The following is a 122,090-nucleotide window of genomic DNA, read 5'->3' as shown; positions in this document are numbered from 1 at the left end:
CCCACCTTGTCTCAGTCAAATCCCTCGGACTCAGCACCGCCTTCCTCACCTGCAATCTTCTTCCTGACCTCTCCGCCCCATCCCACTCCAGCCTATCACCCTCACCTTGACCTCCTTCCACCTATTGCATTTCCAATGCCCCTCCCCCAAGTCCCTCCTCCCTATCTTTTATCTTAGCCTGCTGGACACACTTTCCTCATTCCTGAAGAAGGGCTTATGCCCGAAACGTCGATTCTCCTGTTCCTTGGATGCTGCCTGACCTGCTGCACTTTTCCAGCAACACATTTTCAGATCCTACCAGCTGCGACCATAATCTCAGTCCAGCTGGCACCCTAATGTGGCACCATCCCACCTGACACCCTATAACCTCTTCCCATCTGGCACCCAACAATCCTAGTGTTTAGATTAGTGTGGTGCTGGAAAAGCACAGCAGTTCAGGCAGCATCCGAGGAGCAGTAAAATAGACGTTTCGGGCAAAAGTCCTTCATCAGAATGTTTTTACCCTACAATCCTAGCACCCTGACTTCACACTTACATTTGACAACAACTATCAGGATCTTTAATTTTCAAAACAGGGTAGCTGATTGCTGTGAAAGTGGACCACTATGAGAGAACTGTCAAAATGGAAGTATGGCTCCACATTTCTGAGAGGCCCTGAGTGGAATCTCTTTCTCCCATAACAGAAGGGCCAAGCTCCTCGGAAAACCAGGCACTCATAAAGTGGGGCTTGTCTCTTTCAAATTTCTTCGTGATTTGTCGCTTACTATTAATGCATAACATCATCTGAATGTACTCATACTGTAGAACTACATTCCATCTTACAATTCAACACAAGGTGATCACGTCTTCCTTACTTCCCTGGTACACTGGGACGTTATTGTACGCAGTCAGCAAACATACTAACAACCAGAAAATATATATCTCCTTATGGTGCCATTATATACAAGATATGATGTAGGTTGTGATGATAAATGACATCGTATTTACGTTACAACCTGCCGTCTCCTGCTTTCAAATTGAGGATACAACAGCTTCACTCTGCCATCCTCTGCCCAATCACTCATTCGCTTTCATCTCCTGCGCATGCGCTCGCAGCCTCCGGAAAGTACCGAAGGCGACGAACACCCTTTTCCGGAAATTACCGATTACATTTTCCCGGCGGATCAGGGAGTCACGGTTACCATAGAAACCTGGACCTATATTGTTATTCCCCATCTTCGTCCTCCCTATTTTATTCACGGTCTGATGCGTCTTTTTTAAATCTTTTCATCTTTTACATTCTTGACCCCGTAAGCAGGCGGACACTGATCGGAACGTGTGATCCATAGCCGGGGACGGGACGTGGCGTGGCGCTGGTGTTTTTCTTTCACACTGTCTGTTCTCTCCGGAAGTATCGGTCAGCGTGTTCTGGAGACGGCGTGCGCGGCCACGAGCTCCAGAGGAAGCTTGAGACCCGAGCCTTTTCCCCCGGAAGTGGTGGCGCAGGGGCCGGTGGGAGGCCCCGCTGTAGCCGCGCGGTGACTGTGGTGGATAATGGCGGAGGCAGCGGCATCCATGGGGACGGCGGCAGCAGCAGTAACAGTAACTCTTGCTGGAGGAGGCGGCGGAGGCGGAAGCGGCGGAGTTGGCTGGACTAAGCAGGTCACTTGCAGGTAAACGAAAAACGACGGTTAGTTTTTATGCCACCACCTAGCTTTTGTAGAGCCGAATGTAATCAGCCACAGAACGATAAAAGGCCTTTCGCAGGTGAAGTGTTTTAACATCAATTGACACTGCGCGTCGCAACAATAACAGAAAACGATTGGCACTGTTCCCAGTTCGACTCGTCCCCGAGATGAGGCTTTTAGGTATGTTTTACATCAAGGTTTTCTTGGAGTAAAAGAAATGTGTTTTGTGAAACTGCCTCTTGATTTCGGAATTCTAAAGTGTTCTGAATCTTTACAGGTTTCTTTTAATGTAATTTTTAGAAGGAATGTATTTATTGATTGCGAAGTGCCTTGCAAACTTGTTAAGAAACTTTGTGGTCATGTTGTCGACTAAAAACTGCAGTGAATTCGTTTTCTCGATTTTCGTCAGAGCTTAAAATGTATTGCACATTTACGTTTTAAATTGTAAATTATTGTGAGCGTCTTGTATAACTTTTAGGAAAAAATTGATTAAAATCTTCATCGTTTCTATTTTACTGCAGATTCGAGAGCGCATATGGGTTTATCGTTGAACTTTTTTTTGCATCTCCACTCAAATTGCGAATTTGTATAATTTTGTATGGTCTTCTGGGTTGATCAGTCAGATGCTTTAACTTTGGATACCTGAAACAAGAGTGTAGTATAATGCACAAATATCTTGGAGATGGTGTTTGAACATATTCGGTAAAATCGCAAAAGGATGTTAGTTAGAGTGGGCAAAATGGCAGAAATGAGAGGAGATCCACCCAATTTGGATCTAAGGATGTAATTACAGTATATAAATGTAAATAAATGGAAAACTGAGTGCAGAGATTTGTGGGTCCAACATAGTGAGTTGGTACAAATGTAATACTTCTGTCATTTGTCTCAGGTGGCTGGAATGTAAAAGGGTGGAAGTTGTATTTTCACTGTATAGGACTCTGGTTTAGACACCAGCTGTGTTGCTACGTTCTGTCCTGAGGACTGCATCTCAGAAGGCTATATTGATTTGAAGATGATGAAGTACAGATTAGAGACTTTTGCAGTGCTAAAAGAGTTGAATTGTAAAATACAGTGGGGTAGGGTGTATCCCATTAAATATAGAAGGTTGAGCACTTCTGTTGAGGCATTTTAACATAACCATAGAAGTTAGTGATTCCTATCCTTTCCTAGCCTATTTCTTCAGGAGGGTGACTCCAGAACAACATAAACTTTGAGTTCATATTTTCTCGGTGATGTCAGAAGACACTTTTTCAAATAAAATACAACAGAAATCTTGAAAAAAGCTGTTGAGGTATGCTCAATTGAATATGTAAAAGCTGAACTTGTTATATTTTTGTAATACGAAGAAATGTGGATGTTAGATTTTTGTACAGCACTTGCTTAAAAAAATGGTCTTTGTTCATAATAAGTGTACATCACTGGCATGGCCAGCATTATTACCTATTTCTTGAAGTGTCTTTTTGAGTGGCTGGAGTCCTTGTGCTGCAATGTTCCCATGTGTTATGAGACAGGATGCTCCAGGAATTTGACCTAAAGATAATGAAGGATACTTCTAAGTCAGGATCATGTGTGACTTGTTAGAGAACTTGCAGGTGGTGGTGTTCCATACATCTACTGTTTTTGTTTTTCTAGGTTGTAGAGGTCACAGGTTTGGAAGGTGTTGTTGAAGAAACTTTGGCAAATTGCAGTCAAACTTGTAGATGGTACGTATTGCAACTGTAGTGTCCTCCTGTTACAGGGAGTAAACGTTTCATGGGGTGGCTCGTGTTGATTAAGAGGTTGCTTTGTCCTTGATGGTGAGCAGCTTCTTGAATGGTCTGAAAGCAGAAAGTATCCCATCTCACTCAAGACTTGTACTTTCTAGATGGTAGGGAACATTTTAAAAAAAAGTATAAGAAACACTGCCAATGTCCTGCAAACCAGAAACTAAACAGGATCAGCTATATTTATGGCAATAGAAGCAGGTCAGAAGCAGAGCAGCAAGTAAAACTTATCTCCTGACTCCAGAAAGTGTGTCTACCATCTACAAGACATTACTCAGGCCTATGAAGGAATACAGTGGAAACTCGATTATCCAAACATGATGGGTGGGCGCTATTTCATTTGGAAAATCGATTATTCGGAAAATCGATTTAAATGCCTTTCCTCTGGGGCTCGGAGTTTTAAAGTCTGCTCCCTATTCAGGAGACTGCAGCAGTGGACTGTACACCAACAACAAGACTACTGCTGCTGTCTTTGTGCACTAAGTCTCCAAATAGCACACAGGTACGTACACACCCACGACCCCCACTCACAACCTTTTACTACAAATTTTTGACAGGTTCCATGTTTGCCCTGTACAGGACAATGTCGGAGAGATTATTCCTGGGAAGGTGGGTGGGTGTGTGTGTGTGTGTGTGTGTGTCAGGGTACACCCCTCTGTAGATCTCCAGGGAAAGTGTGGGGAGACAGACAGGACGGGAGGTCAGCCATTTGGAGACGGTGCCTGTTTAATCACTGTAAACAAAAGATGTGATCACACATCTTTGAAATGTTTCTATCAGGACCTCAATCTCCTTTGGATAATCTGATTTTCGGATAATTGGTATTCGGATAATCGAGGTTCCGCTGTATTCCGCAATTGGCAGGATCGGTGCAGCTCCCAATTACATTTAATAAACTGCACACAATTTGGAACACCACAACTCGCTTGATTGGTACCACCAGTGCACAATAGCAGTCGTGTGTACTATATGCAATTACATATATGTACTGCAGCAACTTAGCAAGACTTGTGCAATAGCATCTTTCAAACTTATGACTTCAATCATCAAAAAATACAAGGGCAGCAGATGTATGGCAATGTTGCCAATTTTAAGTTCCCCTTCAAGGTGCACACAATACTGACTTGGAACCATTTTGTCTTTCTTTCACAGTTTTTCAGTCATAATCCTGGAACTCCCTTCCTAAGAGCACTGTAGGTGTACCTCATGGTCAAAAAAGTGGCTCACCACTACTTGGCAAGGAAAATTAGGACCGGCTAACAAATGCTGGCATAGCCAGTGATGCCCAAGTATTGTAAAATGTTAAGTAAATTAGGGGCGAAAGTAGACCATGAGACCCATTGATTCTGCTCTACCTTCAGTGTGATCAAGATTGATATTTGGCCTTGACTCTATTTTGCTGTTTACTTGCACATCCCTTGAATCCTTGAGAGATCAAGGTTGGGACATAACTCATGTGCCATAGGTCGCTGAGTCTCTGACTTGCTCTTATCACTACAGTATTTCAGCAGCTTGTCTTCTTGAGTTTCTTATCAATAGTGACTCTACCTGAATGTTGGTGTTGGGAGATTCAGCATGATCAGCTTGTTGAATGTTATAGATAAGCTATCTTTTACTGAAATAGCTATTGACTGGCACCAGTGGTTCTTGCCACTTAGCAGCCCAAACTTGAATGTTGATTGGGTTTCGCTGCTTGTGATCTTGGACTGTCTCATAATGAGTTTAGAATGAAGCACATGTCAACAGTCAAATCATATCCCTACTGCTGACCCTATAATGGAGTGAAGGTCATTAAAGAAACAGTAGAAAATTTTGGGCCTATAACAGTGAGCTCAGTAAATCCCTGCAGCAATGGCCAATCACATCAGCCGCAGGACTCTAACTACTACCATCATCTTGCTTTATAGATATTGCTCAACCCGTGGAGAGTTTGACATCAGTTTTACTATGGCTCCTTGAAGGCACACTACTTCAAGTGCTGATTAATTTTCATGTCAGTCACTCTCTTTTGACTCCTGGAATTGGATTCTTTTATGCATGTTTGGATCAAGTTTGTAATGAGCTTTTGAGCTGCGTGGCACTGGCAAAACCCAGCTGAGCAGGTTAATGCTACATGTGTGCCATTATTGTTGACAGATGGGCCAGTAATTGGCTGGATTGAAATTGTCCTTTTTTGAGGAGAGGGCATTTTCTTTTAACATTGCCAGGTAGATGCCGGTGTTGAACCTTTATCAGGGAGATGGCTAGTTCCTACACTTCTATTGTGGACTGTGGAATCAAGATGGGTAGATGGAGTTTAGATACAATAATTGATTGAATGATGTAAACGGTGCAGCAATTTTTGGCTTAATAGTCTACTCCTGTGACTATATTCATAGCCAAAGAAATTGTAGTATCAAAGTTTACAACATTGCAAGTGATTTTGTATTTATTGAAGTTGCTTTGCAATGTAATATATGTATATTCACAGAAAAATTGGAAATGTAAAGATGGATTTCTCCCCAGAACTTTGTGATGCCTTATCGCTTTGTTTTCAACTCTGGCCAGAAATCGACTGTCACAGCAAAAATAAATCTCAATTTAAAGCTTGGAAATATATTGTTCGAGTTAAGTAGATACTTGAAAATTTAATTTAAATTTAATATTGTCCCTGCAATTTTTTTTAAGGGTGAATTTTTTATTTAAAAAGTTGGTCTGTAGGGTATTAATTAGACCTGTCCAAAACCAAGTTAACATTATTTGTACTTAAACTTAATATTCACAGTAATATTCAATATTCCTAAGAGCTGTGAAATGCAGTTCCTACAGGTTGTTCCTGATTGCATACTTGCCACTCACTCATACCTTTTATCATTTGAGAGTTACTAGGTCAGCTTTATATGGTTGTGTGAATTTTGTCATCCTGTTGACTTGACATGTTTTTGCAAACGCAGATTGAATGAAGATTGATCTTAAATACAGTCTTCACATCTGACTTGGAACTTGAAACTAACAAGCAATATCCCAATTCAAATTTGATCATGGAATGAAGTAATGTGGACCAGTGTTTACTCCACTTTGTTGCTTTAAGAGTCATTTGCTAGCACAAAATTTAAAATCACACAAGACCAGGTTATAGTCTCAACAGGCTTATTTGGAAGCACTAGCTTTTGGAGCATCGCTCCTTCAGGTGGTTTTGGAGGTTCAGATCATACTCACAGAATTTATAGCCAAAGGAGTCTAGTGTCATGGATATGTCATACAGTAAACAATCTTAGATTAAAACTTTCATCTTTCATAATGGGATATGCTGGTTTGTATCACATTATAAAAGATGAATGTTTCAATCTAAGATTGTTTACTGTATCACATTTTCATGACACTAGACTCCTTTGACTATAAATTCTGTGAGCGTGATCTGAACCTCCAAAACCACCTGATGGAGTAGTGCTTCCAAATAAACCTGTTAGATTATAAACTGATGTTGTGTGATTTTTAACTTTGTCCACCCCAGCCCAACACCGACACCCCCAAGTCACTAGCACAGTAATTCTTTGTTACATTCTATATCTTTGGAATATTGAATTATACATGGATAAAAATCATTCAAAGTCATTCTTGCAGGAAGACTCGAATCCTCGCATCACAGCATATGGTTGCTAAATAATGTCAGAGTTTTCAGTCCTGTGTCCTGTCTGAAAGTTCTTTGTGTGCTTATCTTTCCAAGTGTATAGAAAGACTTGCTAAAATCAGTCCTAATTTTGTCTCTTATTAACTAATAAGTTACCTTGCCATTGTCACAGGTTAGTTGGAAGAAATGTACTTCTGTAAGGTAAACTTTTCGGTTGTTCCCTTTCTGTTCTGAAGTTGAAAAGCCAGTTTCCGTAGTTATTCAATTTAGTTCTGCAACTCTTGGCTGAAACTGCTTTGAAGGCCTCAACATCTGTCTTGTGTGTCAATAACTAGAACTATGCACGTTGTTTAACAAAATCACTAATCTGTTGGTTATATGTTCACTGTAGTTGAATTGTGACTGATAATGTTCAGGAGAATTTACCAAAGCAGTATGCACCTAGTCCGAAAAGGGGAAGCTTTGTTAGATCTAGTTCTTGGAGATAAGGTAGGCAAATTACATCAAATGTTATTTGGTGAATATTTAGGCGGACAATGATCATTATATCATAAGGTTTAGGATGATGGTGAAAACGAAACAATGAACAGTCCAGAATAAGAGTGGTTAACTGGGCAAGATTTTCATGGGCCACATAGGCATACCAAAAGTTGGTGAGAAAAATTGTTCCTGAAAATAAATGACTTGCAAAAAAATCCAAAGATCCTATGATGTAATAGTAGATACAATTTTTCTTCATCTTAATTTGTTTACAGCAGATGTCAGGGAGAAAAAAAAATGAAAACCTAGTCGAATGCAAAGTATTCAGAGAGGAGGCACAATAAAATAAGATAAGCATAGAAGAGGGGTTATGAATAAAAACAGGCAGTTAATATAAACGGGAATATCAAAGTCTTCTCCGTGTGCATAAATAGTAAACCAGTGGTAAAAGGAGGAGTATAAGGTAAGTTTGTTCTCTGGGACAATGGCATTGGGCTGCTCTCATTTGAGAGAGGCAGCTGGTGGTGGTTCAACCAAAGAGTTGAGAAGATGGGATCTCAGCTGGTGCAGGAATTGTACTGGTGTTGTTGGTCTCATTCTTCATTGCAAACCAACTTTCCAGCCAACTGAACTACTGACCCCATGCAATGTGAGGAAAAGCTTTTTTGCACAGAACATGGTAGTGTGTTGGAAACAGGTTCAACTGAGGCATTCCAAAGGGTGTTAGATGATTTAAATAGAAGTAATATGCTGTGTTACAGAGAAAGAACAGGAGAACCACACTGAGTCGTAAGAGCTGGTGTAGACACGATGGACTGAATGACATCATCTGCATTGTAACAATTCTGTGAAATCTGGGATCAAATCTGTTAAAACCATTTGAGCTTATTGTAACCCTTGTAAGTTTTCTTCCATTTAGGAAGTACTTTGTCATCATGCATTGTCGTTTTTCCTACAAGCAAAATTTGTATCATTAAAGTGTTTTCTTTATTGAACTTCCCAAACATTACTATGCTACCAAACACTTTAGACATCACACACTGAAGATAACACCAAACCACCGAATCAGAGTCATACAGCAAGGAAACAGACCCTTCAGTTCAATTAATCCATGCCAACCACGTTCCTAAACTAAACTAGTCCCATTTGGCTGCATTTGACCCATATCCTTACAAACCTTTCCTATTCATGTACTTATCCAGATGTACCTGCATCCTCCACTTCCTCTGGCAGTTCATTCCACACACTAACCACATTGTGTAATACTAAAATGTTGTCTGTCATGATCTTTTAAAAATGTTCTCCTCTCACTTTTAAAATATGCCCCCTAGCTTTGAACTCCCCCACCTTAGGGAAGCGGTCTTTGCTATTCATCTTATCTCTGCCCAGTTTCCAATCTACAACGTTTCTTAAACAATGAAAAGTGGGAGCAGAGGTAGGCCATTCAGCCCATTAAATCTGCTTCATCATTTAGTTGTAAAGTGGAGTAGTGGATTATCAGATCGATCAGATAATCCACTACTCCACTTTACAACTTTACCCCACAACTATTGATTCTTCTACTGATTTAAAATTTATCACAGTCTTGAATATACTTTATGACAACTTCCACAGATTCATAATCCTCTGAGTACAAATTCCTCCTCATCTTTATCTTAAATGTGTGATCCCTTATTAAGATTATGCCCTCTGGTCTGAAACTCTTCCAAAGGTGAAGCAGCCTTTCCGCATCTACCCTGTCAAGTCCTGTAAGAATCTTGTATGTTTCAATAAATTTGCCTCTCATTCTTCTATATTTCAACAAGTACAGGTCCAGTCTATTCAACTGTTCCTCATTAGACAGTCCATCCATATCTTGAAACAGCTTAGTGAACCTTCCATGGACTGTCTCTAATGTCACTGTATCTTTCCTTAGATAAGGAAGCCAAAACTGTTCATAGTATTCCAGCTGTGGTCTGATTAGTGGCTTGTTTAGTTTTAGCAAAACCTGTCCACTTTTATTCTCCATTCCCTTTGAAATAATATAACTTAAGTTGTACTTAGTTTGAGTTCCATTATAGATGAGCAATACCATGCGATGCATTTTATACTAATTAATAACGTTCCTACTTGACAGCATGATTTTGATTTAGTGAGAGCTGATCTTTCAATGCCCCTTTAGTCCTGTTGTTCAAAATATTGATGCCGGATGACAGGGTATCGATTTAAGCCCTACTTATGAATTACATATATAAATGGGCTAACTTTTTCAATGGAGTAACTAATGTGGTCATATTGCATTGACACATGAAACTGAAGGAGTTCTCTGCCTGTTTTGCTAATAAAGATTCCGTTGCACTATCTAGATTAATTGGTCATATGTTTGCTCTGACGCTTTCTGCAAAATAGCATCAAAATACCCACAAATCATTGCACATATCATTCACTCTGGTTGAACTGCTTCTCGACCTTTGAGAGATGAAATGTGATGTGCATTTTTTTTCCTTGTGTTTGGTGGATTTGTCGCATTCTAAATGTTACACCAATGCAAAACCATTTTTTGACCTGGAAACTTGCTGATCTGTAATTAACCTAAAAAATTTACTTTGCGTGCAGCTGTTATCTGGACTCCCACAGGGTGTGGTTGAACAGTGAAGCATCAGCTGGGTTAACTGCTAATCATAGTAGTTGTTCTCCAGAAGTTCGCATGACCTGAGAATAACACTACAGCTGATTTACTGTATATTATAAACGTAGAAAACGCTTTTTTCATGGTAATTAAGTTAGTCTTTTCGAGCTTGAGCATTTCTACTTATAGCTACTGTCTGTTTCTTACCTTCAATTATGCACAGTTACTAAGAGACGAATTTATTTTTATTAAACTATTTTGCAATCATGGCGTTACACATGCTAAGTGAAACTACTATTTTAAAAGATCAGGTATGTATTATTCTCCACGATGGAGTTCTCCAATTTCAAATAACCTCTCTTCCTTTCCCCTTTTTCCCCTTCCCAGTCCCTCCCCTTCCACTCCTCCCAGCCACCTATCGGATTCATTCCTCCCATTGACCAGCCAGGTTGTACCCTCTGCCTGTCTTCATCTACCTCCCCTTCACCAAAGTGCCCCCGCCGCCCCCTTTGTCTGCAGTTCTCCTTAAACCCACCCTCAGTTCTGAAGAAGGGTTACACCCGAAGCTTCGACTTCTCCACTTCCTGATGCTGCCTGGCTTGCTGTGTTCTTCCAGCCTACTGCCTGTCCACGTTTCCTCTGGCAGTTCATATATGCATTACCACTGAAAAAGTTGCCATTAGGTCCCTTTTTAAAATCTTTTCTCTCTCACTTTAAACCTATGCTGTCTAGTTTTGGACTCTTCGAGGAGAAAGTGAGGTCTGCAGATGCTGGAGATCAAAGTTGAAACTTTATTGCTGGAACAGCACAGCAGGTCAGGCAGCATCCAGGGAACAGGAGACTCGACGTTTCGGGCACAGGCCCTTCTTCAGGAATGAAGAATGAAGGGCACAGGCCCTTCCTGAAGAAGGGCCTGTGCCCGAAACGTCGAGTCTCCTGTTCCCTGGATGCTGCCTGACCTGCTGTGCTGTTCCAGCAATAAATTTTCAACTAGTTTTGGACTCCCCTACCCTAGGGAAAAGACCTTGGCTAATCACCCTATCCATGCCCATCGTGGTTTTATGAACCTCTGTAAGGTCACTGCTCAGTATCTGATGGTCCAGGGAGTATAGCCCTAACCTATTCAGCCTCTCCCCTATAGCTCAAAATCTCCAACCCTGGCAACATCCTTGTAAATATTTTCTGGATCCTTTCAAATTTCACAACATCATCTTTCCAACAGCAGGAAGGCCAAAATTGCATGCAGCATTCCAAAGGTGGCCTAACCAATGTAAGTACTTTGGTTTTGCAAGATATCTCCTCTGAATCCTTCCATATTCACCAGCTGTCAGTATAGTATTTGATTGTATTTTTAGATTATAAATTTCCATATTATATGTTTGAATAATTCATACTTGAAATTTTAGGAAACATCCAAACTTAGAACAAATTCAATTCTGTTCATGGTGCTGAAATCTTGTTTGTGCTTTTTTAGTGCTTTGCCTTTTAAGCAAGTTTGGTCAGATTGTAAATCACCAAAAATAAAGGTGAACTGTTTCTGATGTAAATAAGTTCATTTTAGAAGTTCTGCCCGGCTGGTTTGCATTTCTTCAGCTAATATTAATTTGACCTATTTGTAGTGCAGTGCAGGCTGAGCCTTCAAATAATTTACTTTTAATTGTGTTATAATTTACAATGTTTTAAAACCCTATTTGTTTTGCAGCAGCATCCTAAAGGAAAAGTAAAGAGTCTTGGTTTTATAGTTGTAATGATGTGGTTGGTTTTTGCTTGTTGATGTGTAGTACAGAGTTACCATTACTTTGTGCTGTAAAACGTCCCTTATAACTTCTCGTCGTCAGCATATTGCTGTAGTTTGCAAGAAGAGTTGAGCTATTTGAAACCTGGTTTGGTGTTTTAGATATTATTAGGAACGTTGAAGGTTCTATCTTAGCTCCTGTCATAAGGTAAAAACAGGAAATTGATAGCCCTTTTAGGGAAAAACAAATTGTCTTATTTCTGGGTTTTTAATTATGCTACATTGGAAATATTTTGTTCCAGGAGTGTGCCATTACATCTCTGAAGAGGTTGATTAAAAATATATGAAAATGCTACTTTTAAATTGTGTATAAATCTGAATGGGTCAAATTCATTGAATTGGGAAAAGCAGGTTATGACACACATTAGGTCTTTGAACCTTCTGGTGCTGTGGGATGTTTCTGTTTATGTGAGCGAGCCTTGCTGACCATAAATGCTTAAAATAAGTGTGAACCAGTTTGACTATCAGGCAGAATTTGAGTGGGAGAGTGGGTAGCATCTTTGGTTGCAATCTTGCTTACACAAAGGAAGATAGTTGTTGGAGGTCAATCCCCTCATCCCAGGACAATGCTGCAGGATTTCCTCAGACTGGTTTTCTAGTCTTAACATCTTCAGCTGCTTCATAAATGACTTTCCCTTCAGCATTACATCAAAATTGGATATTTTTGATGATTGTACTGTGTTCAGTACAATTTGCAGTTAGATTCTGAAGCAAGCTCTGTCCAACAAATCCTGGACGATATTGAAGTTTGAGCAGATAAATGGCAACTAACATATGTGCCACAGAATTACCAGGCAAAGGCCACCTCTTATTGCATTCAAAGCATTGCCATATACCAAATTCCCAACCTTCAGGATCATGGGGTCCCAGTGACCAGAAAATGAAATGGACAAGCTAGATGAATACTAGGTCTACAGAAACTGGGAGTTGTGTTGCAAATAACTCACCACCTGATTGCTTGAAGCTTGTTCTTTCTCTACAAGTCAAAATGTGAATCCAACAGAATATTCTCTAAATGCTTATGAACCTTGAGAACAACCAGGATAAAACAGTTGATTAGCATCCCATCCAATACTTTGACTCCCTCCACCATCATTGAACCCTGTGCCACCTATAAGCTGCCATGAATCCTTTGACAACACCTTCCAAATTGATTATTTTTACCACATAGAAGTGCATGGACATACTGCCACTTACAATTATTCTTAGTATTCCTTCATTCTAACTTGGAGCGATATTGCCACTCCTTCACTAGCTGTGTCAATATTCTGGAATTTTAAATATATAGGTTTGAAGATTGTTGCATGTGATTGGATTAAGTGAATACAGGAAAGTATGGAATGAGAAAATCAATTCCAGATTACTTTTCAGATAAAATAGTCTTGAATGCGTCTCTCTCTCTCTCTTTTACTGGACCCATGTTTGCATTTGTATTCCCTTGATTTTACCCCAGATGAAATGCAAAAAAAAAAATCCATAAATGACATTCAATCCTGGTAATTGTCCACTGAATGTAGACATAGCTGGCATCTTTCTCCCAGCTTTGGGAGCCATGGTAGGATGACTTATAACACTTTACAATATAATTTTATTGTAAAAATACATATGACAATAAATTCTAATTATCTGGGGCAACACAGACCTTTGTAAATACTTTATTGTTTGGAAACTGATGTGGTATATTTCCCACAGTGACTGAACGGCCTAGCAGGAAGACCCAACCTAGCTTGTCTATCTCATAAAATGCGTTCATAAATGAGGTGCCATAATGTCCAATATGTTTTAATAGAAAGCAGAAGGTTCCTTTTGCATAAAAACAATTTCACTAAAGTCGCTGTCTTCAGTCCAGTTGCTTTTAATGTTTTCCAGTTCTTCAACACTTGAAATTTCTCCTGCCATGATTGCTATTGATAAACGTATAATTAATCATGCGTAACCCTACTGTGATATAACAGAAAATAGAAGTCATATCTGGAAAGACAACATTTATAATTGGATATTTTCAGTGTTCAAGTGAGACAATTTGAAAGCTTCATGCATCCTATTGTGTATGGCTAAAAGCAGTGAGTTGCTTAAAAGCCTTATTTCTGCCTCAATATATTATTCCATTGAAACTAGTTTAAGACTAGAATTGGTTACAATTCATGAAACCATCCTCGTTTACTGTATTCTGAAATGCTAACCATGCTGCAGATTTTGGGTTTCTCCCAGTGCCCTTTCCAGTCTAATAGCTCTGATGTACATAGCTGCACTCTTTCAGACTTCTGCTTCAAAAATATTCAGTGATACTTTGTTCAGTGTTGGCAAATAGTAGACCTGCTTATTATCTCTGTTTTCGTTATGTAATAATGTCAATTCAGCAGGTAATTTAATATCCATGATGGATGTTCATCTTCTAGACAAATGGATCTTAGCCACACAAATCAACAGTAACAATCAGTTTGAGTAATACAACACTTTGAGCCAGTTCATCAAGTGGCTGAACATAGAAACCAGTAAGTTGAGTATTTTTGAAAACATGTCTTTTGCAGGATCTACAAGCCATGTGCAGTAACGCCACATTAAATGGGTCCACTGCTTAAATAATAAGCAGTCATTCTCATATTGCATGTACAAAGACACAATGACCAACTGATGCCTTTTTCTGGAACTGTACTAATAATACTAGCTGTTTGCTGCATTTTAATTCCAGAAATGTGGGTTGTTAATATCAGCATTATTATTTTGGCACTCCTTTTGTTTTTTGACACATTTTGAAGGATGATTAAGAGTGGCAATTTAAAGATCTGTTTCTTTCTTAAAAGTGCTTGTAATATGGCAAGCTCACTAACTACAGATAAAACACACGGATAAAAAGTCAAAGATCCCACATCTATAATTGTGAAGTCTTCATATGGATTGAGCAGTGGTGACTGTAAAGTTAAATAAATTAATATGATTTGATTGCCCAGTGCACTAGTATTTGACCACAGTCGATTTTGAACATAGGTGATGCTGAGGAGTTACAGAACCTAATCAGGGAGGATTGGAACAAATATTTGAAGGCTTATGGAGAAGAACCATAGTTTTCTGTCTGTAACTAATCATTTATATGCTTGTTCTGTTTTTGTGAATATTTATTATATGTCTGCTCTGAAACTATACAATGTTAAATTCAGATCTTTCATAACATAAGAGGAAGTACAACACAGTAATGTAATCTGCCCAATCTCTCTGTTCAACATTGACTCTAATTCTATTTCCCAATCCCATCCCAGGATGCTTTTTTATACTTCAGTCAAATATTTATCGAACTTACTTTTACATTTTTTCTGTGATGCCCTTTTTAAATTCATTTTAACTTTAATTAGAAAGATAAATTATTCTAACTTTTCCCAGTGTTAATTATCTATTTGCAGTTTGTTAATGAATCAGTGAAGATCATGTTTCACTTTTGTCCACTTGAAATTATTTTTCTTTACAATCTTTCAAAAGAAAGCTGGATTTATATTTGAAAGTGATGAATTTAGAAGGCTGTGGTGATACAACTGGAGAATGGGACTAGCTGGCTAGCTCTTTCATACTGTAAAATTCTGACTTTGATTTTTAATTTCCTGTTTTAGTAAAGCATCCCAATTCTTTGAGCTTTTAGTAATGATTATAATGTTACTTTATAGAATAATTGTAATGAATATTTGCATGTATTCACAATTGTAATGATAGAAGCAAACAATGTGGCGTAATTGTGGCATGAACAATGCATAATATAAACCAGCATTACCTTAGAGGTGGTAAATATAAAAGCACTATCTGTAAAAACAGATTTGTATTTTCTTCCTTGAACTACTTGTACCTGGTCTTTAAAGACCTATGCGTTTGCAATTCTAAATCTTGTTCCTCGACTTGATTAGAAAACTTCCTTTCAGTACACTGATTTATTCTTGGAGCCCTTCTTGGTAATTTAATATCTCTGGTTTAAGTTGGCATTTAATGTTTACAAAGTTTGATGTTAAACATAGTTTAAAACATCATGCCTATTTTATCAATTAAAGAATAATAAATGATTAGTTTGTTTCAGGCTTTAGTATTGTTACATTTTGTAGCTTTACTTAGTGGTGTAGAGGGACTTCATTAATCACTTCAATAGATATATCTGCATCACCATATTCTATAATACTGTATTGAAAACTGAAGAATGATTCTTTGACTATAAGCATACCATTGTAACAATGACTAGTGAGGAGATAAAAATTACGGGGAATTAGAAAGTGCAATTGATTTTACTGAAATAAATGAGAACTTTTGATAAATACAAAAAATTCCAAAGATGTTTAACTGGTTTTGCTGCACCTGTGGAGGAACAGAATTAATTTTTCAGGTCGAGGTCTTGCATCAGATTCATAGACTAATAATAGCTCTAAAACTCTACTTGTAGGTACTTCATGCATGGTGTTTGCAAAGAAGGAAACAACTGCCGCTATTCCCATGACCTTACAACCAGCAAGCCTTCACTGATTTGCAAATACTTCCAGAAAGGATGCTGTACCTATGGAGATCGCTGCCGGTAAGGGCCACCTTGTCTTGGGAATGTAACCCCTTTTAATCTTGAATGGTTTAAACTCTCAAACTTTCAGAAGTGAAAGTGTTTCTGTTATTCAGTAATGAATTGTAATGGTGCTTTAGCAAATTATAAAATGGTACAATATTACACACGTTTGTTCTCATTTAAAAAGCAATATATTTTTAGCATTTACTTAGATATTTCTGTAGTGCCAAAATCTCCATAAGTTCCATTCACTCCAAGTTGTACAAATAAATATGTGCTGTTGGGCAATTGATATTGCTTATTATCAAAAAGGCCCCTTTCTTATTAATTTAACACATTTTTCCAAGAACCCTCTGTCTCCTTGTCCTCTGCTAATAAGCACTAAATGGAACTATAGATTATAAGCACAAACTATAAATACAATTTAATAGCAATAATAATTGCAGAGGAAAATCAATTCAGATTTCACTTGATTGCAAAACATTCAACTTGTAATTTGGCTGCATGAAAAAATACATAATTTCTAACATTGAGTAATGCCAAACCTTGTATAACATTTCACCATAACAGCAATGAGGTCTTTATCTGTGTGTGTCTAGGGAACTGTCAAGTTAGAAATGCACAATGCCAAATATAATTCTCAGTTAAAATTAAAATTCAAGGTAGTGATAAAATAAAAAAATTCTTAATGTAAGATGACTGTTTTAAGTTATATCTTAAGTTCTCAATTTGAAGATGAAGAACACAGCCTGTACTTGTGTGATTATTTTTGTTTTGCTGTAAAACTGTGCTTGCATTGAAAATTGAAGCTTTGTGAAGTGATGCATTGCGTTCTGTGGAATAATGCATATTCTATCCAGGTGTAAAAAAGAGAATGTAGTATAGTTTTGTCCAAATTTCTGTTTTTCATTCATGAATTGTGGACATTGTAGGTGAGGCCAATATTTATTGCTCGTCTCTAATTGCCTTTGAACTGGGTGGTTAGCTGCACCATTTCTGATGGCAGTTAGGAGGTTGGTTAGCTCATTTGGCTGGATGACTGGTTTGTGATGTGGAATGATGCTTGGGTTCAATTCCTGTACCCTATGAGGTTCCACAAAGGTCCTGTCTTAACCTCCCCCTCCACTGAGGTGTTGTGACCCTCAGGTTAAACTCTTGACCAGTTGTGCCTCTAATGAGAGAGAAACTCTGTGGTTCTCTGACACTGTAGCAACCTTTCCTTTACCTTTAAGAGTCAACCACATTGCTGTGTGTCTGGAGTCCCATGTAGTTCAGACCAGGTAAGGATGTTAGGTTCCCTTCTCTAAAGTATATTATTAGATAACCATATGGCATTTAGGCTATTCACAGTTAGATCAGTGTTTAACTTCAGACTTGTATTGAATTCAAATTTCACTATCCGTCATGGTGGGATTCCAACCTACATCCCTAGAATATTAGTTTGAAATTTTAGATTATTAATCCTGTGACATTACCATGACATCGCCCATCGACTGAGACTGCCAGATTTTGGATTACGTGCTCGGTCAAATGAGAGCAGATGATAAAAATATTTAAAGTGATTAAATACATTTGCTAAATAGTTTAACAACTATTTATGGAATATATGCAGACTTAGAATTGAAATTTGACAACCGTTTTTGATGCAATGTGTTGTCACTAAAGCATGTTTTAGAATATTTGAAATTATCTGTTAAGTTTAATAGTAGACTCTTAATATTTTAGTTACTCAGTATAAAATTAGAAGCCATTTTTGCAGAATAGTGAAGAAGAAGCTATTATTAGCCAAGAGTTAATGGCATTTTCTTATCCGAGTTCTTTTTGAATGTTGTTTCTTTCAATACTTCAGGCAATTTGTGAATCTGGAACCATGGGTCATTTTCTTTCAATTTCTAATACTGATTTATGGCAGAACTTGAAACACCTGATTCATTTCAGGGAACTTGAATAGGCCTACAGTCCGTGGCTTGCCCATTTGAACTGTTCATTGCCTGTGATGCATGTATTCTGCATGTCCTTGAGTATAAATATTGAATTTCGACAAGGTAGACTTTTCAAGGATGAAAATTGTGTACAATTTTCTATCATGACACAAAGGAATTAATAACTAACATCTCATAATTGCCTACATGCACCGAGCATGTTGTATTATTCAATGTATAAAATAAAAGATGGTTGTTTGAAAAGGAACTTGCCGGCTTTTTCTCTCGAATTAAATAATAGCTTAGATGCTTTATTATATTTGTGTGTTGAATATGTGAATAACAGAATACTGGACTGTAGCATTTTCAAATTATGAGCAATAGCAATTCTATTCAGTTTCACCTAGTTATTAAAGTATTTTATGCTTTTCCATTGAGCTTGTCATCAATGGGCATGAGAGGCATAAAGTTCAAGCTTTATTTTCAGTGAAGAGTAAGCAATCAAAATAAAATTCTCGAACATGCACAGTACACTTCAGCTCTTGAATAACCATTTCCAAAAAAAAACCCTTTAAAAAAGATGTTGAGAAAGCCATCAAGTGCCAGTGTAGTTTTCCATTTTCCTTCTTTTAGCAGCTTAACCTTTACGTTTTGTTTCCCATCCCACAATTGACAACTAATGGGATGGGAAACAAAATATAAAGCTTAAGTTGCTGTTATCATATGTTATTTCATAATGCTTTGAAGGCATGCGACATGAATGTTCTTTGAATAATTAGATTTATTATGGATTAGCAAAAGTTTGTAGATTTTACATTTTGCTTTTTGGTGATAGTTTGTCACTTTCACTGATAAACTAAGATGGATAAAGTGATAAAATAATAGAACAAATAGCAGAAAGGTAATAGAAAGCACAAATGAAAACAGTCAAATGAGGAACCCAGTGACTAGGAGTTGTAGTAAATTGAGAATGAAGAAGGAATGATGGAAACAATAAGATGATTTAAACAGTCATAAATCAGCAAAGAAACAATAGCAGCCAAGGGCAAGAATTGAGGAAAGTGGTGAAGCAAAATATAAAGCTGTGTGAAATAGGTTTGTCTAATGCCTTTCTTTCACAATAAAAATAGGAACTGGGAATCAGCAATCAGTCTGACATTGGCAGAGACAGAACTAAATCTTTGATAGCACTTAGGCACAAAAGTCAGTGGCTGTGTTCTAAGGTCTGCACTTTTTGGTCTATAGTGTGTATTTTTCATCTTGCACAGATAAAGACATCACTTAGAATACAATCTGTTTCAGTAAACTGGAATGCACTGGTAAAGACCACTGGTTAATCCATACTTAATTATTAGGCAGATAATTGTCCGATTCATATGCACTGTGAAATTCACTTACAGGAATGCTGAACCCACGTGTAACTGTTCCAGCATAAAAATCTGACACCAAAGCTCTTATTATTACACACCTTGGATCCAATCCCAATGAATTCAAAAATAACTATTGAACCAAAGTACACATTTGATACGGATTATGCTTTGCAGAATACCTAAGTTCCAGGGCCAACTGCAGCTCCTTTGCCTGACATGATATTAGTAATGCCTGGACTGCCCCGGTACAAAATCCCAGCACTTTAAAATGCAGCTCTGGCTGACCATAAGTCATTGACATAAGCTTGTTCAGATTCCAAAAATACTGCCATACTCTTCAATAATAAACTGTTGCTGTCTTCCCCAAGGCCTCTGCTTGAATGCTGAGATTCTACCTCCAATTAATTTTATCTTGTCTAACATCTTTTTGTATGCTGAGATATAAATTCATACCTTGGATAAGGTGACAGCATTTCACTCCTTTTACAGTTGATCCATTCTGTAATTAGTGTTTAACTATAGGCTCAATCTGTTTTATAGGAGACATGTTCTATCAATGTGCAGTATTCTTCTTGTAATATTGAGCAGATGGAACACCATGTTATTCTTAACTACACCCTCTAGTGAAAGTTGAGCTGTTAAGTCAGGAAACTTTGCAAATTGCCAAGTCATTGTCATGTTGCTGTTAGTGCAACTTGTTGCATGTGAATTGGCTTTGAAAATTTTCAAAAGTGCGTTGTTGGGAACTTTAAGAAGTCTTGAACTTTGAAGGATGCTATATAATACTAGTTTTTCCTTTGATTTTCAGTGCTTGGCTAGTTGTTCAGATAGTACTGTCGAAAGGACTTCCAACTGTTTGAAATTGTCTATTTGGTAGTCTAAAGGACTTTGCTTTGGTTTTCTGTTGCAAGACTGTCTAAATGAATTGGTTCTCATTTTCACAATACACATTCGCAATATTTGAACTTACTACTTCTATCTGTATTCTGCAATCACTACACCACACCTGAATATTCTTCTGTTTTTATTTGTAATATCATGCAAGTCTGGTGTTCTAAAAAGGCAAGAGAATGTAATTGAAGCAAATTTTTAAAAAACATAGTAAACCAGGCAAATAATTTACAGTTTACTCAAATGTACAGTCACAACATTTAATCTCATTTCATATAATTTTTTCCCAGTTACAGTAGGTCACTTGTATCAGTGTAATTTAATTCACCACGTGTCACAATGTCAGAAATCATTGTACTATCTGATTCACCATAAGCACCCCATTTTCAGTTTGAGTATGTTTCTTTTACATGCAGTAGTTGGATTCAGGAGAAATTGAAAGCTTTAACTATTGTAGTAAGCATTACTCTTGCAGTTGGTGCTTTGATAGGTATCTGTAAAATTCATGTATCATATTGACGTGCAACTCCTGTGCTGTTTTAACTGAAGATATGTGCCCAAATTATATAATTTAGCACTGCCTTCCCAAAAAAACTCAACAATTTCTGCAATTTTCTTTCAGTTTTCCTTGTGTAACTGAAAGGTTTTGCAGTGTTATCCAATTAAGGGTTTAAACCGATCTTAAAAAAATGATTTGCAATAACAGGATTATATTTATTCATCTAACATCAGTCTTATCATGTTGTTAAATTCTTTCATTAAAGGTAAGTTTGATCCCTAACTAACAGTCAGTTTAACGGGAAAGTAAATTAAAAACCTGCAATCTTTTAATTTACTTGAAAAGTAATTGAGAGTTTGAAGTTCAGCTGCCTCATGAAGCAAATGTAAAGTGACAAATTGAAGAGCAAATAATTGAAATTCACAAGTCAGTGTTTTGCTTCCCAGACTGCTGGCTATTTTCACATTTAATGATAGTGTATTCAGTTAATCTGGCTGTTTTGTTCTGACTCATGTATTTTTGCCTGCAGCTATTCTAGGACACCTTGTCATGCATTTACTCTATCCCTTCTGATCTGTGGCCCCTGCCATGGGAACTGTTCTCATTAACTCTGCTCATGCATTCTTATCAAGTCTGTCTGGTTCTGAGATGCCAATCCTTTCTGTAGCAGTGAAATATGAATGAAGATGAGTAAAATGCAAATTCGGCAAAAAAAGACTGTGTGTTAAGAAAACAGGTGAACTTGAACTCCAGAATCCAATTTTGCATGCATTTTGGGCTTGGCTCTTTTACTAACCAGGAAGTGATTCATATTTACTCAGTTTTATTAAAGTGTAAATCTTATTTTGAAAACACATTTTGGAGCCATACTGTAGGGAATCTAATCTAATTTAATCATATCAATGTTCCTAAAGATCCTGCCTTTAACTGTGTGTTCTTGTCTTGTATTTGACCTCCCAACATGCATCATCCTACACTTGTCTGGATTAAACTTCATCTGCCATCTGTCTGCCCAACTTTCTTACTGATCTATATCCTGCTGTGTTGTTTGATAAACTTTGTCACTGTCTACAATTCCACCAATTTCATGTTATCTGAAAACTTCCTAATCGGATCACCTAGAATTTTATTCAAATCACTTCTATATACTACATCCAACAGAGGTCACAATACTGATCCTTGTGAATCATTACCAACCTCTACTCTGAAAAACATTCCTCCACAACTGCCTTCTGTCTTCTATGGCCAAGGTGATTCCTTAAATTTATTTTCTAGTCCAGTCATTCATCCTTTTAGTCTCCAAGATTAAAGCTGTACAATTACGAGGTATCATTGGAAAATACTGATTTAAGACTTTGAGTGATAATAGGTGGATTTTTGTCTGAGGCAAATTGACTATGAATGATTTGGTTGGGATATGGATTCCACTCATTGTCCTAAATCAACTGTGGTCCCAAGTATTGATTAGCATTAGAACTCATTGGAAATGCTGAGTGAATCCCAGGTGGAAATTCTGCCCCACACACACCAAATTAAACAAGCAAACTTGTCGGAAAGGAGGATCAGTTCAAGGGAGTAGAAGTGCTTTAGAAATACTTTCGACGTGAAACTTGCCTCATTCAGAGGCTTTCTAGTAATGATACCTCCAATAATATCATCAGGGAACATTAGACCATAAGACACAGGAATGGAAGTAAGGTCATTTGGCCGATCAAGTCCACTCCGCCATTCAATCACGGCTGATGGGCGTTTCAACACCACTTACCTACACTCTTCCCGTAGCCCTTAATTCCTTGCGAGATCAAGAATTTATCAATATCTGCCTTGAAGACACTTAATGTCTCAGCCTCCACTGCACTTCGTGGCAATGGGTTCCACAGGCCCACAACTCTCTGGCTGAAGAAATGTGTCCTCATTTCCATTCTAAATTGACCCCATCTAATTCGAAGGTTGTGCCCATGGGTCCTAGTATCCCCGCCTATTTCATCAGCATTTTTAACTATAACAAAAGATTGCTTGCAACATAGTGAAGGAAAATCCAGGCCAAAATGCAAACTTGAATTTAGTTGCTTGCCAATATATTGTTTGCCATAGGAATATCTTGGGAACGAATGGTCCATACAGAGTACTTATTACTGATTACTTAACCATTTCTAAATGTTATCCAAAAAAAAAGTATTGTTTGATATCTTTTGCTAATACAGAGGGCAGATAGCTGACATCCACTCTTCCTTGACTTAAATTGTTTTTCTCAGTCAAACAACATGAATCATTGAATCTATTTGGAATGTCATGCTGCAAAATGCTTGGTGACCAAGTTTTCTGCCTCCATTTAAAAAGTTCTCCTTGATCTGCTTCATCCTATGAAATTGCTCTGCAATGTAAAAGTAAAGTTGAAGTGATCTAGTAGTATAAAGTGATCTGCTATGAAACTTTCCTGGAGTTACAAAATGTTAGTTGCATTTGTTCATGGATCTGCCATTTTTAACTTTGCATTTCAGTTTTGTTGGTAGTTAAGTCAGGTCAGATCACATTTGCAAACATTGTACAGATTCCCAATGACACCTTCTTTTATGATTCAGAAACAAATTTGCGACACTATATGCACTTGATTCCAAGTCATTTCAGTGGCTTCAAACTACAAAGTTTGTGTTTGCATTATTTCTCCTGTTGTCAAGCTCGGCCCACAATTAAATGAAGAGTTTCAATATCAGTGAGAACTGACACTGTTACATAAAGCAGTTCAGTTCTTGGGGCATTGGGAAATTATTTGATTGAGCAATTTAGCTTCTATAAATCCTTCAGGCTAATATTCATACACCAATTTACTTGGGTATTTTTACATCGATCGTGGATCATCGTCAAGACATATTCAGCACCTTTTTTTCCCAGCACGACAACATATCACAGAAGAAATTTTGTACTTGATAGAACGCAGGGCCTAATTTTTGAGGATTGAAAAGGCATAGTTGTAGGTGTTGAGAGGACAAGTTTCCTATTGGCGCTCTTATCAAGAGTCTGGTACTGAGCTGTTGAAAGGCAAAGAGTAGAATGGTATTTCAAAGTAATTGGCCCTTTGGGCACTCCCTAGAGCTCTGGAACAAATAATAAAAGTTTCTGTTTGGCCTTACTGTACCATTGTTTGCCAAATATATTATGCACAGTAGTAGAACTAAATAAATAGTCTGTGCAAGCAAATTTCCTTGTGATCATAACGTCATGCTTCAAGTTTGATTTGTTCTTTTGTTGAGAGCAGGAATTTTGATACAGATTTGGATATATCAAATTTCTCCCTCCATGCAGTTCTTCTGCAAATCATTATACTTAATATATAGAGCTGATTCCACTGGAATTAGTTTTGTAAGGTAGCTGAATAATGCTTGATGGCAGGTTTGCTGTGTTTACTTTGTAGGGTCAATTTGGCAAAATTAAATCATGCACAAACTATGTGCTTATTAATGGCTCTTGTGTCACTGTGTAGTATCTCTACCTCTGAGCCTGAAGACCCATGTTCAATTCCCACCTGTTTCAGAGCTGTTTAATAATATCTCTGTACAGGTTGATTGAAAAAATAGGTTCAAGAAAAATTATAATGCAGCTGATTACAAACTAACAATATATTTTCCTACAAAATTATGTTCATGACTTTATTATTCTGAATGTTCGCCTTTTCTACAGAGGAAACCGTATAGGAATTCGTAGAGCCAAAACTGCGGCCAACTATCTTTAGCTAAAGCATAGCAATGTATTTGATCTCATTAGCTGCTGGTGACTGTCCTTTACTTTTTACAGTGACTAAAAATGCTTGAGTGGTATGGTCTGCCTTGATATTTAAAAATATTATATGTCAGCACTGCCTCCTTCGAGAGTACTTTGTTACCTTTTGAGCAAAAATATAGGTAAACGCAGGAGACAAACCTTGATTTACACTGAAAAGTCATCAGAAAGATTTTAGTGTTTGTTTGTGTTGGACTGTTACTTGGACTTAATACTGCCGATAGTGAATTACTTCAGTTTTTGAATTTAAAGCATCCACTGGGCAATTACTTATAGTTTTTGCAGTTATTGATGATTTGCAGATTTGACACACAAGTATGGGTGAAATTAATACGTTGTACAATGCAGACTTGTTTTGTTTTCCCAACATTGTGCACATTAAGTTATTCATGGTGAAGATTTGAATAATCAGGTAACTGCAGTTTTTTTTGGATTTTTTTTCTATATTCAGCTGTCAGTGTTTTGTAATGATCTAGATAAAGGAAATGCAGAAACAGATTTCAAGCAGAACATGCAGGGGATAGCAAAACAATCAGCTAATTGTTTTGCCAATACGTTGAGAGAGAGAGTTTGGCGAAACAAAATGGAACTCTTTAAAGAACTGAATGGATACTGAAGAAAAATCAGAAATTAAAGCAGAAAATGCTACAATCATTAGATCTGGCAGCATCTGTGGAGAAAGAAAATACTTGTTTTATTTCAAACTGGAGTATGTAAACTAGTTAAATTAGTAAATTATATCCATGGAGCAAGATCCAAAATAATTGTCGAAAGGGAATCTAAAAATCAGTCAAGGAAAGGATGGTAGGAAGTACAGTGTAAAAGAAGGTTATGTATCAGATAATTGGGAATGGTTTCCAGAGGGTTCCCATTCTAATAGAAACTGAGCAGAGGAATTTTCCAAAGTTCTCTTCATTTGGAGTTCTTTGAGTGGGGTAGGGTTATAAAATTGGAAGTGCAACTTCATCCTTTAAGGAGGGAAGGAGAAACTAAGATAATAGCAGATCTGCTAGTTTAACGTCAGCTGTGATGATACTGCAGTTTTCAGAGAGAGTTGTCTAAGTGGTCAATAAATCCATCAACTGATCAGAATCAGCACAGATTTGTGAAAGGTCAGCCATGTCAGACAGTTGAGTTAAAACTTGAGTGAGTCATTACAATAGTGGATAAATAAGGATCTGTTGATATCTAGGTGGATGTTCAGAATATTCCATGCGAGGGATTAATAGAAGAAATTAGAACACTGAAGTGGATGTGACCTCATAACATGAATTTATACAGATTCGTAGAATTATACACCATAGAAAGCAGGCCCTCAGACCCAACCTGTCTGTGTCAACCAGGTTTCCTAAACTGAACAAGTCCTATTTTCCTGTGTTTGGTCCTTATATCTTTAAATATTTCCTATCTGTGTGCCTGTCCAAATGTCTTTCAAAATTGTACCTGCCTCTGAGGGAGGGCCACTCAACATGAAGCGTAAACTGATTTCTCTTCACAGTTGCTACCAGACCTGCTGAGCTTTTCCAGTAATTTCTATTTTTGTCTCTGATTTACAACATCTGCAGCTCTTTTGGTTGTAGCCGCCTCTACCACTTCCTCTGACAGCTCATTCCATAAATGCACCACCCTCTGTGGAGAAGGTTGCCCCTCAAGTCCCTTTTAAATCTTTCCCTTCTCACCTAAAACATACACCTCCAGGTTTGGACTCCCTTACCCTGGGGAAAAGACTTTGGCTATTTACCTTATCTATGCTCTTTATGATTTTGTAAAGGTTACCCATCAGCCCCCTACGCTGCAGCAAAAAAAAAGTCCCAACCTATCCAGCTTCTCCTCCTAAATCAAACTCTCCAATCTTGGTAACATTGAATCTTTTTACACCCTTTCCAGTTTAATAACATACTTCATATAGCAGGGTGACCAGAATTATATGCAGTACTCCAAATATGGCCTTACCAATGCCTTGTACACCTGTAACATGCTGTCCCAATTCCTGTGCTTAATTCTCTAACCAATGAAGGCGAAAGTGCCAAATGTCGTCTTCACCACTCTTCTACCTGTGATTCCACTTTCAAGGAACTATGTACCTGCACGCCAGGCCTCTATTCGTTGACACTTCCCAGAACTCTACCATTAACTGTGTACATCCTGCTCTGGTTTGTCTTACCAAAATGCAACACCTTGCATTTTTCCGAATTAAATTTCATTTTTCATTCCCCATTCCTTGGTCCACTGGCCCAGTTGATCAAGATCCCATTGTATTCTTAGAAAACCTTCTTCACGGTCCACCATACCTTCAATTTTGGTGTGATCTGCAAAATTACTAATTATGCCTCCTGATCCAAATTGTTAATATAAATAATGAACATTAGTAGCCCTGATCCTTGCAGCACACTGATCACAGGCCTCCAGTCTGAGCAACAACTTTCTAACAACAACTATCTCTTACGATCAAAACAATTTTGTATTCAGTTGGCTTGCTCCCCCTGGATCCCATGTGACCTAACCTTTACTAAGCAATCTACTTATGCAGAACTTTCTGAAATCCTTTCTAAAGTCCATGTTGACAATGTCAACTGCTTTGCCTTCACCTAACCTCTGTCACCTCTTCAAAAAACTCAATTTGTGAGAGACAATTTTCCATACACAAAGCCATGTTGACTATCCCTAATCAGTTCTTGCAGTTCCAAATGCACGTGGATCCCTGCCTTTCAGAATCCCCTCAACAACTTAACTACCACTGACATTAGACTGTCCAGTCTGTAGTTCCTTGGCTTTTCCTTGCAGCCTTTGTTAAATCGTGGCACAGCATTAGCTATCCTCCAGTCTTCCAACACCTCATCTATGGCTGTTGATGATACAAGTATCTCTGCTAGGGGCCTGGCAATTTCTTCCCTAGCTTTCCACAATCTCCTGGGATAGACTAGATAGATTTGGTTAGTTGTTGAGCATGATGACTGATATTCTGTAGGGATCTCTATTGGAATCTGAGCTGTTCACTATATGTACTAATGGGTGGAGGTTAGTACAATTGCAATGTTTAAAAGGCATCTGGATGGATATATGAAAAGGAAGGATTTGGAGAGATATGGGCCGGGTGCTGGCAGGTGGGACTAGATTGGATTTGGATATCTGGTTGGCATGGACGGGTTGGACCGAAGATCTGTTTCCGTGCTGTACATCTTTATGACTCTATGATTTAGAAAATGTAATTTCCCCTCTATACCGTATAGCCAAGTTTCAGATAATGTAAATTAGGAGGCAGTGAATTTTGTGGATTAAAACTGGAAGTTACAGTTGAGCATAGGCAACCTAAATTTGTGGACAAGGTATGGCAAATGAAGTTAGAGTCATAGATTCTTAGAGATGTACAGCATGGAAAGTTTGAGAAACTGAGCGATTAGCTGCTTTGCATTTGAGAAAAATGAATCAGGGTATTTTCTTAATAATCTGGGTACAGTGTGTGAGCAAAGGAATTTAGATTGTCATGTGTACCTGTACACAAGTGTAAATGTAATCAAAACATTTAATGGATTGTTTGCTTTTATCTCCGTGATTGGAATTTGAAAGTGAGCAAGCAATCTTTAGTTTGTTAGGGTCTGTCTAATTGTGTAACCGCATTCAGTTCTGGGCACTAAACGTCAAAAGATATATAGACTTTGGAAGGCGCAGAGGCATCAAAACTATACCACTGCTTAAGGAATTAAATTAGCCTCCATTTCTGTGAATTTATAAGTTTGAAAGTATTTAAAGTGAAAGAACTATTTGCTTTGTTTATGCAGAAGCTATTTCCTCAGGAGAAGCAATCCAGATCAAGAAAGCATAAGTGAAATCAGGAAGCAATTAACTGTACAAACAGTAGTGTGTCTATTGTGTTCTTTGTCCAATTCAATTTGAGATTATGAAATCTCTGTTCAGTAAGACTTCGTATTGTATAACACTGAGGGATGTGAAACTGGAGATTGTGGTCAGTCACGCTCTCATTGATGGGTAGAGCGGGATCGAAGGGCTGAGCAGCCTACATCTGTACCAGTGTTCCTAAGAAAAAGTTGTTATTACAGGTTAATGATGTTGCATTAATTGTAACATCCCTAATTAATATACAGGTATGACCACGTGAAGCCGTCAAACCAAGGATTGTCAGAGGTTCAGAGTGGTCCTACGCCATTGATCTCGAAGGATTCTGCCACCGCATCAGCTTCTAAACTTACTCCACTTACCAAATTAAATGGTGAAATGAGCACAAAAACAGTGATTGAGGAATCCAACTCTGCAACAAGTTCAAACCTGGAGGACTGGGTTAATGCAGCAGAATTTATACCTGGACAGCCATACTGTGGACGAAGTAAGCTGATTCGACATGTTTACGTGCTTGATACTTAACAAAATAAACAAAAACACAAAACAATCCACTGTAGTATTTCTCAGTTTACTGCATATAGTCTTCCGTGTTCAAAATGATTTACAATAATTTGTACCAAGCAGTTCCCTATTACCTCTCAAAATGAGCAAGGGATACCTGTAAGGAATCGGTAAATGATACAGCTTTGATTTCTTTTTTCAAAAGTACTTTTGGTTTTGTCTTTGTTTTGCTCAGATTTTGTGAAAATGGAGGTTACAGTGTTAAAACTAAAACAGCACTATTTGATCTAAGTTAGATATATGAAGGTAAGTTATGTTTCTATGCACCACTTCCTACACTCTCATATGTTATTGGTGAGACACACTCAATTGTTCTTTTTAGGCGCTGGTTTTACAGTGCTCCTGGAGAGGCCATCACTTTTTTTTTCCTTTTTACTAGTTCTCCTGTTTTCATTCCTCTTCAATATTTTGCATAAATGTGATTTTAACATTGATGTTGATTCAAATCATAGCCATATGCCACAAAATGCCATGAATTCTTTAGGAATAAAATGATAAATCAATAACTTACCTAAAATCCATATGTGAAATTTTCTCAGCAATGTTTAATTATTAGGAGAAAGAAAAATGTGTTTAGTTTCATGCTTACACCCTGGTATTAATTCTGTTGTTTGATATTTTGACTGATATTCTGTAAGAATACGGTTGGAAGATAACATAGGAAATACAATGAGAGGTTACAATAATGGTGCAGAATACATGTTATAATCAAGAACGAGGACAGACTGCATGTCAAATACCTTTGGGCTAATGGAACTTACTTTGCCTTGTTAAAAGGTTTTGTTAAGTAGAACCTATGAAACAGCACAATTTGCATTGCAGTAATATTTACAGCATGAAGTTTTAACTATCGATGAGTGTCATGTAGAGCTTTTTTTGTGAAGTGCTGATAAATCAGATTCAGTTTTAATTCTGTTCCCCAAAGGACTTTGCTTTATTCAACTGTTTCAGAATGCAGCAAGGCCTGAAATTTGCTGTTTTTTTTTAAAAAGGACGTGGCATCATGTGCATATGTGTCGTATTATGAAATGAAGAAATTCATTCGCCTATCGTTTTTTAAAATGTAACTTCAAACTTTGTGGTATCTCCCAGAGCCACTATAAATGTCTGCAGATTTTACCGTTTAGTGAAGCTGCTGTATTTAGTGTTACAAGTCATTAACGTGCCAAAACCTGCTCTGGTCACGATATATGGGATAGCCTAAGTTAGGTTTTAACTGCTCATTTACAATGCCACCCTCCTAGAATGTCACCCAGTACAGTGGAACCTAATACGAATGTGATGATCTTGCAAAACTTCTGGTCTTTTGCTGAAATTTAGCAGTTATTACATAATTATTGAAGATATCTTGAATTTCTCCTGTTTGTGATAATGCCTTTTTAAATCAAATGCAAAAGTTTTTATAGAAGTTTCCCAAGTAAATTAGATTAGATTCCCTACAGTGTGGAAACAGGCCCTTCAGACCAACAAGTCCACACCAACTCTCCGAAGAGCAACCCACCCAGAGCCGTTCCCCTACATTTATCCCTGACTAATGCACCTAACACTATGGGCAATTGAGCATGGCCAACTCACCTAACCTGCACATCTTTGACTGAGAGGAAAACGGAGCACCTGGAGGAAGCCCACGTAGATACAGGCAGAATATGCAAACTCCACACACAGTTGCCCGAGGCGGGAATTGAACCCGGGTCCCTGGCGCTTTGAGTCGGCAGTGTAACCACTGAGCCACCATGCCACCCAGTAAAAAACACATTTAAGAACCCCTACATTTAAAATGGTATCGCTTCTTAAAATGTCAATACTTGGGAAGAAAGGCTAGTTATTGACAGTAATGTGTTTACATTAATAATTTTAGTAATGTATCATCAAAGCACGTTCATTGTGCCAGGAGATCTCATTATTAAAAATCCATCGACATGTGCAAGTCTAATTTTTGTCCAGGAGTATTAGTGTAAATGAACATGAATGAGTAGTTTCAATGCACTTTCTTAAAATTCCTCATATTTCCTTTCTCCCAAAAGGATTCTCAAGTGCCTGATCCAGTGTGACTGCTTATGGATGGTCAGGTACTGAAGCAAACCTGGTTGTAAACATATGCTGCTGTTGAAACCTGGAGGGGAAACTGCAGCTCCATCTTTCCATTGTTGATCTAGTTTCAAGATGGCAGAGTTGCAGCAGCACTGTTGTGATTTTTCTATTTGTCATCTAATGATAGAATTCTCCCATAACTATACGATTTTGGCAGAGCAGTTTTTTCATTCTTTGAAGTTTACTATCTCTACAAGAAGTGCACATCTTTCATTTTTGGGTGGAATCCTTTTGTGCATTGTATTCTTGCCCCAACTAAAAGGAAGCTCAGTTCCTCAAGTGCCATTTTTATATTGGCAACCTGGATATGTAGTTACTCATGGCTTGGTTCTTCATCTGTAAATGACATCTTGAAATTGAAAGCAATTGTCTCAATTTACATGTCTGTAGACACTATTTTCATGCAGTTTTGATGAATTTAGGTCATGTGACCTTATGGAATTAGAATTCTATTATGAAGAGACAGTGTAGTTATTTTCAAAGAATAAACTTATTTAAGAGATTTTTGTTCATTTTGACTATATTCTAATCCAGACGAGATAGGTGCAATATATTTACAGTCGAAGTTACTTCTTGCTTTAAACAACTAATATTCTACTTTAAATGTTGAGGGAGGGATGTATAATCAGCTAAACTTTGGACCATTTAGTCTGATGTACCTGTAGAAATCACTGAGGCAATCCAAAAGGTGAGTCTTTATTGAAATATAAATATCACAAAGTGGAAATAAATTCAAATCTACATATTTTTGATATTTTTAAACTTTATCTTCAAGTACATTTGCTTTTAACTAACTCTGGTTATGCAAGCTTGACGAGGATATTTTTCACTTTGACAAAACTTGGACAAGTCAAAATAAAATTAATTATATTTTTCCTTTTAACAGCCAATTGTAATTTATTGGGCTATTGATGTTTAATTTCATTAGCAGGATACTTAAAAAGGAATTAGTTTCCATTCATGTCACAACTATGTAATAATGCACAACCACGTAAACACCTTTGGTTGCATATATTTAGTAGCTGGTATGAGAAGCATTGTTTCATAAGCATGATTGCAACCTACTGTGCACAAGAGGGAACAGCTAGATCGAAATAGAAGACTGCAATCAAGCCATCATCAATAACAACCGTGTGTTATTCCTGTTCAGTCACACTTTGCCCCACTTCACCTCTTCTCTGAAATATTTCATGTTACTCTTTTCTCTTCATGTGGTAAGTAGCAGGGTTTCTTTACCTTGTGCTGCGGTTGAAAACCACAGTATTTTGTACTTTGGAATGTTTCTCACTGGAGCTATTGAACTTGCTCCTGTAATTTTGCAGTGCCTAGATATTGCTGTTTGTTGTTTTGTTTAACTTACATTGTAATTTTAGTAGCTATAACATTATCAGCATTTAAAATGACTTGTATTTTCTATAAAAGATTTGACTTAAGAGAATACCGTATGTCAGCACGGTCACAATTGTATAAAATGCACTTGGTCATATTTTAATCACTTAATTAATTTAAGCATGTTACTTTTTATGTGCTATCTTTCCCTGTGTTCCTTCCTCCCATTGTCTGTAGACTGGGTGAAACAGATTTACTTGCAGATGGTTTATGATCTGTTGTTTGTGCTGCTGACTGATCAGGACTGAAATTCTTGTCTGATGTAGACATAAGTTATTTATAGAAAGCAGCCATTCCAAATTTGTCTGATTTCCTCTTGTTTTATGATAACATGTGTATTTGGTTTTTTTTGCATTTTTAAAAATGCTTCTTTAAGATAGTTCATAATAAGGCTTATTATTTTATATTTTCTTCATGGTTTACTTTTTTTTTAAATGGTTCACCTCTGTCTGCTATCAGAAAGGAATTGTATTTTAACCTAGTTAAAGGTGAAAGTGTTTGTGGATGGTTTCAACACAGTATGAGAGAGAGGGAGGTTGAAGATTGATGTACAAGGTTTTGGCACAATCCAGACGAATGTGTGTGAAATCCCAGAAAGGTTATAAAATTAGAACAAATGGTTTTGATATTACCTAGAAAAATGGGATGTGTACAAGAGGATTTGGGGAGATGTTGCTAAATTTACAGGAAGAGTTAAAGCTCATTTCATGCCTGTTTGATTTTATTTTTGCTTTTTTTCTTGTAAAGCCAAATGCTATTGTATAAAATCTGTTCACTTGTGATTGAATCCACTTTGCTGACATTAAGGTACAATTTTGAAATACCGTTCTCCTATGTAAGTTTAATTCTGCAATAAAGAATGCAATCATCCACAGTGTAGATTTTTATTTAAACCACAAAGCTCTAGTACAGGATTCTTAAATTACTCTATATTTAGTATGATTTAAATACTAGATCACTTCATTAAAGCCAACAGTAATCAAAGGAAGTGCTAATGGAAGTTCTGCTTTTCAAGATCTGGTCCCTGTTCTTATCCAAAAGATAACTGAACTTTAAACAGAATTCAAGCCCACACTTTATTTGAGAACTTTATTTCAGTAGGCAACCCTCCATAAAACTCTTCCATTGTTGATTACAGGCTGCTTATGTTTGCACAACCAGTTTAAATGCAATTATCTTTTAATATATCCATCTCCTGTAGCCTCATTCCTTACATCTCCGTCAATCCTTCAGACGATGTTTAATAACCGTATTTTAGCTATATCACAAGGGACAATTTTTATTTATAAATATTATTTGAAGTGTTATATTCTGTTGGTGAAATTTTACCAGAGCTACTATTTGGATTGCTGTGATTTAGCATTATTTAATTATTGCTTTTTTTTAATGACCTTTTAATTTAATACCAATGTTGAATTCCATTGATGTGAGCTATTGGGAAAGTAATAAGGCAGCAGGTCAAAATCTGAATTTCAGCACATAAGGTTGCAAATATATATTTGCAATGAACAATTTGTCTGAAAATTATTCTTGGAGTTCAGGTGCCACTTCTTGTTGTTGTTACTTTCTTGGTTTATAATTTTATTTTGAATTCTTTTGATTTAGATTAGGACCTTTTTTTAAGTTATGTGAATTAATACCTCAGGATTTATATAACTGCTTTAGAATTAGTTTGAACATTCTATTGTTAATGGATAACTATTGCGATCTGCTGATATTTCAGTAAAAGATGCCCCCTTAGAACACAAACAATTCATTAACAATTATGTGTTTAGAATTTATGCATATTAATGACTGGGCATTTTTATTGTGCTTGAGCTGTTTTAGATGAATACCTGAATGCAGGCATGCAGTCATTTATACAAAATTGATGAGATTAAACCACATGAAGTCCTTATTCTGTGGATAAATATTAATATTAACTGTGTTAACTTTCTTGTACAAAACATGAATATTTGCTTTGATATTTAAACAAGTACAATCTTTGTAATGTTCCAAAAAAAGTTTCATTTTCAATTTAATCTTCACTCATGGCTAAAATAAAAATCAGTGGATGGAAGAAATTATAAGCCTTGTGTGCACTGTGTAGTTAATCTTGCAGTATGATTTGCTAAGTTTAATATTTGAGACATAATTTACACTCTTCTAGACTGTCATCAAACTAAAAGAATGAGATCTGAGTTCCTGTTGTTGGATGTCAAGTCAAAAGAATAATTTTGACTGTACATATAATTTGATCCATTTAGATGAGAAAACTGCATTGGTGGAAGAAGAAAGTCATTACTATTGTACATCTTTTTAGACAACTCAAATTTTCTGATCACTGACTGCATATCATTGGTTGAGGCCCATAACGGGCCAGAACATAGTCCAATGAACATCCTTAAAAGAGTGAAATGATGGTTGCACAACTATCTTAAAAAATAGTGTTCACCTGAAACTGTAAATCGAACTGACAAGGTGAAAGACTTCTGACAAATTGATTGAAGTGATTGTGCCGTTGTCTATTCTGCCTTAATATCCTGGGCTTGGGAGTCTGCTTCACATACAGGGTACTTGAAGTTTATAAATCCATTTCCTTACATACCAGTTATCTTTCTTGCAAGCAGTGTGTTGGAAAGACCGTATACATTTTTTTTGTGGCTGATAACAGAAAACAAATTCCTACCTATGATATACTTTGCAGCGATGCATTGAGTCCAGTCTGAAATAAAGCTCCCTAGGTCTTCGGATCAAAACTTGACAAAAGCTCTATGGCCTTATCGTGAAAGGCTTGAAGACAACACTAGTTCAGTCACTGGCTTCAGTTGGGAGAGGACTGGAATCGTAGAAACATATAATACAGGAAGAGGTCATTAGTTATGTCTTGTCATTTGTTATCAATTTCCTGACTAATTCCATGTACAGCTGACTCCATTTCCTGAATGTCAACACCACGTAGTTTGCCGCACAAGGTTTTGGGCTGATTGGTATTTATCTTTCAGATTGTTCATAGTTTCTAGATTTTATATGTATAAAAAAAAAACAAAGGTAGGCTCAATAATGACACTACAATATCGGTATTATTTCTCTATTAGTATATTTTAGATTAACCTATGTATTGTTTTTGAAATTGGTTAGAAATCAATACAGCTGTTTGGAAGATTGCTTACTATATGGTAAAACCTATGTGTATGGTTTTACATAAACATACTAATTCTTCATTTCAGCTATCATGTAGTATGGCAAAATTAATTCAGGTATTTCAAGATATTTTGTGGCCCTAATTTGATCAGTTTGCTCTTCCAAAACATTATTCCAGCTTTTCACATGCATAATTACCCTAGCTAAATTGGATTGCTTCATGGAAGAAGCATAACAGTTTAAAATATCCAGGAAACTGTTGCCCAAATATGTGAGCTTAACTGTATAATTTTGCAAATGTGGTTCTAACAGGTCCGCAATAATTCTCTCCATTTATGTAATAAATAATTGAATTAAATGTTTCTGTGTATATTTCTGCTTTTGGAGATTTCTATAATATTGTAGAGAATGATTTAGATATGGAAATAACTAAGAATAGAGAAGAACTGTTGAATTTGGTTTAAATATCTTTTTTGCAATGTGGTTGCTTATTTAGAGAGATATGGGTTATCTCAGTTCATAGATGCTCTGTTCAGATATGGTATTAGCTGATTGAAGTGATTAATCCAATTTACTCTCACGTGAAAGAATGCCTCAATTTGCCTCACTGTGTTTTAAAATGGAACTTCACAGGAATACTGATTAATTACATTTTGAAGATTACAGTTTTGAATGTACACCAGGCAATGGTAGGAGCAATTTCAATCTCCAGTGTCACTGAATTTCCTATCATCTTGGAAGGAGAAAGCATTATTTGAAATGAATGTTTCTGTTGGGCAGCTGTTTTGTTGGATTCCTACTTTTTAAAAATATAATCACGCTCTGTTCTTTAGCAAAACCATTTGGAAGGTCCAAAGATTAAATTTGAGTTTTAAAAATGCATGCCCTTATTGAAGGTTAGATACTCTTGGAGGCAAAAGAGTTGACTGTTCTACACGTTATATTTTCCCGCAATATAAAAGTTGAGTTTATAAAGTTTAGATAGGGTCACTGACACATTTTCATAAATGCATTGTTTAACTGGAGGAAGTTTAGAATATCAGATTTGATGCTTACTGGAATGCAGCACTCCCTTTTCCTGAGTAAACTATTTAAAGGTACAAGATGCAATATGCTGCATGCTGAATGATACATTTCAAAATGCATAGGGCGTAAGTTGTATTTGTTAATCTAAACTGATCTTCTAGTGCCAATATGGTGGCCACCTTCTGGCATAACTTGTGCACTTTCTTGGGTTGAATAGTTGAAGGCAACTTGACTGTCTAAAAGAACTTCTGTTGGCATTTGAAACAAATACATGTCTAGGTTATTAGTAATTCCCAGATGGTCTGCAAATCCATTTTTATTTAATGCAATATGTTGCAACCACTGAAGTTGTCTCAATGTTTTGTTTAGTCAGGTTTTTTTTTCTCTGTTCTGTATTGATTACTTAAAGGAACTCTGAATGTCTTCACAAAGCAGTAGATAAATAGGTATCCATTTGCTGATATGTAAATAAATTTCTAACCACAGCTGATCTTTAATTTTCAAGTTAAGCCATTGGATATGTGCTGTTCCATCACTTCTCCTCCTCACTGTCCATAGCCCAAAATTTGAAAAAAGATTAAGTTACTATGATATTGGGGCTTAGGGTTAAATTATAAGAACAAGTTGCATAAACATAACTTGTATAGAATATCAAGGGATGATTTGGGTGAGATGTTTAAGAACTCTATAGAGAGGCAGAGACAAACTGTATTTCCTCCGTTTGGAGGAAAAGGAGAATTGAGAACAATAATGCAGAACCAGATAACTCGGTTGGGTAATTAGGAACATCTTTTCACACATACAGATAGTAGATTACTGGATTTCTTTCCCACTAAAATGCTATGAATATTGACATAGTGCTTCCTAGACTGACTTTTTTAAAAATTAGATATTGGGGATCAAAGGACATGGAGATAAAACATAAACATGTTTCCGGTAGAGATCAGCCAGGAGTGATGGAACAGGAACCTGATTGGAAAGGTTCTGATGTAGAGCTGTGGGATAAGTGGGTTGAGTCTTCCGAGAAAGAAATTTAGTGACTTTGGTTTGAAATGTGAGGCTGTAGATTAGTAAATAGCTTTCAAGGACAGTGTGAAGGTGGTTGCTTTGAGTTGATGAATGGTAATGGCAGTTTTAAAAGGGAACAGGGTATTTCCCCAAAGAATGGAAGACCAGCAACGCTGAATACTAATTAAGTGGGGAACAACTGCAGAACAGAAGGATTTGGGAGTCCCTGCACGAATCACAATAAACTTGCATCCAGTTTCAGTGGGTAAAATGGAAGGCAAATGCCTTTTATTTCAAAGAGAATAGTAATAAAAGTATGGGAGTTTTACTAAAACTAATCAAGGCACCAATCAGACCACAGCTGGAATACTGTGAACGTTTTTGGATCCATTATTTAAGGAAAGATACACTGATGTTGGAGCCAGTCCAGAGAATATTCACTAGGCTGATTCTGGGTCTGAAATGATAGTCTTAGGAGAGGTTGAGAAGGTTGCCCCGTATGTGTTGGAATTTAGAAGAATTGAACTGATTTTGAAGCCAACATGATTCTTGGGGGACTTGACGGCACAGTGGCTCAGTGGTTAGTCTTACTGCCTCGCAGAGCCAGGGACCTGGGTTTGATTACAGCCTTGGGCGATTGTCTGCGTGGAGTTTGCACGATCTCCCTGTGTCTGCGTGGGTTTCCTCAGGGTGCTCCGCTTTCCTCCCACAGTCCAAAGATGTGTGGGTCAGGTGAATTGGCCGTGCTAAATTGCCCATAGTGTGAGGTGAATTAGTAGGGAGTAGGTGAATGGGTCTGGGTGGATACACTTCGGAGGGTCACTATGGACTTGTTGGGTCAAAGGATCTGTTTCCGCGCTGTAGGGAATCTAATCTTGACGGTAGATGCAGAGAGGTTGGTTTCCCTTGGGGAAGAGTATAGGGCCAGAGGGCATAATCTCAATAAGAGGTTGCACAGTTAAGGCAGACGTTCGTGAATCTGTAGTATTCTTTACGCGAAGAACTTTCATTAAGTGAGATATCATTTTGATCCATAACGGAATCGAGGATTATTGGGAAATATTAGGAGAATGAAGTTAAGGATTATCAGGTCGGCCATGATTTCATTGGATGATGGAATAGAGTTGATGGGTTGAATGGCCTATGGTTGCTGTTATGTCTTATGATATTAACTGTTTATAATGTCAGCTAAAATGGAAACCAGCGAGGGAAGTCAGTGAGAGATCAGTTTAATGGGAATATGGAGGGAAAAGACTGGTCTCATGGTTAAGATTAACTTAGAGGATATAATTGAAAAAGTCAAGAAAAGGCATAAGGTCAGAATCTGAATAAAAGGAACCTTGAGAGGGATATTTGAACTGATGGTGTGAATGAGGATGCAGCTGAGTAAATGCTCTCTTTTCAATAAAGCTGAGTTCCATGCATTTGCTTAAGGTCAGGGGACCAAGGTTTAAAGAAACAGTGGATTCAGAATGCTAATGTAATAGTGATCAGATGAATACTATCAGCACTGCTGCCTCACAGCACCAGAGACCCGGGTTTGATTCCAGCCCCGGGCAACTGTCCGTATAGAGTTTGCATTTTCTCCCTGTGTCTGCTTTGGTTTCTTCTGGGTGTTCTGGTTTCCTCCCACAGTCCAAAGATGTGCGGTTAGGTGAATAGCCCAAGCTAAATTGTCCATATGTCCAACGATGTGCAGTTGGTGGATTAACTATGGGAAATACATCGGTATGGGATGCTCTTTGGAGGGTTGGTGTGGACTTGATGGGCCGAGTGGCCTGTTTGGACACTCTGGGCATTCTATATGATTTAACAGAGGAGAGTGGAAGCCAGATGGAGCTTGATGTTGGAAAATCAATTACTGAAACAGCTGTGCACCAGTTATGTTCAAATATAATTTCCTTGGATTTTAATTAAAGTTGACAAAATGGCGGTTTGGGAGAGCATAAGTACAATTTTACTGAAGTGAAAAGTATCAAATTTTGAGTGAGTGCCTGAACAGATGACCAATTTAGAACTGTTGGGTAATGGATGACCAATGACTTGACTGCTGAGAGTTTAAAAAAAGCAGTTGTAAGTGGGTGTCAAGAGTTTAGTTAAGGTGATACAGAAGGAAGGAGAATTTGAAGGTGAGAGTACATGGAGGTGCTTTTCTTACGATTATAATTAAGATGGCAAGCTGGAATGATACTTCTCGTTTTGTGCTTTTTGCCAATTTTCTTGATTTTTATTTTGATTGAACTGTACTTGAACAACACTGTACACAACAATAGTCTTTGGGTCCCTTTTGCATGCAAAGGGGCATGCAACCTGGTTGTAAAGAAATTATGAAGCTATGAAAATACAAAATTCAAGAAATTTAGATGTAAGTGAAATTGTATTTGAGAGGAAGCTTTAGTTTCATACTGCACTCTTGAAATAAGCTGGGTATTTTAGAAACTCCTATCACTTGAGTCAACATCCAGTATGCAGTGTGGGAGTTGTTCTAACCTACTGAACTGAAATATACAAGATGTATTTTGCAGTCAGCAATGAAGCAATTGCATTTGCCACTAACTTTAAAAGTCCCAGAAAGGCTCTAATGATTTGTGACATTAGCTTTTTTTTTCCTTCACTTTCCTGATTGTGATTTTAAGCTGACATCAAGTCAATAGGATATCTACATGTGCTTAAATAAAGCAAAGAAGTTTACAGTAACTTCTAAATTTTCAGATACAGATGTAAATTAATTTTAAAATAAAGCAAAAATGTCTTAAAATATTTTAAAAATATTGTTCGTAATATGGAATATTTCATGGAAAAATTGGACATCGCAAATACAAAATTAATTTTCAGAGCTAGTGATGGTATTTGTGCAGCAGTTAGCAGTAGTTGTGAAAGGAATATGGCAGTTACTTATGTAATGATATGACTTTGAGGTTTGACATAAGACTAACCACGTAAGAGGAGCTTTCCTCCTGTTTTCAATGTCGACAGAACAGTCCCAGAGGAGTCTGGAATCACTGACAGCAATTTCTGGACTGCCACATTATTCTGTGCATGTGTGGAACTCTGAAATTGATCTTAATTTCATTTTAATACTAATGGAAAAGGCCTACAGTTTTGCCATTATTAACACTAAAAAATCTAGGTCATCTTTTTTATGCTGATAACTAAGTGGATGTTTGGGAATTGGCTGCACTCAACTTCCAGTTAACACTTTGGCATTCCTTTTGATGCCAGACTTAACATTTAACAGCAGCTTGTTAGTAGGAAGAGGGAAATTTTACCAGAATTTTTTGAATTTAAGTGCTGCTTAAAAACAAGATATAGAGCAGTTATATGAAATTTGCTGATTAGACCAAAGTAGGTTAGGTGTTCAGTGGAAAGGAATTAGGATTAACTGTGTGGATATGCAGCATAATTTGAATAGTCAGTGTGAATTATGTATACAATAAAGAATTTAATTAAATAAAAGATTGATTAGGATACGTATTGCACTGTTCTTTTTAGAGAATGCACAGTGTGTTTCATGAGTTCTTTCAGGCCACCAGTAAGCTAATTGTCAACTATGTTTTGTAATTTATTAATTCTTGTGTAAGGCTGTGGAAAATTGCATTATATTTTGAGTTTTCAAAAGAAAAATACATAATATTAAACAGAGTCGATTTCATTTGTTTGGTCCATAATTGCTACCAAATCAGCAATAAGCATATTACATTTTTTTTAAAAAAGTTTCCTGTTGGTGTCATTCCCTGCAAAGTATTTTATATGGTTCAGTTACAGTAGCAGAACTAGAGTGTAGCTTTAGCCGCACTGTTACATTACCTCAGCAGATATCTGTTTAAATAAGAATAAAATGACCCTGGAGCAGCTATACAGGACTTCATAGTGATTAGTGGATGTGATTGCCCAAAGAATTCCCCAACTTGATGTCCAGTCACAGACGGCAGTGCTCTTTGGAGGAACCATTCAACTGCTCATTATTCCTCAAACGTAGATGGTGTATTTGCAGCTAATATGTGGGCCATGTGAGGTAAGAAATGATACTCCAAATATACAGTAAGGTTTACCTTTCATGATTAAAATTTAAACCTTTGAGAAGACTGTCATTTGTTTAACTGGATAGCACATATCAACCTATTCTATGCTAATCGCATTCACTGGTAAATGTTACAACCCCTCCAGTTCCACATATTATGTTAATTTCATTATGTAAACACATAATATTAGCTTTCAGAATATAGTGACTGCTCATATTATGAATATTGGTAGGAAAGTTGGGAATTCATAACACAGTTTAAAGAGAATTTTATTATCTTTTATCCAAAAACATTCATTAATGACTGGGTTGTATTCAGCTCAGGCTTTCTTTGATAAGGATGATGTAACCTAAGTTATTGAAAGCTGAACTGTCAGCATCTTGGATAGGACCAAAGTGTTAGTTACATACCAACAATAAATATAGAGATAGAATGATCTGGAGTGGTATTCAAGTCCACTTTTAGCAATGTCATAGGTTTTTATTTTCCTTTTATTTAAAAAGCTAGTTTACAATCAATGATTTAGAAGACTGGATACTTCTATAAAATGTTAAACTTAATGCAGCTTGATATCTTTACTCCCAACATTTTAAACATAAAATCTGAGACTTTTGATTCTGTTATGAAAAAAGATAATATTGTGTGATCTGTGTTGCTTGTATGGATATTTTATTGAAAGTCTAAAAGGCCTAGGCAGCAGAGACCTGGGAAATTTTGCTTAGAACTTGGATCCTTGTAAATTCTTTGTGGAGAACTGCTGAAATGTGGGTGTGATGGAAATGAAGGACCGTAACACCAGTTGGTTACAAACTTGTAAAAATCAAAACTGGTACATACAATATTTGGCCACTTAGTTTTCATTTGTGATGTTATGTAAATTGTAAATTAGCACTTTTGTTACCAGTGCACTTTGTTCTACTCTCCATTCTGCGTTTGTGAATGTACAGCAGACTCATTTTGCAGCAATCATCCATTCTGGAAGAAATGTTTGGAAGTTGCTTTCCACTTATTGATATAACACACTTTATTTTGAAGTCTCCTAAAATAATATTTCATGCAAACATGTCTGCTTGAACTTTAAACAGAGGAAATGAATTCAAAGAAAACATTACATCCTATTGGTATAGATGAGGAACTGGTCTGGGCGGCAGAAGGAGCTGCAACAGACCCTTTAGGACGTGAACCAACAAGAAATTATAAAGTATTGAAGATGAGGGATTAGTTTTTTCAGGCTGAAATATAAGTAACTCGCCTTTGGCTAGTTGTGATTGAAATTTTCCAGCCCTGGTACACGCGGACAGGAGTAATATACACGCCAAATGTGATTGAATTCCCATCTTTTTGCCTGCTGTGTACTATACATAGAGGATTTGAGAGTGAGACCTATCTGATTCGTACAATATTGGATGTGAGTGAATTTGTCACCTTTTTATCTGGTCTATACTAATTATGCATGTACTTATAGTAATAAGAAATAAATCAATTCATTGTTTTTGTGTTACAGAACATTTAAGTTGGCACAGAGACAAGCTTGTACATTGCAATTGTATACATGGGACTAATGTCTACACTTATTAAAATTCATTTTAAAACAGTTCTGACAGATTGAAAACAATAGCTTTACTTATCTACTTTTCAGATTACTGATTTTCTTCTGTGTAAAATGATTTGTAGAAATTTCAAGGATAATATTCCCATCTTCCTTGTGGTCCCTCTTTTTCTTCTCCCACAAAATATAAGAACAATATGAGAAAAGCTTCCTATCTTTTCTGGCTTACTTCATTGCCAGTCATTAACTGCTCAAGAGTGTTGTGAGTATCATACCTTATTCCCTTTAGCAAGGCCTTCACTTTCTCTGTGATGATGAACAAGAGGAATGTGAAAGATAGCATTAATAAGCCACAGCTTCAGGCCACCAGCCTCTGCATACAGAGGGGAAAAAAATATAGTATTTAATTACAACAGGAGTAAGGGCCTACCTAGACTCCAGAGTGTTCATTGACTCCACCCATCCTGAAACCACTATTAATTAGATATTTTCATTTAGCGGAAAAGAAATTCAAGCCTTTTAATGTAAATGGCCAATTACTAAGAGACCATTTTTTGGTCTTTTTTTATTGGAAGATTTACTCAAGCAACTTTTGCCATGGATCCATTATTTCTTGCCAAGAATGTATTGGTATGCATAAATTAATGAGCAGTGGCGATTAGTAATATACCGATTCTTGGTAATGAAAGTTGCTTGATGGTGCATACACTGCACATGTCATCTGAGCAAGTGTTTTTTTTCCCCTTTCCCTAGGCAGGTGTTCTGATGTGACAGTCTCATGTCGGTTTCTTTTTTTATTGAAGTGTTTGATTAGTAGAAACTGTAAATAATATTTACTGAAGTTAAGGGTGAAATTTCAGAATGAAAACTTCCAAGATTTCCTAAGAACATCACTGCCCTTATAAAGATTTAAATAATGCTGCATTTTAATTTGTACACACTCATAATGTAATCTGGATAGCAATCAAATTTTAACCATGTTTTTGAGATACAAATATAGAATCGTATTGGTAATTAGTTATAGACCAATTTAAAAACTCTCGTTACAGCAACATCAACTTACCCTGAAACAAGAAATGAAGATCTAATAATAGAAGAAAACTTTGAGGGCTCACAAACTGAAGATGTGAAGAAGCAGATGTGTCCATATGCTGCCTTAGGAGAATGTCGATATGGTGTTAACTGTGTGTACCTCCATGGAGATGTGTGCGATATGTGTGGTTTACAGGTTCTCCATCCAGTTGACGCCTCTCAGAGATCAGACCACATAAAGGTAAGTACTCAACTATAAGGAAGGGTATTACATTGTGCTTAAAAAATTTTGGTTGTTATGATGGTAAAGCAGTATTACAAGAAATTTTGTCGACATGATCAATAGCAGTCTTTAGTTATTTTGATTTAAATGGTAGTTTGTAGGTAAAATGACTTCTATACAAGATGCCAACTTTGAGAAGTGTGCAATTTGTACTGCAGTCAGTATTTTCAGTTCTGTTTATCCATGCTCAATATTTAATGATAACATGAATCAATATTGTATTTGAATTTATTTGAATTTCCTTGACTTGATTTAATTGTTAAATAAATTTAAACTCCACATGTGGTACAGAACGTTTTGTCTTGTCCAAGACTTAGTGTATAAATGATGTAATGGCATTATGTAACTACGATTACTTATCGTTCAGTTAATTCATAGTTTGCAGACAATATTTCTGTCAGTTTTTAGGTTTATTATATAATTTTTCTATTTTAATTATGATGTGTCATATGCAAGTCCTTTAAGTTATTCTGTTTTAATATATGGTTTACATTACTTCAGCTTGAACAATATTAACCTAGCAAAGTTTGGGTGAAGATTTGTAGCTCGGGTGCTTGTTGTTGTGGTTCTGTTCGCCGAGCTGGAAATTTTTGTTGCAAACGTTTCGTCCCCTGTCTAGGTGACATCTTCAATGGTTGGGAGCCTCTTGTGAAGCGCTTCTGTGGTGTTTCCTCCGGCATTTATAATGGCCTGCCCCTGCCACTTTCAGTTGTCAGTTTCAGCTGTCCGCTGTAGTGGCCGGTATATTGGGTCCAGGTCTATGTGTTTGTTGATGGAGTTTGTGGATGAGTGCCATGCTTCTAGGAATTCCTTGGCTGTTCTTTGTTTGGCTTGCCCTATAATGGTAGTGTTGTTCCCAGTCGAATTCATGTTGCTTGTCGTCTGCGTGTGTGGCTACTAAGGATAGCTGGTCGTGGCGTTTCGTGGCTAGTTGATGTTCATGGATGCGGATCGTTAGCTGTCTTCCTGTTTGCCCTATTAACACTATATAGGGCAAACAGGAAGACAGCTAACGATCCACAACCATGAACATCAACTAGCCACGAAACGCCACGACCAGCTATCCTTAGTAGCCACACACGCAGACGACAAGCAACATGAATTCGACTGGGACAACACTACCATTATAGGGCAAGCCAAACAAAGAACAGCCAGGGAATTCCTAGAAGCATGGCACTCATCCACAAACTCCATCAAGAAACACATCGACCTGGACCCAATATACCGGCCACTACAGCGGACAGCTGAAACTGACAACCGGAAGCGGCAGGGACAGGCCATTATAAATGCCAGAGGAAACACCACAGATGCGCTTCACAGGAGGCTACCAAGCACTGAAGATGTCACCTAGACAGGGGACGAAACGTTTGCAACAAAAATTTCCAGCTCGGCAAACAGAACCACAACATTAACCCAGCAAATTTGAGATGCGGGCAAATTCAACTTGTCATTAAATTGCTATGCTAGTAAGTTCTTTTGATCTGTGTATGTTCTTTATCATAGGCATGCATTGAGGCTCATGAAAAAGACATGGAGCTATCTTTTGCCATTCAGCGTAGTAAGGATATTATATGTGGCATCTGTATGGAAGTAATCTATGAAAAAACAAATGCGAGTGAGCGACGTTTTGGAATCCTGTCCAATTGCAGTCATACTTACTGTCTCAATTGCATTCGAAAGTGGAGGAGTGCCAAACAGTTTGAGAATAAGATTGTTAAGTAAGTGCTTTGACTCTAGATTTCTAGAAATTTAAGTTCATTTTGTCATTATAACCTATATAACACATCTTTGTTCCTCTTTTTATGGGTTTAGTTTATTAGAAAACTATTTTGCTTGACTAAGGTAATTTTTGATGAGCTTGGAAATCCAGCAAATCACCTTTTCCTTAAGCTCATGTTAAATGAAAACAATTTGTCTCCCAGTACCAGGATAACAACTGTATCCCTTGCTATATTAGACATGACTGCCTAAGCCAATTTACAATAGTTACTGAAATGAGATTTGCAATTTTTGTAAGTTTATATATCAGTGCAGATTATAGTTTATAATAGATACCTTATTTGATGCCAAGATTAGTGAAAGGCATCTGAAAATCTTTTGAACATGCATCTTTAGTTACAGAGGCCTTGAACCTATTTTACACAGAGCCCAATAGTTTCTTAGCATTTTTTAAAGCTGCTAGTATTTTTTTTCCTCTCGCGCTCCCTCTCCCTCATATGGTTAGATATTCAGCACTTTGGTTGCCCCAGCGTAATTTGGTATGTAGCGAATAAATCAAAATCAGTTTCTAAAACTTTATTTTTTAGGTTAGAATATCGAGATCTGATTTTTGTTTTAACTACCAAACTCTCTCTTTAAAAGCACTGAGGGTGGCAAGTGCATAGAATGTATTCTGGGTGGTGGACTTCAATGTCCATCACCTTGAGTTGTTAAGTTGCACAACTACTACTTGAGTTGGCCAGGTTCTAAAGGACAAACTGTTAGACTAAGCCTGAAACAAGTGTTGAGGGAAACAACAAGGAAAAATCTATTTGACCTCCTCTTCCCCAAACTATCTGTCACAAATGTGTCCTTTTATGATTATATCAATAGGGGTTACCAGCGCAACATCCCTGTGGAAACAATCCCATTTTCACATTGATTATATCCTCCATGTAATATGGCACTACCACCATGTTAAATGGTATAGATTTCAAACAGATCTAGCATCTCTACACTGGGCATCTACAAGGTGCTGTGGTCAGCAGCAGCAAAATTGTTCAGTTGCAGTCTGTAACCCTAATGGAGGAGCATATAGAGTCATAGAGCTGTACAGCACAAGAACAGACCCTTCAGTCCAACCCGTCCATGCCAATCAGATATTCCAACCCAATCTAGTCTCACCTGCCAGCACCTGGCCCATATCCCTCCAAACCCTTCCTATTCATATATCCATCCAGATGCCTTTTAAATGTTGTAATTGTACCACCTCTACTTCCTCTGGCAGCCCATTCCACACAAGCACCACCCTCTGCGTGAAAAGGTTGCCCATTAGGTCTCTCTTATATTTTCCCCCCTCACCCTAAACCTATGCCCTGTAGTTCTGGACTCCCCCCACCGCAGGGAAAGGACCTTGTCTATTTATCCTATCCATGCTCCTCATGATTTTGTACACCTCTATAAGATCACCCCTCAGCCTCTGATGTTCCAGGGAAAACAGCCCTGACCTATTCATCCTTTCCCTGTAGCTCAAATCCGCCAATCCTGACAACATCCTTGTAAATCTTTTCTGAACCATTTCAAGTTTCACAACATTCTTCCAAGGTAGGAGACCAGAATTGCACGTAATATTCCAAAAGTGGCCTAACCAATGTCCTGTAAAGCTGCAACGTGACCTCCCAACCCCTGTACTCCATACTCTGACCAATAAAGGAAAACATACCAAACGCCACCTTCATTATGCTATCCACCTGCGACTCTACTTTCAAGGAGCTGTGAACCTGCACTCCAAGGTCTTTGTTTAGCAACACTCCCTAGAACCTTACTATTAAGTGTATAAGTCCTGCTAAGATTTGCTTTCCCAAAATGCAGCACCTCACATTTATCTAAATTAAACTCCATCTGCCACTCCTCAGCCCATTGGCTTATCTGTTCAAGATCCCGTTGTGCTCCGAGATAACCTTCACTGTCCACACACCTCCAATTTTATGATCCATTCTGACATTATTATCAAGCCAAGGAGTCAAAATTGATTCAGTGAATAGTGCAGGAGAGTAAGCACGAAGCGGACCAGGCAAACCTAATAATGAACTGTCAACTTGGCAAAGCTACATCACAGACTGCTTACATGTCAACAGCGGAAGCAGCATACAGTAGAAAATGCTAAGGACTCCTGCAATTAATAGTTCAAATCTAGTTGTGTAATCCTGCCACATCGTCGTGAATAGGGATGATCAATTTAACCACTAAAAGAGGTGGAGGTTTTACAGTATCCTCATCAAAGCCTGGCACATCACTGCAAAAGATGAGGCTGAAATATCAGTACTTCTGTCTGTGGATGGTGTATATTGGTATCCTCTTGAGATCCCCAGCATCACAGATACCAGTCTTCAACCAATTGAATTCATTCCATGTGATATCAAAAAGTTGTTGAAGGGACTGAATACTATAAAGGCTATAGATCTTGACAAAATTTTCCGCAATAGTACTGAAACTTTTGGTCCCGAACTTGCTACACCATTAGCCAAGCTGTATAAGTACAGCTACAACACTGCCATTTATGCACTAAATTGACCAGCTATGTCCTGTGTACAAAAAGCTTGATAAAACCAACTTCGGCCATTTACAACCTTGCCATTCTACTCTAGGTGATGGAAGGGTCATTGGTAGTGCTGCCAGATGGCACTTGCTCACAATAAACCTCAGTTTTGATTCTGCAGGGCCACTTAGCTGTTGATCTCACTTTTTAAAAAAAATTAGCTTAATCCAGCCTACTTTTCCAATTAACCTTGTTCAGAGATATTATTATATATCTCTGAGCAGGTGGATTTGAACCAAGTGCTCTTGGTCCAGAAGTAGAGGCACTACCACCATGCCACAAGAGGGTCCTGCTGATTGCATAACAGTTTGGTCTGAACAATCTTCAGCTACTTCATAACTACCTTGCTTCAGTTGTAAGGTCAGAAATAGGCTGTTAGTTAACAATTGAACAATATTCTTCATTAGCCACCAGCCAAGATAATGGAAACAATTTATGTGCATATGTGGTGCAACCTGGCCAAAATTCAGACTTACCCTGATACATTGCATGTAACATTCATATCACCCAAAAGCCAATTACCATCTTCAAGAGATTCTAATCACTATCTGTTAATGTACAATGATGATATCTGTTCTAAAGCCTCCCACTATTAATATCCTCAGTTATCATTGACTAGAAATTGAACTGGACCAGCCATGTGAATTCTGTGGCAAGTCAGAGGCTAAGAATTCTGAGCTAACTAGCTCACTTTCTGTCGCCCAGTGCCTGAGCCAGCTACAAGGCATATGTCAGGAGTGAGGGGATACTCCACATTTGTCTGGTTGGGTGCATTTCCAACAACATTCAAGAAACTTGATACTATGCATGACAAAGCACATTTGGTTGGTCTTCTGTCTACCACCTTCAAAATTCCTACCCTTTACCACTATCTCACAGTAGCAACAGTGTGTACCATTCATAGGAGATGTGTGGGAAGTTCCCCTCCAAACTATCCCAACTTTGAACTATACCATGAGTCCTTCACATTCACGGAGTTAAAATTCAGGAACTCCTTGGGGCCAAACAGCAGTGAGGGTGTACTTTCCCTCCATTGACTGCAGTAATTGGGAAATCAGCTCCATACCACTGTCCCAAGGACAGTTAGAGATGAGTAATAAATGGTGGCCAGGTCAGCAAAGCCCACATCTCTAGAACAAATATTTAAAGATATGTAGTAACAGGCTTCAGACAATGGAAAGCTGTTGGATGTTTTTGGAGTGAGTACAATGGGGTGCTGCCTGGCAAAGAGAAATATAGAGAATAAAACTTAGAACTTTATTTTGTTGGATGATATAGTAATGCATAAAACTAATTAAGAATGGGACACTATAGATGGAAGCAGGCTGTTCCAGTTGCTAAAAACAAGCCGAAGTTTTTTTTTTAACTGGAATCGGTAGTTTCCAGTTAGAGGAAGAAACTGTATCAACTTTGAAGAACAAAGGAGTAAAGGGATATAGATATTAAGACAGTTGTGAATAACAATATTGATTTATGTGGACTGAAGGGGCTTTTTATTTCCTTAGTATTTTTATGTACTTGACTGAAATACATGAGGACTGTAGCCCTTTGCAAAACTTTCTCCAACAATAACTAAATATTGTGGTGATTGCCATGGGTATATTGCAAATCAAAGTAACCAAATTTACTGAATGACGCCTAAATGGAGAAATTACCAACAAAATTTGCTTTTGTAGCTTTTAGTTTCACAATCAGTGGCCTATGCCTAACCAGCTTCATCTACTTCACTAATGATCTTCTCTCCATCATAAGGTCAGCAATGGAAATGCACAACATTCAGCTTCATTCACACCTCCTTAGATACTGACATAGTCCAAATTCAGCAAGACCTGGACAACATCCAAGCTTGGCTGAAGAGTGGCAAGTAATATTCACGCCATACAAATGCCCATCTCCAACAAGGGTCAATCTAACCGTTGCCTCTTGACATTCACTGGCATTTCCATCACTGAATCCCCGACTATCAGCATACTCAGGGCTACAGCTGACCAGAAACTGAATTAGACTTGCTATCTAAACAAGAGAGCTACAAGGATAGGTCAAAGGTGAGGAATACTGCAGCATGTAACTCCTTGACTCCTCAGAGTCTACCCACTATCTACAAGGCACGAGTCAGGAGTGTGGTGGAATGTTCCCCACTTGTCTGGAAATATGCATTTCCAATAACACATGAAGTTTTTTGGCATTCAAATTAAGGCAACGCACTTGAATGACACCATATTCATTCTTTTCAACACCAATGCTTAGTAGCAATTGTGTGTGCCATCTACAATATGCATTACAGAAATTCACTGTGGCTTCTCAAACAATACCTTCCAAATCCACAACCACTATCAGATACATAACGGCACCTCCAAATTTCCCTCCAATTCACTTGTCATCTTGACTTTGAAATGTATCACCATTCCTTCAGTGTCTGGTCAAAACTCTGGAATTCACTCCCTAATGGCATTGGAGATCTGTCTACTGTATGGACAGCAGTGGTTCGTGAAGGCAGGTTACCATCACATTAAGGGCAACTAAGGATGGGCGATAAATGTTGGCTCAGCCATTGTTGCTCATGGTGGCACAGTGGCTTAGTGGTTAGCACTGGTACCTCACAGCGCCAGGGACCTGGGTTCGAATCCAGCATTGGGCAACTGTCTCTGTGGCGTTTGCTCTTTCTCCCTATGTCTGCGTGGGTTTCCTCTGGATGTTCCAGTTTCCTCCCACAATCCAAAGATGTGCAAGTTAGGTGAATTAGCCTTGATAAATTGCCCATTGTGTTCAAGGATGTGTAGGTTAGGTGCATTGGTCAGGGGTAAATATAGGTTAATAGGGTAGGGTAATGGGTATAGGTGGATTACGCTTTAGAGGGTTGGTGTGAACTTGTGATTCCACACTGTAGGGATTCTATGATTGCCGCAACAATTAACACATCGCCCAGCTTTTTAGCATCTCTTGCATTATGTGCCATATTTTATCTGCTCATTCTCTATCTGTATACCTTTGCAGACACTTGGTTCTCTTCACAACCTACTTTTTACCTATATGTTTTGTCCTTTCATCCAAATCATTGACATAAACAGTTGAAGCCCCAGCACTGATCCCTGTGGCACTCCATACATTACATCTAGCCATTCTGATTACTTTGTACTAATTGTACTTGAATTTAATTTTACAGATCCTGTCCTGAGTGTCGAATTACATCAAATTTTGTCATTCCAAGTGAATACTGGGTAGAAGACAAGGAAGAAAAACAAAAACTTATCAAGAAATACAAAGAGGCAATGAGGTAATTTTATTCGCCTCTCTAGACTCTACTAACATCTTGCCTCTTCAGTTTATATATTTTCAACATTATGACATTTTTGGGCAAATTTATAATCTTTCTTTACTTCCTCAAAATGGCATTTTGGAGAGTGAAGAAAAACCAGTCCTTATGGAGTTGCAGTTAGAGGGAATTGTGCAATTTTGTCGTTCCTGTTGCTGAAAATTTTAAAGCTAATATTGACATACTTAGCACCCTGGTAGGAATTTCCTCAGTCTGATTTTCAATTTCATCAGCAAGATTGCTTATGGCACCTTAAACCAAAACCTTCTAAGCATCAGATCAGTACATGCAAACATATAAGAACCTATTGTAAAGTAAATGGAAATCAGCCAAAGCAATTAGTACCTGAGAAAAGCATGGAGTAATATTTTGCTTAAGTCACAGTTTATTTTATTGATCTGAAAATTATATTTTGAAGCCATCAAAACTCATGCTTTTAGCAAAGCACATATAAGAAAATGCAATTGTGGAAACTTTACCCATTTTAACGCAGCAAATTTCGTGCAACGCATTGGAATGATGTTTAAAAATATTAAGAGCCAAGTGAAAGAAGCCTTAGTAGGGAGAACAAAAGGAAATTCACTATAATGCACTTCAAATGGTAACTTTCAGTCATGCTGTGCTTAAATTTTCAGTGTAAATTTACAATAATTCAGAGTTAATGAAAATGCAGAAAACTTGAAATCCTACTTCATTTACTGTTGGGGTATAGCTGAGCTAGAGACACATGGTTAACATTGGATATAGTTTGTGAGATTGATGCAGTTCGTTGACCACCATGAAGCAGTGGTGTGAATTTCTTTTGTAGAAAACTCAGTGCATTTTCTTCTTGTGTTGTAAATTAGTGTCTGGGACACTGTAAAAAGTCTGTAATTTCTGAGAAAACATTCTTCAAATATTCTCTCTTTCTCCTAACAAAGTAAATCAAGTAAAATCATAGAAAAGTTATCTATTTTGCAATATTCATTTTGAGCAGTTTAGTTTCTTGTCACATTTTCCAAGCTTCTATCTGTTGTATTAGACCATTCTATTCATTATTTAATCTCAAATCATGTTACATTCTCGACTAATATAGGCACACACCTATGATTAATATTGCAGTATACATTTGCCTCTGGGTATACATTAAGGAAGTTCTTCCTGAGCTGTGCATACATTTTAAATTAATTGGTTGAAGATCAACATTGATCTGATTTGGGAGTGCGTTATTACTTGGCACTAAACTGGAGGGGAGAGTGGAGCATAGTCACAAATAACTGACAAATACACATTTAAACATTAAACACAGAATTATGTGGATGCTGGAAACTGAAGTAAGAATGGGAAATGCTGGGAATAGTTGGTCAGGCAGTATTATGGTGAGAGAGAATCAGACTTTTAAGCTTAAGATCAGTCAACTTGAAATGTTAACTCTTCCTCTTTCCACAGATCTACTAAGTATTTCCTGTCTTTCTTGCACATTTAAATATGTTACGTTATAAATGCTCTTGTTAATAGTTTTCATTATTCGATAATATCTTATATGCAGCAACAAGGCATGTCGATACTTTGATCAGGGGCGTGGCACTTGTCCCTTCGGGAGTAACTGTTTCTACAAACATGCATACCCTGATGGTCGTCTGGAAGAACCACAACCACCAAGGAAACCAGTTGCATCAATGGGGAGATATCGGGTAGGTACATTACCATATATGAAGTAAGGTTTTATGAAGAATGTTACATTTATGCTAATAATTTCATTTAAAAGCTATATTGAATGAGTTAGATTTCCTACAGTGTGGAAACAGGTCATCGGCCCAACAAGTCCACACCGACCCTCTGAAGAGTAACCCACCCAGACCCATTTCCCTCTGGCTAATGCACCAAATACTATGGGGAGTTATGGTGTGATATGATGGAATATAATGAAACAATAATTTTATAACAGAAAAGTTCAGTTCTGATGAAAGGTTATGACCTGAAACATTAGCTGTGTTCACACCCCATAGATTCTACCTGACCTGCTGAGTGATTTTAGCATTTTCTGTTTTCATTTCAAATTTCTAGCATCTGCAATATTTTGATTACATTACATTACAGTGTGGAAACAGGCCCTTCGGCCCAACAAGTCCACGCCGACCCGCCGAAGTGCAACCCACCCATACCCCTACATTTACCCCTTACCTAACACTACGGGCAATTTAGCATGGCCAATTCACCTGACCTGCACATCTTTGGACTGTGGGAGGAAACCGGAGCACCCGGAGGAAACCCACGCAGACACTGGGAGAACGTGCAAACTCCACACAGTCAGTCACCTAAGGCGGGAATTGAACCCGGGTCTCTGGCGCTGTGAGGCAGCAGTGCTAACCACTGTGCCACCGTGCCGCCCAACTTTTTACGTGCTGGTCTTGATGAGGATACACTTCATGTTTTGCATTGTTGTGTTCTAATTAAATGATTTGGGATCAAATTAAGAGTGAGTGGATATTTCCTAATGTCTTCTACTGCAGGTGCATTTTGATACTTCTATATTCCCTCCCTCAGACCATTATGGGTCAACCTACAGCATGTGGACTGCAGAGGCTCAAGAAGCAGCTCATCATCTTCTCATGGGCAATAAATATTAGTCTGGCCAGTGATGTCCACATCGCATGAGTGAATAAAAAAAATTAATTGTTTAGCATTAGTATGTTAGTTTAGTAGAAGTATTGGAAAAAGGATATACAGCTTGTGGACTTTAGTAAAATTTTAATGGAATAATGTCTAGTCAACTTGCTGGAGTTTTTGAAGAGGTGACAGAGTTGATGAGGGTTACACGGAAATGGTAAGAAATTGACTGCCTCTACTTCTGCACTGGCTGTCTGAGTGCTGTTGGACCATGTGGCTGAATACGGAATATACTTGCAAATCAGTTGATCCAGTTTATACCTGAAGCACTTCATTTTTTATGCCACTGTTTTGTCAGTACAACCTGAAGACAAAATTGAAATTGCTTCTTTCCATTGACTCTTCCAGGTGCAATTATCATGTAATCTCTTGTCCTTAAACATGCACGTATTACAAATAAAGATTTCACTTAACTTTGCCTATCCTTGCTAGAAAATAATGTAGAAAGCTAGTGGAATGCTGGCCTTCTCATCAAAAGGGCTGGTGTATAAGGCTGCAAATGTTACGCTACTTCTGTACAAACTCTACTTAGACCCTATTTAGAGTACTGAGAGTAGATTTGGACACCAGACCTCGGGAAGAATGTTTTGGCCTTAGACCGAGTTCAACGCAGATTCACAAGGATGATACTCAGATTTGAGGGATTATGATGAGTGATTAGACAAATTATACTTTTATCTAGAATTTAGAAGATTAAGAGGTGATCCAGTCAAGAATTCAAGATGTTACAGGGAAAGACTGGGTGGGTAAAGATAACCTATTTCCACTAGTTGAAGATTCTGGAACCAGGGGATATCGTCTAAGAATTAGGGCCAGTCCATTCAGGGGAGATATTAGAAAGCACTTCTAAATTCAAACAGTTTGGGAGGTTTGGAACACTATTCCTCAAATGGCAGTCGATGCTAATTCAATTGTTAAGATTCGTCCATCTCAGATTTAAATTCAATTAAGCAGGGGTATCAAGGGATATGGAGGCAGGCATATGGAGTTCGGCACAGATCAACCATAATCTTACAGAATGATGGAGCAGGCTCAAGGGACTGATTGTCTATTCTTGTTACTGTGTGGTAATATCTGTCTATTTAGGCTGAAAATACTGATCCTCAACAAATCTGCGTGGATTTCTTTTTTGTTATATTCTTGGGATGTAGATGTTGATGGCTGGCCCTGTATTTATTGCCCAATAGCTAGTTGTTCTTGAAGGTGGTGTTGAATTGCCTTCCTGACTCCAGTCCATTGAGTGTAAGTGCACCCACAATATTTTTAGGAAGGGAGTTCCAAGATTTTCAACCATGTCATTGAGGGAACAATAGCATATTTCTAAGACAGGATGGCATATGGCTGAGAGGGGAACTTAAGGATGATGCTCCTGTGCATGTATTGTCATTATCCTCTTAGTTGGTGGAGATTGCTGTATTCAAAGATGCTGTCAAAGTATCCATGGTAAATTGCTACAGTACATCTTACAGGTGCTACACAGTTGTCACTCTATTGCTGGTGGAGGGAGTCAGTTTTTAAAATGGTGGGTATCATGCCAATAAAGTGGGCTGCCTTTTCCTGGACAGAACTGCACTCATTGAGACAAGTGGAGCATATTCCTCACATCCTGATTATCTCTTGTAGATGGTGAACATGCACTGGGGCAAAAGGTGAGTTGCCCACCACAAAACCCCTTGTCTGGTGTTCCTTAATTTTTTTTTCAACTGTGACTGAATTTTGAGGAATGAAAATTGTCACTATGTGAAAACTGAAAGGTCGAGTGTTAGCAGAGAAGACCTATAGGTGAGAGAGACCTATAAGAATGTGGAGAAGTAGGTGGAACTCTTGTCTGCCATTGCTGCCTGCAAGCTTGCGACCCCACCTGGGGTCCCAACTTCCACTTTGGGAAGTTCTGTTGCGACTGCTGACCCATTCTTGTAGTCATGGTATTTATATGGCCAGTCCAGTTCAGTTTGTTGCCACTGGTAATGCCAGACAGTTGGGGAATACAGCAATTGTCTCGAATGTTCGGGACTCTCTAGTCCAAGGTACAGGCAGGTGTTTCTGTTGCCAGCAGCGAAAAATCAGAATGCTATGTTGCTTCCCTGGTGCCAGGATCAAGGATATCTCCAAGAGGGTGCAGAATGTTCTCAAGGAGAAGAGGTGCCAGCAGGAGGTCATTGTACACATTGGAACCAATGACATAGGAAGGGAAAAGGTTGGGATTCTGAAGGGAGATTACAGAGTTAGGCAGGAATTTAAAAAGGAGGTCCTCGAGAGTAGTAAGACCTGGAATACTCCTGGTGCTATGAGTTACTGAGGGCAGGAATAGGAGGATAGAGCAGATGAATGCATGGCTGAGCAGATGAATGCATGGCTGAGGAGCTGGTGTACGGAAGAAGGATTCACATTTTTGGATCTTTGGAAGCTGATTTGGGGTAGAAATGACCTGTATGAGAAAGATGGATTGCACCTAAATTGGAAGAGAACTAATATACTGGCAGGGAGATTTGCTAGAGCTGCTCGGGAGGTTTTAAACTAGTAAGGTGAAGGGGTGGGACCCAGGGAGATAGTGAGGAAAGATTTCAATCTGAGACTGGTACAGTTGAGAACAAAGGCGAGTCAACCAGTCAGGGCAGGCAGGGACAAAGCAGAGAACAAGGTAGGACTGATTAATTAAACTGCATTTATTTCAATGCAAGAGGCCTAACCGGGAAGGCAGATGAACTCAGGGCATGGTTAAGAACATGGGACTGGGAAATCGTAGCAATTACAGAAACATGGCTCAGGGATGGACAGGACTGGCAGCTTAACGTTCCAGGATACAAATGCTACAGGAAGGATAGAAAGGGAGGAAAGAGATGAGGGGGAGTGGCGTTTTTGATAAGGGACAGCCTTACAGCTGTACTGAGGGAAGATATTCCTAGAAATACATCCAAGGAAGTTATTTGGGTGGAACTAAAAAATAAAAAGGAATGGTCACCTTATTGGGATTGTATTATAGACCCCCTAATAGTCAGAGGGAAATTGAGAAACTAATTCATAGGGAGATCTGTTATCTGTAAGAATAATAGCATGGTTATGGTAGGGGATTTTAACTTTCCAAACATAGACTGGAACTGCCATAGTGTTAAGGGTTTAGATGGAGAGGAATTTAAGTGTGTACAGGAACATTTTCTGATTCAGTATGTGGATGTACCTACTAGAGAAGGTGCAAAACTTGACCTACTGTTGGGAAATAAGGCAGGGCAGGTGACTGATGTGTCACTTTGGGGCCAGCGACCATAATTCTATTAGTTTTAAAATAGTGATGGAAAAGGATAGACCAGATCTAAAAGTTGAAGTTCTAAATTGGAGGAAGGCCAATTTTGACGGTATTAGGCAAGAACTTTTAAACATTGATTGGGCACAGATGTTCGCAGGTAAAGGGACAGCTGTAAAATGGGAAGCCTTCAGAAATGAGATAACAAGAGTCCTGTTCAGGTGAAAGGAAAGGCTGGTAGGTATAGGGAATGCTGGATGACTAAAGAAATTGAGGGTTTTGGTTAAGAAAAAGAAGGAAGCATATGTCAGGTGTAGATAGGATAGATCAAGTGAATCCTTAGAGGATAAAGGCAGTAGAAGTATACTTAAGAGGGAAATCAGGAGGGCAAAAAGGGTACATGAGATAGCTTTGGCAAATAGAGTTAAGGAGAATCCAAAGGGTTTTTACAAATATATTAAGGACAAAAGGGTAACTAGGGAGAGAATAGGGCCCTTCAAAGATCAGCAAGGTGGCCTTTGTGTCGAGCTGTAGGAGATGGGGGAGATGCGAGATGCAGGTATTTTGCAGCAGGATTTAGTGTGTAAAAGGATATGGAAGATATAGACTGTAGGGAAATAGATGGTGACATCTTGCAAAATGTCGATATTACAGAGGAGGAAGTGCTGGATGTCTTGAAACACGTAAAGGTGGATAAATCCCCAGGACCTTATCAGATCTACCCTCGAACTCTGTGGGAAGCTGGGGAAGTAATTGATAGGCTTCTTATTGAGTTATTTGTATCATCGATAGTCACAGGTGAGGTGCCGGAAGACTGGAGGTTTGCTAACTTGGTGCTGCTATTTTAAGAATGTGGTAAGGACAAGTCAGGGAACTATAGACCAGTGAGCCTGGCATCGGTGGTGGGCAAGTTGTTGGAGGGAATCCTGAGGGACAGGATGTTAAGTGATAGTAAGATTCTCTCTTTATGAAGATGGTCATTGTCCTGCACTTGTGTGATGTACGTATTACTGGTCACTGGACCACATTCTAGCTTGGGTTGATCACTTATTAGAGTGGAAACAGGCCCTTCAGCCCAACACCGACCCTCCAAAGAGTAACCCACCCAGACCCATTACCCTATCCCACATATACCCCTGACTAATGCACCTAATGCAATGGGACAATTCAGCATAGCCAATTCACTTGACCTGCACATCTTTGGGTTGTGAGAGGAAACCGGAGCACCTGGAGGAAACCCACGCAGGTACTGGGTAGTGTGTGCAAACTCTACACAGACAGTCGCCCGAGACGGGAACTGAACCCCGGCCCTGGCACTGTGAGGCAACGGTGCTAACAACTGAGCCACTGTGCCGCCCCTAATCAGCCTAAGCTGGAATGTTTTCCAGATTTTGCTACAAATGGACATGGACTGATTTAATATCTGACATTATTGTGCAATTGTCAGCAAATATCCAGACTTCAAGCGTGAGAAGAAAGGGAATTATGCCTAAAATAGTGAAGTTACCATCGTCTTACCAGACCAGAGTGATGCTCTCTCATTAGAAAGGGATGACTGGTGATGGTTTAACCTGAAGGTCACAATGCCTTGAGTCGGGAATGAGGTTGAGAAGGAAAATCCTTCATTGTAATCTCAGGTAGTCCAGGAATTGAATCCATGTTATTGGCATCACTTTGCAACACATACCAGCTGTCCAGCAGTAGACTGTTTTTAAAAGCTAACAATTTTATTTGAAGGCCAGTTCAATACTGCTGATATTTTAAAACAATGTTTTAATTTGTTTAATTACATATGTTTTATCACAGAACCAACGGAGGACGCATTTTTGGAATTTCATTGAAGAGAGAGAAAATACTGATTCCTATGAAAATGATGAAATGGTCACCTTTGAACTTGGCGAAGTGTTACTTATGCTTTTGGCAGATGGCCACGACGATGACTTTTCAGATACTGATGATGAGTGGGACTTGTTTCATGATGAAATGGATGTTGATTATTATGAGTTTGACCTATAGCACTCATTGTGGATTCTGGACTGTTGTTCATTGTTTTTTAGACAATAGCTTTTCCTGTGTTGTGGCAGTGCCATATATCTTGGGCAGGCCAGGCATTCAGGGTGCAGTTTCACTTTGGACATTTGTGCAGAGTTCTTGTCGATAGTGCAAAATATAAGTTAAACTAATTTGCTTTTCTCAAGATGATAACTTGGAAGGTAAATATAGCAAGTGGTTCCATGTGGATAAGAGTTGAGTTTAGGTACTTGACCTGAATATAGGTGTCTGTCCTTGGTTATCAAATCAATATGACCACTTGTGTGCATGAAACCAACAAGGGCACCTTGACTCATTTTACAGGTTGTGTTATTGTATACAATGTCCTCCCCACATAATTACATTTATTTTAAAGAGGGCATCATGCAGTCAATGACCTTTTACAAGTCAAAGTGCAAAATAATTATGATTAACATCTGTGGTTTTTTCCCGTCTTTATATTTTTTTAATTTTATATAGTATGCTGATAGAGCTTAGGAGAACCTGACTTAGTGACTGAGTCCTGCTTATGAGGGAGCTGAATTATCCATATGCTGTTAAAATGACTAGACCACTTTATTTTGTTTCAGGAATTATTTCTTTCCTCATATTGTTCGACTCAGTAACTCCCTCTCACTGATTCTCTTCAATAATATTAATACTCCATTTATCCAAAAAATATTTTTAAAATAAACTCACATCAAAAATAAAAGACTGTTAATCAGAATTATTTTCAGTTCAAGTTTGAAAAAGGATCCTACTGTTAAGATTCCCTCTTTAAGTACCCTGTTTGAGAGAAGTTGTTTGTTATGGTCATGTGAAGTGATGACATTTCTAAAAGCAAAAAAAACATGGATATAGCACTATCAGATTCCACAAGAAATGTGAGGTTAACTGTTCCGTATATTATAGGTGTTTTTTTATTTATTAACTATTGGCTGTTCTGACTGACATTTCTCAGTTAGCTTATTTAAATCTTTCATCTAATCTAGATAAAATAATGACACAAAATTATGGGAATTACCAAAGTCTTGTTATTTATCCCATTTTCATATAAATCTCATTTTATATCTTGTGACAAGTTTATCTGACTGATTTCAGTTCAGATTTCATTTGGATTCTTAACATTAAGAAATAGGTGTTCTTGTGATACTGGCTCAATCTGATGTTTGGGAATATTCAGGGTAAATCTTTTGTAAAGTAGTAAATTCATCAGTTGCAGGTTATAAGTGTGTAAATTTATGATTTAGGCAGATTAACTGCCACCATTTTCTTCTTTACAAATGCCCACCTATTAGTTCGATATACTGAGTCATAATGAATGCTGTTCAATTGAGTATACCTATTTCTACAACCTACTATTATAAGAATTTAAACTCCACATGCTTGGTCACTGGCTTCGTGGGTATCTGCGCATTTTGAACTCTGCAGACTGAAAACTGGGATACCTGTTCCTATTCTCCTTTACAGGATATTAGGATTCAATTAAGTTTTAGTGGAAGCATGGGAACCTGAGTATTTGTGGTGTTTCTTGGATATGTGACAATGCATATTGGCCCTGTTTTCCTATTTGTGGAACTGCACGTAACTGCACATGAGGTCTGAATTTGTTGAAGAGGTTTGCTGTTGAGAGCCTAATCATTTTGGCAATGCAAATGAGAGGAAATGTAGATTCTCAATGCTGTTTGAGAGCAGTTGCATATTTTGGGAAATGTAGCTGGAACAATTACTCTTTAAACTGTCATATTACAAGTACAAAACAGCATTTTTCTAAATAAATACCTTTTTGCTCTAAACCATGTTGTAAATGTCCTATGTGTATCTTGGATTAAAAAACTAAGATGGTCAAATACTTAATGAAGGTGATGTATAATGAATATTGTACGTGGAATGATGAGTATACTATCTTAATGAATTGGCCAGAAAATTTGTAATTAAAATTACTGGAGTAATAGTCAAGTAAGCAGTTTACAGATGCACCTTTTATGTCTAATTACCTAGCATTCAAAATTCAACACTCGTCTCAAAAATTGTTGGCTGTTTAGTATGCTGTTTGTCATATACAGTATTGTGTAGCAGCAATGTGTGCTTATTTTGAGTTGTATAAATTTAGAATCTTGTATATTTTTAAATGCTAAGCTTGCACTTATGAATAGGGTTAAGTGTTAGAAGATTTAAATAAAAAAACCGAAAGAACTGCAGATACTATAAATCAGAAACCTAAATGAAATTGCTGGAAAAACACAGTAGGTCTGGCAGCATCTGTGGAGAGAAATCAGTTAACTTTTTTCCAATCGAGTGGTCCTTCCTCAGAAGCATGTGTGTATAAATGTTAGAACACCTCTTTTACCTGTAGACCATAGATTTAAATCTTAACTGGGCCTGAGCTGAAATCATGGAAGTTTCCACCATCTGACAATTGGAACGATCCTATATGGAATGCATTTCAAAGGTGCATTATGAGCACAGGTTTAATTGAATATATTCCACTACTTAGTATTGCTGAAATCTAATGAGGACCATTATAATGAATTGTTAATTCAAGAAGAGGAAGTACAAGCATTGGCTCGCTCAAAGCAGTGCTAGACTGAGGTGTGTCTTGCATTCCACAGTCCATATGTTGGGTTTGTTCAGAATATAATGCAAATCCAAAATGGGACTTGATTTTTCTAGAATTAGTTAATACCTTTGACCTGGGATTTCCTCCAAATGTGCTCACTGCTACCCTGTATAATACATACTGACAAATGTCCAAGGAAGGTTGATAACCCATGGGATGCTAACTAGGTTAGTTTGTGCATGTATTTATAATAATTGCATCAGTACCTTCTTAAGGTATAGTTCACTAGGAAGTCTCTTCAGTGAGAAGACTGAAGAATTATTTAACAGCTCTGGGCTCCTACAAATTCAAACTTCAAGCAGTTTCCAGATTGAAACTCTGTTTCTTGATATGTTACCTTGAAGGAGGGGATACAATTATGTTTTCCGTCTCCCCAAATCAAAGAAAACCTGTAGAACTGTTCTGATGAGCAGAGAATTTCTTCACAGTCACTTAGAAAACCGTTCACAATTTTGTCAGCTTTTTTAATCTCTCCAGCTAAAAGAGTGCTTGGCTGTTGGCAGTCTTTCCTGATAACTGCATCACTCAATTCTGATCTGTGTAAATCTTCTCAGCACTTTGTAATATCCTTTTTGTAGTTTTCACACTGTATTTCAATTGTGGTGTTAACAAGGTTCTATATAACTTTCCTGAAGAAGGGCCTGTGCCCGAAACGTCGAATCTCCTGTTCCCTGGATGCTGCCTGACCTGCTGTGCTGTTCCAGCAATAAAGTTTCAACTCTATATAACTTATAGAACTTCTCCCTGCTTTTGAGTTCTCCTTCCAAAGAAATACCCTCCAAAAAATGAAGTGGGGTCCTTATTCCCCCGACTAAAAAGAAGTGCATCATTGTACGAATTTAATTTGGTGTTTATTTGACCAATCTGGAAGGAAATATACTTGTCCGTTCTGACTCTAATCATCCCATTCTTCTTGAGTTCTTACTTTCATTAGGGCCAATATTTAGTATAGCCTAGTCACATTACAACATTCCTGACACAGCAGTGTGTTCAGCAATTTCAGATCATTAGCTCTGCACCGTTTGTTGTTTCTTTGCTCTTCATAAAGATACTGCATTTTCCCATTTGCATCACCTATAAATACAATGTTGTTTCTTGTCTCATTATTGACTCTCTGCCTCATACCATTTTCTCTTGATATTTGTCCTGGCTTCCATCATATTAGTCATTCCTTTTCTCTCTTTCTGCCCCTCTTCTTTTAAACCTGTTATAATCTTGAATGTCTGTATCAAGATGTAAGGGGTATGGACAAAGTAGATAGGGAGCCACTTTCATTTTGTAGAAAAATTGAAAGCCAGAGGTCACCAATTTAAGGTGGTAGGCCAAAGATGCTGGGGTGATATGAGGGAAAACTTTTAAGCAGAGTGTGGTTGGGATATGAATGCACTGCCTGAATGTGTGGTCAAGGCAAATTCATTCATGGCTCTCGTAAAAGAACTGGTTTATTATCTGCAGAGGAAACGTATCTGGGGATATTTAGGGGCAAGTAAGGGAGGCACTGGGTCAATTGGTCTTGTTGTAGCATCTATGATATGATCTCTCCTTTATTTCTATTTATTCACTTCTTCCCTCCATCCATCTGTGCAGATGATAAGTGGATCCAAGTCAAATGCTGAAGAATAAATCTAGACACAATCGATTTCTTGATTGTACATTTGTTGCCATGGGAGTGCAGAGATTGGCTGTCGTCTTAACCCATTACACATTGTTCTTTACAAGCAAAAGGAATATGTACACATTTCATTTCTTTTCCTCTGAAAAGTATGCAGACATCCAATCCTGTTATGACACCATGGCAATGCATACCAATTAGAGTGACTAGCCTGATTTGCATTTAATCATTTGTCTAAGGTCGTTAACTGTTCCTACTACATATGTATATTAACCATAGTTCATTCAATCAAAATGCTCTTTTCATGCTGTATTAGTTGTTTTTTTCTAAAGTTGGTTTGCTTGTGTTTCAATCCTGAGTGCAATATGCTGGGTGCTTCAATTTCACATCTTTTAGCTGAGTTTAAGCTTTAAGAACTACCAAGGTTCCTTCACAGATTGCAGCATTCCAAATTTCTGCTTCCCAGCTACTAGCTAAACCAATAACCCAACAGTCACTTATTAGTCCTCTGTAAAACAATTAAACAAATGAATTAATTAACTAAACTCTTCCTGGACGTCCAGGGATCCTAGCCACTCTCCTCTACATCATAGACATCTCTGAAATGACTGCCAGACTACTCATCTCTTGGCATCAGGGTAGCCCACTAACACACTAAAACAGCAGCTAATGAACTTGAAAGACCCTATAAAGACGAGCAAAACTAAGTCATTTACAAATTACCTTGCAAGAATTGTAACAAACACTACATTGGACAAACAGGCAGAAAACTAGCCACCAGGATATGTGTACATCAACAAACCACAAAAAGACATGACCCACTGTCACTAGTATCTTTACATACAGATGAGGAAGGGCACCTCTTCGAATGGGACAACACATCCATCCTAGGACAAGCCAAACAGAGACACATGTGAGAATTACCAGAAGTATGGCACTCCAACTGGAACTCTATCAACAAACACATTGACTTGGATCCCATTTACCACCCTTTGGGGAAAAGGAACAGGCAATGACACCACCAACCCAAGGAAACCTAAACACGCAAACAAAAACAGGCCATACAACCAATGCTTTAACAGAAGCTCACTGATGATGTTACCTAGTATGGTGATGAAATGTCTGAAAATGGACCTTCCAGCTTAGTGAGCAAACTTACATCCAGAACCTCATCCTGAGCTACAAATCTTCTCAAAACTCGCAAACATACTAGTAGAAGAGCAGACAGCTGGCCCAAGAAGCCACCTCAGCTGTTCACTGCCTGGACCTGTTAATGGCCAGGCTCAGGGGTTTCTACCTATCCTACACCACATTAGCCAAAGATAAAAAACAGAGGACTAAAGTGCAAACAAAGCCTGCTCTACAACTAATGAAAGAGGGGGATGCACCTCTCAATCTATTTAAACCTGGAATGCTGATTCCTCAAGACCACAGAAAATACAGGCAGCTAGAAAGTTTGTGAGCCATCATTATCATTTATTACATAGGACATGGCATACAAGAGGGTTGTTTTTTTTTTGGACTGGAGGCCTATGACCAGCAGTGTTCCATGGGATCACTGAGTCCACTTTTGTCTGAAATTTATATAAATCATTTAGATGAGAATATAGAAAACATGGTTAGTAAGTTTGCGGATGACACCAAGATTGGTGGTAGAGTGGACAGTGAAAAAGTTATCTAAGATTACGACGAGATCTTGATCAATTAGATCAATGGGCTGAAGTGTGACAGATGGAGTTTAATTTGGATAACGCAAGATATTACATTTTGGTAACAAACAAAGGCAAAACTTATACAACTAAAAATAGGGCTTTGGGTAGTGTAGTAGAACAAGAGACAGTTATAGAACAAGAAAGGTTATTAAGCTGGAGAGGTTCAGAAGAGATTTACCGGATGTTGTGAGAATGGAGGGTTTGAGTGTAATGGTAGGCTGGGCCTTTTTACTGAAGCATAGGAGGTTGAGAAGCGACCTTATCAAGGGTTATAAAATAATGAGAGAGAGAAAGGTGAATGGCAGGTAGGAGATTTCAAGACTAGGAGGCATATATTTAACGTGAGAGGAGAAAGATTTTAAAAAAAGACATGAGGGGTAATTTTCTCACAGCGGTTTGTGTGTGGAATGAACTTCCAGAGCAACTGGGTGCAGTTTTAAAAGACATTTAAATAAGTACATGAGTAAGAAATGTTTTGACGCATATGGTGGAGCACTTTAGTTTGGGATTATGGCCAGCATAGACTGGTTGGACTGAAGGATCTGTTTCTGTGCTCAATGACTAGATGTATGTTTTTGAAAATTGGAGTTACCTTGCCCTTATCTCTTCTTTATTTTATAGATATTTTGAGCTTATATTTTTGCTGTCCAAATGATTAACTAGTTGAAATATTAAACATTCAATTCAAAGGGTTTTGTGAGCATTCGAGTGAATGTCATCTGCTTCATCAGATTTTACGTATTGACATCATCTCTTGGCAAAGAACTGAATGGTCCTGTTTGGCACATTGAATGAATTTGTACAGATTTTTCTGATCCCCGAAGATTGGCATTAAGTTCATTTTCTAACTCAAATTCATTATTTAGATTTAATACAAAACAGTTGTAATGGAGCCTCTCAGCATCAGGAGCCAATGGTGAGGGAGGCAGTTCAAAGAGTGGGCCTAGACCTTCAGCATATTTATGGTGTTGCAGAAAGGCTCTAAGCAAGGCAATTATAGAAGTCAAACTGATCCTCTGGAGGAAAGGATCTTTTTGGAGGGAAAAGGTTGCAAGGGGAATTGGATCACCTAAAAGATTTCTTAGATTGTATATAAACAATGGGTTTATTTGCATATAACACTCATTTAACATTCATTTCCCTTCATATTTATAATGAACTGATGTCAGTGGAGTAAAGAATCCCTGCTTCACGAGCTTTGGGCTATTCCTGTGTTCAAATCTCATAACACATTTGTGGTATAGTTAGCTGGATTTTACAGCACAGACATCAATTCATAAAAGGTGCCTGGCAGAGAAGGAGTAGATGGTGGAGAGTTGAAATTGGTAATGTCTGCAAAGGAGGCTAAAGCTAGTTTGATTTCATTTGTGGTTGGGGCATCGGTGGAGGAAGTTGAAACTTTAGGCTAATCCCAAGGAAGCGGCACCCCCTCCCTTGCTGCTACAGAAGAAGGAAGTGGTGGTACTCTTGGTAGAATATTCTACTTGCCTGTGAATAGGAAGCTGCATAGATTTGGGGAAGATTGAAAACACCTGATGATTTAGTGACTGAAGATTGGATTGAGCAGGCAAAGCACATCATGGCATTCAAGGGCCTCACCAGAGTTAGCAGATAGTATTCATGATGGAACATCTTTGAAAGATGGATCTTTGAGATTTCAGGATAGCAGTAGCCTGACATGACTGCAGTAGACGTTTTATGAGTACAAACAGGGCTGAAAGGGAGTTTGAACATTAATCACAGAATCCCCACGGTGTGGAAACAGACCCTTCAGCCCAACAAGTCCACACCGAATCTCCAAAGAGTTACCCACCTAGACCCATTCCCCTCCCCTACCCTATCCTACTATCCCCACCCACAGTCGCCCGAGGCTGGAATTGAACCCGGGTCCCTGGCAACGGTGCTAACCACTGAGCCACCATGCTGTCCCATAATCACTATTTCGTAATCACTAAATCGTGATCACTATTTCTGGGGCAAGTTATTTGATCAGTCATTGTCCTGAATCTCACTTTAAAACTCTAATACAACGAGGGGTACATCGGGTTCCAAGAAATCAATTGTGTTAGGGGATTCTCTAGTTCGATGTACAGACAGATGTTTCTGTGGCCAGCAGCAAAAAAGCAGAATGGTGTGTTGCTTCCCTGGTGCCAGGATCAAGGATATCTCAGAGACGGTGCAGAATGTTCTCATGAGGGAGAGGGGCCAGCAAGAGGTCATTGTCCACATTAGAACCAACAACATAGGAAGGGAAAAGGTTGAGATTCTGAAGGGAGATTACAGAGAGTTAGACAGGGATTTAAAAAGGTTCTTGAGAGTAGCAATATCTGGATGACTCCCCGTGCTATGAGCTAGTGAGGGCAGGAATTGCAAGACAGAGCAGATGAATGCATGGCTGAGGAGCTGGTGTATGGGGGAAAGATTCACACTTTTGGATCATTGCAATCTCTTTTGGGGTAGAAGTGACCTGTACAAGAAGGATGGATTGCACCTAAATTGGAAAGGGACTAATATACTGGCAGGGAGATTTGCTAGAGCTGCTCGGGAGGACTTAAAGTAGTAAGGTGGGAGGGTAGGACCCAGAGAGATAGTGAAGAAAGATTTCAATCTGAGACTGGTGCAGTTGAGAACAGAAGCAAGTCAAACAGCCAAGGCAGGCAGGTATAAGGTAGCACTAATAAATTAAACTGCATTTATTTCAATGCAAGGGGCCTAACAGGGAAGGCAGATGAACTCCGGGCATGATTAAGAACATGGGACTGGGATATCCTAGCAATTACAGAAACATGGCTCAGGATGGACAGGACTGGCAGCCTAATGGTTCCAGGATACAAATGCTAGAGAAGGATAGAAAGGGAGGCAAGAGAGGCATTTTTGATAAGGCATAGCATTACAGCTTTACTGAGTGGAGATATTCCTGGAAATACATCCAGGGAAGTTATTTGGTTGGAACTGAGAAATAAGAAAGGGATGATCACCTTATTAGGATTGTATTATAGACCCCCTAATAGTCAGAAGGAAATTGAGAAATTTGTAAGGAGATCTCGGCTACCTGTAAAAATAATAGGGTGGTTATGGTAGGGGATTTTAACTTTCCAAACATGGACTGCCATAGTGTTAAGGGTTTAGATAGAGAGAAATTTGTTAAGTGCATACAAGAAAATGTTCTAATTCAGTAAGTGGATGTACCTACTAGAAAAGGTGCAAAACTTGACCTACTCTTGGGGAAATAAGGCAGGACGGTGACTGAGGTGTCAGTGTGGGAGCACTTTGGGGCCAGCGATCATAATTCTATTAGATTTAAAATAGTGATGGAAAAGCATAGACCAGATCTAAAAGTTGAAGTTCTAAATTGGAGAAAGGCTAATTTTGACGGTATTAGACAAGAACTTTCAAAAGCAGATTGGGGCAAATGTTCGCAAGTAAAGGGACGGCTGGAAAATGTGAAGCCTTCAGAAATGAGATAACAACAATCCAGAGAAAGTATATTCCTGTTAGGGTGAAAGGAAAGATTAGTATGCTGGGTGACTAAAGAAATTGTGGGTTTGGTTAATAAAAAGAAGGAAGCATATGTCAGGTATAGACAAGATAGATCGAGTGAATCCTTAGAAGAGTATAGAGACAATAGGAGTATACTTAAGAGGGAAATCAGGAGGGCAAAAATGGGACATGAGATAGCTTTGGCAAATAGAATTAAGGAAAATCCAGAGAGTATTTACAAATACATTAAGGATAAAAGGGTAACTAGGGAGAGAGTAGGTCCCCTCAAAGATCAGCAAGGCGGCCTTTGCGTGGAGCCACAGAAAATGGGGGAGATACTAAACAAGTATTTTGCATCAGTATTTACTGTGGAAAAGGACATGGAAGATATTGAATGTAGGGAAATAGATGGTGACATCTTGTAAAATGTCCATATTACAGAGGAGGAAGTGCTGGATGTCTTGAAACAGTTAAAAGTGGATAAATCCCCCCCCCCCCCCCCCCCAGGACCTGATGGGAAGCTAGGGAAGTGATTGCTGAGATATTTGTATTATTGATAGTCACAGGTGAGGTACCAGAAGACTGGAGGTTAGCTAACATGGTGCCACTGTTTAAGAAGGGTGGTAAGGACAAGCCAGGGAACTATAGACCAGTGAGCCTGATGCCGGTGGTGGGAATCCTGAGGGACAGGATGTACATGTATTTGGAAAGGCAAGGACTGATTAGGGATAGTCAACATGGCTTTGTGCGTGGGAAATAATGTCTCACATATTTGATTTGAGTTATTTACAGAAGTAACAAAGGGGATTGATGAGGGCAGAACGGGGTGGACGTGATCTATATGGACTTTAGTAAGGCATTGGACAATGTTCCCCATGGGACACTGGTTAGCAAGGTTAGATCTCATGGAATACAGGGGGAACTAGCCATTTGGATATAGAACTGGCTCAAACGTAGAAGACAGAGGATGGTGGTGGAGAGTTGTTTTTCAGATGGAGACCTATGACCAGTGGAGTGCCACAATGATCGGTGCTGGGTCCACTACTTTTCGTCCTTTATATAAATGATTTGGAAGTGAGCATAAGAGGCATAGTTAGTAAGTGTGCAGATGACACCAAAATTGGAGGTGTAGTGGCCAGTGAAGAGGTTACCTCAGATTACAACAGGATCTTGATCAGATGGGCCATTGGGCTGAGAAGTGGCAGATGGAGTTTAATTCAGATAAATGTGAGGTGCTGTATTTTGAGAAAGCAAATCTTATCAGAACTTATACACTTAATGGTAAGGTCCTAGGGAGTGTTGCTGAACAAAGAGACCATGGAGTGCAGGTTCATATCTCTTTGAAAGTGGAGTCGCAGGTAGATAGTATAGTGAAGGCGGCATTTGGTATGCTTTCCTTTATCGGTCAGAGTATTGAGTACAGGAGTTGGGAAGTCATGTTATGGCTGTACAGGACATTGGTTAGGCCACTGTTGGAATATTGCGTGCAATTCTGGTCTCCTATCGGAAAGATGTTGTGAAACTTGAAAGGGTTCCGGAAAGACTTACAAAGATGTTGCCAGGGTTGGAGGATTTGAGCTATACGGAGAGGCTGAATGGGCTAGGCCCATTTTCCCTGGAGTGTCGGAGGCTGAGGGGTGACGTTATAGAGGTTTACAAAATTATTAAGGCATGGATAGGATAAATAGACAAAGTCTTTTCCCTGGGGTCAGGGAGTCCATAACTAGAGGGCATGGGTTTAGGGTGAGAGGGGAAAGATATAAAAGAGACCCAAGGGGCAATGTTTTCACGCAGTGGGTGGTACATGTATGGAATGAGCTTCCCGAGAAAGTGTTGGAGACTGGTACAATTGCAACATTTAAGAGACATTTGGATGGGTATATGAATAGGAAGGACTTGGAGGGTTATGGGCTGGGTGCTGGCAGGTGGGTCTAGATTGGGTTGGGATATCTAGTTGGCATGGACGGGTTGGATCCGAAGGGTTTGTTTCCGTGCTGTATGTCTCTATGACTCCAAATCATTACACTACCACACATCCACAATCTATCGGATTATCAATTAAGGCAGCCATTGGGCTCATTAATACTCCACTTAATGGAACGAACTATCATTAACTTCAACATCCTGATATGTTTATTTGATGAAATTATCTTTCAATATGCTTTAATCTATTTGACTTTTACAGGATCTAGTTCTTCAATAGAAGATTGTATCTCCTTGCTTTTCAGATATTTTCACTCTCAAACTGCAGATTTTAATGGAAGTGGTTCAACAGGAGATTGTGACTTTCTGAGAATCAGTAACAGAGAGCACTCAAATCTTTCTGCACATTTATCGCTGCAAGAGACTCTCAACAAAGCATGCCATCTGAGGGATAGGATATGATCATTATGTGAGAAATGCACTCTTGCTAATTCTGTTACATTAAATAGTTCTGTGTTAACTTCGCTAGCTCAATTCTTTCGTGACTAATTGCTTGAATTACACAACAGGAAGGTGGGTGCTAAGTAAATTAGGCTTAGTTGTCGGAGATGGAGGATTTATTATTACATAGCAACAAACTGGGGAGAAAGTATTAAATAAAGAAAAGTATACACATTAAAAAGAGAAGGAAATAGTAGTTGTCAGTTTTCTTAATATTTTCATGCAGAATGGATTACTGTGAAATACAATGATTGTTGGTACATATGCAAACTGATTAACTGATTAAAAACATTTGGTGGCCCAAACATTGAGGCTCCAATTTATACTGAAACATAAATTAAGTACAGCAGAAGGGACCATTCTTTCCATCATATCCATGCCAACCCTCTGCAATAGCAACGCTCCTCGTTCCATTCCCTGCAATTTCCCTGGAAGCCTGCAAATATTTTCAAATAATTATCCAGTTTGCTCTCAATCTCAATTCCTCAATTGAATTTTCCTCCACCAGAATGTTCCTCTACCAGACTCTCAGGCAATGCATCCCAGATCCAAATTATTTACTCTGTAATAACGCTTTTGTATTGCTGTAAACAGCCATGTTTTGTTGAGGCTTTCATCTTGTAATTATGAAGACAATTGAGAAGAGGACTAATTTAAGGGGAAACTAACTTCTATATGTATGAGAAGGAAATGCTGATTGGTTAACAAATGGACTCTGATTGGTAGAGGAGTTACCATGCAGAATGTGCCAGCTATGATGACACTATCTGTCAGTTTTAAACCAGGCAGGTTAACTCTGATTGGGTAAGACATTACCCTGAGAGATCGCTAAGCAAATGGCTGGCACGTATTTGTTGAGTTGATATAGGTATACTGCATTCTTGTTTTTATTCATTAATGGGATGTGGGCTTCATTGACTGGGCCAGTATTTATTGCCCATCTAGTTGTCCTTGAGAAGGTAATAGCGAGCTGCTTTCTTGAACTCCCTGCAGTTCATTTGATACAGGTACAACTGCCATGCTGTTACAGAGGGAATTCCAGGATTTCAACTTAGCAATACTGAAGGAAGAGCAGTATATTTGCAAGTCAGGATGGTGGGTGGCTTGAAAGGAAAATTGCAGCGGTAGTGTTTTGTATTTGCTGCTCTTGTCTTTTTGCATTGAAGTGGTTATAGTTTTGCAAATTGATCTCTAAGGAGTCTTGGTGAATTTCTGCAGTGTCTCTTTTGCAGCTGCTGAAGATTGGTGGTGGAGGGACTGAATCCCGATGTAGGTTTGTTCGCTGAGCTGGAAGGTTCATGTTCAGACGTTTTGTCACCATACTAGGTAACATCTTCAGTGAACCTCCAAACAAAGCATTGTTGATGATTTCTGCTTTGTATACATATGTTTGGGTTTCTTTGGGTTAGTGATGTCATTTCCCATTGTGATGTCATTTCCTGTTCTTCTTCTCAGGGAGTGGTAAATCGGGTCCAAGTCAGTGTGTTTGTTGATAGAGTTCCGGTTGGAATGCCATGCTTCTAGGAATTCTTGTGGATGTCTCTGTTGGTTTGTCCTAGGATGGATGTGTTGTCCTAGTTGAAGTGGTGTCTTTCCTCATCTGTATGTAAGGATATTGCAAAAGAGGGTCATGTCGTTTTGTGGCTAGTTGATCATGTATCCTGGTGGCTAGTTTTCTTCCTGTTTGTCCAATGTAGTGTTTGTTACAATCCTTGCATGATATTTTGCAAATGACATTAGTTTTGCTTGTCTGTATAAGATCTTTCAAGTTCATTAGCTGCTGTTTTAATGTGTTGGTGGGTTTGGCTACCATGATGCCAAGGGGTCTGAGTAGTCTGGCAGTCACCACAGGAAATGACATTACCAGCCCAAAGAAACTCAAATGTATAAATAGAAAGCAGGAATCATCAGCTAAGCTTCATCCGGAGGCTCACTGAAGATGTTACCAAGTATGGTGACGAAACGTCTGAACATGACCTTTCCAGCTCAGCGAGCAGGCCTACATCCAGAACGTCAACATGAGCTACAAATCTTAGAGGGACTGAATGTCTGTGGATGTGGTGCCAATCTTGACACCTGATGGTGTTAACTTTCTTCAGAACTGCACTAATCCAAAAAAAAGGTGAGTATTCCAACAAAATCCTGACTTGTGCCTTGTAAAGGAGTGACAGGTTTTGCGAAGTTAGAAGGTGAATTATTCACTGCAGAATTCCTCGCATTTGACCTGTTCTTGTCACCATTGTATTTATCTGGCTAGACCAATTCAGTTTATTGTCAAGATTAGAGTGCTGCTGGAAAAGCACAGCCGGTCAGGCAGCATCCGAGGAGCAAGAAAATCGATGTTTTGGGCATAAGCCCTTCATCAGGAACTTAGCTGCACAAGTCAGCTAAGGCAGGTGACGAATAGGGAAAGAATAGATAAAGCATAGTGGTGAATTACCAGAATTTCAAGACTTCGTCCATCTCTAACCAATTTTTAAAAATCCATGCAGGTCAATCTGTCAGGATCCATTAATGACATGGAGAGTTAAGACTTCCCTAGCTAGCAGCGAACATAATATGAATTTATTTGACTTCCAGTTTGAAAGGGAGAAGACTGGGTCTAAGACTAGTATTTTAAACCTCATAAGGGCAACTATATCAGCATGGAAGCTAATTTCGCTGAAGTTAACTGGCATACCCATTTGCTTCGCTAATGTCCTTTTAGGGAAGGAAATCTGCCATCCTTACCTGGTCTAGCCTGCATGTGACTCCAGAGTCATAGCAATGTGGTTGACTCGCAACTGTCCTCTGCAATTAGCGATGGGTAATAAATGCTGGCCTAGTCAGCAATGCCCTCATCCCATTAACGAATTTTTAAGAAATACCAATTATTAAGAAATAACAAATACATTGAATCAATGAGAAATAATGGCATTTAAGAGGATATTTCAGAATAAGTGAATTCATACTAGAAAGACCCTCAAACTGAAGATTCTTCATCAGTGTTCAACGGAGTTAGGGAAAGCATGAACCTTGAGCAAAAAGCATTGGACTGTGCAAAGATAGGTAGTAGGTAGAATGACTTATCAAACTAAAAAGGCCAGCGCAAAATAACTGAAAACTTCTTCAAGAGGGAAAATTAGAGTATATGAGGAACTAAAAGCTTGAAATGTAAAAATGTATAGCAAATGTGTTTGCAGAATTGCACAAATTCACTACCCTCAGACAAAAACCTGGAGCATTGTTTTGTAGAGGAATAAGACCTTGCTATTTTCTGGGTCTGTAGATCAAAGAAGCAAAAATGGCTCTTAGTAGAGTGATAGGATAGTGAAGAAGGCGTTTGGTATGCTTTCCTTTATCGATCAGAGTATAGAGTACAGGAGTTCATGTTGCAGCTGTACAGGACATTGGTTAAGCCACTGTTGGAATATTGCATGCAATTCTGGTCTCCTTCCTATTGGAAAGATGTTGTGAAACTTGAAAGGGTTCAGAAAAAGTTTACAAGGATGTTGCCAGGGTTGGAGAATTTGAACTATAGGGAGAGGTTGAATGGGCTAGGGCTGTTTTCCCTGGAGTGTCGGAGGCTGAGGGGTGACCTTCTAGAGCTTTACAAAATCATGAGGGGCATGGATACGATAAATAGACAAAGTCTTTTTTCTGGGGGTAGGGGAATCCAGAACTAGAGAGTGAAGGGGGAAAGATATAAAAGAGACCTAAAGGGCAACATTTTCACTCAGAGTGGTACGTGTATGGAATGAACTGCCAGAGGAAGTGGTGGAGGCTAGTACAATTGTAACATTTAAAAGGCATCTGGATGGGTATATGAATAGGAAGGATTTGGAGGGATATGGGCCAGATGCTGTCAAGTGGGACTAGATTGGGTTGGGATATCTGGTCGGCATAGATGAGTTGAACCAAAGGATCTGTTTCCATGCTGTATATCTCTATGACTCTATGATTCTATAAAAGAAATTCATCCTCATCTCTTTCTTAAATGGACAATCCTATACTCAGGGTTTATGAGAGTCCTAGACTCTCCCATAAGAAACAATTTCTTTATATCAATCCGATCAATTCCCGAAGAACCTTGTATGTTTTAATAAAGTTGTCTCTCATTCTTCAAAACACCAATGAGTACAGTTCCAACCTACACAACCTCTCCTCATAATAAAATCCCTCCATACCTGGAATCAACCTGGTGATTCTTTCCTGGACTGTCTCGAATGCTAGTATATCTTTCCTTAGACAAGAGGACCAAAACTATTCATGGTATTCCAAATGCGATTTGACTAATGCCTTGTATTATTGAGTAAAACTTCATGATTTTTATACTCCCTTCCCTTTGTGATAAAGGCCATCATTCCATTTGCTTCCTTTGTTGAGTTTAGATGATAGTTTTTTTGAGATTTGTGAACAAGGGTGAAATCACTCTAGCTTTCTGCAGTCTTTTCACATTGCAATGATATTAAGCTAATTGTTCCTGCCAAAGTGCATAACATCACATTTTCCCTGATTATATTCCATCTGCAAATTTTTTCTTGACTCTAACTTGTCTATGGCTATCTGTAGACTCTTTATATTTGACTCACCTCATGCCTTCCCATTTATTTTGTACCATCCACAAATCTAGTGATAGCACATTCACTGCCCTCATCCAAGTCATTAATATATATTGTAAATAATTGTGGCCCCATCACTGATCCCTGTGGCACTCTACTAGTTAGCCAACTTGAAAATTTTCCCTCCCTTCTCTTGTCCCAACATTGACTTCTGTAAATTAGCCAATCTTCTTCCTCTGCTAGTATTCTCTCTCCAAACCATGCTTTATCTATTGAGAAGCCTTATGTGTGGTATCTTAGCAAATGTCTTTCAGAATTACATCTACTGCTTCTGTTTTATCTCTTCTGCTTGTTACCTCCTTAAGGGATTTGAATAAATTTGCCAGGCATGATTGCTCCTCATGAAGACATGCTGACTCTGCTTTATTATATTCTGTATTTCTAAATGCTCTACTACTGAATCCTTTTATGGTATACTTTAATATTTATTCAACAACAGATGCTAACTGGCCCATAGTTACCTGCTCTGTTTTTGTTGTTTCTGTCCCTTTTTGAGTAAACATGTTATAATTTTTCCAACTCTCCAGGACATTTCCAAAATAATTGGGAAGAGTCAGCATGATTCTGTCAAAGTGAAATCATACTTAACCAATTTATTGTAGTTCTTTGAAGGATTTACATACACTGTTGGTTAAGGGGATCCTGTTGATGTACTGTACTTGAATTTACAGAATATAATTGATAAGATAACACATCAAAGGTCATTCCAGAAAATAAAAGGTCATAGTATAGGGCTTATATATTCGTTGATTGGCTGACTGGAAGAAACCAGGGTGCATACAGAGAGAAGCAGAGCCAGTCATGTAACTCGGGTTACAAATACAGATTTAAATTTAGTAATGGGGAGGAGAGTACAAGTCAAGGCAAGTTTAAAAGATCAAAAAGGAATGAGCGAGTAAAGGCACAGGGATTTGAAGAGGTGAGCAAAAATCAAAGTGTGGCAGTAAGAGGCAGAACATATAAACAGAAGATTGCAGTAGAAATTAGAACCAGAATAAGTACCATTAGTGTTTAAAAAAAAAAGTCAAAACTTAAAGCTCTTTATCTGAATGCATGCAACAGTTGTAACTAAATACAGGAGTTGATGGCAGAATTGGAACACAAGAATGTGACTTGATCACTATTATAGAGATGTGGTGACCAGGGCTGGGTATTCCACATTTTGTTAAAATATGCGCAAAGGATAAGACGCAACAATCCCTTTAAGCTGTGCAACCTCTAAGCTTTTATGTATGCTTGATTGGTATGTTGTTGCATTGACGTCTGATTCCAGACGTTGCTGCCGGCTTATGAAAAATAAATTACACTAAACTAGAAAAGTAATTTTGTTAATAAAGGAGGATATCAGTGCAGTGGTAAGTCGTGATATAATATCAATAGATCATAATGTAGAATCAGTTTGGTGGAAATAAGGAATAGCAGGGGAAAAGGTCACTGGGATTAGTCTATAGGATACCAAAGAATGGTCTCACTGTAGGGCAAAGTAGAAATCATGAAGTAATGGAGGTATGCAAGAAGAGACTTTGTGGAGTGCCTCAGAGATGGATTCTTAGAGCAGCTGGTGCTGGAGCCGACCAGGGAGAAGGCAATTCTGGATCTGGTATTGTGTAACGAACCAGAATTGGTCAGGGACCTCGAAGTGAAGGAGCCATTGGGAAATAGTGACCATAATACAAAAATGGAGAATGTGGTCAGTTTCTGAAAATGTGGAATTCAATATTGAAACCTCAAGGCTCTAAAATGCAGAAAATGAGATATTGGTCATTGAGCCTGTATTGTGCTTTTTTGGAATATTATTGCAGGTCTAGGGCAGAAATGTTAGCATGCGGTCAAGATGGTTTAATGAAATTCCAAGCAATGGGAAGGTCAGGGTCATTCTTATGGACAGAGTGGAGGTGCTCTACAAAGTGGTCATCCTGCCTGTGTTGGTCAAGCCGATGACGAACAGCTCATAGTCAGTGGGATGTAAAGTAACATGTTAAAGCATGAGTGGAAGCACATTCTGTGCATGAAGTGTGAAGTAATTGCTTCACATCAGTGTAAACCGTTGAGCATAATTGTTCCATGAAAGTGAAGAAAACGTAAGTGGAATTGCGCCTTAACAAAGCATCGTTCATTCTTTCAGAGGGCGGTATAAAATGAATAAATAAGATCAGCTAAAGGCACCACTACTGCAACAAATTATGGTCAACACATTATTTTTTTATTCTGTAGCACTGTGTTCTTAGTTTATTTTGCTTAATTGATGTAAATATCGCATTAATATTGCCACATCATGTATTTCAAGTAATGTTGGTTGTTTGGAACTAGAGTCATAAAGCTATGTGTGTTATTTAACATGATGTTTACAGTCTCTAACAACTCAATCTCAGTATATCCTCTGTCTTGAGCAAACCTTAATAAAAGCCATAGGGGCCATACTTATCGTGACCTGTTAATGGTTTGTGACCTTGACAACACACAGGAAATGGATGGCTTGCTTCTTTGGACAATAACAACCACATAATGAACAGATTCAATATGACATGCAACTTAAATACCAGAAGACTGGAACCCAGATGCACAATTTCATAACCAGAAACTTCTAAAGAAGGAAAACTTACACAAATGAATTGGCCAGTTTGTTTAACGACACCTCAATAAAGCATAAGCACATCAATTTAAAAAAAAGGATAGTGCAGAATAAACGTATAGCTAGACAGGCAGGCATAAGCTAAGTAAGCATGACTGGAAAAAAATTAAAAATTAAATGAGGTAAGGATTAAAGTTTATGTGTATAAATTCTGCAGAGAGAAGTATGAAATAATTCACTGGAATGAATGTACGAATATGCAGAAACTAATTAAAAAGGATGTCAGGATGGTAAGGAGAGGCCTAATCTAATTGCAGACTCAAAACTTCAAACTTTAATAAGAGGACAATGAATGTCCAATGCAAGATGAAAATTGGGCTGAAACAGGGGAACTGTTCATTTTGTTTTTAAATGATTTGTTCACAGGATGTGGATGCTGTCCGAAAGTTTAAACATATTGATCTGAAATCTAGGATTTCTTGACAGATTCTTACTATTAATCAGTAGAAGGTCATTAGGTACCAACCTTCAGTTACATGTTTAAAAATATACAAGATTATACACTCAAGAGGTTGGATCTATTTCATGGAGTGGAAGTTGCTGAAACATTATTCGGAAAGCAAAAATATGCATAAAATGCAATGACTATAATAGTTGACAATAGAACAGAAACACAGACAGAAAATGTTTATTTCCACCCTCAGTGCAGAAAGCAGAATTCTCTCCCATTCTGGAAAGAATCACAAACGTCAATTAGTATGTATCAAGGTCAAAAGTAATTTTGGCATTAATGAGGTGAGGATGCTTAACTATTTAACTCACAATTAGACTTGACATTTGTTTTTCAGCCAAAAGTTCACCTAACCACCACTCAAGGTGCCTTGGAGTAAATAGAATAATGTGTTGGGGAACTGTATAATCGAAGATGAATTAATTCCAAAACTGTTCAGCTTTATTTCCCATGCTCGTCCCTGACCTCTTGAGAGCCAATTACTGGTTTTTAACGCTCTTTTGTACATTGCAGTATTTTATTATTCTTAGTGCACAAACGGCTGGAGCTGTTTCATGGACAAAATGATGAGCTTTGCCTTCTGTGCTTGTCACTAACGGAATCAACTAAGTTGTTCTGCTCCCTCCAGCTCGCCCTTAATTGATGATTTAATTCACCCTTTGGCACCTTGACAGGAAGTACGATTGGCCTCAAGCAAGTCAAAGCCAAAGGTTAAACAGAATTTGGATATCATATGGAGCCGCTCTATTCATAGTTTCATACAAGGGGCATTGTTGAATTACATTTTTGAAACAGATAAAGATTTAAAAAGCCATAAAAATGCTCCCTTGATTAATCTTCATGCCCAGAGGGCAGTGGAGGCCCACTCTCTGGATTCATTTAAGAAGGAGTTGGATAGAGCTCTCAAAGATAGTGGAATCAAGGGTTATGGAGATAAGGCAGGAACAGGATATTGATTAGGAATGATCAGCCATGATTATATTGAATGGCGGTGCAGGCTCGAAGGGCTGAATTGCCTACTCCTGCACCTATTGTCTATAATTGTCATGAATATTTTTTATCTGCATATTGACTGAACAAGTCTGATGGGCAAGGGAAACATGCACGATAAATTTGTAGAATCAGGGATTGTTATAGCAGCATGTTGCACAAACTATCTGGGAACAGGCTATTTTAAATTTAATAATGTGTAACAAGGTAAGAATAATCAGAAATTTAATAAGCAACTGAGATCTCAAGCCAATATCCTCAACTTAAGTAAATGTAATTGCAAAAGGTAAGAAAGAAAGAGTTGTCTTAAAAAAGCACGGAAAATAGACGAAAGGGAAGGTTGTAGGTGAGCAGTGGCTCACATTTAAGCAGATACTTCATGATACTCATCAAAACTTATTTTAGTCAATAAGAAGGACTCAATGTGAAGAATGAATCACCCATAGTTAACAAAGGTGGTTAAGGGGAGTATCCAATCAAAACCCAAGGTATAGAAAGCCACAAAAAACATGGTCGGCCAGGGGATTAGGATATGTTTAGGAATCAACAACTAAAAAAAGGAGAAAACAATATTTTGTATTGATTTTCACAGCGGAGGATACTATAAATATTCCAAAGGTATCAGAGAAAAAAGATGCTAATGGGAGGAAATTTTGAGTAACAGTCTCCATCATGAGGGATGAAGTATTTGATAAACAAATGGGACTAAAGGCTGACAGGTCACTGGAACCTAATGGCTGCCTTCTAAGAGTTTAAAGGAAGTTGCTGCAGATATAGTGCAGTGTTCCATCAAAATATGCCAGAACTCACTGTATTCTCAGATAATTCTAGCAAAAACTGCTGATGTTTGGATTTTGAACGAGTGGTATGTGATTTTGGTCTTGGTGTGTAAAGTAGTTTAATAACATCACTTTTTCTGCAGTCATTGTTTTAAACAATTTGTCAGATAGCAATGACTGGGGTCCTCCTGCAGTGATGCTTTTAATTTGTTTGCATTTTATGATTGGAGAGAAAGAAACTTTGAAAAGCACAAAAAGTTTCCTTTCTTGTTTAGAATAATCAAGGATTGATTTTAGCTTAGAAAAACCCAGGTTTTGGAAAGCATTAGGGCTGTTTATAGAAGACCTGGCTGGGGTCAGATGTAAGAGCAATTTTTCCTGGAGAAATCAGTTAAGTCCAAAACAAATGGACTTGATGTATTAAAATGTCCTATTTTGCAGCTATCTCCCTTGAAAAGAGTTAAGTTGTAATGCTCACCTGAAGATCCCACTTGTTTTGCTGTCCAGACCAAGTTCTTGACTCAGTTCTTAAGCTTAACTGAATACATTTTTTGAGCTAAGTTTCAGGAATGTTTACATAGCAGTCACTACAATGTGTTTTGATGTGTAAGAATAATTTTGTGTATTATTTTACTAATTTACTTATACATGCTTTTCTGTTAAGGCTACAAATTAGTTGGGAACTACATTTCAGTTGAAATTATTGTTAGATAATTTGAGCTCATTTTTTTGATGCAATGAAATTTTCCAAGTTAGCAAACAGGTACTTTTTCTAGCTTTGACTTTGCTGACAATATATGTGAAGAGAACTTTGGTAGTTAGATATCCTGTCTAGCCAGAAAGGTTGAGAATTCTGCTTAAGTCAATCCCAGCTGCACACAATGATAATTGTGTTGGTGAATACAATTGTGTGCTAAAACGTAGACTGAACACAGAACTGGGAAATCCAGTAGAGTTGTCTCCTGTGTGTACAAACAAATATTCAGATAAATCTGCAAGATGCAAACGTTGACAGCCAGTGAAATGACATTTTTGGTGAAGTAAATTACTAGCTAAAGGGAGCAATATGTTGACACAGATTGCAGAACCCTACAGAAAAAAATCCAAATCTGAGGGTCTTTGGGCAAGGCTATAGGGGATAAAGCTCTCTAATAGATATCCTGGTCAGGATTCTTTTGCTCATGTATATTTAGTGCCTTTCTTATCCTGTGGTTCTCATTATGCCAAACAAGGAATGTCAGTGATACTGAGGTGTTCCTGGGTAATGCAATTGAGCAGTTCAGTATGAGTACACAAAATGGTCTGTCATTTCTAACCTTCAATACTTCCATGCTCATTGGCCAATATCCTGTACTCGACTGACCGTAAACCTTAATTTATCCAAAACAATATAACCTTCAGTACTACACAACAGATCCTTGATTAGAAGCATTTAATATGACTTTTTTTGTTGCAGTTGTATTGTACTTGAAGGACTTCTTATGACTACAACTGTAATAGCGATAGTGTTAATAAGATCTGGATTAGCATAAACCTTGTTTGCGTAACTAACAACCTTATCAGAGATCCCAATGTAGAACAAAATAACATTTTTGATATCCCAAGATTTTTACAACATTCAGTCTCTGAATGATAAGTTGGCGAGTCATAGAGTTATACTGCTCGGAAACAGATCTTTTGGTCCAACTTATTTTGCAGATTTATTTTAAAAACAGCTCAGCAAACATTTTGTTTTTTAAAGCATTAGTTAGTAAACTATATTTTCCAAATTTCATTATTGTTTGCCATGTAATTTTAATGCAAAAGATTCATGGCACTGAATCACTGGTTTTTAAAGCTGGTTTCTGTGAAAAATATATTAGGTCATTTATGGTTCATTTTCGCTGACTCTCCATCTACTGCAGAGTCCTAAGAAGAAAGTCTGGATGACCTGTCTGTTCCAGGTGGGGAGGCCACTTGTAATATGTAATTTAAAATCTGTGATGTCCATAATAGGATGCAACTCAATTTTGATGTACAAATGGGCAATCTATGTGCTGAATTTGCTCCACCCACTTATAGCTATTTATACTGACTGGTTTAAAAGAAAAGCCAAGATGTTACTTTCACTTTGTGAAGAGGGGCTTGGGTGTGCGCTATTCTGGAGGATTCCTACAGTTTCTGGCTCTAAGAGAATATTCTGCTCCATACCTGGTTTGTGCATTGCCTCAGTTGAGTCACAAGCACCTCCCCTCTCACACCTCCAACCGTCAAACCACACTCAAACTGTTATCTGGTTCTGTGTGGGAGGTGCATGTTCATACCAGCTTTAAAACGCTCTCTGTCTCTCTCTCTGTCTCTCTCTCTGTCTCTCTCTCTGTCTCTCTCTCTGTCTCTCTCTCTCTGTCTGTCTCTCTGTCTGTCTCTCTCTCTGTCTCCCCACAGATACCGCCAGACCTGCTGAGGTTCTTCAACATTTTCGGCTTTTAGTTTAGTGAATAATTCAAACCTTGGACAATTCAGAGGCTACTACAATGTCACCTTCAAACAGCAGGAGAGATGCTTATAAACATTGTGAACTGATCATGTTGTCTATAAACTATTTTTCACAGAAATGAACTGCACTGTTTCACCTATCATACTCATCTGGACTGTGTGTGGAATATACTAAGAAGAATTATCTATCAGACATCCTGTACCATAAGAACAAAAAAAAATGTTTGCTGTGTTTGTAATATGTTTGATATGAATCATATAAACATGAAGAAACTGAAGAATCTTTACAGCAGTCAGAAGAGGAGTCAGGATCAGTCAACCTGACTCAGGCTTATAATCAACATTCCCTCTAAGCTGTATGGCTGCCCCCACACACAGCTGTTCCAAGGCTCCTTGCATGGCCATTGGCATAGGCACACCACTCGTGACATTGATTTCTGGTTCCAAAAATCACTGCCATAACGGGCATTAGAGGCTCACATAGACAGAAAGAAAATCTGAGGACATGCCAGCTGCCATTAAAATTGGACGGACCAGTCACTGTTTGATATTGTAAGTGTTCTAGATTTAATTTTGAATTCAATTAGCATGGTTTACTGTGAAAATTCACCACTGACTTCTAACAGCAGCCTTGAATGATTTTTTTTGAGGAATAAAGAACATGACAGCTCGGAATTTAAGTTCTATTCTTTTGTTCCTTTGTTTTAAATATGTGTCGGATTAAATATTTGAGTTGATAAAATTAGACGAATGTGGAGAGTGTTTCTAAAATGAGAGAATGTGCATTGGATAAAGATTTTTGTGGATGAGCATGTTTTAAATTTTCCCTGAAATTTTTTTTTTATAGCACTTTGAGGTTGAAAGTAAATTTTACATTGGGAGTTCTGATTTATCTCGAAAGGGATCAGTGATTGAAATCATAAACGTGAGTTGGAAGTTCTGATCAAAGTTGTAATTATAATGGAATTTTGTTTAGTTGAATAAGTGGTAATTTTATTCCTGATATAAATTCACACATGAGAAAGAAGTTGGAGCTGGAGAAAGCACTCTATTTTAAGTTCAACCTGTGGGAAAACAACAGATAATTTAACAAAAGGCATTTAAAGGTTGAAACAGAACACTAAGGGCGATGTATTTTGGGATTGGGAGAGACTGGGAAATAATTTGGGTTATGGGGACTAATGGTTAGTAAAATTGCATTGGGCCAAGTGGTGGAAGGAGGAGCAAGATGCTTGTGTGGTGCAGGAGGGTCCAGGTAACTCTCAAAGGTGAGGGGAATGACAATTTTCAATGAAAATGGCACGACTCTGGATCTGGAATGGACTGGACCTGGAGTTTAGACTCTTGCATGGTCCCAGATCCTCCAAACACCATAAATGTAACCGACTTTGGGAATAACTGGGCTCAAGTTATGACCCAGTATCCCAATGCATCATAACAATTCAAAGGGATTGATTATCAAACAAAAATAGTACTGGAATCTCACTATTGTTACTATGATGAGTTTCCAGTGAGAGGGGAAATTCATAATTCAATGTCTGTCCAAGTGTTATTGCCATATCATCTCCAGCAACAGGAGAGATGCTTAGGACCATTGTGAATTCATCGTGTTGCCTGGACTGGTTTTGTTTCATGAAAAACGTTTGCATTGTTTCACTGATTATTTTCATCTGGACTGTGCATGGAATACATGAAGGAGGATGAGTTATCAGACATCCTGAACTGTATGAACCAGAGGAAAGTTATGAGCATTTGTGATATATTTGATATGAATCATTGTAAAAAGGGATGAAATTGAAGAACTTTAGTTCAGATAGGATGGAGGATCAGGAATGGTCAGCCTGACTCAGGCTTACAATCAACACTGGGTGGCCTAACTATGTTCTGCATTGTGGTGATCTTAGTCTGTTTGGGAGGAGGCACGTGGGGGTAGCAGGATAGTTACAGTCTGCAGTCAGGAATGAGAGTCAGAACAGTCAGCTTGGCTTGTGGGCCTAGTCCTCAAGGAGAAAGTGAGGTCTGCAGATGCTGGAGATCAGAGCTGAAAATGTATTGCTGGAAAAACGCAGCAGGTCAGGCGGCATCCAGGGAGTAGGAGAATCGACGTTTCGGGCATAAGCCCTTCTTCAGGAATGATTCCTGAAGAAGGGCTTATGCCCGAAACGTCGATTCTCCTATTCCCTGGATGCTGCCTGACCTGCTGCGTTTTTCCAGCAACACATTCTCAGGCCTAGTCCTCAGTGGAAGAATCAGCTGTTTGCAGATATGAGAAAAGAGTCTAAAAGTAATATTACTGAACAGTCTGAGTTGAATGGATGTTGTGCAGCTACTGATAGGGACTGTGTTCCAATTCCAGTAATTTTGAAAAACATTAATTTCTGAATGAGTACAGGGAAAGAAAGGAGGGAGAGGGATCTGATTTGTGAATAAAGTTGAAGAATTTTCAGTACTATTCTACTAATCTCCAGTTTTTAGTTAATAGTACAAGAGTAAAATTAAAATGAGTTAAAGGAGTTGAACGTACAGTAAGTAAATATAAAAGTGTAAGTTCAGATATGGTAGGACAGTCGAGTGCAATGCTCATCCTGTGGCATGCGAGAATTCATGGACAATTCTCAAGATCTAGAAAAGTCAATGTGCAGGAAGTGTTACCAGCTATATAAGTTTAACCTCCAGTTTCAGAGCTTGAGCAGCAGCTAGAATACTGAGAAGATAGCACATTCAGAGGGATGACTATACTGTACATTGGGGCAAGCAGGCAAATAGGAATGGATAATTGCCAGGCAATCCAAAAGAAGCAGGCAGATAGCGTAGGAATCCCCAGAGTTCCACTCACCAACTGGTTTTACAATATGAATATCAGTGAGGGAGATGGATTCCTCCATGAGTATCACAGTTGGCCCAGCTGTACAGGAAGGGAGAAAGAAGGCTAGAAAGACAGAAGTGAAAGGGGATTATTCAGCAATCAAGTCAATGTGATTCCAGAATAGTTTATTCCCTCCCTTGTGCTAGGGTCAAGGATTGCGCAGGATGTTCTTAAGGGAGTGGAGGCCAAATACACAGTGGACACAGCTAGCAGTGGGGATTATGATTCCTGCATTGAGAATTAAGACAGTTGGTAGAAAATTAGCAAGCCGGACCTCTTAAATAATAATCTCTGAATTACTCACATGTAAGTCAGTACAGAAATAGGAAGATAAGACAAATGAATGCATAGCTGTAAAGATGTTGCCGGGAGGAGGGCTTTGGATTCTTGAGACACTGGGACTGACTCTGGAGGAGGTGGCTCCTGTACAAGCTGGGTAGTTTGCATCTGAACAGAGCTGGGACTAAGTTTTTTGTAAGCCATTTTGCTAATGCTAATAGGGTTTAAATAATGTGATTAGGGGTGTGGGAACCAGTATAAAATATTAGAAAGTAATTCTAGAGTACACAGAATGTTAGGAGAAGCAGACAGCTATAAAATAGAGAACAATAAGTTAATAGGTGGAGTTTGAGTAAGAGAGGTAATTAAGTCTAAATCAGGGCTATACTGCATGTATGTAAATGCGCAGAAAAGCTAGTAAGATTGGGGAGTTACAGATTGCCTTGTGATTTAGATTTAGATTCCCTACGGTGTGGAAACAGATCCTTTAGCCCAACAAGTCCACACTGACCCTCCGAAGAGTAACCCACCCAGACCCATTTCCCTCTGACTAATGCACCTAACACTATGGGCAATTTAGCACGGCCAATTCACCTGACCTTCACATCTTTGGACTGTGGGAGGAAACCGGAGCACCCAGAGGAAACCCACACAGACACAGGGAGGATGTGTAAACTCCACACAGACAGTCGTGCGAGGCTGGAATCGAACCTGGGACCCTGGTGCTGTGAGGCAGCAGTGCTAACCACCGTGCCACCTGATTGAGATGTTGTGGCAATTCCAGAGATCTGGTTTAAGGATCTGTGTGTTAAATAGTCCTGGTTAGATGCTATTCAGAAAAGGTAGAAGACGATAAAAGGAATTGGGGCTTGGGGGTAGTTTGATTAAGGAGAACATTGCAGTATGGGAGAAAGGGTATTTTTCAGGGGGTCCAACAACTGAATCAATTTGGCTAAAGCTAAGGAATAAGAGGGTGCAATTACATTGCTTTGTGTACTATATAAATCACCATCTTGAACGAAGGATATAGAGGAAAAAACTTGCAAGAAATTAGAGGTATAAACATCATGGGGTAGTTTAATGTGGGAATTTAATTGCCTATATATGAACTGGGACAGCGGGCATTGTACCATAAGGTTTAGAAATATAGTAGATAATTACTAGGCAATCCTGAATAAGGATAACCAACTGGTAGGAAAAAGACTTCACTGAGGTGAGAACAGAGCTGGGCCAGATAGATTGGAAGCAAAGGTTGCAGGAAAAAAATAGCTAAAAGTTAAGTTACATTCAAAGAGGAGAAAGTGAGGACTGCAGATGCTGGAGATCAGAGCTGAAAATGTGTTGCTGGAAAAGCGCAACAGGTCAGGCAGCATCCAAGGAACAGGAGAATTGACATTTCGGGCATGAGCCCTTCTTCAGGAATCCTAAAGAAGGGCTCATGCCCGAAACATCGATTCTCAACACATTTTCAGCTTGCATTCAAAGAGGACATGATTTAGCAACTGTCACGGTATATTCCCTTAAAAGGAAAAGATTGGACATACAAATCCAGAACTCACTGAATGATAAAGGAAATCAAAATTAAGTTAAAGAAAATGTGTGCTTAAGACAGGTGTCAGATTGTAGATGGAGATGAGAACCAAGAGGTAAAAAGAAGGCTCAGAAGGGAGGTGAAAAAGCAAATAAGAGAATCAAAGAGAGGCTATGAAAAGAGATGGTAGCTAGCATAAAAGAAAATCACAAAACCTTCTATAAGCGTGCAATAGCAAAAAGGTGATAAAAGGAGGAGTAGGGAAAATTAGGTTCCAAAAAGGGGATTCACACTTTGGGCAAAGATGCATGACTCAGATGTAAAAAGTGAATACTTTGCATCCAACTTTAACTGTGAGGCAGATGCTATCCAATCCATGGTGATAGAGGAGGAAACTCAATTACTAGAAGGCTTTAGAATTGATAAAGAGGAGCTATTGGATAAACTGCCAGTATTTAAAATTAACAAGGCATTGAGGCCAGATGAATGTATCCAAGAAAATTGAAGAAATAAAAGTGGAACTGGCAGAGGCACTGACAAGAACCTTTAAATGCTCCCTGCTCCCTGGATTCAGGGGTGGTGCCAGAGGACTACAGGATTGAAAGCATTACACTCTTGTTCAAAAAAAAAGTTGAAAGGATCAGGCTACCAATTACAGACCAGTTACTTTAACGTTAGCATTGTGGAAAGTTCACGAAACAAGCACATGGGTACATGTGGATTGTGAAGGTATGGCAGGGGTGAGGATGGGAACAGAAACTGCTTACACAACCAGTCAGTACCCTTTTCTCATCCAGTATAAACTGTTGTTTCCTTTGAGTCTTAGCTTCTTGTAATTCTCTCATGTCCATCTTTCTCTTTTCAGCAATACTTAAAATGCTTCAATTTCCCTTATTCTCTGTGCTATTATAAGGTTAGAATTTCTAATGGAATTTGCTCAGAAATTTATTTTAATGGTTACTTTCCAATATTGTACTAGTTATTAAGTAAAACTAGTTAGATACTGCTTAGATACCAAGTTCCCCTTGCTTTGCTAACATTTCTTCAAATGTTATGTCGAGATAATACCCATGAACAACTTATTATAAAAAGATACTTTTTAGTAAGTTGTAAGGAAGCATTTGTTCCTTAAAACGTTAATGCAGTATTTACATTACTGTATTCTGTATAGATTGTAGCTTGCATATTAACAGTTTATTAACTGGACTGGGGAAAAAGAATATGTCCTGAAAATATTGAGATTATATATATGTGCGATGCACCCATCTTATCTTTAAAGCTTTTTGAAAATACTTTTCAGTGATCTTTCTGCTTTTCAGCTATCAATTTTGGGAAAACCTCATGATGTTGCATTAGATGGAGCATCTTGGACCAAATGAAATAGAAAATATTAATCAAAATAAAATAAATGCTTGCAAATACTCACGATAGAAACAAAACCAATACGTGCTGGAGAAACTCAGCAGGTCTGGCAGCATCTGTGGGAAGAAAGCAGAGTTAATGTTTTAAGTCAGGTGACTATTCATCAGAACACAGGCTGCCAGATCTGCTGAGTTTCTCCAGCAATTTCTGGTTTGTATAAAATATAAATCATGTGAAAACAATGAGAAAGAATCTGTATCACAGAGAATTCTATTCACTGTTGTGAAACAGCTCGGAGTTCTCCGATTACTGACCATAAACTAAACAATAGTTTATCCTTATTTACCCAATCAAAACAACTCATGACTTTAAATGTATCTATTGACTTTCCCTTTAACATTCTCTCTCAAGGAAAACAAACCCAGCTTTGTTAGTTTACAAGTTCATGAGTTGACATTAATGCAAATCAAATTTCACTTGACATGTGTCTTAACGATTTCTCGACTCTTGTGTTCTCTACTGGTCATCCATTGTCATGCTCGCCCTTTAATATGTTGCAAAGTTTTACATCAGCTGAAATTTTATAGTCAAAAACTGTGATGCTGGAAAAGCACAGCAGGTCAGGCAACAGCAAGTGCGTTGACCTTTCAGGGAACTTTATAGCCCAGGTCATTTATGCACAACATAAACAGCAGTTCCAAGACTGACCCTGGAGAATGTAGTGTGATGTTTTCCAGTCAGAAAAGAATGTCTATTCTCATTATTTTACTAGTGAAACAAAGCTTTTCACTGTACTTAGGTACACGTGACAATAAATCAAATCAAATCTTATGCCTCAGTCAATTGTGCACCCACTGATGCAAGTTCTTTTGGTTTTTGAATGCATCTTTCATGGGACACTTTTTCAAATGTCCTTTGAAAACCAAAGGTCTTTTGAACTGCTTATTTCTCAAGCTAACTGCCATCATTCCTCAGCTTTGCAACTACTACAGCAAAAAGTTAATGACCGATAAGATAACCAAAGTAAAACTGGATACTGGCCATCTGAAACAAAAACAGAAATTGCATGAGAAACTCAGCAGGTTTTGCTGCATCTGTGGGAAGAAAGCAGAGTTAACGTTTCAGCTCCAGTGACTCTCCATCAGCGGTCAGAGTGACTTGCCCAATGGTTATCAAGGATAGTCATATTTTACTCACTTTCAGTACTGGTATCCACTGTGGTTAGCACTGCTGCCTCACAGCGCCAGAGACCCGGGTTCAATTCCCAGGTCACAGACTGACTGTGTGGAGTTTGCACGTTCTCCCAGTGTCTGCGTGGGTTTCCTCCGGGTTTCCTCCCACAGACCAAAAATGTGCAGATCAGGTGAATTGGCCATGCTAAATTGCCCGTAGTGTTAGGTAAGGGGTAAATGTATGGGTGGGTTACGCTTCGGCGGGTCGGTGTGGACTTGTTGGGCCGAAGGGCTTGTTTCCACACTGTAATGTAATGTAATCTAATAAGGAGCATTGTAACATAAACGCGAAGGTAAACATATCAATGTATTTAAGGTTTTCCCGAAAGTACCTTCTCTTTGTATTAGTTGCAGATTCCAATGTAGGGTATATCAGTAAAACTGCCCGCAACTCGATTTCAAAAGGTGGTTCATCTCCACCTTCTCGGGGGCAATTAGGAATGGGGATTAAAAAACTGAATTTGTCAGGTACTCTCAAAGACTTTTTTTAAAATTTATAAAAATGGCCTCGACAACTCATTATTAGGGAGAGCTTGGAGCGTAAGTATCAAAATGATCAGTAAGATTGCAGTGGTCAGAGAAACCTCACGGTTACTGGAAACAAGTCATCCTCCGGAGTTCGGAGATAATCTCATTACCGAAAGACTCCGCTTACCACCGGTCTCCGGCTGTTTGCTCGATTCTCTCCCCCCCAATCCCGTTCCCTTTGTGTCCCTGCCCCTGACTGGGTGAAGCAGGGGCAGTCCCTTCCCTGGAAATCCAGCCCTTTCCTTGCGATCCGCCCGCCTCAGCCTGAGCTGCACCGAGCCGCCGTGGACTGGAGGCTTTCGACGGGAGACAATGAGCGCGGCGCCCGGCAACGAGAGCTCTCGGTCGGCCGCCCTAGCACCGAGCGGAGCCGAGGGAAACCTCCGGGCGAGAGACAGCGATTCTCTGTTCATCAGGAACAGCTCCTTCAGGAGGAACTCCCAGACATCGACGGCGAGTCTGAGCCGGGAGATCGGCGCCGCTTCCAACATCAAAGCCCCTCGTCCGGCGTTCATCATCACTTCAGGAGAATTTCTGCAGCACAGCTCAGACTGTACCAGCAGCCCTGGGCCACACTCCACCACCAGGACCCTCTTCTACAAAGGCCTCTGCCTCCTCCTGCTGCTGTGCCAAGGGGGGCTCTTGGATTTCTACCTGATCATTTTCACCGACCTGTACTGGTGCTCCTGGATAGCCACCGACCTGGTGGTGATGGTGGGCTGGCTCATCTTCTTCATCAAGCACTCCAGGCGGAGAGGAGACGCCGCCAAAGCGGCCCCAGACAGCGGCCAGTTCGCCTTCTCCTACCTGGCCTGGCTCATCTATGTCATCGCCTGCACGCCCAAAATCGTGCTGATCCTGGAGACCTCCATCCTCGACTTGATTGAGTTGAAGGTTCCTCTGGGTACCACCGGCTTTAAGATGGTGGTCCTGTCGTCCGTGCCCTTGCTGTACACCCTCATCAACTCGGTGACTGAGGAGCTGAGCTGCCACAGCAGCCACCGAGCGCAGCATTATTACAGCCGGACGTGCCTGGATCTCCTGGACAGCTTCACTCTCATGGAGCTGGTGCTGGCCGGCCATATCCCCAGTGTTTACCTCAAGTACACGGTCACCGCCGTCTACTTCGTCGCGTTTTTCATCCCGGTTCTCTGGCTCTACGAACTCAACTCGTTGCAGCTGCACTACAAGTGTGTGGTTTTTCGCTTCCTGTCCAGTTCCGCGGTCAATGCCCCTCTCTTGGTGGTCAGGTGCTTTCTGGTCTTTATTTATGACCAGCAGGTCTCGGTGTTCCTTTTGAAGAATGTCTTTTGGTTGTGTTGTGATTGTGCCGAGGTGCTGGAGAGATGTTGCAGCGTGAGACGTGTCCGTAAGTACTCGAGCCCTCCTGTGCAGTTTACACATTGCATTTCGGAGAATGAGATGTGTGCACATGGCTACGTGAACACCTTGGCAGTGACAGCTCAGTCCTAGCAGCAGTTGCAGCTGACCTTTCAATCCAATTTGTAGGGATTTATTGTGACATTTTATTCTTTGTGAACTCTTTTGTACCGGTACTTGAGGATGCTTTTTAAGTGTTTGTGTATCAATTCGTATTGGTGCTAGTATGCGATTTCTGCACAACGACTTGGGTATGAGAAAGCTATTTTTCTGGACCAGCTGTGCATTATTAGAGTGGTGCTGGAAAAGCACAGCAGGTCTGTGCTTCATCAGGAATCACCCCTGATTCCTGATGCAAGGCTCCTGCCCGAAACATTGATTTTCCTGCTCCTCGGATGCTGCCTGACCTGCTGTGTTTTTCCAGCACCATTCTAATCTTGACTCTAATCTGCAGTTCTCACTTTCGCCCAGCTGTGCATTATATTAAGCTGAGCCATTCCCTTTATTTACGCTTGCAGTTGATTGGTTTTGTGAATTGCCTGCCTCAGTTATTCACGTTCAAGGCTGGAGTACACAGTTTATGTCAAGTGGACATAACCGTAGTAGTAAATGTGGGAGGTAGTTTCCCTGCCAGGCTTTAGTTTTAACCACTGGGACTCCGTCGTGAATTAATCGCGATATTCGAAGGAATCTTAATGTTTAATTTCGTGTACGTTTAATTTTGAGGTCCAGAAGTACTTCGATTCGATCACATTCCCGGGTGGTCTGAACTCACTTAGACATTGTAAATGCAATTGTCAACATAATATAGTTTTAAAAGAAAGTAGGTCTCTACAACAAACCAGGAATTCCAGGGAATATAAAAAGTAAGTTCCATATAAGAAATCTGACTTCAGTGGTTTACCAATTTATTAAACCAACACAAATCAAAACTACTAATATCAAGCTTAAGCACAAATCATTTGCACTGATGAGACACGGAGAATGGAGAGTACAGAATAGAGTTAACTCCGAGGGTTAAGTGAACGCATTTGAGAATATTTATACCAATGTCAATACATAGGTCTGTCATGCAATGGTGAGAAGAAATGCGAGCAAGTATACCGTCAACTACTTGGTTATAAACCTAGTTACAAAATATGCAAATATGTTTGCAACAGGGTCAAATGTAGAATATTTACCTAGAAAAAGTTTTATTTTAAGAAAAACTTACCAAAATGGAATTATTTCACCTTCACACTATTTCATGAGATCAAGACACAGCCATTCTTGTTTCATATGAATATTCACAATGTCAATTTTGCATTTTACCAAAACCAGTGTTAATGAACATAAGTTTTTAAAAGGCCTTATATAATTTGGATGCTTATTTTGACTAATTGTATTGTATTTTTCATCTGTGATTGTAGAAGTTTTGTATTGAAGTCAAACTAATATGTTCAGAAGAAAGTCTTTTTATATTTGTAAAGTGTTTTGCACAGTTAGTATTGAATGTCTACAAAATTGTGTATGAATCCTTTTAATATGTAAATAAATTTGTTCTGATTTTAAGTTTGTTCAGTTGATGTAGTGGAAAATATTTATTATTTGGATATTTTTATATACGGAAAGATTCATGGTGTTGAAATAATGACGATTGAAAATTAGGAATAAAAACAGGAAGTATTGGAAATACCTAATTGGTTTGACAGCATCAGCCAAGAGAGCTAATATTTCAGGTCTGTGACCTTTCATCTAAACTCAGGTTCCCGACTTTGGTTTTCTTCTTCACCCAAAAATGCTGGAAAGTTCTGGGGAAATACACAGGCCTCGAATGCTGAATCATTTTCTCTCCCCACAGGTGTTGCCAGATTTGCTGAATATTTCTAACACTTTCTATTTCTATTTGATATTTCTATTATCCGCAATGTTTTGCTTTTGAATGAAAATCACAGCTAATTTACTTGTTGGATAAAGTGGAAAACCAAAGCAGGAAACTAGATCTCAAAGCCATAGTATCATACAATGGTCTCACAATGCTACTTTCTGCACCCGCAAACAAGACCTGAGTGTTCTATATTTGATGGTCACAAGGTCTCTTTACAGAAGTTTTTCTGTCCCAAATTTAGGGTCTTGGACCACTGTTTTTGTGTGGTTGGAAAGTTGGGTGGCAATATGCACATTTACCTTTGGCACATGGGTTTGAATCTTCTTTGCTGGCCGTTGGAATCCTTTATTAAATATATTTGGTCAGTATATTCCAGGGACGTCCTACAGCTTGGGAAATGAGACTGACATTTTTCTAGCAGTAATCAGGGGCAATCTTCAACTTTTAAGTTTCCTACCACATGACTGTCTGTCTTTTTCATTGGCAAGATTAGTGACAGTTTAGAGTTAGTCCCTGGCACGTGGGTAGGGCCAGGGACTGATCATGGAGAGGACAATTCAATAGGAGAAAAAGGCAGAGGGTAGTGTGAAGTTTGGAAATTGAGCTGGTGTGGAAAACGCTGAGCAGAATTTAGGGGAATGAGATCTGGGACAGACATCTCCAGTGGAGAGGAGAAATGAAAACCAGGGATGGACTGAAAGAATGAAGGGAAGAGATGAAGGATGAGGGAAGGGCAGAAATGGGGATTGGAGAAGGAGAGGATGGGGAGAGAGATGAGGGGCACAGGCTGCTTCAAACAGGAAAGAGGCAGGGCAGGAAGAGAAGAAGGGGAGATAGAGGAGGGGTGGGACAGCAAGGGCCAGGGAAGGGAAGAGGGTGGAGGGTCAGAAAGTAAATAAAGGAGGGGCTGGAAGAGAGGGGAATTGCAGGAAGCATTTGGGGTGAGAGGAGTGACAGGAGAGGGAAGAAGGTATAGGGAGGAAGAAAAGTAGGAAAGTGAGGGGAGAGGGAAATGGAGGAGAGATGGAATGGGGAGGGAGGCTGGGGGCAGGATGGAGAGATAGAGAAGAGGGTGTAAGGGAGGAGAAAGCGGGAGAAGGAGGAGGAAATAGATGGTTAATTAAAGAGGGAATGTATTGGAAATCGGGTTAAAAGGTGATTGAAGTGATTAGAGGGAAGGAGTGACTCAGACAAGGGGAAGTAACTGGGGAAGGAGATTACTATAGAGAAGAGTAACTGGGGGAAAAGGGTGACTTAGGAAAGAGGATGAATGGAGAAAAAAAGATAATTGGGCAAGGGCTGTTGACTGGAGAGATGCGATCGGGAACAAGGAAAAGGAGCTATTGGGAAACTAAGATGGGGGGCTTAGAGAACAGGGAGGGAAGGAAAAGAGAGTGAGCATGGAGTGAAGGACAGAGAAAAAAAGGTGTGTAAGAGAGGGGCAACTGTAGAGAGAGGAGAGAGGGTTGGAGTTGGAGAATGTAGGCTTAACAGAGGATATGAGACAAAGACAGTTGTTTGGAGATCACTGGCTATGAATTGGGTGAAAAGACATGCAGATGGATGCTCAAAGGTGATTGGAATTTGGACTAGAGGAAGTGAAAGGGTTAGAGAACAGAATAGAATGAGCCTGAACATTGGCATTTTCTGTAGAACCAAGATCAGCAGCAGCAACTTTGAGTGGAATTTCCCCCTTTGCAAGTGTTTGTCAAAAAAGCATCTGGCCCACCATAGTTTGGAACAAATTTTCTCACAATTCTCTGTTCCTCACCTTATTAGTTATGCAATTGGCCATCCTTCTCATTCCATAGTTTGACAAGCAAGTCGAAAATGTATGTTACTTCTGGGATTATCTGATGTTAATGCCACAGGTGTCAAGCTGCACACTAATTTAGAACTGAAAATGTGTTGCTGGAAAAGCGCAGCAGGTCAGGCAGCATCCAAGGAACAGGAGAATCCACGTTTTGGGCATAAGCCCTTCTTCAGGAATGATTCCTGAAGAAGGGCTTATGCCCGAAACGTCGATTCTCCTGTTCCTTGAATGCTGCCTGACCTGCTGCGCTTTTCCAGCAGCACATTTTCAGCTCTGATCTCCAGCATCTGCAGTCCTCACTTTCTCCCTGCACACTAATTTAGTCAGGAATGGTCCCCTCACACCATGATGCTGAACCATACTGGCACAAATAGGTAAGCTTGCATCCTGCTTTACAAACAGGCATCTGGAGGTTTTAGTGAATGAGATGATGGACAGGAGGGCAATTACTTTACAAGCTAACTGCCATGCCTCAAAACCAAGGCAATCTGGACACAATAGCAACCAGGCTTAATAGCAGGATGTTTAATGGTAGAGGTAGAAGGTCAATGATCTGTAATCAGCGAGGGTATGTTCAGCTATCTTCTATCTGTAAGTTCACATTCACTGGGCTAAAACTCGTTCTAACTCTGTCACTGTGCACAAATTTCACAAAAACATGTGAATTTCAACTTTCACTTTTCCAAATATTGTGTCCAGTATGGCTGTCACCTACCTCAACTTGTCACCTTACTACTAACTCTTCCTGCCCTCTGTACTTCCTATTTGTTCTCTGGGGACACGTCACCACCACTCCTCGTTTATCACCACTAACTGTTCTTCCAGCCAATTCCATCTCACTCAATCCTTCTTGTTGTCTCTTGCGGAGACATTTCTTCAGCCAGAGAGTGGTGGGTCTGTGGAATTCATTGCCACAGAGTGCAGTGGAGGCTGGGACGCTAAATGTCTTCAAGGCAGAAATTGATAAATTCTTGATGTCACAAGGAATTAAGGGCTACGGGGAGAATGCAAGTAAGTGGAGTTGAAATGCCCATCAGCCATGATTGAATGGCGGAGTGGACTCGATGGGCCGAATGGCCTTACTTCCTCTCCTATGTCTTATTGCATTAAAATTTGTTGCATAATCAGGCTGAGAGGACCAAGACAGATGGAGGTGTGAGGTGGCAGAAATCAGGCTTCTCACTCCCTATGGGGAGAAAATTGTCAAATTAGCTGGAGAAGAGCATGACTACTTAAGAGAGGATCAGGAAGCTTCAATGGCCAACCAACCCAATAAGCTTCATTATGGTGTGCTGCACCGCTTTTATATCACCACCTTTCTCACTCTGAATCTGGGCAAGTTTTTATCCTTCTTCAATAAGTAATTGCTTTTTACACAGGCATTGGGGCAACAAATGAAGCTCCACTAAGAGGCCAGCATTGGATGCCCTCATGTCTACCTCTGAGGAAGAAGCTAGTCATCTTTCAAAGGATGTGCCAGCAAGGCGTTTTCCTGCACCTCCACCAGATCAGAGAACTCAATGGTCTATACCCCACTAAGGACTGCTGAAGACCAGATGACTGCTCAGCCTCAAGCAGAAGATCACCCCATTAATGACTTCATCAAAATGCACAGGTGGGCACAGGAACAGCCAGCAAGTTTGCAAGAGGTACTCATAAACTGGATTGAAGTTTGGTGGAGTCCAACTTGTAGATGTTAAAGCTGAAAGGGATTAGTCTATATTTGGGACAGTAAACCCTTAGCATGCTAGGACCCTTCGATCCCAAAGACAGCTGGGAACAAACACCCAAGTCTTCCAGCCCCCCTTCACCTCAACTGTGGAAGTTGAGACCACACGTAGATGTAATGGGAGGCAAAGAAGGGAAAAAAAACTTGCTAATGGTACACTGTTGACACATGATTATAGATAAGCTTTCACTTTTGTAAAGATATGTTCACTTGCACTGGTAAAATTGTCATAGTGTAATTTTCACTGTCAAACTTGGTCAAGTCGCACTCGTGTAATAGATGATCGGCCTCTTCCAATATTCCAAGGATGAAAGAGTTTGTAATTGCCAAACATTGCTAATCTTTCACAAGCCACTGACTTCTCACTGCTGAATAGCCTCAGATGTCAAGGATCCTTGGATCGTGATGTTGAGGACTCAAGCCACGACGATCTTTGTGTGAGATTCCTAAGCAGGTAATCTCTGAGGACTGTCAGAAAGAGAACACAATTTTGTTAAAGGAGCTCCTCTGCCCTCACACCCATCAAATGAAGCCTCAAAAAGTATTACATAGATGCTTCTCAGCGAGGTGAATGCCATGCCTCCATAAGGTGCTCTGAGATATGTGATATTTTTCAATTTTAGATTGCACGACCAAAATTTTAATGCTGCTTTGAGAGTAAAATTCAACCAGTAAGCAATAAGATCACCACCCCCACAAAGAAATTCTTGATCCACATCATAGACGATGTCTTTGCATACTTTCATTTCAGTGTGAGAATGTACCAGCTGCACCATATTGTCTTCCAATGCTAACTGTGTTTTAGAAATGGGAACTTAAAGTTCCTTTTTTAAGTGTGCTTGGCTGATTACAGGTACTTTGCAAACATGGCTGGGAGGGAATTAGTATGGACAATGTTTTCTTGCAGCCATTCGAATGTCCTGAGATGCAAATTGATGGCAGATGCATGGCAATACTGAATCAGTGAAGGCATGATTATTGCAATTTCCTTAGCAGGGTTTCCAATTCTAAGTTTTATGTCTCCCCTGAAGAGAAAAGCAGAAACTCCATCCACTTTGCATGCAGTGTCAGCCATTTTATGCACTTATCAGCAGTGACTTTTGATCTGATATGGCAAGGTTCCAACTTTTATGTTTTTGTGTGAGTTGCAGGCTCTGCTTCTCATCATGACCTTTGTGTTCACTTTTCTCTTGCTGTCCCTATGATTCCTATGACCTTTCAGTGCCCTCCTCCCAGCAATCCTGTTTCTGTTGAGCCCCTTCATATTAATATGCTCAGTTTACCCCAAGTGTCCAAGACTTTGGAAATTCACATGGAGTTAATGGGCCCACACACTTCCCATGTAGAGGCCAGAATGATATTAAGCTGAGAGAATTTATCAATCCTTCTGGAACATGCAGTCTCCTCCTATTATCTGAGGTTCTATACTTCTATCTAGAATTGCCTGCTAGTGTTTTTATCATTTCCTCAGTCACCCAGTGTGATGAACACCAACCCCAAATTCGAGTTGCTTGCTTTCCCTAGAACTCCATGGATTTTCCCTGACAAGCTTTCAATCATTATTGAGCAAGCCCCCAGGACTGACCATAGCCCATCACCCAGTGATTTGTCAGGAAAGCCTGATTGTGAACACCCTGTCTCCTGGAATGATGACCCCACAACAGCTTGAACTACCTGTAATGTCCATACTAGTTTGCAGCTGATCTGCAGGATAGATCATGGCAGAGTTCCTGGACTGCATAGTCATGGGCCCTGGACTCTGGCAGAACCAAACATCTGACTGAACATGGTCAACACACAGAATGGAATTAGATGAGCTCCTTGACTGACCGTAGTCCTCCTTCACCTCACTAAGGAATTCTCCGCTTTGACTTTCACGCATGATGTTTTCAGTATTTGTCGTGTGTTATGATGTTGACACTGAAGTACTGTGGTGCCTTACAACAACATGTTGACCCTTTTGGTTGTTCAGTTTTTCCCACCATCCACCTGCCTTCCCCTTGTACTAAAAAAAACAAGCAAGTCACAGAGACTAGCAGTCTGTAACTGAGCACTGAAACTCCTGTGCGCTAAAATAGCTATGTACACCACCTATGATCCCTGATGGCCTGATAACCTCCATGTACGTGTAAAGTGAGTGAACATTAGCAAGCTAAGAGCCCTGAGATGCACCCTGTGCAGATGCATGTATACTTGCTTGCAAAGTGACTTGACAAAAACATACAGGTCCTCACTGCCCCTAAGCTTTCGTGTAAAGTCAGAAATGGTATTTAAGTTGGTTTGAGATCAGACGTAGTGGTGCGGTGGGTCTTGTATTTTACTGTACTAATGCTGACTTGTATGATTGAAGGGTCAAGGAGAATGGTATCCTGCACCATGCAGGAATGTTTTACTGAAGACGTAGTTGGTTGATAGCCAGAAGAAAGTCTGATTTGGAGATGCCAGTGTTGGACTGGCATGTATAAAGTTAAAAATCACACAACACCAGGTTATAGTCACCTGATGAAGGAGCAATGCTCCGAAAGCTAGTGCTTCCAATTAAACCTGTTGGACTATAACCTGGTGTTGTGTGATTTTTAACAGAAGAAAGTAATCAGTGAGCTGTAGCCATCAGGTGCCCACTCTGACTTGTGTGTGAGAAATTTGTACTGCCTAGTTTGTCAGGGAAGGAAAGGAGAATTGGAAATCGTACAGAACTAAGCTAGATTCATGAGATGCAAATATTTAACCTTTATAACAAGACTCTAAACTCACCATTTAAAGCTTAAGGGGAAAATTGTAAGAAGTTTTCTCGAAGTTAAGATTCTCATCTTTTCAGTCTCTATGTTTTCCCAGATTTCTTGCCATTGCTTACACCACACCAGGCAGGGGAAATTTCTGCCTATGGCGTTTGGAACTGATATCAAAAGCAGACCAACCAGTAAAGGGATGAGTGAAACCGAGGGTTAATCTTTCCTTTTTTACAATAATATCAACTGATGTCTAACTTTAAGGGCTACTGAAGAGCTAGAAAATCTTGGAAGAGCTCTTACGATACATGGTCCATTGAAATTATACATAGTTTGCAGAAGGATCATGAAACAGATGTGTGTCCCTTCTTTGTACAGTTAAAGTGGTTCAATGCCGATTGCTGCCAGTTCTGGCTATAATAATAATGACCAACATAGTAGTAGTCATGCTGCTGGCATTGATGAAGTGCAGGAATATGTACCCACACATTTATACATATTGAGCCAATTTTACTTTCAACAAATGGGTGAGAAGTGTACCAATTTCTAACAATCTGTTTTGTAATAAACAGTACCCTACTGTATGTGTGTTTCACTGATGACCTTGGTGTTTAGGAAATTAGTGGTGTGATTATTTTGAGAGCATTGTTCCCTACATATCCAGATAGGAGGATCAACTACAAAAGTAACTCCTATATTTAAAAACGGACAGAGACAGAAAGCAGAAAACTACATGACAGTTAGCTTAACATCTGTCATAGGGTATTATTAAAATATTCGGTTGCTGGGCCTTCCCGAACGGGAAGAGGAAGGCCAGCTCGTAGACTTTCTGGAGCGATGGGTCCCACAAATATTAAAGTTGGAGTCGGGACCAGGCCAGGTGTGGGTGGAGTGGACCCACCAGGTTGCTCTACGCAGGCCCGGGTTGGACCAGCACCCCCACCCAGTTTTATTCCAACTCCAGTGTTATAGAGAAAAACAAATGCTCCTGGAAGCCTCCAGAGTCCTGGGGAAGGATTCCCAGGCCAGGATGCACAACGGTTCCAGGATAATGTTATTTCAGGACTTCTCTCCAGCCGTGGTCCACAAGAGAAGGGCATTCGATGAGGCGAAGAAGTGTCTAAGAGACCTAAATATTCAATACTCCATGCGTTACCCAGCAACGCTGCGCTTCAGCCATGAAGGATCCGTATATAACTTTGGATCCCCAGAAAATGCTAAAGAATTCTTGGACTCTCTTAAATAGACTGCGGGACTTAAACTGTATGGATAACAATTTTATTTTGCCCACCCTCCACTTTGTTTACCCTTTTTTCCTTTTTCATCTCTTTTCCATTATCCTTCCCTGGGGGTGGGGGTTGGGGGGGGGGTTTGTTTTACCTTAAGAGCGGGGTTTTCTTCTTTTGACGTTTTACTTAGTTACCTAATACTTGCTGGGATTGTAACTTTGTAGTTTTATATATTTAGATTTTGTATTCTGCTTGCATTTTAAAAAAAAAAGCAAGCAGCCCTGGAGCGTTGAAGGCTGAGGGGTGACCTTATAGAGGTTTACAAAATTATGAGGGGCATGGATAGGATAAATAGACAAAGTCTTTTTCCAGGGGTCGGGGAGTCCAGAACTAGAGAGCATAGGTTTAGGGTGAGAAGGGAAAGATATAAAAGAGACCTAAGGGGCAACTTTTTCATGGTACGTGTATGGAATGAGCTGCCAGAGGATGTGGTGGAGGCTGGTACAATTGCAACATTTAAGAGGCATTTGGATGGGTATATGAATAGGAAGGGTCTGGAGGGATACGGGCCAAGTGTTGGCAGGTGGGACTAGATTGGGTTGGAATATCTGGTCGGCATGGACAGGTTGGACCGAAGGGTCTGTTTCTATGCTGTACATCTCTATGACACTATGCTAAACACACCTAGGTGTTGGTTGGGGGGGAGGGGGGGTGTGGGGGGGAAGGTGAGTCACTCTCACTTTTAACTTTGGTTTGAAAGAAAAACTTTAATTTGTCTACTTCATTCTATAATGCCTGGGTCGAGGGCAGGGCCCTAGTTAGGAGAGGTTATGGTGGGGTTATTGATAGGTAGTTATGCCCCGTGGGAGCAAGGGGGAAAGTCTCCTTTCAAGTATGTTTTGTGTTGTTTTTTTTTAACTTAGGAATTATTTTTAATTGCTTTCGTGTAAATGTTTTAAAGAATTTTTGCATTTGTGAATTTTTCATGGTCTTTACTCAGTGTGTTTTGGGTGGGGTTCTTCCTCCTGGGGGGTCTCGGGCTTGCCTGGACGATCACGGCTAGCTATTTGTTTAGGTGGTGCACCTGGAATGTCAAGGAGAGTAATTCACCAATCAAAAGGAAAAAGATATTATCAAGTCTCTAAAAAGAAAGGGTTGACATAGCTCTCTTACAGGAGACACATCTACTTGATAAAGAACACTTAAAGCTACAACAGGGTGGGTTTGATCAAGCTTTTTTCCAATCTTTCAGTTCAAAAAGTAGGGGAGTACTCATTCTCATTCGGAAGAATCTTCCTTTCCAAATGTTAAGCCAGATAAAAGATGAGTCTGGACAGTATACACTGATCAAAGCCCTAATACATGGAGAGGAATATGGAATTTTGAATCTTCATTGACCACCCCCCGGTGCACCCCTTTAAATTTGTAACGGAAGCGTTCTCTGAGCTGATGGTTTTTGGGGTCCACCATACAATTTAAAGGAGGAGATTTTAACTGTATTATAGACCCAGAGACAGATAGCATACCTAAGAGCACTATGGGTATATCTCTTAGATCTAGACAATTGGCAGATCTGAATAAGGACCTAGGGCTAGTAGATGTGTGGAGGTGTCTTCATCTCCAGGACAGAGACTTTACTTTCTACTCCAACCCACATACGTGATTCTTTGCTCCCTTGATCCTTTTGAATTCCATATTGTCTTGTAAAATAGGTAATATAGCAATTGCTGATCATGCCGCAGTACATATGGAAGTCAAGATTAGGGACGATGGGATAGGCCCCCGACATTGGCATATGGATTCTTTCTTATTGAAAGATAGCAAATTTATAAAACATTTTTCTCAGGAATTCAGAACCTTTTTGGAAATTAATTCAGGTACAGCCGGTAACCCGTCGACCATGTGGGAGACCATTAAGGCTTATGCGCGAGGTTTGATCATCTCATATTCTGTGACCCAGAAAAGACAAAAGGGAGGGCAACAGCGTTGCTCAAGGCTCGCTTGAAGGCATCTGAGACAGTGTATGTTGATAGGCCCTCCATTACTAAGCTATAAAGGATCACAGCCCTTAGGGCAGCCTTGAATACCGCACTTACCCAAACAACAAAGAGGGAAATATTAATCGCAAAACAGAGATTATATGTATATGGCGACAAGCCTGGCAGATACCTAGCATATCTTGCTAGGGAAAAAAAAGGCTCCTCAAACCATTACATCCATTAGAGAAAGTGCTGGAACTTTGACTTGTGATCAGCCTTTAGAAAGTTCTATTTTGAACTGTATAAATCACAGGACTGTGGGGATAGGACTGAGAAGATAGAGTCCTTTAAAAACTTAGCCTTTCCAGGCTTAACCTCAGAGCAGGTGTTGATCTTGAATGCTCCCCTGACAATCCAGGAAGTACTCGACGCAATTAGACAGCTTCAGAGTGGCAAAGCACCTGGACCAGATGGATTCCAGGTTGAGTTTTATAAAGAATTTATAGGGGAACTGGCTGGGCCACTCATAAATATGTATAATTACTCACATAGTCAGGGCCGCCTCCCGCCTTCGTTGAGAGAAGCAAATATCTCTCTCATTCTTAAAAAATGAAAGACCCAGAAGATTGCTCATCATATAGACCAATATCCTTGCTAAATGTGGATTTGAAAATTCTTTCTAAAATGTTAGCATTAAGATTGGAGAGGGTCTTACCATATATCATAAAAGAGGACCAGACGGGATTTAATAAGGGCCGCAGATCAACTAATAATATAGAAGAGTCTTAAACATGATACAAGCCTATCAACAGGGAAGAATACTGGGGTTAGTTGTCTCCTTGGATGCAGAGAAGGTATTTGATTGGGTAGAATGGCCATATCCTTTCCATATCTTTTTTATACACTGGAAAGGTTCGGTGTTTTTCTAAATGGGTCTCAGCATTATACAATGACCCCAAAGTAGCTGTGATCACCAATGATTTAGGTTCGGATAGCTTCAGTGTTGGTAGGGGCTGTCGTCAGGGATGTCCTCTCACCATTATTATTCACGCTAGTAATTGAACCACTAGCAGAAGCTATACAAACTGACCCTAACATAGCGACTCTGAGGGTTGGTTCGGGTAAACATAAAATTACTCTCTATGCAGATGATGTCCTCCTCTTCTTAGGTGATCTTTTGATATCTGTGCCCCGCCTAATTCAAGTGGTCAACCTATTTGGTATGTTCTCCGGCTATAAAATCAATTGTATGAAATCGGAGGCCATGCCATTGGGTGGTCTCGCCAGTATATCCAATTTATCAGACGGATCTTGCTTTCCCTTTCGGTGGTCACTGGAGGGTTTTCTATACTGAGGTATTTTTATCACCCCAGTATTTGGTCAGCTGTATAAAGCCAATTTGTACACCTACTAGAGAAAATAAGGCAGGACCTTCAATGCTGGAGAGATCTCCCAATATCCTGGTTAGGCATAGTAGCCCTAGTTAAAATGAATATTCTACCTCGTCTTCTATATCCTATGAGTATGCTCACTCTGATGTTGCTGAGACTGGCGTTGTGTAAGCTCCACAGCTGGCTTGGTTCCTTTATCTGGAATCCTAGACAGCGCCTTATCAAATTAGAAAAGCTGCAGCTTCCACAAGCAAGGGGAGGACTGGACTTTCCAGACATTAGAAGGTATCAGTTGAGCTCTTTATTATCTTAGGTAGCTGATTGGGACCCACAATCAATTTGGTTAGATATTGAGACCTCACAAGCAAAGTGTCCCCTCATCATTCTTTTACTTATGGATAAGATGACAGCTATTATGGACTGTTGCAAAAACCCTATTGTATTAAATACAATTAAAGCCTGGAGGATCATGTGACATCTGGATGATATTCTTTCTCAAGGGAATATGGTTGTTTCATTTCTACTGTTGGATTGCTATAGATCCCTGGAACTGGGGGTTTATCTGTGGTCAAAACATTTGGTGAGTTAACCTTTTCCTGATTAGCGACTTACTGTGAAGGGGGAAAAAGTGAGGACTGCAGATGCTGGAGACGTCGAGCGTGTGGTGCTGGAAAAGCACAGCTGGTCAGGCAGCATCCGAGGAGCAGGAGAATCGACATTTCGAGCATAAGCTCTACATCAGGAATGAGGCTTGTGAGCCATAGGCCCACAGCCCCCTTGGCTTACAAGCCTCATTTCTGATGAAGAGCTTATGCATGAAATGTCGATTCTCCTGCTCCACGGATGCTGCCTGACCAGTGGTGCTTTTCCAGCAACACAGTCTTGACCTACTGTGAAGGAACAGCTTAGCCAGTTGTGTGTGTATAGACATGTGATTTGCTCAGTATGCCTGGTCATTCGTTTCTACCATATATGGTCATTGATGACTGGTCTATACAGGTCTCAAGTTTCCACATAGGCTGACTTTTCTTGAAATTGGTGGAGGTTTGTAATGGGACCAGTTCTGCAATTATTTGTTCAATAATTTTGTTCACTTTTGGAGGAGTAGTTTAGGTGCAGTGTGACATTAGTGTTTCTACTCGACTATTTCCATGCTTTCAGTGGTTTATTTCTCCTCTAGAGATGACCTTGTATACATCTTTGCAGGATTTGCTGGATTTCCTAATAATTCCTTTGACGGCTTGAGACTGTTGGCACAGCCTGTCCATTTGACTGGGAATAATGTGGAGATGATCCATGGTGTTAAAAATCTCCAATCTTTGTGAAGTGACTGAATTCTTCACTCATGAACTGAGGGCTATTGTCATTTGTCACAATATCTGGATTGCCGTAACAGCTGATGTATGCTTTCAGGGATTTTACAATCTCAGTGGTAGTTGTTGAAGTCAGCTGGTCTACCTCCTAGTCATCAGATTGGAAGTCTAGAATATTCAAGATAATCAGTTCCTTTGAGAATGAAGAATTCTACTCCAGCTTCATCCATGGTCTGAATTCTTTTAATAATTCATGGGATTGGGCATTATTGGCTAGGCAAATATTTATTGTCAACACTAAATGCCCTGGAGAAGGCGGTATTAAACTGCCTTCTTGATCACTGCAGTCCTTGTGGTGCAGGGACATTCACAGTATTGTTAGGAAGGGAATTCCATCCTGAGAATGAAAGAACAATGAAATGGTTCCAAGTTAGGATGATGTGTGGCTTGGAGGGGAGCTTGGTGGTGTTCCCATGTATCTGCTGCCCTTGTGCTTCTAGATGGTCGAGGTTGTCGGTTTGGAAAGTGCTGTTGAAGGAGTTGAGATGTGCTACTACAGTGATTCTTGGAGATAGTAAATATTGCTGCAACTGTGCATAATTTTGGAGGGAGTGGACTTTGAGGGTGGTAGATAGGATCCCAATTAAGTAGGCTGCTTTTTTCCTGGATGTCCTGACTGTTGTTGGAGATGCAAGTGGAGAATATTCCATCCTACTTCAAAGTTGTGTTTTGTAGATGGCGGACAGACATTGGGAGCCAAGACTGTAGTGACGTTTTAGTATGTGATTTGAAGAAAACAAGTGGCAAAATTAATTTATTTCATATAATAAGTGTTGCACTGTTCTCTTGTGACATGGAGAGTGAGAGAAAGCACTGAGAACATCAGGCAATCTGAAAGCACAATGAAAATAAAACAAGAGGGATCGAGAGCACTGTGAGAACAGCAGGAGACCTAAACTCTCAGTGGGGATACTGGTGCAATGGAGCGAGAAAAAGCACTTTGCAAGAACAACGGGAGACCTGTGGAGACAGAAGGAATACAAGGAGCAGAGTGGAGAGAGAACTGTATGAACAAATCAGTAAAAAATAATAAGGATTGATACCACAGGATAACAAGTAAATGATTTGTTGTTCAACAGGTCTAGTGATAAAGGAGAAGAACAGAATGAACCTGGGCATCAAGGAAAGAGATTAAAAATGTATCAGTACATGAAAAGGAGCTAATTGGTGAATACCACATACTTCTTAAAATATGTATTTAATAAGTCTGTTCATTAATTATTTTAGTCAATCTAATAAATAGACGAATGGTAGGAAACTTGAGTCTCATGTAATACACATTCTGTTCTATATGGGACATCCAGGATGCTTCTCATGGCCTGGATAACAGCTAATGCAGTTAGGAGCAGCTCAAGCTCCAGGTTTCTGAGCTTGAACTGCATCTGGGTGTTACTGTGAGACATCCATGAGGCTTAGAAACTACAGCATATTTCTTGATATGATCATCCTGCCATTCTTCAAGGTAAGAACAAGGCCTGCAGATGCTGGAAACCAGATTCTAGATTAGAGTGGTGCTGGAAAAGCACAGCAGTTCAGGCAGCATCTGAGGGGCAGGAAAATCGACGTTTCGGGCAAAAGCCCTTCATCAGGAATACAGCTTCAGGGTGTGCAGGCAATGAGATAATAGTAAATACCCATCCCAGACTGCTAAGCTGAGGAATGCCCTGAGTACATCTCAGTCTGTCATTCAGTTCTAAATGCTTTTCAAGATTATGGCTCCCCTAAGGAATGCATTCACAGCTAAGTCCATTGCATGGGTGACTTTCAGTCATAGGATGACTACAGCGCGGAAAGAGGCCATTCGATCCGTTGAAGAGCATCCTACCCAGCCCCACTCCACTGCCCTGACCCTGAAATCCTGTACTTCCCACAACTAATCCACCTAGCCTGCACATCCCTCAACACTACAGGGCAATTTTGTATGGCCAATCCACCCAACCTGCACATCTTGGGACTGTGGTAGGAAACTGGAGTAATGAGGAACATGGGGTACATGCAAACTCCACACAGTCACTAAGCTGAAATCAAATCTGGGTCCTGGCACTTTAGGACAGTAGTACTAATCAGTGAGCCATTATGCCATATATATTGTGTAGACATCGAGAAAGAAGATTGGGAAATCAAAAGTGACCATAAATTCTATAGTTGGAAGAATCAGATAGGCTTTTCTGCAGACACTGAGGTGAATCCAAGGTATTATGTTGCCTCACTGATGGCAGAGTCATGATGTTGCAGAGTGAATGGAGAGTCTTCCAAAGAGGGAAGGCGATTAGCCAGAGGCTGTGTTTCAAATTGGTGTCAACAACATAGTTGGATAAGGAGGATTAGGGCGGCACGGTGGCACAGTGGTTAGCACTGCTGCCTCACAGCGCCAGAGACCTGGGTTCAATTCCCGCCTCAGGCGACTGACTGTGTGGAGTTTGCACGTTCTCCCCGTGTCTGCGTGGGTTTCCTCTGGGTGCTCCGGTTTCCTCCCACAGTCCAAAGATGTGCAGGGTCAGGTGAATTGGCCATACTAAATTGCCCATAGTGTTAGGTAAGGGGTAAATGTAGGGGTGTGGGTGGGTTTCGCTTCGGCGGGTCGGTGTGGACTTGTTGGGCCGAAGGGCCTGTTTCCACACTGTAATCTAATCTAATCTAATCTAATCTAATCTAATCTAATCTAATTTGAGAGAACTAGGAAATAAACTAACAAACAGAACCTAAAAGGCATCAATCCTTGTATAACTCCTGGTGTCATGCACTGCAAAGTATAAACAGGAGGATAATTCAGATTATTTGTGTGGCATGAGGGATGGTACAGGAGAGTGGTCCAGAATTGGGGCAGATTGGGACCAGTTCAGGGGAAGTGGAATCTATATACCACAGCTGAGACAATGTCATTGCAACACAAAAGCCGGCCATTCAATTCACTGAATCTATGGCAGTTTATCTATAGCAATCCAGTCAGTTCCATTCCCCTGAGCCCTGAAAGCTTATTTTCCTCCAATGCTGATGCAATTTTCCCCTTCTATTTCCATCCACCCAACTGGCTGCAACTTCCAAATCATTTTCACTCAGTGCATTACAAAGTTGTCCCCTCATATTTGCCCTCAATCCCTTGCCCAAAACCTTCAATCTGTATCCCTAATCCTTGCCCATCAGTAAATAGGAAGTATTTCATTACATACCTTATGTAAAATATTAGGTTTAGTCCTCCTATTAGAGGATTGTCTTGGCTCTGTGGTGGCTGTCCATCTCCTCCCTGACTTCCCTGAATCAGATTCAAGGATTCCAAAGCAACTCTATCCCAAATGGCCATTTAGCATGAGCAACCCTAGATAATGTATTGAAAATATTCCCAGGCATTGTAATCACTTTTGTGTGAACATGTAATGGTGCTAATGTAGCAACCTGCTGGTACCTCCACTTATGCGGCCATTGGCGATTTTATTATTGGGTTTTACTGTCTACTCTTTAGACTGTATAATCCCTGTTCATATTAGAAAAATTAATGAACCTCATGATTATTATTTTTATGTATTTATCTGTAATTGTTTTGCAAATTTGCTCTTCCATATCTTACTAGTTTGTGGTCTTTAGAATATACCCAGTAATAGTACCTCTATTGTTTCTTACTTAATCAACTACAGTAGATTCTAGATCATCCCTCTCCAGCATTGTAAAATTCTCCTTAACTGATACTGCTCCTCTTACTCCTTTCTTACCTCCCTATCTTTCCTGAAGATCACATCTAGTACTTTGACATGGCCTTTTTTGAGCTCCATTATCACTACCAAATCATGCCCAATATGGTTCTGTGGTTGCAGCTCAAGTACCTTATTTACCACACATTATATATGTATTTGTATACACTGTAAATCTAATTTAGACCTTATATATTCCATCATGCATTACTTTATTATTGGTTATTCTATTGCTATTTGTCTTTAATAGTCCTTTGCTAATGTATTTTTTATTTCTATTGCTAAATCCTGGTACCCAGTCCCTGATTAGTTAGTTAGAATTCTTCCTGCACCACCAACATTGATATTAGGACTGAGATCTAAACACTGAGAGTTTGTGCCCCCAGAGGAAATCTAGAACACAAGTGCAACAGTCTTAGGATAGAATAACAAGCATTTAGGACTGAGATGGGAAATTTCTTCACTCAAAGGACTGTGGAGCTTTATTCCAGTAGATTATAGATTCTCCATTATCAAATATAGTTATGGCTGCAATAGCTGATGATTAACCATGATCATATTGAATAGCAGATTAAACTTTAGGGAGAAGTTTGGTCTAATCCTATTTCTATTTCTTGTGTTTGTAATTGTTTGTAGCGAGGCATTGGCCTGTATAATGGGCAGACAAGCAGCAGATGAAATTTAGTACAGAGAAGCACAAGATGGCATTTGACAGAAGGGATAGGGAGAGGAAATATAGCCTTAATGGTACATTGTAAAGATAACAAAGTGACAAAGGGGTCTAAGGTGTTTATGTACATAGATCGTTGAACGTGGCAGGAGTGGTTAGCAAAGCATTAGCCTCATGAAGCTGGTTACCTTTTCACAAAATTCCAGTTAGTTGGTGAGTTACTTAGTTGATTTCCCCTTTAGAAATCCACACTGACACTTCATAATCAACTCACCTTTTTCCATGCAACTGCTAACTATTTCCCAAATAACTGTCTGCAGATGTTCCCCACCACCAAAGTTAAACTGACTAGTTTGTAATTGCTGGGCTTGTTAGAGTTATACAGCATGGAAACAGATCCTTCAGCCCATGTTCCCAAACTAAACTAGCCAGACTACTGCGACCACTAGGACTTATAACTGCACACAAACCAACAGCCACTCTCAGACAACAACTCACCAAAACGAAGGACCCGATACCCAGCATGAGCAAAACTAACGTAGTGTACAAAATCCCATGCAAGGACTGCACAAAACACTATATAGGACAAACAGGAAGACAGCTAACGATCCGCATCCACGAACATCAACTAGCCACGAAACGACACGACCAGCTATCCCTAGTAGCCACACATGCAGACGACAAGCAATATGAATTTGACTGGGACAACACTACCATTATAGGGCAAACGAAACAAAGAACAGCCAGGGAATTCCTAGAAGCTTGGCACTCATCCACAAACTCCATCAACAAACACATAGACCTGGACCCAATATACCGGCCACTACAGCGGACAGCTGAAACTGACAACCGGAAGCGGCAGGGACAGGCCACTATAAATGCCGGAGGAAACACCACAGAAGCGCTTCACAGGAGGCTCCCAAGCACTGAGGATGTCACCTAGACAGGGGACGAAACGTTTGCAACAAAAACTTCCAGCTCGGCGAACAGAACCACAGCAATGATGCCTCTACAGTAATCCTGATTTAAACGTCTTTTTCTTTTAATCCCTATTCTGACTTCACCTGATATTGTCTATGCTGGTACAAATTGCACCTTTTAATTAGTTTGGAAAAGTGTAGGAACCAAGGGTGAACAATAAAGAAGACCAGGGTTCACAAAGTTAAGAGTGCAGTTAGAATGGTAATTTTTAAGCAGGTATGTTTTTCTAATTAAATGTTTATCATAATAACCAGCTGTTACTAGAGGACACAGATATTGTAACATAAAAAGTGTGTCAGAACTATTATCTTTCAGGTGAGGCATAAACTAAAGCAAAAGTAGGGATTTACTACTGAAGCTGTTATATTCTGGTCAGGCCACATTTAAAATACTGTGAACAGTTTTGGGCCCTTATCTAAGAAAGTATGTCCTGGCCTTGGGAGGAGTCCAGAGATTTACAAGAATGATTCCAGGGATGAAGGGCTTGTCATATGATGAATGGTTGAGGAGTGTAGGTCTGTACTTGATGGAGTTAAGAAGGATGAGGAGGAATCTCATTGAAACTTAGAGAATGCTGAGATGCCTGGATAAAGTGGACATAGAGAAGGTGTTTCTATTGGTAGGAGAGACAAGAACCTTAGAGTGACGGGATGATCCCTTAGAACTGAGATGAAGAGGAATTTCAGAGATGAGGAATTTCTTCGGACAATAGGTGGTGAATCTGTGGAATGTATTGCCACAGAAGGCAGTGGAGGCCAAGTGATTGAGTGTATTTAAGACCGAGATAGATAGTAACGGGATCAAAGAATTACCAGGAGAAAGCAGGATAATGTGATTGAGAAATATATTAGCCATGATCGAATGGTGATGTGGACTCAGTGGACTGAATGGCCTAATTTTGCACCTATGTTCTATGGTCTTATGGTTTAAGCCTCCGCCTGTTTAGGTAATTGTTATCTATTAAGCAACATTACCAAAATATATGAGGCTTCTTTCTGTCTGCCTACTAATAGCACCTCTGGTGTTCTGCAACATGAAATTTCTTTACTTTATTGATTTCAATATTTATTTTAACTAATGATACAAAGTAGTAAACAAACATCAATATTCTTCTTTCTTACTCCTTTTCTTATTTGGAAAGGCATGGCAGAATTGTAACTGTGACTGGACATTCCCAATGACAAAACAGAAACTGGATGCTATTTGTGTTCTCATTTCTACGTGATTCCATTTAAAATTTGAAGAGCCAACAATGTTCATGAAGATACGAACAATTACGGGGATATGTTTTCAGTGTGTTATAAAAGAACATTATGAACAAACAATGAGGCTCTTTGTCAATACCATAACTACACTACTTAACTCCACTAAGGGTGGAGTTATCCAACAAGCAAAACTAATGTCATTTACAAAATACCGTGCAAGGAGTGGGACAAACACTACATTGGACAAACAGGCAGAAAACTAGCCACCAGGATACATGAACATCAACTAGCCATAAAACAACATGACCCTCTCTCACTAGCATCCTTACATATAGATGAGGAAGGACACCACTTTGACTGGGACAACACATCCATCCTAGGACAAGCCAAACAGGAGCATGCATGAGAATTCCTGGAAGCATGACATTCCAACTGGAACTCTATCAACAAACACATCGAGAGCACAAATGTGGCATGACAGTTTTCAAATTTAAATTTGATTTGTAACCATTTCATATTACATTTATTTCACTTTATCCATAATTATTGACTGAAATGAGAGAGTTAAATGCATTGACACTCTTTGGTTGCAGCAAAGGGATAAGGAAGAGTGTTTGATGATGGGAATCATTCCATCTGTGCAGAACACTTCAGGTGTGTCTTTCTTTGCAGGTGTGTTAGGGACATTACTTTCCCATATTTCATGAAACAATATTATTGTTCACTCTTTCTTCAATATTCATTTTTGTGTCCAGTGTTATAATGGAAATATATGGGACATGGCTGCACATGCAGACTTAGCTTCTCTCCCTTCTGCCTGTTGTAAAAGACATTTTCCAAGATCCTTCTCAGTGACGATGTATTAATTGCTGTGGGTAAACTCAAAACCCTGCCAACACAGAGATCGACTACATGGCCAGTTCCATCACTGCTCTCCACTTTCTTCGTTTAACAACAGTTCCCAGCATCTCCCACTACACCTCCCTACCATTACATGTAACCTTTATACAAATGTGAACCAGGTAACTCAACATTCACGTGCACCACTGATTTTATTATGAAGATAGAACATAATTACAAAAGGTTTTAGTGTCATCATGGTAGGCAAATGCATTGCAAGTTATAACCTGCCAGAAGTCCTGACTTGCCACAAAAATACCAGAGTCAAATTTGAACCAGTAATTGGGTAAGTGAAATTTAATCTCCCACCTGTTTATGCTCCCCTGTCCACCACGTTTCCTGTTCTTGCATGCCCCTTCAAATACCACCTACCCTCCCAAATCCCTGCATATTTTTCCAGTTTCATTTATGCCTACTTTACAACAGAGGAATCACAGAGGCTAAATACACAGACTTTGCAATGTAAAATGCTGTGGCTTACTAACTGAACAACTTAATCTAAGAGCCTGACTCAGTCACATTCTGCAAACACCAGATTTTGTTATAAAGCTTTTGTAATAATAAAGTTCTCAGTCACACATAATGATATTTTAGAATGAAAAGGTTTAGGAATCAAATTTGGGATTTTCCCAGAGGAAGAGGCCATAAATTCTAAAAGAATCTGCTACAAACTCATTACAATCTGTTGTGGGGAAAATCAACAGCTTCAGAGTCAGAGTCGGGGTTCAACAACAGAACTTATTATACAAGGAAATCCTGGAGCTCTGGGTAGAGAAAGACACCAACAGCACAGTGTCAGCTGTGATTCTTCTCTCAACCTGGAGCACATGTCAAGATACTTTTATACATTTTGTGATATAATAGGTAAATGATGAGGTTATTGTCTCTGGAACATATTTTGTTTGTTGTAAACATTGCAGAATTGTTGATAGTTTCGATGAAGTCACTGTCAGTCCCAGCACAGCCTTTGTTAATTTCAGTGCAGTCATTGTCCATTTCAGCGCAGACATTGTCAGTTTCAATGTCTGTGTGGAAGTCCATTGCTGTAGTAATGGGTGCTAATTGCTCTTCCTGAGAAAGACGATTACTGCAGCCCTGATAAACACCCAAGGCCCACACAGAATACCAGTATGAGTGCAATGCAAAGGAATATCCCGTGTGCCAAATAGGGTCCCCAGATTTAACTATCAACCAATTTAGTCAGCTATCTATAATTGTGGCTCCTTGTCAAAAATTATCTATCTGGTCTCGGATATACTTGATGGCTTCTGTAATGCTATAAGAGACATCAATAACATGGGTGACATAACTGTCACCAATAACTGTACAAACTGCCCCTTGCTGTGCTAATTGATAATCCATTGTGTAACATGTCTGCTGTGTATAGAGTCTGAGTTCAGCCAACTCTGTATTAATTGCTTCCAGAACTTTCATGGCATTATTGCCTAAGATAGTCAGGCCACGTACATGGTAATTTTGGTTTTTAGCACTGACAATCTCTGCTGCACCCCCCAATGGTGGAGATCCCAAGAATCCATATCCCAGTGGTGACTCCAAAGTGGTGGGGACCTGCAAGTCAGCAGGGAACTCCTGACTGACGGAGCGGGTTACTATCCTTCTCCAAACATGTCCCCCACTGGGACATGGTACAGTAAGGGGTGCAATTGTTCCCACCATGAACAGGTTTGGGAGGTGTGGGGCGTCTGCCACATACGTCGCCTTAAATTGAAAAACAAATCCTTTTGCCGCTTGGTAACATACATTGTCCTGTCCTTCCATCTATCTGTCCATCCATGTCACCCCTGATCACCCGGGTGCACTCCCTACCCCCCACCCCACCCTCCCGCCCCCAAAAGCTGGTAAGTGTTGAAGAGCTATGTCCATGTGGCAGAGCTGATATGGGTGCCATTGCACTGACCACGTATGAATTATCTACCTGTGATCACATTCAAGCATGCCTGCTCGCTGCAGGTGCAGGTAAACTGTCCCCTAGTGACTGTAAGCACTGATAGGTACACTGAGTCTGGACACGAGTCATTTTTGGGAACCAGAGCATACCCATCCCTGCCCTGTGATACAGAGTGGGTAATTACCAGGTTTTAAATGGGTCTTCCCTTCCCTATGCTGGGGGGGCTCAGCCCCATGGGCTGGTGGTCCTGCCCAGCTGCACAAATCCCCATTTGTATTTCCCTATCTGCCCCTTACATGGCACTCCTGAGGTGTCTACTGTGTACAGGTCGTGAGGGTGGCCCCAAATAGGGATTCTAATGATTCTACATTCCTGATGAAGGGCTTTTGCCCGAAATGTTGATTTTCCTGCTCCTTGGATGCTGCCTGACCTGCTGTGCTTTTCCAGCACCACACTAATCTAGATTCTACTGATCATGCCAGTGGGTAGCAGACAGTATGGTTTCCATGTAATCTTAGGTGGGTTTTATAGAAGAGGTTATCTTCTAATTCCGACATGCTCCTGAAAGTCGCGATATTTAAACACAGTGAAATATGTACAGGTATATACATTTTTGCAGTTAAAATAAAGTTATCAGTCAAAGTCTTTGTCTTCGTCAGGAGATGCAGTCGTGCTTCTGTGTGGTTTGTTCTGCTGTGTTTTCGGTACTCCCTCCAGGATGATTGTCGTGCCCGCCATTCCAGTCTGCACCTGGGGAATGGTCAATGACATTAGTTTGGTCACAGGAGTCTTTAAACGGTTTTAATTGGGTCCAGTGTTTCCATGTGCCTTTCCCTTTAATATCTGTGCAGGCCCAGGTGTCCCCACTTATTACCATGTCGTATGGCCTATTCCATTTTGGGGCAAAGCCTGGTTTGTCGGGCAGTGCTTGCGCCAGGACACGGCTTCCTGCTGCTGGGACTTTAGGAAAGCTTTCAAGCTCCCCTGCCTTGTCCTTTTTGTCGTGCTTATCAATTACAGATTTCCACATCCCTTTCAATTGGGTGCTTAATTCTATCACATACCGCCGAATTTTGTCCTTTAGTGGATCCACATCGGGGCCAGCTGTGATTATTGTCTCTGGCAATTGCATTGCTCACCTGGTCACTAATTCATATGGTATTAGCCCGGTTACCTGATTCGTGCTGGCTCTTAATCTCATTAATATGGCTGGCAGCACTTCAGCCCATGTTCTGCTTGATGTTTGCATCATCTTAGCTAAAGTAATTTTGAGCGTTCTATTCATTCTCTCTGCCATCCATGAATTCTGGGGGTGATATGGAATGTGAAATTTTTGTCTAATGCTGAATAATTCATGACCTTGCCTGTGAAATGCGTCCCTTGGTCGGAGTCAATCTGGAGGGGTACCTCCCCCCCCCCCCACCTCAGGATTACCTTCTCCGCTAATATTCTGCCTGTAGTGGCCGCAGTGCAGCTTTTGGTCGGGAATGTTTCTCCCCACTGGGTGAATTGGTCTATGATGACCAGGCAGTACGTTTTTCCATGGGAAGGTGGTAGTGCCCCTGTAAAATCCACCTGAAGGCATTCCCAGGGTCCCCTAGGTCAGTGCTGGTGTCCCATCCTAATGTTTATGAGTCTCCATAGGTTATGTTGTGCACAAACTATGCATCTGCAGCAGTAGTTGGTCACTTCTCTTCCCACTCTCTTCCATCACCACTCTCTCCCAAGGGTTGCTATCATGGCCTCTCTACCTGTAATGGAGGGCCCGTGGTGTAGTTCAAGCAATGTGTTCTGCATATACGCTGGTGCTACCACCTTGTCTGCTCGCCTCCAGACACCATCCTCCCCTTTGAATGCCCCTGGCAGAATCCATTGCTCTGTCTCTTCCTGTGGGGTGTCCTCCTATAGCTGCTGAATTTGGATAGTGTCTTTTACTAATTCATTAGTGGCTATTCCAGGCTTGTTAATGGCTTCTTGTTCTAGGGCTTTCTGAGCTGTTCGGTCTGCTGCCTGGTTTCCTTTGAATTTTAGCCAACTTGGTCTCTCTTTCGTTGGCTCCTTTTGATGGGCTTTTATTTTTATTACTGCAGCCTCTTTTGGCTGTTCACTGAGACACAATAGTGTCAGCATTCTTAATTGGTGTCTGATAGGGGTTCCCCCGCGGTGGTGAACCCTCTTCTACTCCAAGCCACTATGAACTCATGGACTACACCGAAGGCATATTGACTGTCTGTATACATTTTCACAATTTTTCCTTTTGCTACTTCAAGTGCTTTGGTGAGTGTTACCAGTTCTGCTACCTATCTGACTTCCATCAATCCTTCCAGACATAACTGTTTCTAACTTATCATTTACCACAGACCACCCTGTTCGTGGCGAGCCTGCTATATGTTTTTGTGACCTGTCCACGAAGAGGGTCTCCTTGGCTGTGTCTGGGGGGGGGGTATCTTTTACTGTTCCCCCATCTTCATCCCAATCTATATCCCCACAGTTGTGCGGTTCCCCTGTGTATAGCATTCCCTCAGCTGGGTTTTATCCTGTATCCCTGTCTAATACAGCAGACTGACTTGGGGGTAAAAGAACTGTTTCCCACTTTGCCCTTCTCATTTTGGAGACAGTGCTCAGTATCCCTGTGTTTAGCATCTCTACTAGGGTGTGTTTAGTGTGGAGGATCACATTCCCTGTCATTACTTTGGGCTCGCTAATGGCCCAAGCAATGTAGTCTAAGGCTGCTATGCACCTGGGCGACCCGGTGACAACAGACCTTTCTGTAGTTGAGTAGTACCCTATGGGCCTTCTCCTGCTACCGTGGTCATAGGTGACCACTGCAGAGTAAAATCCTCCCTCATTATTACAGTGGATGTGAATCTCCTTGCTGGGATTTGGCAGCCCTAGCCCGGGGGCCAATATGAACCGATTTGTAAGCTGACTGTATGCCTCCTCCTGTTCTGGCCCCCAGGTTACAGGTTCCAAGTCAGGCTTGCCTCCTTTAATTTAATCTCTGGACCGGTTCAGCCACTTTTGCGAACTCGGGTATAAAGCTCCGACTGTAGTTGAATAGCACTGTGACCTTTCTGACTCCCCTGACAGTGGCAGGTCGTGGCATCTGTGGGATTGCCTTCTTGCAGTCGTTTGGCATTTCTTTGAGTCCCTGGGATATGAGGTGTCCCAGGTATAAGACTTGTGTTTTGCCAGTTTGTACCTTTGTGGGACTGACTTTTGTTGGGGCTAACCTGTGGTTGTCAATTCCTGTAATACTAGACATAAAGCTTCCTGGTGTCCTGACTCGGACTCTGAGGCAATGAGGATATCATCTACATATTGGAGGGCAGTGCTACCCTCTGGAAAATCTATTCTCTTGAGAATGTTGCTTATCACCCTGTGAAAAATAGTGGGGCTGTTGTGGAACCCTTGTGTCAGGCGAGTCCACATGTACTGCCTATCCCTTACTGTAAAAGTGAATTTATTCTGGAACTCAGGGTGTAACGGAATAGACCAGAATCCATTGGCTATGTCTAAAACAGTAAAAATCTTGTGTTCATGGGCCAAGCCATTTAGAATGGTGAAGGGGTCTGCTACAATAGGGTGCAATTTGGGGGTGACCTTATTTAGTCCTGTATAATCAGTGGTGAGCCTGTAGCTCCCATCAGGCTTTATTACTGGCCATGTCGGGAAATTTGTTGTACTTGTGATTTCTTTCAGGATTCCCTGTTTCACTAGTCCTTTCACTATCTCCACAACTGCTTTTTCTTCCTCGGGTTTTATTGGGTATGCTCTGGTCCGGGAACCCTCATGGGGTCTAGGTAACTCGACCTTATCTAACTTTGTTTCTGCCCATGTTCCGGGGATGGAGGAGCTGATGGCTCCGAATCCCCCCTTTTTGAGGTTCCAGTTCCTACTGGTGACGCAACCACTTTAATAGTTTCAAAGTGACTTGTAAGTATCCCAACCTCTGTCTTTTGACCGTCCTGTCTGGGCCAAATCAGTTTCCCTTTTGCACAATCGATTAGAACATAATATTCTCTCATGAGATCATTGCCCATTATGGTGCCCTCGTTATTTTGGCATACATAGAATTTCATGGGGAGCTATATATTGTTTATTTCTAGAAGGGTAGTTTGGCTGAGGTAAGCTGGTGTTTTATCCCCTTCTACCCCAGTTAAGTGAATCATTTTAATTGTGTAAGGGTAAGTTTGTGATGGATACAGCCACTTCTGTGTCTACTAGTATTTCACATTTCCTCCCTCCTATTACTGCGGGCATGTAAATACTTCCTTACCGTCACAAATACAGGCAGCTGCTTGTCGGCTCTGCTGACCTCGGGATTCCCTTGGTTCCGTGGTGTTTTGGGTGGTGTTTGAGGGTGCCCCAAGCTTTTTCCAGCACACTGCCTCTATGTGTCCTATTCTGTTGAGGGGTTCAGTATTTTACATTGTTCCCTGCTCGTGGGACCCTACATTCTCGAGCAAAGTGTCCCTGCCGGCCACAGTTGTGGCAGGATAGTTTTATTCTCTCTTGACTCCATTCCAGTAGGCTGCTTTGTCAGGTCTTGCCATTGTCGCAGGAGCTTCTGCCTCCTGCACCCTGCTAGCCCACTCAACTAGATCATCATAATCCTGGGACATTATTATTCCCATTTTCAGGATGGCTTGGTGGGCACTAGAGAGCCCATCTCTAAAAGTTTGCATGAACTGCCGGTCCCCCCGAACTGGGTTTGTTTGCCCTGAGTATTCCTGATAGCCCTAAATAATCATTCCCATTTCCATTGGCTCCTTCCCCTTTAAGTTGCTTAGTGGTCGTGATCTTGCTCCAGTTTGTGGAAGCATTTCCTAGCACCCTCTGGATTTCTTCTTCTAAAATCGGTGAAGGGGGCCTACTGGGCATCTACCTCAGCTGTGAGGGCAACGGCATATTTCACCGTCCTCCCCTACAGTCTCAGGTTGCTATGGCATTGGGTCTGCCAGCTACCTGTCTCCAATTATCCACTGGGCAAGCTGCTCGGACCAGCTGGTGTATGTCACTCAGGTGTAGTTGGTGCCCTACCCATACACTATCCAGCTCTTCCCAGAACCTGATGTTTGCACTCCTGGGCTGTAATTTGCCCAGGGAGGCCATAATTTGCTGCCTCTCCCCTGAGGTGAAGGGTTTATAATTCGCTTCGGGCTGTGAGCCTGTTCCTCCTCTGGTAATGGGCGCTAAGTTATACTCTTGCATGGTTCATCTAACAGAAGGGGCAGATGGTCTCTGCTGGACAGTTTCATAAGAGGGGAGAGAGTCAATCTCCCCTTCCTCCTG

At 39.6% G+C, this 122,090-nt stretch overlaps 2 protein-coding genes and 1 long non-coding RNA gene across 5 annotated transcripts in view; all 3 read left to right on the top strand.

Moving 5' to 3' along the window:
• The first annotated feature begins 1,433 nt into the window (after positions 1–1,433).
• On the top strand, positions 1,434–62,176 carry mkrn1 (makorin, ring finger protein, 1). Of its 3 annotated transcripts, XM_043709351.1 has the most exons (9): positions 1,633–1,652; positions 3,300–3,370; positions 16,338–16,466; positions 29,011–29,249; positions 44,584–44,807; positions 46,353–46,567; positions 52,310–52,420; positions 53,988–54,132; positions 60,156–62,176. In XM_043709351.1, the coding sequence occupies exons 3-9, from the start codon at positions 16,345–16,347 to the stop codon at positions 60,363–60,365; spliced, it is 1,266 nt and encodes a 421-aa protein (XP_043565286.1). In that variant the 5' UTR covers positions 1,633–1,652; positions 3,300–3,370; positions 16,338–16,344; the 3' UTR covers positions 60,366–62,176. The 3 variants fall into 3 exon arrangements, with proteins under 3 accessions (XP_043565285.1, XP_043565286.1, XP_043565287.1); XM_043709350.1 differs by lacking the exon at positions 3,300–3,370 and having other exon boundaries at positions 1,434–1,652; XM_043709352.1 differs by lacking the exons at positions 1,633–1,652; positions 3,300–3,370 and adding an exon at positions 1,747–1,847.
• A 21,918-nt stretch (positions 62,177–84,094) lies between these two features.
• The window catches only part of LOC122559595, a 49,315-nt gene continuing 11,319 nt past the window's right edge, over positions 84,095–122,090 (top strand). The window contains exon 1 of the long non-coding RNA XR_006314477.1: positions 84,095–84,708. This is a non-coding gene — a long non-coding RNA (uncharacterized LOC122559595). The remainder of the gene's footprint in view (positions 84,709–122,090) is intronic.
• On the top strand, positions 91,643–93,698 carry tmem121b (transmembrane protein 121B). The gene has a single exon (XM_043709349.1). The coding sequence runs from the start codon at positions 92,267–92,269 to the stop codon at positions 93,425–93,427; it is 1,161 nt and encodes a 386-aa protein (XP_043565284.1). The 5' UTR covers positions 91,643–92,266; the 3' UTR covers positions 93,428–93,698.

The sequence above is a fragment of the Chiloscyllium plagiosum genome, chromosome 19, assembly GCF_004010195.1.
Source record: "Chiloscyllium plagiosum isolate BGI_BamShark_2017 chromosome 19, ASM401019v2, whole genome shotgun sequence".
Taxonomy (NCBI): Eukaryota; Metazoa; Chordata; class Chondrichthyes; order Orectolobiformes; family Hemiscylliidae; genus Chiloscyllium; species Chiloscyllium plagiosum.
The sequence above is the reverse complement of the archived record's forward strand: the minus strand, read 5'-3'. Positions and strand labels throughout refer to the sequence as shown.

Excerpts from the sequence above, each read along its gene's own strand:
- tmem121b (XM_043709349.1), top strand. The coding sequence starts at position 92,267 with ATGAGCGCGGCGCCCGGCAACGAGAGCTCTCGGTCGGCCGCCCTAGCA.
- mkrn1 (XM_043709350.1), top strand. The coding sequence starts at position 1,534 with ATGGCGGAGGCAGCGGCATCCATGGGGACGGCGGCAGCAGCAGTAACA. Across the intron at positions 52,421-53,987 it reads AAATACAAAGAGGCAATGAG|CAACAAGGCATGTCGATACT; the intron begins GTAATTTTATTC and ends TCTTATATGCAG. Across the intron at positions 54,133-60,155 it reads CATCAATGGGGAGATATCGG|AACCAACGGAGGACGCATTT; the intron begins GTAGGTACATTA and ends GTTTTATCACAG.